A 110,366-nucleotide genomic window follows, 5' to 3' on the forward strand; every position below is an offset into this window, starting at 1 on the left:
TTTGAGTTTGCTTTAGGTTTTGTAGCAGATGTCCAAAGATTGGTGTACTGCTCTTTTTTTTTTCATTGCTGTAATTCGGTTGGTCCATATTGTGTGAGGCCAGTATGTCTCTCTCTGTAGTCTGCGGCGGTCTCTTGCTCTCGCTTTTTCTCTCCCTGTGCCTCAATCTCCCCCCATCAGCCGCCAGACGTCAATCACGGATCGACCTTTATTTGATTAATGTTTAATTTCAGGATTCTCGTCACGTCCCCACTCAGCTCCACACGGTCACTAAAGTTGAACTTTTTTTTTCAAAAGACCTTGGCCATCGCATCTACATTTCAAATCAGCGACTGTAAGGCTGTGCCGCGGTGTGATTGGCCCCCTTCGCAAACGATGTAGAGCTAGTCAGATCAAAAGACCTTTAAAGCCTTGTTTATGAAGAGCTACCTGACACTCTCAATTTACCCACTGTGGCTCTGTCCCACTGGCTGCAGTGGATGACAACTGATCAAACAGCAGCTCTGGGGCCACTGCAATGTGATTTTCTGTCCATATCCCCATGTGAGCTGGTGGGCATGCCGTATACGCCCAATTAGCGTGAAATTCATGTTAAATGTGACACCCTGGTTTGATAACTCAACTGAACGAGCACACTTAGATGAAATCACTCTGAGCAATAGGTAGAATTAGTGCCCAGATTCAGAGTGAATTTGTGATGAAAGCCACGGAACAATGCAGATTTCTCTGTGTGATGATGGAGAAATTATTCAGCAATGACCACGTGAAAAGCATCCTGTAATAGTCTGGGGGCCGCTTAGTGTCTCTGCGATTTCTGAGCAAAATAATGTGGCCCATAACCTCCCAACAGCTTCCTATCCTCCATTAGGCCTTCCAGAAGCCTGAAGCGATAACAAGATTAGCATAAGCACTTTTAGTAAGTCACTGTGAAAGGGATCCTTAAAGAGGCTTAAACTGTCCCCCCTTCGCCCGCAGCTGATACATAGTTGTGAGCTGGCTGGCACGTCTGTTTGGCTGCTGCACTGTTTCTCCTTGTGAACTCTAACACCGGCGAATCAATGAGAGATCCATCATTGGAGACTCTCAGTGCTCCGGCAGAGAGCAAATCACAGATAGGGAGCTTTCATAGGCGATAGCACCTATCAGGCAAATGGGCAGAAAATGGATCCTAATGGTGCCTGGCATATCTGGTGAAAAAAAACTGTAACCAGCCTCTTTGTCGTCCATCACCCTGCAGCATATGTAACTGAAAGAAGGGAGGCGGCAGGAGAAGAGCGGAAGAGGAGGAAGCATCTGTTCGTTCATCGTGGGAACCCCACAGGGGGGCCGCACGGTAATCTGGGTTCACGTCGAACCAAATCAGTCGTCTGTGTTGCGGGATGACGCTGTTCCATTTAGTGAGTCTGCGTGTCAAACAGTAGGAGTTATTCAGTCAGCACACATGGTGTGCGACCTTCACTCAGCCCACTTTCTGAGGGGGTCTCAAAAAAGTGCTCCCTCCTTTTCTCCTCTGTTTGGGCTTTGTTGAAAATCCTGTCCATGATTGAGGAGTATGTTGCCTCAAAAATGAGGTTGTGAAAAAATTAACGTCTCCAAAAACTCTTCAAACCTGCAGAGCCAGGCGCAGGAAAACACTGCTGAGGAGGGTATCGTGAAGTATCAGTGTGACCAGTTCACATGGTAACAGAGCACTTGGCCATCAGCTTTAGTCATGAGTTTGACTAGACAGTAACAGTTGGTGCTGAGTAAACAAGGAAGTCTTTCAGATTTGACCATTTCAATTATCTCGCCCCTGCCCAGACTGCGTGTTTTCCCAGAAACAGTGATCACATTCACTATTAATGAGCCATGATGTTCGTCCTGGACCCATTTACTCCTCTCAATAATGCATACTCTTCGGATTTGCCTGTGCATATTTTACACGGTGCCAGCCCCCACCCCTCCTCGGTGTGTTCCCCCCAGAGAGGGAGATCACTTGTGTTTTGGTTGCATTTTCTATCTGGCCCCGGGCTCTCTCTATACGTGTACTCCCAGGGATAATGCTTGCCAGGGAAACAATGTCTCATGTGCGACTCTGACTAAAGGCAGCCTGCTGTGTGGAGATAATGAAACATTGGAGAGCAAAAGGTGCTAACACACTTGTTGAAGGGCCTCAGTCTTCTTCAATTAAACATTCCCATTACTCCCCTCTAACTGTGATTCTAATTGGCTCTTCAGTTTGTTGGAATAGCCTCAACGATCTCTTAAAATAAGACAATTGACCACAAATTGGACACATCAATGTCCCAATGTGATTCTCCCCACATCATGATTGCCATTAAAAGCAGGCAATTGTGGCATCGAAGGCCACGTTTGGTTTAAGTGCGACAGGAAGGGACTTCTTGTCAGAACTGACTGAAACTCACACAAAGCAATGAAAAGCCCATTAGCAGTGATGGCCAAAAATTAATTTAATCAGCAGAACATTGATGCTACTTGAGGAGGGAGAAGGGGAAAGGCCCTGACCCTGCTGCACTTGAGCAGCATATGGAATCAGCCCAGACTGAAAGGGGCTGGACATGTGTGTTTGTAGGAGGCAGGTAAGACTTTGCAGGATAGGCAGGTCCAGTTCTCAAGTGGGCCAGTGGGTGGGGGGAGGTTGGAGGGTGTGTCCGGAGCATGGTGAGACCATTGCAGTTGATTCAAACAGTGGACCAGAGAGGAGGGTGCAGAAAGTCACACGGAGGTGACAGGAGGAGGAAAACATTGTGAAGTTTTGGAAGGCGGGTCAGGTTTCTGTGGCGCCGTGAAGGGGAGGATGTGGTTGTGATCTGGCCGCAGGGCTCTCTTCACTCTGCTCATTGCCTGGACCTCCAGCAGAGGTCTATCACCCACACTCACCCCCCTCGCCTCCTCTGTGAAGGTGCACTGAATACGGAAGAGCCAGAGGCTGCATGGCTGGCTTACAAAGGATGCTCTTTTCTCTGTCTCCCTGCTCTCCTCGTTCTGTTTCACTCTGCATTCTCTCTCATTCTCGCCTCCCTGTGCCCTCTTCCTCTCGTCTCCCGTTCTCCGTCTCTGAGCTGTCTGGCTTTCTTCTCTGCACCTCCCGCTCCCTCTTTATTTCTCCATCCTCACCCCTGCCTCTCCTCCTCCCGCAACCTCCGTGCCGTATTTGTTTCACACAAAAAAAAATCTTCCATCTACTCCTCTTTGCTTCACCTCCTTGGCTCCCCTCATTTTCTGTATTTTCTCTCTCTCTCTCTCTCTCTCTCTCTCTCTCTCTCTCTCCAGAACTGCATCTATTATTAAAATACATTTCTGGCTCTCGCCAAAGACTGAACCAAGGTTCAGGCCAAGCTCCTAAGCATTTTAATCACCCATAATGAGCAGGAAATAATGAATACAAGTCCTTGAATCTAGCCTGTTTTGGTTGACAGCAATTCATTTATGTCTAGCATACTGTTAGTGCAGCTCATCTTAACAGGTTTTACCCTGCATGACGTTGTATTTCCAACTCATGGGCTGTATTCCCCCCTAGTTTTCATGCTGTGGGAGGCACACCAGTGTGTGTATATAAAAATCTAACTGGCCACATCTGAAATCCCAAAACACACAGTCAATCTGAGCTTGTATTCCGGCAGATAATGAATACCGTGTAAGTCCTGCAGCCAGCCCGACGTCGCTGTAACTGTAGAATTAGTCGCGCATGGGTTACCATTGTGGAGCTTGTGTCTAACCTCTCGCAGCAGGTTTTCTGCAGTGGCTGCCGTCCGAGGGCTGTCAGGCGAGTGCGGAGATTCGCAGGCAAGGAGCGTCCCCGGTGACTAGCATGGGTTCTTTTCATCATCTGCTTCCCTCCTCCCTTTGAACAAACACGGGGAGGGGGGCTCAGGGCAGGGATCTGTCAGAGGTCCACTGCTCACAGAGAAAGGGGAATTATGTTGCTGCAAGACTACTGAAACCCAAAGTTCATTACCACTTTGACTGGCGGAGCTTGCTTTAAACCACAGGCTGCACACGATTTCTTTCTTCCAAAACATTTTTTAGAGCACAGAGAGGGCTGTTAGTACTACTGACATTTAGGACGGTGGGGAAAGTTGGGGGGATTCACGAAGCAAGCTGAAAATAAGATTAAATGGAGTATGTCCCTTTTATCACTGATTTATTTATACTGGTAAACATCAAACAGAAACAACAGCAAAATCAAGAGCTGGCGTCCTTCCATAAATGTGATTATCATTTCTCTTACATTGACAAGTTAATTTACAATGGTTGTCACCGGCGCGACATGATAACGTCAATGATAAGTAAAAAATATGGAAATGAACCACTCCTCTGGATCGCATGGATGTAATATCAGATCAGGTCACCACCTGTCATGCCATTGGTGTTGGTTCCATTGTCGCTCAAATCATTCATGACAGGAATCCTATTAGAGTTGAGTCTTTATGTAATTATGTGATTAAAAACATATTGATTCAACCAGAGGGCAGTATTAGGCTGAGTCGACTTGTGCCACAAATATGCTGCATTGTGCTGTGTCTGGGAGTGTTGGTGAGGAGAAGATGGAGAGCTGTCTGTCTACTACATTCTGTCCCAACACCTCTGGGATGTAAAGCACATTTGTAATCTCTCCAAACCCCCGCCATGGTAATTAAGACATGTCACCATCTGTCTGTAGAGCTGGAGACGAGAATCATGTTCAAAGTCTGCAGAGATTGTATCACTTTAAGTAACAGGCAAAGAGACTGCGAGTATAATAACCCTACCCCCTGCACGTTTCTCTCTTTGTTTTAATACAGTGTCCAGGTTACTGCATTCAACACCACATGAACACTTATGGTTGTGGTGAGTTGTACAGTATCTCACACAACTTAACATTTTTGTACATGAAGTCGTTTTTATACATTGTTGTGCCTTTTCGTCAAAGTCTCATCAAATGTCCTTATAAAGAAGACTTTGATTGGTTATAAGGTAGAAAACAAACGTGAAACGTTTCCCACGACCCTGTTTGCCTGCCTTGCCCTCAAATATATGAGGGAAGCTTACAGGTCCCTCGATAGGGAGCACAGAGCTCAAAACAAGGCATTACAATCCCTGTCTGTTCCGCAACAGGCCACAAATCCAATCCAAGAAAACAAGACGACGCAGGTTATAAACTCCAAATCATAAAGTGCTCTCCAGAAGCCACTCAGACCTGGAGAGCTTGTCCCTGGCCCGGCGACTGTTTGTTGTGCCCTCAAGCTGGGGCAGCTCTACGCTCATCGACAGGCTGCGTTTGGAACGCAGACTGGCCCCGGTTTTGGGGTAGGCTACATAGCAGCACTCCCTGTATGAGTCTGTGTTGAGAGAGTGCCTGCGGTTCACCCTCACTGCCCCTGCAGGCACAGTCATATAATGCCGAGGGGCCTGGTGCGGCCGCGGACCCCTGGGGGCGGCGGTCCATTTGGTGGGCTGGCCAGGAATAGCCAAAGCGATGGCTGGGGCCATTTTGACCTCTGACGAGTTATTGCGGTTCATGTTATCGAGCTCAACATCTGCCTGAGCTTCGGACTGGCGAGCCTCTGAGGGTTTTGGTGGCGCACTGGAGCGTTTGGGCCTCGGAGCACCAGGGGACGCCGGGTGCCAGCTGTGGCTGGCAGCAGAGGTAGAGACAGTGCAGTCAGGGACAGTGGGTTTGGTGCTGGCTACAACTGATGGTCGTTGCTTGGCCGGCTCTGAGGGCGGCAGGGAAACTCTCAGGCACTCCTTGTCATTTTTTTCTGGACGCAGAACTTGCTTGGAGAGGGACTTGGGGATCCCACAGCCCTGTAGCTGTCCATCACTGCTGAGTGACCGAATATCCCCCATCTCCAGAGCCTGACATGACAGGACACAAGCAGGGGAAGAGAGAGGGGGATGAAAGCTATTTTTTTAGACACTTCTGCATCAGTATCAGCGAAGATAATGAATAGGAAAAAGAACAAAACAGAAGGAAATATGCCAAACTGACCTTATCTGCATCTCCTTGGTTACACACCCGGTAGCGCACAATGAGGAAGATAATAAAAGCAAGAACTGAGGCCACAATAATCCCTCCAATGATAACCACAATGGTGCCGCCAAGAAACTGAGACTGCATGAAATGGCACCTCAGGTACTGCGGCTCAGTGGTGAAGTGCACACAGCCTATCACCCTGGTGGCAGTCAGTGAGGTCACCTGGTCATCGTAGATGGCCAGCACACACAGGTCATAGTGCGTACCAGCCGCCAGGTTGTTTACCAGGATGTCCTGACTGGTCGGAGGTATCATTCTAAAAAAAAAAAGAAGCTTTGTGAGTTCTGACATAGATTAGAGAGGGTTAAATGAAATGAGACAGAAGCAAATCAGATCATCCAGCTTATTGTTTTGAAGGGATAAAATAACGTGACAATCCTTTATCTCTCAGGGGGCAATTTAAGATCTGCCTCTGCATTATATTTAGTGACATTTTATTTAGTGTCATTTTAATTAATTCTCACAGCATCACAAAGGTTTGTCTTTTAGTAGCTGTGGATGCAGACGTCTCCCTTTGTTCACATATCCGCACTATACAGACCCAACTCCCTAATGTCCTTTAAATGTGGGAGCCTTTGCGGGATACCATATTTGCTGTTGACTTCAAAGTTCATTTTGGGAAAAAAAGGGGGTCTCTGCGACACTCCTATCATATCACATTGATTAGCACTAAATATGGAGTGAAAGAGGGTAAAGATGAAAGAATTCCGTGTGTGGCAGTTTCTCAGATGGGCGTGTGCGAGGCCTCTGATTGTCTTTGTAAAAATACCGGTTGACTACGCTTTCATCTTCCTATCAGTCCGCAGCTTAGTGCTGACATTCTGTTTTGATTTTGTTGTTTAAGCACTATCAAGGTTTTGCACATAGTAAATGGTACACTGCGGCGAGGGAGGATTATGAGTCGAAGAATGAGAAGTCAGATACAGTGCATTAGTCTGTCATTCTGATAGGATTAATAGATGCCAAAAATAATCATGTTGACAGTCAGGTCCGGTTCTTAATGACTAAATATCCAAAGGGATTTACGCATTTAAAGTAGACTAATAAGGTAAAACAAGGGTCATGGGATTAGAATAATCTGCATGCAATAAGGCTCCGATTTAAACAAAATTAAATTGCATTATTTTAACAATACTTCAAGAAAAAGAGCATTTTCTATAACTTAAGATTCAATGATGTTTATTTATCCAGCATGTCGAGTAATCTCTTCTCACCTGTATACCAGTGAATCGTCGTAAGTCCCATTGTATTGGATCTGGAACATGCGGATTCCAGGAATAGTCCTCTGGAAGTTAAACTTGACCAGGGCCGAGCTGGACGTGGCCTCTGCAATGACTACTTTCTTCTCCTGGCTCGTCTTCGTGTTCCCCAGCGGCACCCCTCCGGCCTCTGCGCCTGTCTTGGTCACTGTGGCGATATCTGATGAACCGGGGTCGGGCTCCTGCTCTGCGATTGTGTTGTTGGTGATGTGTGGGAGTTTGGCAATGACCAGATCCACAGTCTGCTGGGCCTCGCCGGCTGGGTTGGAGGCCACGCAGGTGAAGGAGCCTAGAGCACAAACTAATCCGATTAACAATTTCCCCTGATATTTACTATGATTATGAGCACAAGGATTAAATCTGCATCAAAAATGGTTGGAAAATACTTATTTGCTTTCCTTCCAAATAAACTGTACATGTATTCAAACAGAAAGCATACAGATTTTTTGCCTTGCATCATTCACCTGAATTTGAATGCTGGGTCAGTAGTGTTTATAGCCTTCAGCCACTGGACCAACTGGGTGTAAGATAGCTAGCAGGACACGCACCATCCCTTTCTAAGTGAATGTGTCTGTGCGTATTTTTGTGTTCACCTCTTTGACTGAACTCAGATCTCACCAGATACTCCAGTTCTTTCTGTTATTTCCCCCTAGTCTCTCTACTTCTAATCTATGTATGCTTATGAATTAGATTCATACAGCCCCGGGATGAACGCAAATTTTCTACTCAAGCTTAACAATGTATCAACCTCTTACAGACGTGTCCTCACATCCATTTACAATATCCTGGGAGGATTTGTGTCTAAATGTGACTTTTTATTGACTTCGTATACCTCGCCCACTAAGAAAACAGTCAGTTAGTTTAGCAAACATAAAAACTGGAAAGGTAGGGAAACTATTAGCCTGACCTTGTCCAAAAGTATAAATGTCTGCCTACTGGTACCTTTAAAGACTAATCAACATATAAACTTTTTTTTTTTAATTCACACAAAAAAGCTTTACAAGAAGTAAAGTCATACTTTCTTGGAGCACTGAATCCCTGGATGATTGCCATCACCATAATAAAATCCTAAAAACTCTTGGAGAAAGCAAGAAAGTGCATTTACTAAAAACTTCAAGGTGGGACTTGAAGGTGAAAAAGTCACTTTTCATTCTGCTGTGACTTTAATCAGGCGTCAACACTCTTCCACATTCCGACATTACCACCAGGGGCAGACAAATAACCTTAGGCCTATAGGCTTCTACCTACACAAACAAACAACTAATTTTGCTCTGTCAACAAAACAAGCACAGCCAACGGGGGTGTACACAGACCAGAGTCCTTCACAGTGCTGATGAGGATGTCCAACGTGCCGTCTGTGTGGACCATGGCCCTGGAGGAGTTGGACATAAGGCGGCCATCAGGGGCGATCCAGTGGATAATGGGATCGGGGTCGCCTCTGGCCTTACACCGTAGAGTCACGCTCTGACCCTCCAACGCTCGCAGCTCCTAAGGCAGAGGGAGGCAACGAGGTTAGCTGGAGGACTTCAGCATATGCTAAACACACACGCACGCACACACAAACTGATTAGATAACGCACTACATCCTAACACTGAAAAGCAATTTGGACAAACCATGTCCTTTGTGCTTTATCAAGGCCGTCTGAAAACGGGAAACATTACAATTATTGCTTTTATTATTAATGTTGTGTTTTAAAGTTTAATTCCATGTCGATATACCAACAATTGATCAGTGTCATGATATTGAATTAGCATGATTATCAATATGACAGTAAATTGCATAGAGCATGCGTCTAAGTACAAGATCATTTTCTGTGCAATTATGCAAAAGAGGTCTGCTGAATGTAAATGAGATGACATAGCTGTAGTTATTTGGCAAGGATTTGATCAGACAATTTTGTTTGGATGCATGAATCACGTCTAATCACTGTAAGCTTCTGCTGTGTAATAAGAGCTGCTCCAAGGATCCATAATAAACCTATGAATAGCTTTATTAAAATGATAACTGAAAATCCTGCTAAAGAACTTCTCTAAAAAACTATCCACATGCCACAGTTTGATTACATTTTTTCAATGAGTCCTAGATATTTGACAATATTCATTTCAGTGTATTGCTCAAATGAGGCCCACACCCACATCTTGTAAGACTCATCTGGCATAAATATATAATATTTGGTGTGGCAGTCAGAGAAAGCACGAAGTGCCACCTTGGATTGACTGAGACAGGATCCAGTGTTGGGCTCAGTGTGTAACAGCAGCAAGTGTAATGTCTTAACAGTGCAACGTTCAATTCAGAGGTTCTACCTGAGAATGCCTGGTGATGAGAGGAGGCTCACACAGGAACTCCTCCTCTGAAACAGTCCAGAAATAACGTCCAGCAAGGTGTTGCGGTGAAGCACAGGTCTCAAGATCATCCTCCCTCCTCAATCGCCGCAGCCAGAGCAGCTCACAGTTGCATCTCAGGGGATTCCCTCCGAAGCTCAATGCGAACGACGTGGGTCCCATTATCCCCGAGGTGGCCAGGACCCCTGCACGTTGGAAAACAGGGTCAGGAGGAAGCTTCTGGAGCTTGTTGGAAGTCACATCCAGCCGTTTGAGCTTCTGCAGCCCAGAGAAGGTGCCCTCTGGGATGTAGCTGAGCATGTTGTGGTCCAAATTGAGGGTGTGGAGATTGGACATCCTCTGAATGGCCACCCATGGGGCACTTTCCAAGTTGTTGTAGGATAAATCTATCTCTTCCAGTGCGGTGAGGTCATTGAAGGCCCCGATATGGATGTGTGTCAGCTGGTTGTTATTGAGGATGAGGTGGTGCAGCTTGGACATGCCACTGAAGGTATCGTTTGTGATGCGGGTTAGCCGATTGCTGTCGAGGTGAAGAGCTCGTAGGTTCTCCAGGTCTTTGAAGGCATGAGGTGCAATGGTGCCAATAGTGTTCCGAGAGAGGGTCAGGTCTACCAGCCTAGTCATGTTAGCAAAGTCTTTGCGTTTGACGCTGGTTACAAAGTTATCCCCAAGGCGCATCTCCACCGTGTGCCTATCGATGTTTGGGGGCACGAAGAGTAGCCCCTTTTTGTCGCACAGAGTCGCCAGGTTGGGGTTAAGCATCTGGCAGACACATCGTTTGGGGCAGATTTGAACTTTGTGGGCCTTGACAGCCACACCGAGAACAATCAGATACACCAGGAGAGACTCCATTTGGCTTGTCAGTCAGGTTAACACACCTAAAGAAAAAATGTATGCAAAGAAAGAGAGAAAGAGAAGGGCATGTTATAAAACTGTGATGTGAATCATCTTTATCAAGCTGTAATTTTTGTAGCATGGGTAATCACACATGCACTGAAAAATCCCTCTATAAAAGGGGAACTGGGGGATTCTGCTCTGTAAAGTTAAAGCTTTTCTGCTAGATTTCAAACACGATCGCTGCCAAGATTTAGAGAGTCCAAATTCTGAGCAGGAAGCTAAGCAACTCAGTGCCAGAACAATAAATGCTGTGCAATTAGACATGAAACTAATTAGTCACCTGCAGACTTGAGAGTGAGCCATCCTCAGTAATCCTGCATGATTTCTGTGACAGTTCTTTTTAGCCTCGTCTCACCTGCTTATACTTTTTGATATGATAATACCAATCCTTTTATGTTTGTGTACAGAGGGATCAAAGTCTCGACTGACAATCCCGGGCCTCGTCAGAATTAGACTGATATCTTCCAGGATCATGTCGCAGATAGGAAGGGATGATTGGACCCAGTGCCTCAGTGAGGATGTGCTATGCCTCCCTATTGATTTTCGCTCTGCTCTCTCTGCTGCTTCTCTTACTTATCACACAGCTGAGATGGGGGATAAGGAGGGATCCATTTGATGAATCCTGAGACCTTGTCAGGGATAAAACATGTCATAAAACTAAAAACTGTGGACATCAGATCTTAGGTCTGCAGGTGCACCATCCAGTGTTCCAGCGCGAGGGTGACATTAGTTGCGATTATATTTACAGAACCGAAATTCAGTGTCAGTTTGGTTGAACATGCAACATTAGGCCCTCTGGGTGTCCCATTACAGCACACGGAAAGAAACACCAATCCGATGATACACGGAGAGCAAGGGATCCGATCCCACTGCTGTATTAAAAAATCCCAAAGCTAAACTTTAAATACCAAAGAGAATGGCTCATTTATGAGTAGAACTTTCTGTGGTTTGCCGGTAAGGCCTTCGTTGTTGATGTTGGATCTTGGAGAGTTTGCATAAAAATCTTGCCTCAGCAAAGAGCGTGCCAACTGAGCACCTTCATGCTTCAAAAGCTTTTGTTGCACCGGAGCTGGGACACACAACTCATGGTGTAATAACCCTGACAGCAGGAGTATGAGAAAAATATCATGGAGTAAAAGAAAACAGACAGGACAGGAGTGACATGCTGCCTTATGGGGCCATGTTTTTTAATGTTAAAAGGGGGAGTGAAGGAAGCCTGATGGCATCCGCTGACAACAGTAGCGTTTTGACAGGTGGTTAAAATGTATTACAGCCCTGACAAGGAGGTCGCCTTAAAATGGCCCGTAATAGCAATGGGAGGAAAGATATCATCGGAGGGAGCATGCTGGGTGTGATATTTTCATGAATACTGTTGATCATGCAGCAATGAATCAATGTCTTTTTCAACCCATTTTCTTTTACAAGGGACAACTTTACCAAGTCACACAAGAGCCCCATTTGGTGGAATGTAGCCTGGGTTACAGTGGTGCAGAGATCATCATTAAACGTGGCCTTGACTCTCTTTAAAGATGGCAGATGACTCAGGCAGTGCTGCAAAGCTATGTGTGGTGATTTCCAAGTACCTGTGTGGAAAGTTTAATATCTACTTTTATGTGTGTGTGCATGCGTATTAGAGGATAGTCTACAAAAACTGAGGTGTACACGAGTGGGTTCATGTTGATGTGCCAACCCGCCTTCTGCTCTGACTCTGAATGGCACAGCCTCTGGAAGTGCAATGAGGCGGAGAGGACCTGCTACTTCCAGGCCCGAATGGCGCTGAAGACGTGATATTGATTCACTCTGTGGAGATGGGGCTTTTTTCACTGGTGAAAACTCAGCCAAACGTGAAGAGAATGGTTGCAACGGTAATCCCTACAAAATTTGTTCTGTGAGGACAAAAGGACAGCCCCTCGCTACTGAGACAGGGCAGGAAATATCTGTCGCCGCCTCCCTAATTTGCATTTAATTATGGGTGTTTCATGGAGATTTGCATAACAGGTTGCACTCATCAGGTACACGAACAAATAAGTAGATAATCAATCTATGCATTCATCAATCACGTACTTCATCTTTAAATGTCACACCACCGGAAAATCGTTATCCTTTGGTAAGGGCTGTTCATTATGATGAGACGACTCGGGAGGGCCACACAAAAACAAGAACACAGATAATCTACTAATGCATTAAGCATAATCTCCTTCTTAGTCAATCAAATGTTCGTTTACTACCTCGGAGCAGGTCTTTTTGCCCTCGGAGAACAGAATAGACTGACACCACACACCCACACACACACCAGTGGGTGGATTTGTGCCTAATAGAGTTAGCTCACTACACAACAACCCCCAGCTATGGAGACAGACATTCATGCACAGCAGCACCAGTATACTGTAGGACAGGATATCTATGTTCTCCCTGGGGGAGCATTCGCCAAGAAAAGCCTTATGCAGCACACTGCATGCCAATCGGCCGGTGAGGTCATGGGGAATATGTTTTCAGATGGTCTAACTTATGCCGGGGATCATGTGAGAAAGCCTCTGTGATCCACGTCCGGGCAGCGAATCAGGGAAAGCAGAGACCTGCGAACGGAAGTTAATAAGATGAAGTCTGCTTGGTATGGTATGCCTCCGCCGCAGGTCGACGCGGTGGCACATGGAAGCGTCTCGGCAGCGTCTCACCTGGGTTACTCAGGGAAAAGCAGCTGGACGTGTGCCAAAAATAAGCTCTGTTGTGTCAAAGAGGTAAACTGATGCTGCAACATGATGGTACAATGGTATCGACAGAGCAGTGAAAGCAGGTCCTCGGCCTGCCGGCTTTATGAGCCTAAATGGAGCTGCAGCATCTGCTGAAGTGGATCATATTTTGACCGAGGTGGTAGAGATTCTATTTCACCAGGTAAATGCTCATGTAGCCCGTCTCCAAACATCCTCACCAAATATTGATGCAGTTATGGACCGTCTAACTCACATCTGTGCTTGTGCATGTGGGTATGCATTGTGACACCCTTTTCCTACAGAGTCTGCCCATGTTAGAATGTGATAGCTCTTGGGTGACAGCCTTGATGCCATGGCAACACAAAAAATGACAGTTTTTTGGTGAGATGTAATCAGGGGCTCATTTTAAGATTACCTAATAATATTAGGAACAAGGAAGGGCAATCTAGAGGAAAGGACCTCAACAACTGAGGTTTCTGGTTAAAGGCCAAATGAGACCCATTGTTTTAGTTATGGCACTGTAGTGATGGGAAGAAAAGATTGACACTATTGAGTATTGTCTGAATCATTACCCTCTTTTACAGCGTTGCATGTAATAAAAAACCTAAATCACTCGATGGAGATCTCTGATGTGTGTGTTTGTGTGTGTTTTCCTTCACACAGTATCACAGAAAATTCGGAGATATGCTGAATAATTTATGACTGGAGCCCCCCCCCCCCGGAACAAAAAACTGTCAAGAAGCTGCTGTCTACTGAAGCAGTGGAAATGGGGATGCTGTTGATCACTGACTTTGGTTCTTAATGCTTGCAACGTGTGGTGTTTGTATGAGGGGCTTATGACCCGGTATTGTCTTCAAGAAGAAGAATGAATGCAGAATCCTTGAACGCCCATTCAAATGAATATCCTCCACATTAAGGGCCCCGCAGGTCTGTAGATTTTCCAATCTGCCAAATTCCCAAGTGCAGTTTCAGGTATAGTAAGTGTTAGGAAAAGCAAACTCACTGCCTCTCTCTGTGGCAACACTATGCCTCTATTACAAGGGCTTTTTCCCCCAATGTTCTGTCTGAATGAGGGGAAACAAGGACAGTCGGGACTAAATCCATGACCGGAGTAGCTATTGGCTCTTTTCCCCTCTTTCAAAGACCCTCGTGTTTTTTCTACCGAACACAGCAACAAAATAGCTAAATAATGTATAATCTTCTCTCCATCATTCTGTCGTGTTATCAAAAAGTAGCTCTCTTACTGCAAAGGCACATGTGTGTGTGTGTGTATGTGTATGTGTGTGTGTGTGTGAGAGAGTGTGTGTGTGTGTGTGTGTGTGTGTGTGTGCGTGTGTGTGTGTGCGTGTGTGCGTGTGTGTGTGTGAGACAATTCATCTCAGTAGTTGAGTTCTTAATGAAAACGCTTCTCTGGTGAAACACAGAAGATCATTTTGTGGGTGTGTAAAAAATTGGGTCAGTGAATGTGGAGCTGGTCTGCGGAGCAGCCTATAGGTGCAGGGGACCCACATATCCCCTCTGTGCTATCAGTGGAAGGTAGCAGCATATAAGCCACATCACTGAGTACATTAACATCGCAGTCGGTGCAAAATAGAAGCAGCAAAATGAGGCGTGAGCCTAGTTTCACTGGTGTAGCAGTTACAGTGACGCCTCAGGCACTCATGAATAATAAGATATGTGATAACTAACACTGGAAGACTAGACTGAAGACAAGTCATCCTTCATAAAACATCACCGGGACATCATTTTCACCTGCCTTCATCAGTCATCTGGCAACATGTTCCCCCTGCCCACACACTCATCTCATTATCAACTGTGTCACTTAGGCTAATTTAGACTTTATCACACAGCCTATAATGACTGATGTATCATCTGCATATCGGCCAGGGTTAACCACAGCACAGGCCATCACCATCACATATCACTGGATCAAAAAAAGAAAAGAAAAATCAAACAGACACAGCTCACATCTAAAATCAATCCTATCCTGCACGCAGCCAAGAGAGGGTTGAATAATGGGCACATTAAGCATGATTCTCAGTTTCACCTGTAGGAGGGGGGGAAAACACACAGGACAGGATGCAGCCAAGTGGATACTAAAAATAAAATTGATATCTGACGGTGTTCCTTGGCAAATGAGGAGCTTTTTCTGACCTTGCGGTGCAGGTCCTGGGCTGGTGGATGCAGCCACAACCCCTGGCACAGGGGCAAACCTGAACCCCTTCAGATGGGTCCTGGGAGAACCACTTCAAGTCGATATTGCGCCGCTTGAAAGACAGTTCAACCCAAAAGAGTTCGGGGCGCTACAGTTCAGTCCAGCTGCGAGCAGCCTGTAAAAGATTGAACTTACCTTGCAGATGGAACATCGAGTCAAAGGAGGGTGGGCTCGAGCTCATGTCCTCCCGGGAGGGCTGCGAGCATACTGAGAGTGCGTTGCCTAAAATGGGACCGACGGTGTCTCTGTGGGAGATAATTCAGGTGTCCCGAAGCACGCGTCCTGGCTGCTACGACATGTGACGGCCTGCGAAACCGCCGATGCCCTTCAAGAAATCCATGAGCGGCAGATAGAAGGACGACTCCTCCGCCGATGCGCGCAAATCGGAGAAATGCAGCTCAGATTCTCCTCGTTTGGAGAGAGAGAGAGAGAGAGAGAGGGGGGAGATACTGTAAACCACCAGCTGAGGGGTCCCGGTGCGGCTGCGAGGCTGCAGCTGTGCGGGATCGCCTCCACTGCGCATCCGCCCGTGTGCACCTCCGGAGGAGAAAACGCCTTTGTGGCGACAGGCTGCGTTAATGCCCCCGTGAGTGACGGGCGCCCTGCCGCCGAGCGCGGCCAGATGTTCCGGGCGCTTTCGACGGGCTTTTGGCGGCTGCGCGGGGCTCAGCGCGACTTAATCCAGATTGACTGAAAGGTTGCTGCCATAGTATAGCCGATCCCCCCCTCGCTCTGCCCCCCGGACGACTGTCAACCACCTATACCCGGCTCCATTTCTGACCAGGGGCGCTGTGCTCGGAATGGTAATCGGGGCGCTGCGAGCTGCACAGAGAGCATTTGTGTGCATGGACAGATGCAGTGTCTCTCAGCCTATCTCACAGGCAGGCATCATCATTTATTCATGTAGCTTGAACCCTACTGCACGAAGACGCAATATAGGCCTATAATATTCCCTCAGAGTGAAATCACATTAAAAGTCATTTTCACATGTAGACATGCAGGAGATTTAAAAGAAAAGAAGAAAGAGCCAGGCACTAATATGGGCCCAAACAAGAGTCTTTTATTAAATCCACCCATTCTTTGAGATTTCTTCTGAGACATTTGCTGCATGTTACATCTGGTCTGAGAGTGAAGCCAAACACAGCAGCCTGTATGTGGCTGTATAGTCCTGCATGTATTAGATAGATTATTGGCAAGAAAGTGTTGAGTTGGCTGAAACCATAAACCCTGGCTCCCTGTCTGCTGGGCACTCGACCTACCGCGATCTGATGCAATGATCCTATGGCCTTTTGTGCAAGTTGGCAAAGTTGTCTTTAAGTGGCACAGTAGTTTTCTTGGCATCACAGACTCTGTTTTTAGTTTTTTTAATTCCCAAGAACAATGACTTATACTGCTGTGGTGGCACGTTGAAAATAGGTGTTCGTTGTCATTCAGAGAATTACCCTGAGGATTTCTTAACTCCCGATCAGTAGCTCCATCCAGGTACAGCACATCCACTGGAGATCAATAGGAATATCTCAATGGTTTCAGCATCCATAGTTTGTTTATTATACTGCATGTGTGCACAAAGTCGCAGATAGATGACTGCGTCTTTGTTGTCTCACTTGCTTTGTGAGGGTTCCCCTGGTAGTCAGGAGATTTGTCGAAATTTGTTTCAGAAATGATTTTCAGAGTGAAGACATGCTGGCCAACCTTCACAAATCCCTAGAAGAACACTGATATTACCAGTTAAAATGACAACAGCATACAAGCATTTTGGTGGTGGGAAGTGTTAATGTCAAGGCCTGCATGTGACCCACTGTGAGTGTATCATCTGAGTCATCATGGGACAGTTGGCGAATGGAAATGACACTGACATGTCTTTTTTTTTTTTTACTGTGCCCCTTCATAGTTGTGATTCACGATGAGCTCTCTTTCTCTCTCCCTGACGCATGTCATCCAAGAACTGCTGGTAGGTGAGGCTCTCTGTCTGTTCACCTGTGCGACTCTTTTTCTCCAAGAACAGGCCCATGCTGTCCCGCAGAGGATCGGCGACGCTGCTGCTCCACCTGGTCTCTGTGATCCCCAGCAGCTCACGCACACGAGCAGAGATGACCTGCAGGGCGCACAGCAGAGTCCAGTCCTTTGATATTGTAAATGTTTACGATATTTTACCTTTATTTCATGAGGCAGTCACACAGAGTGACTGTGTCTGCCAAGGAGAGACTGTGGCATCAGGGTTACACTGCCAGAAACAAACAAGGGTAAACCAATATGATTATGTCTGTCTCATAATCATTCATTATCAGTTTACGTTCACCATGAGAGACAATTCATTTTTTGGGTTCTGTTCAGTATGATGTCCGACAATAAAGCAGACTTGAAAACATACAGGCGTTTTAAAATAATTGAGTTCTGACCTCAGGGAGAGATAAGAGCAACAGTGGCCTTAACTGTATACAGAATAAAAGTGACACAGCTGAGTGTTCGCTGGTAATGATGCTCTGTTACGATGCACATCTTTGATTGGATGGAACACAGACTAGACGCCAGTTTTCTGGTGATTGCTATAAGTTTATTGGAGAGATGTTTCAAAATACAGTTCAGGATTGTTTCTGTTATAGATTAGTCTTCTTATTGTTTTTTCCCCACATCATATATTAATTCACAAGGTGAATGGTCAAAATAAGCAAAAGCAGTACCACAAGTTACAACAAATACATATTATTTTTACCTTGTGAATTATGATAATCGTTAATGAAATCTGATAAAATGAAGACAAACTCATGAAAAAAAACTGTAGTTTCAGCTCCAGATGGTGTCATCATTATCTTGGTGCTGCTCAGCCTGTTCAAGATTCCTTCAACATCGTGTGAATCTGCAGCTTTGATATGTAAACAGTCCTCCATAATAACGCATACACTTAAAAAGAAGAAAAAAAATCTTCCAAAGATTGGAATTCAAAACTCGACTTTCTTCTTAATACCTGCATATCTTTAAAATCTGTGACTCCAAGTCTTGGCAAGTAGATGCAATTGACATAGATGAGTTTTCTCCCAGTGATGAGGTTGTCCGTGAAGCATGCCTGCAACAGGAGTGAATGATTCGGTGAGAGGCTGACAGACAGGTTAATGTTATCTCTGTGCACTCAGCTGATTGATGACCTACTTTATATTGTGGAAATCCTAAAGACCCAATCCATCCTGCGACATCATGACTACTCCACTGCTGGAAGTCCATGTTGCCCGTAAGCATGTTGCCATGGAAACTGATACCTGCCACTAGGAGTTAACATACGTTTCCCTCACCAGTCGAGGCGAAGTTTATTCAGTTCATTAAAAACACTGTGACGAAAGGGTTGTTTTTGCTTGCTTTTTTGTTTGTTTTTTTGTTAAGGACACTTAACTCAACATTTTTATACCAAAGTTCCCTGAGAAGATTTTTTTTTAAAGCCCAAGTATCAGAAACGAATCGAGCCGTAGTTTGAAAGGAAACAGCCAATCGGCGTCTCGCAATTGAGGGCGGCTGGGGAATTGCGAGAGGCGATTGGCTTTGGAATCAACTCTGTCCCGCCCACACCGAACGGACGACAGCCAATGGCTCCTCGCGCAGCTTTCACAGATCAACAAACTGCGTGCGCTCGCGCGTGTCACGCTCATCTACAGCGCTGGTGTGTTGGAGATCGCGTGAACGCGCAGCACTCTAATCCCGCCGCGGTGTCCTTCTGCAACACTCCTGCTCGCCGAAGTTCTCTCTGCTCTCCCGTGTCGTGTGGGTCGGTTGAAGGGCTTTCGGAGCAGGAACAAGAGGAACGCGACTCTCCACAATGGCGGCCATTCTCCTCCGGTCCCTTATAAACAAGAAGGTAAAGCAGCAAACGCACGCTTCTCCCTTTCACTGAAAAGTTTATCTTTGTTTGACGTCAATGCAACTCAAATCAGCTATTGCTATTGCTAACAATCCGTCGCCTCACACGTTGCACCCAGTCCACCCCTCCTCCTTGTCTTAGCATTTCATATTTATGTGGCAGTTTGAGTAGAGGAGGTATTCATTTGCATCACGTGAACAAGGAGACATGAGTCAATGCGCCGCTCGCATTTATTTATCAGACGTTGGACAATGACTGAAGTCGTCTGACGTGCTGGTGTTGAATTTCTTGCAGGCCCCCATCCAGCTGGGTCGCGTGTGTTACTCCTCCTCCTCAGTGGTAAGTGATCGAGCTCTGCAGCTTTCATAACTCAGCAATGAATGGATATTGTGTCACAGTCTGTAAGGCAGAACGTTTAACTTTTATTTTGTATTGCACAACTACATTGCACACTACTGTATATAGTGTTTGTTATTGTTATGGCATAGTATTTCTATCTTATGTTATATTTACCTCAGATTCTGTTTCTATTCCACTTTATTTTCTTAACACACTCCCCCCTCTGCTGCTCCACTTTGTGCTGCTGTGTCTCTGAATTCCCCCCTATTGGATCAATAAAGATCATCTTATATAATCTAGAAACGCACCCTGTTTCGTTAGATCAATCTTCAAGATGATAACTCTACTCATGCTGGATCTTTGATGCTTTACCCTTCAGATATCGGTACTGTTATATCAAATACAGTAATGGTATAAGGGGGTGATAACATGAACCTTTATGATAAGGATTAAAAATTTGGTGATTAAATCATGTGTGCAAGCTTGTGTATATCTTGTTATACCTTGGTACAGTGTCTTGTTACGTGTTGCTGATTTTAATACATCTTTGATAAGCTAATTTGCTGATTTCTCAGTTGGTCTACACTTACAATTTCTCAAGATTTTGATTATGACACATGCATCTGCGGCCCGAACCACATGCAATGTTGTCAGTGATCAGATCACACTGTGTCTTTAGTGTGCCTTTACACCTGTTCGTAGAGCTGTCCACTTGTGACCGGATCACCAAAAAAAAGGGTATTCATTGTAAAGGTCATGTTCCCAGTAGCAATGCGACCCGGTGGAACATGGAAGACTTTCTAAACCATAAAGACTCTGCATATAGAAGTGTCTCGTTTCACTCTGTGCACTTTGCACTCATTGGGATGCACACTCATTTACCTGGGGCCCAATTCCATACTAGTCACTAACTGAAGCATTCTGCACAATGCACTGTACTGGTATAATGTTCCGCAGAGACGATTAAGTGTCTTCACTGTACAGTGACTGTCGTACATCAAGTTAAGGAATCCTTTGCCAAAACTCAATAATGTGAGAAAAAAAACGTTTCACATGTAGGAATAAGAATTATTGGTTATTTGGAGCTCTTAAATTTACCTCTGTAGATTACATTGGGGGATATAGTGTGCATCCACAGCACACTAAAATATAACGATTTACTAATTGTCGAAGTTCTAATGAATATAGACCTTTTTTTTGAGTGCGCTTTAATTTCACTTTTCTAGTGCGTATGCTCCATTGATTCAAAACCTGCATGGAAGAGTTGTGCAATGGCGACACGGCTAATGTAACGTGGAAGATTATCTGAATCTTGCCGATTCAGATAATCTTCTGAAATTAGGAATTAAATAAATGGAAAAAGTTGCACAACCCTGTGTGCAGAAAGTGAGGAGATATCAATATGAATGCTGTAGAAAGTCAGTGTAGATGTTTTTGTGGTGGATTTAGATGGTACCTAGTGATGTAACAGAGCACGGAAGCGAGTTAATAGCGAGTTAATCATATGCTTCTGCGATCCCTTTCAGCCCACCACCAAGCTGTTCATTGATGGCAAATTTGTGGAGTCCAATACGTCTGAATGGCTCGACATTCACAACCCTGTAAGTATTCACAGACTGGGCGATACCCAACCTGCACAGAGGCTGCAGGAACAAGATGTCTAATAAAACTCTCTGCAAATATCCGGTGTAGCTCTGTATTAGTGACTTGTGAACATTAGAGAGGAGAAAATCTTGATTTGCCAGTTTTTAATGGCCTAAATCTTATTGTTTTATATCGTTGTTTTAATCCTGTTCTGCTGGTGCCAAGCTTTGTCTAGTAGAATCCTCTAGTAAGTCAGTGATGGGCTGCTCTACTCTAGCCTGCAAAATGTGCTGTTTCCTTTCGTCCCATGGAATTTCAAACCTGTAATGGATTGAAAACAAACATTTGCCCCCCCCCGAGCTCTCAGTCAACTCGTCTGTGTGGACTGTCTCCTGTCCCCCCAGGCCACTAATGAGGTGGTTGGACGTGTTCCCAAAGCCACCCAGGAGGAGATGCAGGCAGCTGCCGACTCCTGCTCAAGAGCCTTTCACTCCTGGTCGGAGACGTCCATCCTCAGCAGGCAGCAGGTCTTCCTGCGCTACCAGCAGCTCATCAAGGACAACATTGTAAGAAAAGAATTGTCACATGCTTGTGCGTGTCTGTCAGAGTAAATTACTACTTGTTGATTGAATCTTTCAAATGTGAGGGAAGGAAATGTTTGCATTTGTTTTTTTGTTGTTTAAAATCTACTTGTTGACGCCTGTGCTTCCTTGTACTTCCAGAAAGAACTGGCAAAAAGTATCACCCTGGAACAGGGCAAAACTCTGGCTGATGCAGAGGGAGACGTATTTAGAGGACTGCGTAAGTAATGCGTGGACTTGACTTCCAGTTGGGTTACTGGGTTTTGATATTGATCAAATCCCTGTGTCTTCTGTTCTGTCTTCTGATGAAAAGTCCTTAGCTTTGACAACCTTTGATATGACAGGTTGGATGAAAGTCAGACACAAGGTGCCAATATTTGTTTTTAAAAAAGACTTCACTTTTAAAATTAATAATAGGACCAAGGTTTGGCCATGTTGGATTATAGAGGCTAAAAACTCTGCATTAGATTTTCTAATCATTAGTTGAAACAAATCAAGGGTTAACATTAATTATTAGATAAGTATTCCTGCAGCATTACATTTCTCAGTCCTGATATTGAAGTGTGGCCAGCTTGTTTATTTTTCAGTGCCATGCAGGCCCTGATTTAATTTCGTGCTATATAAAGATAATTATGCAGTTCCCCCTCATTGTGGTGCACTCGCATCAACAAGAATCATGTTGAGAAATTTAAAGAGCCAAGTGCACTCGCAAATAAAAGGAGATATATTTTGGTTACAAGGGCGGTACTGCCAACGTATTTTTATGTATTTATTTATTAGATTTTATTTTTCCCTTGGTACAGCTCCCAGTTTTGGGATCCCCAAATTGTTCTTGCGTGCTATCTTGTAACTTGTGAGCCAACAGACGGGCTACAGCTGCAGGTGTGTTGCCAAAATTAGATTTCCTACTGTACTGGGACTGATATATAAATATATTGAAGTTTTCACATCTTCTATTACAGGTTGTTTTTTTCACAGGGGAAAGAAATCCATAACAGTTTTCACTAGGTGACAGGCTGAAGAACAAACAGTAGAATGTATTTTAACGTCTGCCTTACACCGTCTTCTCATGTAGATATAGATAACTCTTTTACACTTTTCCAGAGATGCATACATTAGTTTTGTTGTGCATCTCATATCTAGGATCTTTTTATCTTAAGTTGACTTCTTTTTTTTTCATACCCTCAGAGGTGGTTGAGCACGCCTGCAGCATCACGTCCCTCATGCTGGGGGAAACCTTACCCTCCATCACCAAGGACATGGACACCTACACCTACCGCCTGCCCATCGGAGTGTGTGCCGGCATCGCCCCGTTTAACTTCCCCGCCATGATTCCTCTGTGGATGTTCCCCATCGGCATGGTGTGTGGCAACACCTACCTGATGAAGCCCTCTGAGCGGGTCCCAGGGTGCACCATGCTCTTGGCCAAAATGCTTCAGGATTCGGGGGCACCAGATGGTACTCTCAACATCATCCACGGCCAGCACGCAGGTGAGTGTGAGAGAGTGTGAGTGTGTGTATGTGTGCGCGCGCCATCCTGCTCATTCAGAGATGCACAATCTGCGCGCGATACGATGAGGATGATTCAAACCCTTATCGTATGCTCCCTGCCACTATGTAGATGGGTTCCATAATGTAAGCAGCATATATCTTGAAGAGGTGTTTTAGGTGGGAGAATTTGAATCTCTAAGTATCCCAGTTCCTCGTTGCTCCAGAAAGATGATGATGATGATAATGATGAAAAGGGGAGTATTTACCTTTGCTTTTGTTTTTGTGTAGCGGTGAACTTCATCTGTGACAATCCAGCCATCAAGGCCATTAGCTTTGTGGGATCCAACCAGGCTGGAGAGTACATCTACGAACGGGGCTCCAAGAATGGGAAGAGAGTGCAGTCCAACATGGTACAGCAGAACTCATACTTCTCATTTTAACTGATCATAAATTACCCACATTGTGTATTAAACACTGTTACCGTGACAACAGCATGTCTGTCCATGACAGATGTGTGTAACGTATGTGATTAGCACTGCGCTGCCTCTATCTTGTGTCCAACAGTCTACTGAAGAGAAACCCTACAGAACCGTGTCCTACATTTTGCATTTCAGGGCGCAAAGAACCACGGTGTGGTGATGCCTGATGCCAACAAAGAGAACACCATCAACCAGCTGGTTGGCGCTGCCTTCGGAGCGGCTGGCCAGCGCTGTATGGCTCTCTCCACTGCCATTTTTGTCGGGGAGTCTCGCAAATGGCTCCCAGAGCTGGTGGAGCGCTCCAAATCCCTACGTGTAAACGCAGGTAAGAATTATTTCTTGCATTTTTTTTGTATTGGCTCTTGTGTGTTTCCCATAAACAAAATACATTTCCCATGTGTCTTGAAGGGGATCAGCCTGGTGCAGACGTGGGTCCCCTGATCTCCCCCGAAGCCAAGACCCGGGTGGAGTCTTTGATCCAGAGCGGCGTGGAAGAGGGAGCCAAGCTGCTGCTAGATGGGAGAAATGTCAAGGTCAAAGGATATGAAAATGGCAACTTTGTAGGACCGACCATCCTGGGAAATGTTACGGTGAGTTGAGAACTGGAATTTGAGTGGGTGGCCACCTTTTTTTTTTAGTCACTAAAAAGTCTAAAATAATATAATTCACAACTGCAAGTCGCAGTTTGGGTTGTTGTTAAGTCTTGTTTTCAGAGAAAAATAAAAAGTTGACCTTGCATTCTTTTGAAGCACTCTGCGTCTACCAAAAAATGCGGGGGCTCTGAAAGACACTGGATGCCAAGCTTTTCTTTATTTGGATGAGAGATACTAGTGCTAAGAAAAATAAAACACTATATGGAAACACCTCCTTGAAAACCATCTCCTAATAACATGTAGCTTGAGACATTTGTAGCTTGAGACATTTTCTCAAGCCATTAAGGTTTCTTGTTGTGAGACATTGCAGATCTAAAAATGGATAATAGCTGCAAGTCATTCTAAATGCTCCTCGTCTTATCCAGGTATTGATATAACATCTTAAACGTTATACATGCCAGCTAAATGTTCTGTTAATAAAGCATCCTGGAGTGTTTTTTTTTTTTTTTTTTGCTGTGGATGATGTGAAATGCTGGAGGGAAATGTGGTGTGATCCCTCTGCTGTTCTTTCCAGCCGGACATGACGTGTTACAGAGAGGAGATCTTTGGACCAGTGCTCGTCGTCCTGGAGGCCGACAGTCTGGACAAAGCCATTTCTTTGATCAACAATAACCACTACGGCAACGGCACCGCCATCTTCACCACCAATGGGGCCACGGCGCGCAAATACACACATGAGGTGGATGTCGGCCAGGTGAGACATGCTTTTACAAAGGCTGAATAGAAGGACACTAGGGATGGATACAAAATAATTAAGAATAGTTTCTTCCAACAGGAAGCGGGATAAAACTATAAGTGCTACTTTGATAAGTCAGCAGTTTTGTGTGGGATCTGGTATAAATCATGGATCCTGAATCTGTGTAAAGGGGGATATTCGTCTGAGTGTTTGCTTGATGGCTTAAAACATTGATGCTTAAATTATCAATCAATTCATTTAAACTATAACTTACTAATTTTGTATTATTTGGTAGTTGCAAACTTGATGTCTACTATTTGGGGGATCAATTAAATAACTTCTCTTTAGGTCTATAAGAAATAGTCATATACTGTAGTGATTTTTCCCCCTCCCACTATAGTCATGGTCATTTTATCAAATGACTAGATTTCTTTTACCAATAGTCCCAACAGTTTACTACGATAATTATAAAAGGTTACATTTTCTGTTGAGTGACCAAATGTTGCAGCCCAAATTAAAGTCTGGTCCAGATTTTGTGAAATAATAGAGTTTTGGTCCATTCTCTCGCAAGTAGATGTGGAATGACTTTCATCCAAAAGGAATATACTCGCATTTATTTCTTAGAGGGAATTCAGAGCATCATATCATATGTCATATGTGTTAAGATGGTATATTAGCTTTTCAATATACCTTTATATATCTTTTAAATATACCTTTGCCCAATTTTCCAAGCAACTCAGTCATATACTTAGATCCATGTCGTATTTGTACACCTGCAGTAGTTCTCTGTGATCTCCTACAAATGTGTGTCTGCTTTTGTACAGATTGGTGTGAATGTGCCCATCCCTGTCCCCCTGCCCATGTTCTCCTTCACTGGCTCCAGAGGTTCGTTCAGAGGAGACACCAACTTCTATGGCAAGCAGGTAAATAACAAAAGCGGTGAGTCATGTGTTGGATCATCAAAATGAAAAGCTTGTAGTCGCTGACGCCGCTGTTCTCTCTTCGCCACCAGGGCATCCAGTTCTATACTCAGATCAAGACGGTGACGTCACAGTGGAAGGCTGAGGATGCGACGGTGACGAGCCCCGCTGTTACCATGCCAACCATGGGGCGCTAAACAAAATTGACTGCGTCCATGTTAGCTTTCACTGACTTCTCATATGCCTTAAACACCAGGAGGGATTGGAAGGAAAAAAAAAGGTTACATGTCCTTTATACTGTTGAGAAATGTTCACACTGGGGATTGTTGGTTGGTGATTGTTCGAACTTTGGAAGATCCTGGACACTGTTGCACAAAAATGCATTAATAATAGAAATGAAACCGCATCTAGAGACTGGTGAGTTGAATTGGACTGATGCAATGAGTGTTGCTGTGAGTCTCTTTGTGAGGTTTGTTGTATTTTTGTCCCTGTTTTCTCTTGTTCCTACGCTGTAACTGACCCAGTCGACCATGGTCAATCATTTCAATGATCCTGTCTGTGCTCTGATATAGCCTTTTTTTCTACCTAAAGGAGAAATCCTTTAAGGATCAGGGATCCTGCTGCTGAGCAGTGACGTCAACTGTCTTCCTCCTGTATCCTCTGTGATTCTTCACCTTGTTGTGTGTATCAGAGCTTTGGGGTAGATGGACAAGTTGATATAAATGGAACAAATGCTACATCAGAACCAATATACTCTCATTCTGTTACTCCATGTAAACTGAACCGATGGTTGATGCTCATCACTTCTAGATGCATGTCCTACTATTTTCTGTCCAGGGGTGGGATCAGTGTCAGATAGAGGTTCAGAGTTTTTTACTGAACTGTTAGATTAACACTTTATTTTTGGTCGAGAATGGTATAGAAGTTTAATTGATTTACCTGAGCCACTTCAAATGTCGTCCCTTTGACTCCTCTCTTTGGTCTTGTGGCTGTAAATTAAGATAATAATTTGCCTCAATCTATTTGAGTCAGTAGATAATATTGAATAAAGACATTGCATTTGACTCCCAGTAAGTTTTCTTCTGTGTTAAAAATGGGTCGTCTGGATCTATTGCAGTTTTATGTACCGCTCATTCCACATAAACCACAAAACAACATATAGCCAGATCTAAAGAATGTGTTAGTCTGATGAAAGTCTAGAGAGCTGTGTAAGAGAATGACGTTAACTTGCTGACTACCGGTCAGCGCGACCTATTGTGAAATGCTTTGTATATGTCTTGGCAATTACACAGACTCCTGGCCAGACTTTGTGTCGACATCACCAAATCCCAAGATGTTTATCAGGTAAACCCAAAACATGCGTAATACTGAGGCAATGGATGAAAAGTGTATAAACAAATGAGAACAAACTGAATGTATTCGGTTCTGATCTATGGCTCGGCTGAGATTAAATCAGACCTCCGCGACTGTACTTTCTGTTTCCACCTGCCACACAACAGATTCAAAGATGAAAAGTACAGGTGGCAAAGTCTGAACTCGACCTATTCTGGTGCAGCGCCCTGTAATTTACCTGCTTAGAGGCCCCGGTGTTTTTGACTGGAAGTGAAACGTAAACATCATAAATAATGCATCTGCTGGCAGAATAATTAACCACTAGATGTGCGCTGCTCGTCACGTCCGGGCGGGAAACCCCTTCAGCTGCGTCAGTGACGTCACGCGCAGGCGTCCACCAGCCCTGGACATCATGGTGAGCCTCCGCTGTGCTTCAGCGTCCACAAAGCGCTTCGAGTTACCTACAGTTTCTTCCTCTGTTGACTTTCATTTTCTCCCTGTGTGGCGTGGAAGACTTAACTGCGCTGCGAATGGTGTTTCGCCAAAGTTTAGTCGCTGGCCGTGTCGCGGCAGCTAGCGTTAGCTAACTAGCTTGTGGTCAAACTTTTGTCGAGCTAACCAAACGTTATCATGGTTGACTGCGGACTGACGTCATCGAGATGCACCGACCCGATCAGTGAACTCACTAAAAGTAGTTAATGTTCTTTAGCTAGGCAAGAGAGTTGGTGGATATTATTCAACCCAACTAGTCGCAACACCCTCGGTGCTCTTCAGAGCTCGAGTTTTATTGTCTAGAAGATATTGCAATAACCACCTAGAAATGGGAAATTAAGATATTTGAATTCACACAGCCAGAGGAAAGTGGCATGATGCATTGTTCACAACAATCATCGTTGTGAACATCTTTTTTTTCTTCTTTGAAAAAATTAAATCAGGGACTGGTTCTACATTGTGACTTTGAGAAATGTGAATGTCAGTTGTATGAATCTAATGTCATGTTTCCAGGTAATGGAATCCACCAACTCTCAAATCTCAGTTGTTTTTATTGATAGTAGATAAGACAGTTCATGACAGAACCAAATACCCCGAGACGTTGGGCAATATCTGACACAGCTATTCAGTAATTATATGTAGGCGGGTGTATTGGTAATTAGTGATGTGTCATTTAGTGCACTAAGTAGCTTTGAATGAGAAAAACATCCAGCCACAGAGGAGCATTCCCCCTTTACAGTAGGCAAATAAAACCTGGAGGAATTCATCCATAATCGCAACTTTTCATCATAGATGCCATTTACTTTTGCAAAACATATCAGTGATAAATAATGAACGAATAAAGGGACAGAGTTAGGGGCCCAGACGATCCTTTTAACTGTAAAATCATGTTTCCAGTTGCAGGAATTTCTTCATTTTTTTTGTAACTTGCTCCAGATAAGTATAATAGGCCAAAAACTTAAATTGTAATTCACAGGCATTAAAAATGTTCATGTAAAAGTGTCTCCGGTCCCCTGATTTAAAAAAAAAAAAAAAATGTAATTAGTGTGACAAAGTCTGAGCAAGGGTTTCTCACCGAGCGGTGCTTAACTGGGGCTCTTACGACATCCCAGTTTCCCCACGTTCGATGTGGGAGTTTTGTAGGGAGATGTTGAGACACGCTTGAGTTGCTGTGTATTGATCAAACATCAAGATCAAAGAGAATTAGTCCACTGAATTAAATCCAGATTGTGATGTCTTCTTATTTGTCTACAGGAGTTGACTCAGCAGGTAGGGAGGATGATGGTTTTGGGACGTGTCCCTGCGGTTGTTTAGATAAGTCAGCGGGGTGTGGCCAAATGACCCGGTGTAAATAACTTGATTGCTTCTTACTCCTCTTCTGCTCGTCGTGCAGTAGTGTAACATCTCCTAGTTCTAGTCAGCTACAGCTAGAGCTGCGATATTGAGCAGTGTAATTGTAATAACTACGAACTTTAAAAGACTTCCTTCTTAATTCTCCAGAGTGCAGATGAAGCCCGCCGTGCCCCTTCTCCTCCTCACCCTGCTCACCGTCGCAGGGCAGAGCCGAGCCCAGGTCGGGACCTCCCTCCTGGATTTGACCAACAGCATCGGGAGCATCCTGCCCGGCCTCAGCCGCCCGGCGAACCACAGCCGCATCTTTTATGCAGTGATGTTTGATGCAGGGAGCACAGGCACACGCATCCACGTTTACACCTTCATCCAGCGTGACTCAGGTAAATGCTGGGCAGAGCTGGGCACCGGCTCAGATTGCTCTCTTGACCTGCTTCCCTCTGCTCTTTTACTCAATTCATCATATGGCATCCTATTTATTTACAGGTGTGTGTAGATATAATGTAGCAAGGATGTCGTGATAGACTTACATGACCTGTGAAACATGTAAAAAGAGCAGAGTAACATGCCATTTTTCCTTTTCCCAGCTCCCCCCCAGCCTCTCAGTTCTGTTAACCTTTATATTCTCCCTTCAGGAGACATAGGTCACACTTGACTTCTTTTACTCTCTCAGTAATAATCCCATTTGGCCCGATTCAAGTCAACATGAGTCATCTTGAATGAGGGGATATACTCTGCATATGTATGCTAAGCAGATTTAGGCCTGTTAATGCTTTTTAGCAGCTGCTGCATGTTTGACGTGGGCGAATCTTGTGTCTTTCAGAGGAGCTGCCTGTTTTGGACAATGAGATGTTCCATTCCATAAAGCCCGGTTTGTCAGCATACGCTGACTCCCCTGAAATGGTGAGTTCATTGTCAAACGTAATCAATTATATCGAGCCTAAGAGAAAAGGTCTGCTGGCTACGCATTGTATTCAGACATGCTGCCAATAGTCCCCCTCTGCCTTGACTCACACTGGTGATGAATGGAAGTGAAGAAAAAAAAGAAGCTGTCACGCTGTTGTCAAGATCGCTCTGTGCAGTGCTGATTTGTAGTGAGGATTGTCTGGTGTTGTTTTTTAAAGGCGGGACACACAGTGAGGATGCTTTTGAAGGTGGCCAAGAGGACCGTGCCCCGCCTGGAGTGGAAGAGGACCCCGGTGGTCCTCAGGGCCACCGCCGGCCTCCGGCTGCTGGCCACGCAGAAAGCTCGGGGTATTCTGGACCAGGTACAAGAGCTCACGATGCTCAGACACGAGACACGACTGAGACCTCGAGAGTAGAATATAGCTCTTCATCATGGGGAAGTTGTTAGGAGTGACATTGTTTGACACTTTAAAGGGAAATTGTAGCCTCTTATCCGGCGACGGAGCAGGAAGATAAAGAAAAGAACATTTCCACTGCTGCAGCAGGTGGTACCGAGACGAGAGGGGAAGGTATTGTTGCCAGAGTGCTGGGAGCTTAGTGTGGATGGCTCTTGTGGAGGGGATAGAATAGTAATGGATGGCCCTGGGGCACCTTGGAAGATAAATTATATTTTATTAATCCCCCCCGAGGGAATTAATTAATCCCTTCAAGCGGAGGGCACCTCTGGATGAGCTGCCATTACAGTAGATAATATTCAGGGCATTTCTCTGCTGCTTTTCTTTGCTCACTCGTCTTCTCATTCTCCCTCTCTGCCCCTCGTCTCTCTCCACCCCTCTGTCCCTCTCTTTCTCCTTCCTCCTTAGGTTCAACATGTGTTTGATGAATCTCCCTTTTTGGTGCCAGACAACAGCGTCACTATAATGAATGGCACAAATGAAGGTACCCGTCTGCCCACCCTGCGCCCTTACAATGAACACATTTGTCAGTTACTCCATGTTCTTCCTGCCGTACTTTGAAGGTGTCATCACAGATTCCTCTGCCCTACTTATAGTCTGCTCTGCAACTTCTATAAGGAATCTTTGTTTATTGCATACGTTTCACTAAATTGCTGTAGATTATTGTTGTCTTTTTTGTTTTGACAACACTAAAGAAAATTGCTTTTCAGCCACAAAGTTGCTGCGACCTTAAAAAGGCTGTAATTATGTGGTGGGAAACATTGCTGTCTGTTGGGCCAAAGTGTAATTGATTTGTCAGCATTTCAACTTTGTTATTGTTTCTTCTCCAGAATTATAGCTCACACATGTGAACGTGTTTGTGTTTGCTGTAACCATTGTAATTTCTGTGAACATTTGTCATCAGCTTCTCTGAAATGAACCTGTGTGCGTTCCGCCTGAAATAATAACTGTTTTCTGTTTCTCGGTTTGCTCGTTTGCTAATTTTGTAAATGTAGGAATCCTGGCTTGGATCTCTGTGAACTTTCTGACAGGTAAATACAGTCTGTAGCATAACGTTGACATTTTTATTATGTTCTCTGAGCTCAGCTACAACTGTACATGTGTGTGTTATTATGGATCCTTATTCACAAATGAAGGCTAAATCTACATTTTCAATTTCTTTGCTAAACCTGAAGCGGATTGCTATGATCTATATCAGGCCCAGCGTGCTGGGATTTTATCCTGTCAGGGCTGCATGTGTGTGTGTGCCAAAAAAAGAGAAGCTTTTTTGAAGAAAACATCTAAGGTGCAGCTGATTATTCTGTGTCTGGTCTGCTGGATTCAAGTAGGAAATGTTTCCAGGTTACCTGAATGCACAAAGTAAGAAGACGGTGGGAATATTGGATTTGGGTGGAGGATCTACGCAAATCACTTTCCTGCCTAAACTGAGGGTCTGTCGTTTTCTGCATGTTGAGTTTTCTCTTCAAATTACAAAACAAAACAACAACTGTTGATTAGTAATCCACTCTCTCCTTCATATTCCACTGCAGAAAACCATTGAAAGTGTCCCCGTCACCGATTACTTTGCCAGATTTGACTTCTTCAACTCCACATTCGAATTGTACACATACAGGTAACAGACAATAAATGCTTGATTCACAAAACACAAAGTCTTCATAGGAACTACAGGTGATGCATCAAATCAATTCATGATTAACTGACCTTTAATGGTCATCTACACATATCTCTACATTTCGCTTCCAGTATCGACTAGATCTTTCATATACCACTGACGTTGTTGTTGTTGTTGTAACTTCACCTGGATCAGTTTTCCATAAGGAACACTTCTACTATCTGTATAGGCATTACGATGTTGACCTGTTTGTTACATACACACTATTCCTGATTTTAATTTCTAACTGCATTTCAACAATTGTTTGATTTTATCCAGTTATCTGGGAAATGGACTAATGGCAGCGCGACTGGCCACGCTGGGCGCTCTGGGTGCAGAAGGTACTGTACATGGAGAAAAGGTGCTTTGGTGTTTTACTCTCTGGTGTTTTTTTTCCTTCCTCCTTTTTTTGCAAACACTGCGGTTGTACAAGATAAAGACGTTTCTGTGGGATGTACTTCAAGTCTTCCTCTCTGATAAACTATTGCAAGGGAGACCCTGAAATGAGTCATTGAAGAGCTTCTGAGAAAATTGTCTCGTGACATTCAGAGTTCTCGAGTCAGTGTTCAGGCCGTGGTGACCAGGGGTTTTAGGCTGTTGAGCAAGTTGGGACATTAAAACAAGTCCTATGTGGGCTTTTGCAGGGTTGGAGTGGCGGATTTTCAAAAGTTCCTGCCTGCCAAAGAAATTCCGGGATGAATGGAGCTTTGGAGGGATAACCTATCATGTGAGCGGGGACCCAGAGGGTGAGATCTGGTTTAAGTATAATGAGTCATAAGAAGAACAAATCCTTAGCTTCTGTTTGTGGGGAAGAACATTAAGAAACGTCACTCAAATACTCCCTTTGATTCCCTTTAGACTTGGATTAAACCAAACAATTTTGTTTTATGTGACATGTTTGAGCAAAACACATGACAGGAAAATTTGTGACGGCATCGGTAATGTTAGCAAAGCCCATTTAAAATGGACCGGGCTGAATTACATATTGTTTCATGATGTGGCTCCAGCGCGAGATGCATAATTTACACAGCTTTCTCTGTTTTGTATCCAGGTTACACGGGATTCAAGCTCTGTTATCAAGAAGTACTGAAGGTGGTGAAGGGCATTATTCATCAGCCGTATGAGCTCGAAGGCAGCAATGTTTTCTATGCATTCTCCTATTACTTTGACAGAGCTGTGGATGCCGGCCTTATCGGTTAGTGCGCGCGCGCACACACACACACACCCTCTCTGTACACACCGTACATAATTATACAGGCCCAGCAAGATGTTAATACCCATTCCGGTGCCAGACAGAGATGGGAAAATGTGAGTCATCTGCACGGCTCTCCGTGGATTTGAAGAGCTATAGGTGTAGTCATTAGAGAAATCGCTGTCCTCTTCCAGGGCGAAGTGAAAGGCCACTGTATTCATTATTACGGGAGTGTGCATGTAAATCTGTTATTGTGATGAATTGAATAGCATTTTATATGTAAGACGACCCATCCCCCCCCCCCGCTGTTGCAGATGGCGTCCAAGGCGGGATGCTGCAGGTCAGAGACTTCAAGATGAGAGCTAAAGAGGGTGAGGTGGACAAAGCTCCTTGTGCTGCATTTCAGTTGTCTGAACTTGTCTTCCCTGCGATCTTAAACCCTGCGTCATCCTGACGACCAACATGATTCCCCTTCTCTCTGCTCAGTGTGCAATAAGATGACCAAGTACCCACCCATCAGTCCGTTCCTGTGTATGGACATGGCCTACATCACTTGTCTGCTCAAGGATGGATTTGGCTTTAAGGAGAGCACCGTGCTGCAGGTGAGCCGCTGCTATACGACACACACGACACGTCTGCGGCCACGCTCCTCAGGTTGCAAGGCATTGTAAAAAATATATTTATGTTCAAATCTGTGTAGCTCAGACTTAGCTTTATGAATCATAACCTCTGAAGTCACATCACACCAGCATGGTAAAGTTTAAAATAGTTGTAGCATGTTGTGTCAGTTTCAACTGAGCCTAGATGAGGAGACAATGACATTTCTAATGAGCCTGTCGGGAGTAATTGGTTCTATTCACAATCTCACAAAGCAACAATCTGTGATGTCACTGTCAGTCCATCATTGAAAGGGTTCTCTCAATTCAAACGTGGTTACTGCAAGTGCAATTTAAGAAATGCGAGAAACTATGTCCATTCCTTCAAAATGTGCCTTTAAGTGAGGGGAGGGAAAAAGAAAAAGAAATACTACACACCAACTTTGTTACCTTTTTTTTTTATTTCAATAAATACAAAAGGCATTTGAGTGATTTTGGTGTTGGATTCCTGTCCCTCTCCTAGTTGACCAAGAAAGTGAACAATGTGGAGGCGAGCTGGGCTCTGGGTGCCATACTGGACCACTTCCACAACCTGAGGATCCACTGAGAGACACACACACACTGCTGATTTAGGTGACGGCTCAATAGCAGACGCGATAAGTAACGGGGACTACCTCATCTACACCTGCTGTTTGTTTCATATGGGCCGGAGTAGTCTGGTGTTAATGTATATTGATCTGTAAATGGGTGATGAAAGTTAAGTGGAGCACTGGAGGTTGATGTTTGAGTGACAAATGTTAACAATAACACAGTGCAGTGAATGCAGCTTTAAACATTACTGGACACAGTTTGTTTAGATATTGTTTAGAGATATTAGGGTGACTTGGCCAGTTTGTGCCGCGCAAGACCAGTGTTTACATGCAGCAATATGAAATACTGTGCTTTAGTAGTTTCTTAATTATTACTTATACGGATAATGGGATTTACATATGTCTAGTACATTTAAATAAGTGGCACTGACTGTTCATTTGAGACCATCACTGCATTTCAACCTCTGTTTACAATGATTATGCAATATGCACAGAACAATGCATGGTCATTATATTATCATAAACTTTTAAAACCCGTCTCAGTATTTCTTTGGGAGCATTTCTTTTCAAAATATTTGAGGACAAAAAGGTTGTTAGTACAAACTCGGCCCTTTCACACTTTTCAAAATAAAACCATCGTTGGTTGCTAATTACAAGTATCTACAGGGGTTAAAGTCACTAATGAGTCTATTTACACATTAGATGCTGATGTTTAGTCCACTGTGACCGAGTGCAGCAGTGTGCGACATTTGTCACAGCAGTGTCACCACATCTTCTCCATATGCATGGCCTTCGGTCGTCATGGTCACCAGGTGCTCATGTGGCTGAGAAAGAAGCACGACTGAGTCTGCAGAGCCTGAAGGGAGGGATGCACACAAGGGGGAGTTTAAAGAGGAGACACCACCTGGAGGCAACCTAACCCAAACCTTCTTATACCTGAGTACTTCCTTTGGATTGTTATAATGAATTCCCTGCACTTTCTTTTTAACAGCAATCAAACCACAATGCCACGAGAAATTAATTTCGATATGTGGTAGTAACAGTCTACTTATGACCAATATTCTGGAGGTATTGTGTTGGATTACATGGTATAACATACAGGCAGCAACTTCTGTAATAACATTTGCAAAGAAAGCTTAAGGCTACATCAACATTACTAAGTTTTCGTTTGTCACTGCTGCTGTGGTTCGCCATAAAACTGAGAAGTTTGGAAACACTGGTTGCCCCGCTTTTGCTTGACAACGCCAGGGCTGCGTTGTAGTTTGGACAGGGAAAAGCAGAGACGCTTGGAAACAATGATGCAGTCACTCACGTACGCTTGCAGATTGGTTCGTCACGACGCAACGACCAATGGTGAAGGCAAAACGTACTCACTAAAACTTAGTTTAAGTACGAGTTCTACCTAGTCATCCCTCCAACAGAAGAAATCTGCTCTTACTTTTCACCATTGTTGTTTCTCGTTCGTAGTATTTTCTGTAACTAAGTAACCAACAGCAGGGTAGACAGTCTGCTTCCTCTTTACACCAGTACAGGAATGGTCACGTGATGTACATTTTCTGGTGTGTAAATACTGATACAGAGCTGAAACACTTGTTTGGACAGAGATCGTTTCCATTGGAAAACGTAGTAATGTGGAAGTAGCCATGTCACTTCAGATATATTAAAAAATTGGATATTTGTATATTGTTCCTAAGCCCAAAAAGTCAATACAACCAGTGCTGAACAAAGCAACTCTAAACCGAGTGTCACAAATAGTGATTAAAAAACAATTATCAGGACATTAGCAACACCACGAGCTGACGCAGCAACTCTGACAGAACAGAACTGAGCTGAATAAGAGATTACTGCAGGGCTGCTTTGTTATTTCTGTCCACCTTGAGCGTATTGTCTTTTCCCTGTGTCATACACGCGCACACGCCTACCTGGTGATCTCAGCATAGCATGATGAAGATTCATGGGTTCCACGGTTGTTGTCATGGTGACCATAGTGTCTCCATTCTCACCATCTGCCTCCAGCAGGCTGCTTTGTGTCAGCGCCTCTCCTGTCAGAGTCAAACAAACAAAACTTTAGCTTTCCCCACACACCCCATCACAAGAGAAGTCAACATCAGAGTCCAATGTTGGTTTGGAGTCTGCTCATTATTACTAACTTCCTAAGTTACCCTTTGACCTGTATGTGAATTCTTTAGTTTTGAGGGATCTAGTTACCTCAACACAGTCAATTTAAAAATAAAACTGCAACTCAGTTATATATAAATAACTCAGAAAACTACCTCTCTGTTGTGAAGCTGTATCTTCCTCCGCGCTGCTTTTACAAAAGACCAGCCTCTTTGGGGAAGCTGACCCGAATAAATCTGGTGTTTATAATTAGAACTTTGGCAGCGTTTCCTCTTTCAGCAGCGGTGCTTCAGTGGTGCAGAAATGTGACAGCGAGGCAACTGTCTGCTCTCGTTGTTTCACACTATAAGGAAAACTAATTCAAGCTGACTTTGAACAATTAGACATATGTTGGGATGTAAAGAGACGTTTTTTTAAATCAAGAGGAACCAACACTGGGACTTGGAATCGAGACGGGAGGGAACTCAGGTAATATTCACACAGCTGCAGTGGGAGATTTACTGAAGTAACTGGTCTATCTCAGAAATTTCAAAGGTGAAGGTAAACAGACATTTGAAGAAAGCGGGAGAAGCTTGACTACATGAATTTGAGTTACTATGCCGTCTCTGCTTTTCAAAAGATATGAGCAGTCTAAAACAATTCAGCTACTGGCCCTAAAATTTAATTAAGCGCTGAAAATCGTGAATAATTTAAGAAATGTTCCTGAATGTAACTTAGACCAACACCCTCTCTATGCACACTTTAAAATATATGGGCCCCTTAAATCTACATAATCAGAGGATTAGCATATACCTACCACACTAGGTTTGTGTGTGTGTGTATAGTTGTACTTCCATGTTTGTGAGGACCAGTTAGACCATTAAACCTGACAGAGTGAAGACATTTTGACAAAATTGTGACACACCTGCAAAGGACCGTTTCGGGTTAAGAACTGGTTTTAGGGTTCAAGTTAGGGTTAGACATTTAGTTGTGATGTTAATGTTGAGGTAAGGAGCTAGGGAATGCATTATGTCAACAATGTCCTCAGAAAGATATAAGTACAGAGGGTGTGTATTGAGAGAGAGAGAGAGAGACCTGTTTCTCTGCTTTCGCTGCTGAGCACCTCCTCTCCATGTCTCTTCCTCATGTGGACGTTTCTGCTGCCGGACTGAGAGAAAGTCTTCCCACAGATCCCACAGTGATGAGGCTTCTCACCTGGGAAACACACACACAAAGAGATGAACTATAATGATGTGATCTACATGACAATATATTATATCTGTAGCAAAAAAAAAGAAGTGCTCAGCTGTGGACTCTGCTGTTCCACTCACCAGAATGCACGAGCATGTGTTTCCGTAAACTGGAATACTCTGCAAAGGATCGCCCACAGCCATCTGCTTCACAAAGAAAAGGCTTCTCTCCTGGAACGAACAAACGAACACACGCACACACGCACGCACACAGACACACACACACTTTAGCATAAAGACCTTATGTAGTAAACTTATTATGGGCAGAATTGCACTGGAGTATCAGATGTGAGTATGATGAAAGTGATTCATTGGCCAAATGGAAATTTTGCATCATATTCTTTTGTTTATAGAAGTTATGGTGACAGCTGAACTATTTTGATGAGGGAGAATGTAAAATGTAATATAAGAGGATATTACAGGTCATAAAAGTTCTTCCAGATATACTGGCAAAATATAAACACTGTACAGTGTAGCTGGTCTGCAAACTGGTCCCTAGATAGAAGACGACGGCGACTGTGGAACGGGCCATCAAAAATCTATACGTCACCCCTAAATAAAATATGACAGAGTACAGTTACTTTCCAGCAGTGAAATGCAGGCGCCAGTGCTGCTGACTCTTCAAATCTCCAGCCTTGACTGCACCAAGGAAGCATTAAATGAGCAGAGTCAAATGGCCTGAGTTATTGCTTCCACCGCATTTGGGCTTTTATACAAAACTGTCGTCCTGCTCCCCACCTGTGTGTATACGTTTGTGGTTCTTCAAGTTTCCAGCCGTGGTAAACTTCTTGCCACAATTCTTCTCCTTGCAGATGAAGGGCTTCTCGCCGTTGTGAGTCCTCATGTGAACCTGCAGCCTCTGCAGCACGTAGAAGCTCTTCCCGCAGCCCTCTGCGCCGCACCTGAACATTCGGTCATTCCTGGGTGCCGAGAGAACCAAACAAACAAGCTCCTGTGTTGACCGTGTACACGTTTCTCTGCAACAGCCCACCACAAAGTCAGACAGGGCAACCACAAATAGATTTCCCACCCCGACGTCAACAGCACTACTGCAGCACTGTGTTTCTCGTTTGTTCCACTGCATCCACCACTGATAGCCAGTAGGAAATGCTAACTGAGCTGTGATCAAATCCTTTAAGTCAAATATTGAAGTCAAAATAATTTGGTCTGGAAAGTATTGGTCCAGTATTATACAGAAAATGTCTGTGATATTCTGAATATTCTTTGTTAAAAACAAAGGTTATGTGTAAATGTTTACATGCAATAGATCTGGCTCATGTAAATTTGTGGTATCTTGTAAGCCCATGCATAGTAGTTTGGATAAGATGCCTGCAGTCAGCAGCTGAGATAGGATTGCACATGGCTGCAGTGTGTAATAATTTGCATGGAAAGTTGGAAACTATTAGCCTGCGAGCTTAAATTACTATTATGATTAAATTTGGAGAGTGTATCCACATTAGCCTGCACTGGCAGAGGAAATTAATTGAATATTAGTGCTTTGGCAACAGCATCAGTTTGGGACCACTGCCCGACTCCATTATCTTCCACTGCTGTGTGTTTGTAAATGTACTACCTGTGTGTTTTGAGGTGATATTTGAGATGAGCCGGCCAGGTGAACGTCCTGCAGCAACCCTCAAACGAGCAGCGGAGGATCTGCTTGGAGAGAGGGCGGCTGGTCCGAGGCGGGAGCTCTCGCTTGTCCCCGTCTGCTGTCAAACTGTGCGAGTGGTCACCTAGGCAACCGGAAGAGGAGAGTGAGCGGCGCTGTGCAGAAAACAATCCAGGAGAGCCAGGTGGCCAGCCTCTGGAGCCCGGCTGTGTAAAAGCCAATCACCGGGTCCTGACTGAGTCCTGCTGAACAACTGCAGCCAAGAGAAAACAACTCGAAGCTGAATGCAATCACTTACTTTTGCGTGCCTGGACCCACTGCAAATGTCTTTAACAGGTCCAATTGTGCTCGGAGCATGTCGGCAGTAATGCTCCTATAACCGATATCCCACTGCTGAAGGAAACTTCTTTAATCTAATGCAAGTTAGTGGGAGGGGAAGCCATTACGGTGACTCATAGGAGCTTCAGTCTCACTCTGCTGCAGACATTACATTTCACAACGTACAAAGCATTTTAAGCCCTCTCTCAAATGCTCCACCAGCTCAGAATGAGACGACAGAGAAATATGTCAAAGACATCCAGGGTTTAATGGTCGAAAAATGTGTCTTTTTTTTTCTTTGCTAACTCCTCTTGCTTGACTTGACTATAATGGAAATATAATGAGGTCAAGGATGAATGTGGAGAAATCTCATGGTGGTAGAAAAGGAACATGTGTCTTATGGTCCAGCTCAACTTAAAATGGTCAACATGGTTACACAAGGTTAGTCTGAAGCTCCCAGTTTGGAATATTGCTAAACTATATACAGTAATGTGACAAATCAGGTTGTGTCTGACTAAACACTAGGTGTTATGCTTTAAGGTCTGTACACACAACACAACGCTCACTTGTCATGAACATGGTGAAGGTAGACTCATCTGACCAATATCACTTTTTCCACATCTCCACGTAGACCAGCACGACAACTCTACTATAATATCACTCTTTAGAGCTGCTTTCAGACATGCAGGACATTTTCCTGACATTCTCCGGAGGGGCTGAGTGTGAACGCAAATGTCCAAGTGAGCCAATGTGAGAATACAGCAAGAAAATCTCCATAAAATTCACAGTCACAGCGAACAAGTGGACATATTCCGGAGCCCAGCACTGAAAGCAGCTAATGTAAGTGTTGACATGCCGTTCTTGTCGACAGTCTGATCACAACCTGCATTGACTTTCTCAGTCATTCGAGGAAGAGTTGCTCTTCTCATCGATAGCCTCAGTATCTTGATTTAAACGGCAATTTTAACACAGCTAAAACAAAAATGAACATGGCACAAAAAAATACAATAAAGAACAGTTGAAGTAGATGGTCGTAAAACGAGGCAAAAAAAATGGGACCAAAAAAACGGAAAGAAAACTTAACTAGAATATCACTTTTTTAACCCAGACCTGCAGCTGCAGTTGGACTCAGAGGGGGTTCAAAGATCAGAGAGTCATATTGCTTTGAATGACATGAATCCTTTATCTATCAGGCAGCCTGTGGAGGGATGTTAACATGCGTTGTGTGATGTAGTGCTGACTCCTGGTGGGGGTCGGCACCTTTCTACGTCGAAACATCATATTGACAAGAGAGGAAGAGTGCTTTGACAACCTCACCAACCAAGCAGAGTTTAGAAGGGATCATAAAAGTATCTGTGGACTGTGTTTAACAGCCTTCACAGGGCGTCCTAGATACATAGCACAACTCTTCTAAATCATTTATCCCTTACGACTAAAGACAGACACCATATTTTTTCATCCATCAGATTCTGTGACCTGAATGTAAATCTCAACATTTCTGTTGTTTAACATCATACTTTGTTAAAATAGTTTTTATACATAAATTCTGAAGGCTATGATTGATCTGCTGAAATGTGTGTCACATTCTGTGGCCCCAGAGATTTCGATTGTACGACAAAGACCGGAGGGATCTAATATTATTTTAGCTTAGACTTGAGGACATTACTGTTTTTTGCTATATCAAGAATCAGAAATTGTATCTATTAGCCAACCTGAATACATTTTATCAGCTGTTTCCTGACCAAGAAATAGTCTGGCACATAAACTACATGAATAGAAAAATACATAATGAGTGAATTAATGAGGTTCAGATGTGCTGTTAGCTGGAGTCGATACTTTTGGCTAGCTGCTGGCTATAGTTCTATATTTATCGTGCAGAAACTAAAGCATTATGGATGGATTTCTTGGCAACAAAGTGAATTAGCATATTATTATTCAGAACGAATTCTATTATCATTCATAAAACTTTTTCCTGTTTCTCCATTACCTGACCACCCATGTTCTGTCGTTGGTTACTGTTCAGCTGCTGCTCCACTTTCCTCTCGTCTAACCTGGAGTCTGTCTTTTTGACAACTGCAGCTGCAGAGCCTCACGTCCGCATTAGCCATATTACTAAATGCACATTAAATCACCAAAGACACAGTGCACCAATATGGACTAAGGCGCGATCAATGTTTCGCGATAATGTGGCATTTATAACTCCACTGGATATTTGTGAAGAAGACTTGTAAATCTATCTAGACAAATGCTACAAATTCATTTTGATGCAGAGACTTAAGATGTGAATGTTTGAACACAGTTTCAGTCAGTTCTGATTACTCTACATTTTCATCTCATCACTGACCTTATTTCTCTTCTTTGTCTCTGATCGCTGCCGTGACTCGTTTTCTAACCGCAGAAAATTCACTGCTTCCTCGACACAGGCTTCATTTTCAATTTTTCTTCTCTAATTTTCATCTAAAATTTGAAAATTGCTGCATCACAGGCGCAGGTTCTAATGCATGGACCAGTAACTGAGCATGATATTGTCTCATGGAGAACCTATTTTGTCTTTGCTTTCCAGTATAAAAAGACTTTGATAACACAAAGTGACTTTACCGTTACCGACACTTGCAGCTCTGGCGTCCTGGCTGGCCTTTGCGTCTCTCGCGAGCTGTGCCCGCGTGGCAGCAATCAGGCTGTCGTGTGCCAGCTCCTGTACCCGCAGATACCAGGGAGCACTGCCATCAATCCCATAGTCCCCGGATGAGACCCCTTCGTCGTCATCCTCCACGGTGCCATCGGCGGCGAAGATCAGGGACTCTGAGGAGGCTGTGATGCCTTCGGAGGAAGACAAGGCAGAGGGAGAATGACGGTGAAACAAGACGTTCAAGGCCAATGCAATATTCTGCAAGACCGTCAATGGCGCAAGCCCCTGAAGGTCACGTTTCTGAATTCATTACTGTCGTCCACTTATGCTTAGCAGTTTATGATTTAATGTGATGGCTGTTTTCTGACAGGCTGAGAGGACGGTGGACAACAGACACACAAATACCCACAAAAAACAATCCCTTTATTGAAGGTTTAGATTGAATGTAACAATAGAAAATGATTCCGTCCGCAGACAGCTATTTTCTTTTCTTCACATTTCTCAAATCACAGACACAACAATGCACATTGGACAAAAGGGTGAATGTCAAGACAGCAAAATTATTGTTTTTTCTCTCCTGCCAAGGCCTCATAAACCAAGAGAATGTTCCTGCCAAGGATGATTTCTTCCAGCCAAAATATTTCACTTCATGAAAAGGTGTTACTCCATTTCTTTTCAGCAATGTGTGTATAACCAGGAGCCGAGCGAGACTTGAAGCACAGACTTGTAAGCATCCAAATCTTGTCAGAATTATTCATATTGCAGTTTGGTGCTTGGTAGATGAAACTGTCAAACTCTGAGTGCGTATGTATATGTTGGCAGATTGTTATTTCTTTACCTTTTGCGAGGTTCAGTAGGACGTAGGAAGTGCTGTCGGACTGTTGTAAGTCATGGAGGATGGGTGGGGGGCTGGGTGAGGCCTGTGGGTGAGAGTGCGCCTGGACCACTAAGGGACTCCGCTCTGACACACCTCCGAACTCTGACAAGGAAGGAGAACCCTCTGGCATGTGGCTCAGGCCTCCATCTAAAGACGACAGCAGTGTTTTGTTAGTATCTGACCAGAGTCAAACAGTTGCACATTATATGCAAACAATTCCCACATATGCAGGGGGATACCCCGTGGGGTAGTGTAACCAACAATAACGCTATAGAGCAATATTTATGAGATGGTTAATATTTTACTTGTATCAAGTATTCTACTCGCTAAGGATTTGCACAATTGACATGATTTGCATTCTTGCCAATTAGGGATGTGCTGTAAATAATGCAGTCTCCAAAATATTTGGCAAAAATTCCGCCTTGCAAATGTTTGAGGAAGAAAATGCCTTGGACACTTTTGTTAGGGTGAACAAAATGCTGTTAACAAGTATAAAAGAAAAGGTTTGCTTCAAGAAAACTACACTGTGCACCTTCAGTATTAAACAGTACATCTAATTTTTAAAACCCATTACCAGGAAAACAGAGACATATGAAAGAATATGTATCAAAAGGTCACACAGGATCAAATGGAAAAGCTGCAGCATCTTGATCTGAGGAGAGTGAGGTGAAGCTTGTGAGAGCTTATCTTAATAATGTAGGATTTAAAATGTAACACTGATCCGACTGACAAGGGAATGGAGATACACCGAGCTGGAGTGCTGTGGAATACTGCACATAAATGAACAGGTGCGACAATAAATGCATCACCAGATTTATAACTTCTTTTAACATACGGTCTTTTACCCTGTGCCATGTTTTACAGATTCAAATTGTGGATGGTGAGTTTTCTTTACGGATGGATTATTTTAATTATTTTAAACTTCTTGGGCCATTCTGCATCACTTCATTATCTAGAAAAACAGTGAGTTCCCAAAGTACAGGGCCAACACACAGCATTCGTTCACTAACGACATTTTAATCCTGCTGTTTGACAGAACAGCCTAGTTTGTGTTTGTATTTGTTTTATGTGAATAAATTACCGGTCCCTGAAAAAGCTTTCGCCATATTGAGGTCATGTTTTTCCCTTCCGTTACACAGAAAGGTGCAGCAGAGACGACTCGGCCCGTCACCATAACTAGTACTACTAGAAATTATTTTAAGACCATTTTTTTGTTTTTCTGCAGTATAGGCCTGTTGGTCGTCGCGCGTGCAGGTCGCTGCACTCCTCTCCAACACAATTTGTCTCGCTGCTGAGAGAAATGGGATGGAATGCAAGTCTTCAGGCGGATGGTAACACCGCACTAAGTGAGCTGTGCCTCTGACACAGAGCAGATGGGAGGATAGAAGCAGCTGGAATGTTATTGACATTCATGTCAACAAGCACACGTGAACACAATGGCTATTATCAATGTTGGTATATATCGTACGGTAAGTCGAGGACGTTATTATCGTGACAGGCCTAGAGATGGCCGTTGTGAAACAACATTTTGAGCGCTCTCCAAATCCCCACCCTTGTTTGTTAGGCTGCTCTGACACTGGAGGCATCACATCATTATCCAGGATCTACTCCAGCAATGTGGCCAGTAACTGGCTCAAAATGCAATTAAAGTTAAAAATGTGTTATAGCTGCTGCTGGCAGCTGCTGACCTGTGAGCTCCAGCGGGCTGCACAGTGAGCTCTCAGCTGGGGCCAGCAGAGGCAGGCAGTGCTTGGACTCGCAGTCCTCCAGACTCTGCACCAGCGGGATGGACGCGTTCTGCACAAACTGCACCAGCAGCTGGGAGGAGAAACACGGACAGGACGAGAGGGCTCATGTCTAGTTCATTGTCATCGGTCACAACAGGGTCACCTGGAGCAGGAGCATGATGAACACATTACCTCTGGTTTGGAGTCCAGCTCATCAGAAAGCATTGGTAACCCCGTGTGCAACCTGCGACATGAGAGAATGAGCTACGTCAGACGTCAACAGCACGTGCTACGACTGAAGTAGAACGAAAACGAGACTCGCCTCAAATTTGACCTGCTGAGTGGAAGGTTCTCTGTCGGTCAGACTCTCGGGCTGCAGGTCATCTTGGAGTCGAAACCATCACAGGAGCTCTGCGGCCAAACAACAGGACAACACGTCAAGCAAAGCGCCTCGGCTTCACCGGCTGACACAGCTGGTCACCACAAGTTCAACACCACTGACTCGGCCGGTCAAAGTCGGTGAAGCTATATGTAGCTAAAGCTGCGTCAGGCCATATACAGTCAGACAAATGACAGTCTCAACTTAGCTAGCACGGCTAGCAGTTATCAAAACTAGCTACCGGGGCTAACAAGGCAGATGTTAGGTGTCCGCCGACAAAGCCTTGTCGCCGGCGACATACCGTGCACGAATTTGACCCCGGTAAAAGTCCGTTTTCCCTTTTAATGGCAGCGTGACTGGGCTGCGGTGTGGGAGAAGCTAGCTTAATAACTGTCTCAAAACAGAGTTGCAGGTTTTTTGCTCTACGGAGACTCTGATGGGACAGTTTTAAAAACATTTCCGCAAAGGGATCCCAGACGATCCCACAACATCGCCGCCATCCAGTGGTCAAAGTTGGAAACTACACTTTAAGGCAAAGGAATTCACATGACAACCTGGAAGCTATTAACATATGGTTGTGTGAGGTATTTTGGTTAAATTACACATGTATTGCGCAAATGAGTCCACATTGGCTGATCATTTAGTTTTGAGCACATGCTGATCATGAGTCCAGGGTCTGATCTGTTGTTTTGTTTTTTTGTTATATTTTAGTTAATTTCTAAGATCTCTGCTTTAAGAAAATATAACTTGCCCCACATCTTTTGTTTGATGGTTCCTTGAAGTATTTTGTATAACATTTATGGAGAGTGATTTCTGCTGAACCAGGCCGCTTTTAAGAGGAGTTATATTTTCCTTACTCAAGTTCAATTTGAAGAGTTTCCTACAGCAGAACGTTGGATTTATGTTGCTCCCCTTTTTTCATTTTTGGCCTTGCCCTGAGACTGTCTGGTCAAACCAGTGGGTAGGAGTTCTTTACAGACCTTAGTCTAAGGATTTACTCTCAATTATTTAACAAACGTCCTTGATTGATGCCATATTAAGGGCAGATGCACTGCAGAGAAACTGTTAATTTCCTATATATTAACACATGAATACAGTGTAAAACTAATTGTATTTCGAACAGTCAATTAGTCAACAAGATCAAAGTCATTTTCAGTGAAATTACTTCCCATATATTTGATAGTTTGGGGGTATTTAAAACATTCAGAGATTGAGTTCTAACAAAAAATTAAAATTAAAAAACTTCTATATGACATTTTACTGCGGAGTAACATACTGAATACTAGTCTAAAATCTGTTATACTTCGCTGGGGGAAAAAAATCCAAACATCATTGTGTTTGCATTGTCCATTTGTGCTACAAGAGCACAGATGTGTGGATAAATAATTCCTCTTTCACAGTTTGCCACTGCAAAGAGAAAAGTGTGTGGAAACCCCCCAAATAAACATGTCAATTTTCCTGCTTGTCATGTCTTTCCAGGATGAAAAAAAGAAATGAAAAAAGCTTTGTGCTCTACCTCCCCATGTATCCTAAAAATGTTACCAGAACTGACTTGGAACAATCAAAAGGTGCTTGTTCGATTGATTTAGACAAATGAAAAGTTTCTTTGGATTGATATTTATAAAACATGCAATGAGTCTGGAACTTTAAAGGTACAAAAAGTGCCCCTGAGGACATCACAGAAAACCCTCTCTCAGTCTTAGTTTATTCATCTTTGACAGAAGTTATTGCAGAAGTGTCACTATGTATATATATGTATGTATTATAACAAGTCTTGTGTCCTCAGAGGTTTTGAACAGCTCAGACATGAAACAATTGTTTTGGTAAATCCTCCATAGTGAGGCTTTTAACAACGTTCTGCATTTGCACTTTTAAAATAGAGAAAAGTTTTATACCACATTCAGCCTGCAATGTTTAATTCCATAAGAGGAATTTTCTAAACACAATTACATAACAGAACATAACAGTTCTTAGTCTGGCAATTTTTTCCCCCTTTGCTGCTGCTGGTGCACTACTGAACCATTTTGATAAAATAATCACAATTCTTTACACAAACATTTTAAGCATCTCTAACATGAAAGAAGTCAGACTGAAATACACTGAGGAAACACAGCTGCCAATATAATGATGAAAAAAACAACAACAACCCCAAAACCCAGTGTTATAAAATTACAAGTGTCCAACTGTGTAAGCAGAAGCAGTCTTCAATGCTCTGCTATTAACTTATTGTGAACATTGAAACAGAAAATTGCGGCCAAATAACATTATCATGTCACGACTACGGTGATGACAATCCATGACACAGAATGGAGCATATATCACGGCGGCATCAGAGACTTATGATTCCATAAACTTAAATAAATAAATATCCATGATCCAGGTAAAAAAAAGAAAATGTCACAGATTACATTGAACTGATGGAAACCACTGTCGTAATAAATGTGCTGCGGTAAAAGCTGATGGGAGCAGACGAGAAGTTCTTCAAAAGACGAGCATGATCAGCTTTTGTTACACTATTGTCACTATTAAACTTTCACGGACCTTTTTGGTTAATTTAGCACCGTCATTTATTCTACCGGCGGCGAGCCAGTGTCATAACAGCTGGATTTATTTTCAGCACAAGGCGATCACACCCTTTCTAAGATTCTAAGAGTCTAAGAAAGACTCTACAGTGAACCGTTAAGAAAGCACAACATCCCCGCCCGTTCTAAGAAGATGGCATCTGTGCCTCTGAGAGAGGAGGAATTTGGTCAGCAAGAGTTTAAATACGTTCTGTAAGTTTAGGTGTGTTGTTGGTCCAAAAAATAAAGGGAAGAAAAATGTGCACCACTAAGTTTTGCGAATTTCTTTTTGTAAACAAGCTCAAACTAATTTGTTTTTAGTGAAGGCAAAAGACAAAAATAGTGCCAGCAGTCTTGCAGCTCTTATGTCTCAATAAGGCAGACATTAAGGACATGTTTTTTTTTTTAAACAAATTGATGTTCCAATGCAGGGACAAAGCACAGGTAATACAGCCATATGAAGAGTAAGAGTTAAGTTGCTTGTACTTCCAGACAAAACATATTTGCAATAAACTATGTCTTTTTGAATTGGAGCCAATCCCAGCTGACATTGGGCGAGAGGCGGGGTTCACCCTGGACATGTCGCCAACCTATCGCAGGGCAACATACAGAGACGAACAACCATTCACTCTCACATTCACACCTACGGTCAATTTTGAGTCTCCAATTTACCTAACAACTGTGGGAGAACATGTAAGATATATTTCTCAAACTTATTTTTCTGATGTTGAAGAGAAAACATCACAAGAAAAAAGACCCTACCCACACATTTAGGTGCCTTCATAAATGTACTGCAGGTCTCCTGAGGGGTTCATTCAATGTGTTGATGTGTTATTTGTAAATTTGTTGGGTAGAAAAAGGTTCAATGTCACTGTGACATGGCCTCAACATTTTTTTTTATTACCTAATACTGCTGGAAACGTATCTGTGCAAACAGAGCCAGTTCAGTGGCTAGAACCACATTCTTAAACATGTTAAGACACAAAGTGGTAATTTAAGACTTAGTAACTTGGAGCCAAAATTTCTTAAGAACCCAATCAGTATATTTTTTACTCGAGTACAAAATGCTTGGAGAAGTGGACAATGAGGTCAGGAAAAAGCAGGTATTTTGTTACAGTCATTGATCTCAGAATCACCAGAAAACAGGTATGTAACATATAAGAGAGTTGAACCATCAAATTGTTTTACAGCTCCGTGTACTGAGAAACTACTGTGCAAGTAAAAAAACAAAGCTGTAGATTAAATGGTCATAGAAAAGATTTTGTGTAGGGGTTTGTGGTAATTTATCTGGCCATGGTGATGTGAGAGGAGACAACCGAGCCATTCAACCTCGAAAATACAAAAACTGTGCAAAGCATCGGGGGCTGTTTTGCCAACAGTGGAACTGGTGCACTGCAGAAAAATAATAGATGGGTGGAGTATGTAAGATGACCTCAAACCTCTTCACTGCAACCTCAAAATATCAGAGAGGGCTGAACGTTAAACACAGAAAGATTTTCCAGCAGTGACAGTGACCCTGAACACACGGATTCCTTTGGTTGTTTACTGTAAAAAAGAGATAACACTTCATCTTATACTGTGTCCTCTTCAAAGTCTAGTTAATGATTTCATCAGTCATAATGACTGAATGAAACATTAACTGTTACATCATCCAGTTGATAAAAGAAAAGGCTGTAGATCCATGTGGGCTCTAGTCGCTCTACGGTTTATTTTATCGGCCATATTTCAGTTTTTTTGTGTTGTGACAAAGACCCCCTCACAGAAAACACAAAGTTCAAAACTTAAACTGTATTTATGTTCAGATGTACATAGCAGAATAGAAATATTCCCTTGAGTCATTTTAAATCAACATAAGCACAGCACATACATTATCATTAAATATTTTCTTTGTTAAATAACCAAACTATGATAAACCCTTTTAAAAAACACTAGTAATGATAAAAGCTGATAACATACATTTTATGCATGGTTGTACTACAGAAGTATGTATTTACTGGCAGGGTGCTTATGATGACCCACAATGCACCTCAAAAAAGAAGAACCAAACAAAACCTCTTCCTTGAATGATTGAACATAGCTGCCAGTTGATTCTGCACAGAAACGAATTCAGAGTGCCTCTTACATCATTTTAGTGCAAATTTCTGTGACATAAACAGGATTTCGAGATTAAGGCCATAATTTACAAACATACAAAAACGTCATAGTCATAGACACTCAACTATACACGACAACTTGTTTTCATCAAGAAACCGGACTTGATGATTGTCTTAGTAGACACAAATATTTCATACATTTCACATTAAATTACACACACACACACACACACACACACACACACACACACACACACACACACACACACACACACACACACACACACACACACACACACACACACACACACACACACACACACACACACACACACACACACACACACACACACACACACACACACACACACACACACAATAATGAAGGAATTCTTACAGAAGTCAAAATTTATGAGCTTCAGGAAGCACCATTGGCATGATGCCAGGAGCTGTACTTCCATCAACATGATGGGAATGCTGAACTTAAAACCGTCACGGGCTGTGCTAAATCTTTCACTTCCCGTTTTACAACACAGCGGGAACCGAAGGACACTCTAGGCACGTTTGACCGTTTGAAGATGCCGACTGACAAGACGCCCGAACACGTTCACTCCTTAAGCCTGTCATAATGAGAGATTTTACAGAATTGATGACTTCTGCATTGAGCAATTTTGTTTATGAAAACACTTGCTGTTAACTAGGTCTCAGTAAACCAACATGCAAGAGTAAAGAATTACATGGATTACGTTAAACTGTTAAATCAACAGAAATGTCAATCTCATGGATTCTGTTGTCATAGTGTTTGTAGTTTTAGATGAAAACACCTCGTCGTGTGCTGTTTAAGTTGAAACATCCAGTCTTCAGATTCTGAGCCTGTCTTCTGTATTTGGTATAAAAAAAAGGTTAAAAAGGTTTTGCATTCGTTCTTTCCTTCGTGCCTTAGATCCAAACCACTCGCGGGGTGTCAGGTCTCGATTGCCAAAGAGCAACTTAGTTTCTCTGCAGCAGAGAACCAGTTTCATGGGAGGAGTTCTGGTCAGACTCATCGTGACAGAGCAGTGGTTCTGTCCCGTTGAACCTTTGTTCCCTGACACATCAAGTCGACCGTTGGTGACCAGGCAGTGAACACCACCCAGAGTTTTGCACTGTCTCTAACCGATAGCCGTCGGACCAATAGGCCTCGGTGAGTGACAATTCACCTCCATCTTTTCTCTTTCCACAACCTAAACACCAGAGACCAACACCGTCAGGTACAGCAATGCAACATTTACAGGCCACTTTTTAAGGAGACTTTTGTAGCTTTTGTGTGTATTTATTGTTGAATCGAGTTCCAGAGCATCTTTTAACAGAAGACATGAGGCCACAAAAAGTCTTTCTCTGCACCAATTGTCTGATGTTGGCTTGGTGTGTCACAGCCCTAAGGCAGGCAGCATCCAAAATGTAGGCCACTGCACACTGTCTGTGTGAGAGAATCTGGGGTGGGTTTGTATTGTGGAGCACATTACTCTCAGCCCATCTGTCTATGCAGGCTCCAAACCCCTGACCCTGGCCTTCCCTTCCCCATCTCAGGTATACTGTCTCGCACCAGCCTAGGTCTAATATGCCTTTAAGCTGGCCTGAGCAGCTCTCTCTCTGTCTTCCTCCTGAAGACTAGACTGCAGCTTAACACAGATGCTTGTGTCGCCGCTCTTCACAGCCTGGAGGAACAGGTCTGTCTGTTCTTTTAGGTGGTCCAGGTCGTTCTGGGTGTGTCGGTTCTGCCTGAGGAGCTCCTTGGTACGAAGAGTGATGTCTAGCAGGCCAGATTTGCTCAGGATGTTGTAGGTGTTGCAGAAGCGCTTCTTCCGCGCATCGGGATCACTGTCGCTGGTATCACTTTCTCCAAGTGAAATGTTCTCCTTGGTGCCCATCTGGGGAAAGGGGAGTATCTGGTTCTTGGAACCAGTGGTCTCAGTGAAATATAGGGAGGCAGTAAACTCTGACTGGCTGAAAGCCGATGAAGACCTTTCCCTGGCAGGACTACTGCTGGCGCTGCAGCTGGCTTCTGTTGTGGGGACAGAAAGTCGGTTCTGGAGTAGAGGGGACATGGTGCTGGGGGCATCAGGTAGACTAGAAGTGGTGGAGCCAGTCTTACTAACACTACCACACAGGCTTCTTGACAGTTTCTCTCTGTGACAGTGTTCACGGTGATTTGAGGTCAAACTGCTACCCCTCTTTGACCCTGCAGAAGAGGACGAGGAATATGAATAAGAGGAAGAGGAGGAGGAGGAGGAAGTGGACGAAGATGAGGAAGCAGTTCCTCTCCCTGAGGAAGTGGGGCTGTCTCCAGGGTGTGGAGCAATCTTGGGGTAGGATTTCAGGATTGGAAGATATTTCTTAGGGCGTTTGTGTCTGGAGGGGGTCTCTTTGGAGGCAGGGGAAGCTTGACGAGAGACCACGGGCTGGAGGAAGACCACCTGAGGTTGCTGGACCACTGGCTGAACCACCTCCACTGTGGGACAAACCCCCCAGGGCTTAAGCGCAGGAGGGTTGTCTGAAGGCTGCAAAGGCAAAAGAACCATAATTGAGAGAGCTTTGAAAGGGCACACTCATCACACACACATCTCTGACCCATGTTGAGTCCAGATCTGGACAAGAACTGCAGTCCATTTATTCAGAGAAGACTGCAGACACAGGTTTGTCCCCTTCTGCTTCATTTTATCATCACATTTTCCCCTGTGCTGCTACACTTAGTGCTGCTGTGTCAATTCTGAATTTCCCCTAAAGGTTCATCTCATTTATCTTATCTTCTATCTTGTCTGTCAGAATGGAGTAAATCTAGTACCGACATACAATTTTAAAAATCTGTCGACTCAACCCATTTGTAGCTGTTTCTGTTTTCTTTTTTTCTTTTTTTTTTATAAAATCTGAATCTGATTCAGCCGTTTATACTTTTAGATCTGTGCTGTTGGTCAGCTAGTCTTTTTTTAGTGACACATTCCAGGCAGCTGTGACTGGATTGTGAAGACACACATTCAAGTTAAACACAGGCACTGTAACCACAACTTTCCCGCTGTATCCTGATTGTACCACTGCCAGTTTGAGGGTTGAAACTCCGAGTGGAAACGAGAATTAATTCATCCGCACATAACGTCACAATATGGAGTTTAACTTTCAAACAGTTGTCGTTTTGTTCTGTACCTGCTTCAGGAGGACATTGTTCATGATGATCATGGGAGAAAGGTTGGAGTAGGAGCCTCCCACCACAGCCAGCTGAGAGCGCTGAGGCCCCAGGCCAGAACCCTGTGGTCCCTGCTGCACAACAGGGCGGGGTGAATCCTCCAAGTCTGTGGCGTCCCTTGAGCTCATATGCTCTGAGCTTGCATCTAATGACAAAGAAGTAGATTAGCTGTGGCTCATTTGAGTGATGCCTTAAAATCAAAACACGTAACAATGTGACAAGAGAAAGTTCGCACCTGAGAATCCGGAGTCTCTCTCTGAATCAGTCCGGGAGTTTCCAGACTTCGTGGTGTGTGGTCTGTTTGCTGCCCTTGAGTGGCTCTCTGCTTTCCTCTTGGTGCTCATCTTTGCTGCTGTACCGACAAGGTCCTTGGCTCGATGGGGTCTCACAAAAACGACATCAGCACATCAAGGGCTATATTTGGGAATCAAACAATGTGAAGACGTTTTAGTGTCGAAGACTAAATATTGGGCTTGTGTATTGATATCATAACCACAAAGAATGTTAATCAACAAGCTCAGTGAGAGCTTGGCAGCATGTCTCTATCAAGATATGGAATGATAGACACTTAAATGATGAAACACGCCACCTCCTGGTGTGTGTGTTGTTTTTTTAAACTTTACAAGTCAGTTCCGGGTAAGTGTACAGACCAATGAAAGACTAATAATATCAACTAGGAACATATTTTTGTCTATCGTGTCCGTCCCCCCACAAACAGCAGATATTTACCCAGCAAGACTTTAGTACGACTATCCTCGTTTCTTTTTATGACAACACCAAAAGTCATTGCAATCCTATACAAACCCATGCCACATAATGGTATTAGTAAATCAGCTAACAAAGAAAAATACATGATATGATTTCGTTTGTTTGCTTTCTTTGTTCTTTCTTTGTTGTCTTCAGTTATAAAAAAAATAAAAACAATTTGACATAAAACAAAAACACGCAAAAGGTTGTTCTATCGGGCGCTGACGACGAACGCGACTGAACCGACGTGAACCATGTGGACGTGCAGTTGACGTTAGCAGCGGACACAGACACAACCTGACGTGACACGGGCGGTTCGCCTGCAGCACGGGGCGCTCGGGAAACACAGAAGAACGTATGCCTACTTTGTCCTTGGCGGTGTTCCAGCGGCTCGAGGTGTCTCCGCTGTCTCGTCGACTTCTTCTCCTGTTGTGTGGAACCAGCGACGTCGACTGGGAGCGTGTGTTCCACGGTAGCGCGCACGAGACACGGAGCCCCGCCCCTGTCTGCTGGGTCACATGTGGCTACCGGCCGGCAGTCGCGGTTTTAACGTCCCTTTCGAGCGCTGACACGGAGAGTCGACCGCCGACTCACCCGCGGGCTTTCAGTCACTCACCCGCGGTTCATGTGCGGCGACAAATGCAAGCTGCAAGCGCCGGACGCTCGATACAGTCACACCGCCATATTTGGTAGTTCGGGGCGTGGCGGTGTCTGGAGTAGGACACACGTCACACGCTCGGGCTGATACGCCCGCCCCACCGGCCAGATTCGCCGGCCTTTGATTGGTCAGCACGAGCAGCGAGCCGAGAAAACGTGACCGCCGCCGAATGTGAGGACATTGTGTTCGCGGTGCAGTCGGCAGGTCTTGTGTACAGTGCAGTGATCTGCAGTGTACCGTCGAGGAATCCTGTGACGCGAGGTCTCGACGTGCGGGTGCATTACATAAGAGCCCCGGCCAGACCTAAGATAAGCATGTGTGAGGTAGTAAACAGAAGGGCCCCGTCAGGACAAAACGTTCTCACGTGCAGATGTATGCAGAACATGGAGGGTGATGTGGCGAGGACCTTTTGTTGGGAGTGTGCACACATGCCCAGGGAGAACCGTAATAAAAACTGCTAGAAAATGCAGTATGCAGCATGAACTAAATTTTCATGACTTAACAATGTCTGATCAGGAGGCCTGTTTAGTGAAATAGCATACAAATCTCTTATCATCTCACATGTCTGTGAATGGAATACAAATCAATAGATAACAATAACCCCTTGTGCGAGTTTGACAATGTGCTCACTTCAGAGCCTTGCTCGGTAAAGTGAGCTCACCGTGTCTTCACGTTACAGAGCCCGATGGCCCACAAATGCAAATATAGATAACACAGAGGTTCCTTATATGTTATGGAGTGCATTCGATGTGACCATGAACTTCTCATGATCCAAGAAAACGATTCATCCTGCACTTTGTTTTCATGCTTGAATATCATGTACATACCTCAGTATTTTATATACGCCATTTTTGTTTTATTTTATTCTATTTAGTGCCAATTCTTTTGTCTACATCTTTCTGACTTTTTCGCTGTCGTACCATGTACATTTCCCTGTCGTCGCATCAGTAAAACTTATCTTATCTCATCTTAAGATTTGGCAAGAGTGGATTCAATGTTCATCAAGACACATTTCTACAAGATTAAGATTTGCATACACACAAAGTCAATTAGATGGGGTCTTTTTCTCAGTGACTGTAGTGTTGCACCAGATAAAAATAGTTTTCATAACAGTTGTAACAACGAGTCACGGCAAAAGTCACAGTGAACACGAAGTCCTGAGTTCTGACAGACTAATGTGACAGTAGATGGTTACCCAGTTTCTATTTTAAGATCTCATGTTGATTTTGGTTCATTTTAAAACAGCAGTCTGAGACAAATGGGTTTAGGGCTATGTTGTTCTTTTACTTTGATACTGTAATTAACAAAGATTGTAATGTAATGGAAAAGTCAGAGAGTATTGGTCAGGTGTGCTTAATTCCCAGATGTGCGGTTGTTCGTCAGACCAAAGTCAGTCCTCCAAATAAAAGTTTTGACAGGCGGATGAATCAGTTGCTCTGCGGGACCTGGCACCTGGAAAGTTGAAAATAAACAATCACAGATCTTCAAATTTGTATTTCAAAAGAAATGTGGCCATTCAACAAGACACAAGACCATATGCTAACAGTGGAAACCTGATTAAGACAACAAACTGGGGAAAAATGGTTTCTGAATATCAGAATATCATTATTTGCTCTTAGTTTGACATCACTCCAAGGGGTAATCTGAATGGCTAATGGCACTAACAGAACATGTATACACAGATTAAAGATGAAATACATTCCAGTCATTTCCCCCACTATGGATTTAGTAGTTCTCTACAGGCAATAGTACAAATCGTTCCAAAATGCATGTGGCTCTGAAGAGACTAATGTACTAAAAGACAGTCTCAGCACTACCAGGTGATCATTTTTTGACACCTGTGGATATATGAGAGAAAAGGCCGACAGGACACGGGCCCATGGGGTCTACGGTCCTTTGAGGACAGATCATCTGTGTGACGTGGTGTTTCTCATTGCAGTGACAACGCGAAATGTCTCTCTGAAAAAACAAATAGCCTAAACATACATTTAGAGATTGTCAGAAGAGGAGCTCTCCTGTAGGCAACAGGTCATAGTGCAATGCCATAATAACTGCAACATCCACAGATCTATGTTTACTGTCTGCTTCTTTACTATCAACAGGCAAATGTGGGCACAAACACCACAAGAGAGCAATCACAACACCTTCAGAGGAACTGTATATGCAGCAAGTTCAACTCCACTTTAGTTCATGTTGACAAATGGCCTCATACAATTTTGGCAATTTGAATCTGCTGAAAGAAATTTAAACTCTGTAACTGTGTGGTCCTTCGACCATGTGGGGTGGAGGAGTAATGAGATAATGGGCCCTGTAGCTCAAAACTATGGTTTACAAACAGGAGTCAGGGCGAGGCGTAGTGCGGCATTAAGATTGTTTAACAAGACACAACTTTCAGAGCTACATGGCCACACAGGATCCTACACAGTTGATAACACACTTGTGTGAGATATACAACAGATCACAACTTCAAACAACCTTCACCCACAATGACCCCGAGGTCCGCTGTCTGACGTTTAGCAGGGCTGATTTAAGGAACGGATTCTATCCAACTCTGTTAGGGCTGCTAAATAAATAATCTTAATCTCCTTCCTGAAACCCGATAGTCACCACCTACTTCAAATCACCCATTGTTCCTATATTTCCCCAAGAAGGAATAGAACATGTGCTTCAATGACTGAGCTGATAATAGGAATCCTTACTGAATGAATAAGAATAAAATAGGCCAATGTTTTCTCCCAAATCTGTCTCAAAACTATACTTACAGGCACCATATGCACTTTGAAAGTCAACTTAATTATACAGTGGCTCTCGTCATACTGTGGTTACAGAGTCATGGGAGACACATTCAGACACAGCCTGTGCAGAAGTGCACTGTAAATCCAAAGACAGTGTTTGCATACTGGATAGTGGTGAAAGGACAGCAACACAAAGGGGAGATTTCATAGCAAGAATACTAACTTTGTAAGACACCTAATCGATTTTTGGAACCGAGAATGAGAATCCTCATGTTAGCTTAAGTTGAACTTTGAAACGCTTTTCTTTGTTTTTGCACGGAACAAGGAGTTCAAAAGATTGTTCCTCATCATAGATGGGAATTGCATCAGTGTATGTCCACACTGAGCCGATTACATTTCTCTCTCTTTCATCAAAGGGATGACATTAATCATCCACATTAATGTTGTGTTTTTCTCACCCTATAAAATTGAGTTATTGCCAAAGTGTATAAATGTTTAACATGATATCTTGGTGTTTACAGTGTGTATTGGGGGAATGAAGAAAGGTTTCTCCCTGTCCAATGTCTTTCGACAGGAGGAATTATTGCATCGCCTAAAACTTTTTCAACATCCATGTGGGAATTTAAGTATTGATTTAACATGAGACTTGAAAAAAGGATAAGTGAACATCTCCATAAATTTCGGATGGCACTGTCTTAAAATTGCTTAATTTGTAATGTATTCAGCAGACTGCAGTGGATGAGATATTATGACCTAATGCAACTGGATAGCATTGTTCATGGTGTTTACCTCCCCTCACCTCTACGTTGTAACACAAGTTGTCTGTTAGAAACTTGTAGCCTCAAGCATGGTGATAACCCCTTTGTCATCAACAGGGTTATTTACAAAGCCTCCTTTAAAGCCCTAGAAGAAGGCTGAGTAGACCTTCTCACTGACGAGTAAATTGAGCTTTGTGTGTGGCCTTTTCAGGCATCTCATTCTTTTCGATAATGTCTTCACTACAACAATTCACAATTGGTTTCACAACAATTTCGGGGGGGGGGAGAGAGAAACGGAGGAGAGATTATCACAGAGCGATTAACTGTGACACACGTTGCTTCTGACCTTACCAAATACCAAACTCTCTGCACATCAAACAATTGGCTCTGTCTGCAAAACGAAGGTTGGGCTATTGCTCTGGAACTGAAGCGTCAGATTCAATTTAAAGGTCAGAGTTGTGCACTGCTGTTGTTGAACTCACAACTACAGTTGTACCTTCATCTGCTTAACTATATTGTACCTATTCAAAGTTTTGAATAGAACGTGTATACAGTACAGTGCTTGCCATGACAGTACATGACTTGGCTGTCAGCTGACGATAAAAAAATGTGCCATAAACACACATGAAAGAAACAATGATTTATCACCAATCTTTTAATTTCTTCCTCCTATTATTGTCCTTTTTTCTGATTATGCGAATCTGGTCATTTTCAGAATAAAAATTTGCATCGGCAGTCCTTGGTTGGAACTATCAGGAGCCTTGGATTATTGAGCGACAAATGCTATGTGGCCTTAGACAGAAGCGCAAGCTCATCATAAATGCTTGGTTGATTATGGGAATGCCAGAGAGAAGAGCAACACAGCAGACAATATATTGTGATATTGTCTAATCTCATCTGACCTTGGTGGCCTGACATAGAGGACAGTGATAAATGTATCTGTGAGTGTCCAAACATTATGAAACTGTGTGTGTGTGTGTGTGTGTGTGTGCGCCACAGGGGGACAATCCATCTCTTACTTGCCACAGCGGCTCGCTGTCTTCTTGTGTTTCCTCCGCCGAGGTTTGTTCTTGATGGACTCACTGCTGCTGTGGTGGAAGAGCCAAGTGCAATGAAGATAGAAGATACTTGTGTGTTCAAGTCTAATAGATAAAATATTCATCTACTGACCTTTTATTGTTTAGAAGAGTCTGACGGGCTCTAAAAAATGGGAGAAAAAACAGAAACAACTGGTAGTTAGCTGTACCATAAACGTCTCCATTTGCAGCTGATGTTTCTTGGAAATAATTGATAATTTACCTGCAATCACACCTCTGATGCTCCACAAATGTGAGTTCCACATGGTGGCTAGATGTCTTCGGAGCAATTTTTATCATCTGAGAAACCAGAGAAGGGGACAAACTGAATAAAGGACCATGTGTTTAATGTAAACATCTTTAGGCATTTCTGATTTACAGATCATTCTGCACCTGTACGGTGATGTTGCGTTCAAGGGTAGGGTGGCACTCCAGGTTCTCATCCCCACAGCAACCAGAGCATCGCCATAGTGAGACACAAGCAGGCAAGTAGATGTACTCAACTTCTCCGGGGAACTCCTGCTCCACATCCACCAGCTGCTCCATCGGGTGACACATGCTCTTTTCCAACACCTCCTGGAACATCATTCCTAGTGGACAAGTTGAATCTTAAGCCTTGAAATCATTTGCAAGAGGTGGGGAAACCTGTTCAATGGAATATGACCAGGAGCACTGCCCTTACCTCTGGGGGCTCCCTTTGCTGGTGGGGGTGAAATCTGCAAAAAAAAAATATATATATATATATGGAAAAACAAGTAAATATTGAAAAGCTGCAGAGCTTCATCTTGTGGTAGAGGAAAGGTAGTGCACACACAACGCTCCAGTGAACACATGCAGCACATTGTCAGGGGTGTTACCACTGAGCATAAAAATTCAGTAATATGAGCCAGCCAACCACAAAGGCAAACTTGTTTCTCAATACTGGAAGGGTCAGTATCACAATAATGACCAAAAAACCCCAAATCTTCAAAATATGCAAAGACCAACAACAAACAATAGCTGCTGCCTTGTCTCATGGGAGTTTTACACACAATAAACACAGTATGAACAAAGGCAGTGCTGAAGAGGATTGTGACACAGCATGAATAATGTTACGTTTTCACAATGCAGCCTCCAAACCCACAATGGCAATGTTTCCGAGTGGAGCAATAACCGGTCTGATCTCCCCCCTTTCTCTCTTTCATCAGCTATCTCTTCCTGACTCCCCAACACTCTCCTGTTTCCCTCCCACTCTGAGAACAGTGGTGGGAACTCTGCTTTCTAACGCAGTGAAGCTCGGACAACAGGTTTCATTTTCAATATTTTTTATTTCAAGTTCCACTCTACTTCTGCCAAATACAACATAAACCCAGGGTCCTTGTCCATGTGTTGTATCATCCAATAACGTAAGCAGATGCATATAATAGCAGCTGTAATAAGGATTGAAACATGCAGTGAACAATACAGTGTGATGGTGAAGTGCCTCACATGATGAGCTCCATAACATACTGTATCTAAAACTGATTGTTGGTCTGCTCGATAAAAGTGGACAAATATTCAAATACTATTCTACTACTATACCAGAGGTTTTCTGGACTGCACTATGCATTAGAACTCGACTATGAGAACCACCTTTCCAGATTCTCACCGTCTCACCACAACCCTGCACCCACTACAATGCTTATTCACAGAGCAGGCGGCTCCCCGCTGAGTGATGCTGAATGAATGCGTCTGTCCTGTCTGGGGTCAGATCCCGGTACACAGTCAGAGGAAGCACCTGTGCAGAACCAGAAAACCAGATGTAGAGTTCCACTTTCTCGTCACAGCCGAGGGAACAAGACCTGGAGCTACAGAGTCTCCAAACCACGACTGCTGCCTCGTGTGTGTGTGTGTGGAGATCCTCACCACAACAATCATCTGAATTATCATCACTTAATAAAATACAAAAATCACTGAAGTCTAATATAGAGTAGATTCATTGTTATAAAAGTGCAGATAGCAATAACAGGATAAGAAGAAGATAACACACATCTTAACACTATAACTCCACGTTAAAACAAAACCCTCAGCTACTTTGCTGACATTCAGTGGAATTATAGGCTTGTGTCTATAATTTACTAGTTACTGCCAATGATAGCTTGAGAGTTTCGTTCAACGTGATGTTTGAGGTTAGAACATTCATGTATGAACTCAACTACAGGAATCAAGTGTATACACCTCTGTATCCTCACCTGGGTCACTAACATGCAGCTGTTGCATCTGAGGCCATGATGTCTGAGTCAGTTTCCCTTTGTTAACATGCAAAATTCTCAAACCCCCATAAAAAACTGTGTGTGTGTGTGTGTGTGTGTGTGTGTGTGTGTGTGTGTGAAAACGCTGGACATCATGGCAGCCACGATGTTTGCCATTTAAACGTGACTCCTCTTAAAGAGTCACTGCTTCACGTGAAGGAGCTAATAGGAGTCACATTTGAGGTCAAGGAGAAAAGAGGAGAGAGAGAGAGAGAGAGAGAGAGAGAGAGAGAGAGAGAGAGAGAGAAATTGGTCAAACTTATGGAATTTCAAGTTTAAATTCGATACAATCATCAATAGTTCAATTTCAAAACAAAATATGTCAACGTTTTTCATCAAGTAATGGCAAAACCCGTTCCCTCAAGCATTTGAAGTGAGGCATGTCATGGTGTTGAGTTACCTGCGCAGGTACCAGCTGCACCAGCAGAATCAATAACAGATGCGAGATCCCGGTGAAACTTGGCATCATGCTGGCGAGGATCAGTCCACTCCTATCGTGTCCGGTCACAGAGAGAGAAATGAAAAAAGTAATAAAGAGGAGAGAGAGAGAGAGAGAGAGAGAGAGAGAGAGAGAGTGCTGTGCACGAGCCGAGTCGAGGTGGGATGAACAGCGCGCGTGCACATGGCAAAATGAATTCCATAGAAACGATGATACAAGTTCCCATATTAGGTTTGACTTATTAACGCGGGTTATGCCTCGCACATACACTACAGTTAATAGAATGAATCAGTAATCGATCAGCAATAATCAATAATCATTATAATATAACTTAAATAACTGTAACTATGTAACTTCATCATAATACACAAAACCTAGGGGGTATTTGTGATAAATAAAAGCCCAAGGCAAACACTATGCATATAGTTTCAGTAGAGTCAGCAAATTAAATTTTATACAGACTGGACAGGGGTGGATATCAATATGATTTCCTTGAACAGTGGTGGAGGAAAGATCATTCAAATCCATCCAAAAATGAAGTAAAATGTACAGGTGCTGCAGTTAGACAGCTAAAACTTACAAACACATTCATATACAGTCTATTAACTGCTCCTGTTGTATTTAGGGTTAGGGTCCCCTGATGCAGATACAGTATACAGTACATAGTGTGCGACCACAGTGTGATGAACTCCCTGCATCTCTTCACTAACTGCCAGCATTCGGCTGCTCTGGGTCCCTTCCTTGATCTGGATGCTGGTTCAAGCAGTTTGGCTCTTATCCACTGTTTATGCACTCTGGCCCTTGGAGCTCTGCCTGTTTAGCTTTGGCACAAAAGCAGCAGACCCGAGGTTATCAACATCGATGCTGCACGAAATAAGCAGGATGTATCAGGTATGCTGGCATGTTTATGCACAATCAAGTGCTTTCTGCTGATGAAATATCTGTTAGCGTCCCCAGTATAAGTGCTGCAATCTCACGTCTCGATGATTAAATTCAATTTAGCCGTGCTGTTACACTTCCTGTGATGTGCAGATGCTTTCAATTTACCTCAATCTAATGCTCATTCCTGATTATGTTCACTTCCCAAAAGGCCCGATACGTGCAGTGATACCATCCACATTACAAGTGTTGTCTTCTGATTCTACTACAGAGTGTGGACGGCCAGCATCGAGGTGCCCTTACATTTATTAGGAAGGGCTCACTCGTGTTTTCACAGCCAGAGTGATTTACGGGATAATTGGGCTGATGTGTTCTGACCAACAGCCTCTGCGGAGGAGATGACCAAGATGGATGATGCCTTTCCTCTCACATTTGTCTCGCACTCCATTCTGGGCCAGGGCCAGCTTGTAGGAAAAAATCATGCTAATGTCACCGTGCGCATCAGGATTCAGCAATATTCCTGGTGTTACAGTGAGGTCGAAGACAAAACAGAACATAGAGCTGGGGTGTACGTAGTTGTGTGTTTGCAAATCTATCAGTGTTCAGCTATAGTTTGTTCAACTCATGTAACCTCATCATTTAATCTTGTAAATCTGCCAAGAATGGATGATCATTCTGAAATATTTGAATGTTTTTTTCCAGTTGGAAAACACTCCTTACAGACACCTCACCGGGGGAGTCCCCTTCCTGCTCCGAGTCCCGGTCTGATAGCCAGAGGTCAGACTGACAGCTGCAGCTTTTTTGGTCTGGGAACCACAGTGGTGCTCCAGTCCCAGTCCCCATCAGGGGAGGATGGGGTTTCCCTCGACTGGAGCAGAGGCAGCAGGTGGGGGACCTACAGCTGTACACCTGCAGATAAAGGAATGGCCATCGCTGATGCACTACACGATGACTCAGACAAACTTTTGCCCAATATCCAACCGCAGGAAGCCTGCACCCGTCACAGTCACCAGTATCAGCTTTCATACGAGTAAACAAAGATCTTATTTTCCTTTCCACAATCTCTCTGGGGTTGAAAGAGGTGCGATAGATGGGAACAAATGAAATGGAAACAATGAAATGGTTGTGTGTTCTATCACATCAACCTAGAAACATCTACATCACCAAAATGATGTTCACTGAGGACATTTTAACAAGAATATGAATGTTTAAAAATATGGGGACATTTACTTCTATAGACTACAAGGGTTTCTGGACTTATTGTTGTCATGGTAGAAGACAGATAAGCATGCACGCACGCACACACTCACACACATTTTAATATTAATCTATAACTTAGTTGTTGAGGTCTTTGGCTCTCCTCCATTTCAACGTTTGTGCCTATTCTTATGCCTGTGATGTCAATCCACACAGTTTCCATTTTCCCAGACTGTTTTCCCAAGCCCACAGTAGCCAGTCTGAGCGATGGATGTGACCCAAAAGGCCAAACAGATGCAACTCCATTTTGACACACACACACACACACACACACACACACACACACACACACACACACACACACACACACACACACACACACACACACACACACACACACACACACACACACACACACACACACACACACACACACACACACACACACACACACACACACACACACACACACACACACACACGATTGGGCTGAACAAACAGAAAACAAACTGTGCCAAAAACATCTGCACAGTTTTCCTTTAATTTGATTCTGTTCCCAAAAATCTATGGCTGTGAAGAGAAAACAGCTCATTTGACTTAAATTGATAACTCAAACTCATGTAAAACTGGGTTTAGTGACAGACTGTATATGCATTAATGTGTGTCAACGGTATTTAAAGTGAAAATATTGCTGCAACCTCCAAACACGAGAAGCTATTTATTTTTTGGCTATTTCTTTATATGAAATTTGTGTTGCCAAATTTGATTCTACATTTAAAAAAAAAAAAAAAAGATTAAAAAGCATGTCCCATTTAATTCTGAGTATTTATTCGCTGCAATTGTTGAATGTGAGTGTTACAGAGCATTAATTTAGCTTGATCAGACAGAGGATGTGACATTTAGTTGTGAGTGAGTGTGCAGGGCCTTTAATGTGTTAACAATGACTTTACATGGCTAAGTACAAATAAATAAATCTAACCGTTTTTCTTTCTTTTTCGAAAAGTCCTTCAGAGTGAGATCTCCACACTCAGCTTTCTCTCCGTTCAAACAAGTTTACTAAACACTCCTTGGTCGCCATCCGAGACATTTCTGCTGAATAAAATGTATTTTCAACAAAAGAAAAAACAAACTTCGTTGAGAATAAGAGTAAATACATACAGGTTCTCTTCCTCCCTCAATGAGACGTCAACAGAAGACATGGCTGTATGTAGCAAAAAAAATATTTGAAATTTCAAAACTAGTACTTGAAGAATATCACTGTAATCGACTAAAACCCAAATATCTGTTCTGTCTTTTCAGGTCAAAAGTCCACAATCGTTGCTTACAAACACTTGGGTGTGACTACTGGACATTACAAACATTTAGAGCTGTTTGTGTAGTTAACACACTGACAAGACCTGTGTTGAGATGTAACATTTAAGACACTACTGAACTGTTTCATCAGGTAGAGGGAGAGGACATTATTTCAACCATGTGACAGCATATTCTACTTCTCTGTGGAGAAGGCTCTCTTCATGAGTGGGGGAGGGGTTTTTCCTGCTTCGTACAGAGACTCAGGAGGAGGGGAGCTCAAGCAGCACCAGTCCGGGATGCGACCTGTCTGGTTGTAGTAGTCTCGTGACACCGACCTGCTGCCCAGGATGTCCTGAAGGGCCCCGAAGATTGCACCTGTCGAGGAGAGGACAATATGAGTATATTCAGACTCACAAACTCTTTTACTTAACTGACAGCCTTCAGTTCATCAGGTAGTGATGAACAACCAAAACAAATCCTCATAACTGACCTCCGAGCCAGGCGGTGCAGTTGGGCTTGGCGGGCGGGGCGTGTATACGGAAGCTCTTGCTGGCCAGCACATTGCTGTACTTGGGTTTCTCCACCAGGAGGCGTATCTCCGCCAGCAGACGGTGCAGGAAGCCGGGCAGCATGGCTGTTCCTCCGATCACCACCAGGTTTTCAGAGAGCACTTTACGGGTGTCAATGGGGCACTGAAGACAAACACATAACGCACATTAACCAAAATTAAAATCACTTGCAGGAGACACCTTTTAGTTTCAGAGGGGAGCTGAAAATTAAGAATCTGCCGTTAATGTCTAAACCCTTGTGTCCAGGTACGGTTGATGGTGAGATGGATTATTTATTTCATTCCACGCCACCATTACATTTCAGTAAAGGAAACCGTTTAGATGCCGTATCAGTGCAGCGGGAGAACAGATGAGATGGGAGAGCAGCCCTTTGTGGTTATCAGGACAGGTGCAGGCTAAAACTAAATGTGATGGATGAGAGTTGCTGTGCACAGCTTTACCGCAATGCCCTGTGTGTAGACTGATGCATCGGGGGGGAGCTGCTGTGTTTCAGCACAGCCCGACAGAGTTCTGCACTGACAGCGGTTTAAACATATTGCAGTTACTGTCTAACTCTGAAGCTGTGTAACGTCTTTTGCTGCTGCTGTGCTGTTTGACTTTAATCAGGCCGTTCTGGAATGACTTCAGCCCCACACGAAGCAACACAACTGCTCCCATCTACACACAGCAGAGTGTCGCCATAGCAACCACACTAAGTCCAACTGTACACTCAACTCCACGGCTGTGCAATATGAAGAGAAGGGCTGTACACAAGTAAGATTTTTTGTCATTTGAATTAGATCTGGCTGTTCAATGCGAATACATAACCGAAGCATCTCTGATGGATGATTTGAAGCTCCAACTTTCATCCCTCGTCTGGAGAGAAACAGGGTGTAGCGGCCCTGGCTTAGTTGGTTCTTTTGTGTTTGTGTGTACTGTTTTTTTTGGTTTTTTTGAGGGACTGGATGATCTGTCTGCACTAAAGGATCTTCGGCTGCACCTCTGGGTCTTCTCCCTAGGGCTGAATCCATGGCCTTGGCCTGAGTCGACTGCGGATTGGTTCCACACCCATTGCATGAAGTGAACAGACAGCGCATGAACATAACATCCTGCCTTCACATATGCTGAAGACGTACAGAGAGTAGAACTTTTCTTTACCTTGACCAGAGCGTCAAGAATCAGAGAGGCCACACTCTTCTCCTCATTGTCCTGTTCAAACAGCATCTCCATCACAGAGTCCCTGAAAAAAAGGAGAAGATCCTACGAGTCACACTGAGGGAAAGTAGAGCAGAGAATCTGGGAAGAAAACCAGATACACTCATTCATCTGACACGACATGGACCTTATGAGAAGGAAAGCAAATTCAAAAACAGCCTACACTAAAATATATATATATAAAAGATGATGTACACATTTGAGCTGTAAGATTTTCTAGATTTCAAAGAGGTATGTGGAAAATAGAACTACCTGATTGATCCTTTGATGTGCAGGATTTTCTCCCCATCCAGAGGATAATCAACATCTGGAGGAGGGGCTGGACGCTACAAACACATCAACAGAGCGATTTAAAGACAAGTACAGCAACGTGTAAGTCAATGAAAACGTCCCTTTACAGTTTGAGGATAACTGGTTTACAAAGCGCATTTCATTCACCTCTGCTGTACCGTCTAGGTTAAATTTGGCTTCTTGGATCTTGAGGCCTCTCTGCAGGTCACTGACAAAACACGTTCTGACTGCAGGAAACAAACAACAGGTACATTTGTGAGTATAATGATAAGTAGAGCTACAACAATTAACCGATTAATTGATTAGTAAGAGACAACCAAATTATTTGCCAATGGCTTTGATAATCGATTAATAGCTAAGTCATTTATTTAAACAAAAAAATCTCTATTTTCAGCTTCTTAAATGTCTTTGCTTCTATATGAAAGTAACCTGAATATCTTTGGTTTGTGGAAAAACAATCCTCTTGGGGTTTGGGAAACATCCCCATTTTATGGACCAAACATTTTATCGAGAAAATTTGTGACAGATTAATCAATAATGAAGATAACAGGCAGTTGCAGCCCTAATGATGAGCATTTTCAGCAAGTTACCCAATGGCTATAGGCCATGTTTATGACTTACAATTATTTAAGAGGTCATAAGATACAAATTGCACATTAGTCATGAATAAAAGCATGAATGACGTAACAGGCTACTTTGGCAGCACAAACAAATAAAACCTCATGCGTTTGATTCTCAATGAAACAAGTAAATGAATGGAATCACAATAATAAAAGAAGTAAAACAACTCTTAAATGTTTCTCATACCTCCGCTGGATATTATTCAATTAACGGCCAAACAAAACTCAAACATTTAAACCACAGTTCTGTGCAGAGGATGTTCTTGCAGATACAACTAAATAAAACTAAACAAATAGAAAACTAAAATATGATAGTAAAGAGAGAGCAGCCACAGCCGGTCTTTGGCGGCAATAAATAAATCCATGATCCCTCATGGGATTAAAGCGTGAGGTGCAGATCTGATACACAAAAACAACTCTGTCAGACTACCTTTGATGTCCTCCACAGTCTCCTCCGGGATGGTCCCTGGAAATATATATTAAGAAGGAATGTAAAAATCAAAGTGTATTTTTTTTTTACACAAATCAGCCTTTTCACTTCCAAGAGAATCAGTGGTTGGAGAAAGTATAAGCTTACACCACAGCAGAGGTGCGAGTGTATGACTGCTCGGTGTAAAACCAATCCAGGTCACAATAAGTATGAATTTTCGTTCTTCCATCAGTCCAGTCTTGTGAGTCAACTTGCTGTGGGTCTTAATTATTGATGTGTATGTGTGTGTATCCTCTCTCACTCTCATTATGTAGCTCTCACAGCTCAACACTATCCAGTCAAGAAAAAAATGTGGAGAGAAAACTCTAAAAGAGGCTGTATGCACATGTATAATTCACAAAATTGAGGGGTTCACTGAACATGCCAAACAGAAACGGTTTGAATAGTTAATGATGCACAAGGGTCAAAGACATTATATTGTCTTGCTTTATGAGTTGTAAAGAAAATCATTAGTCCACATCAGAGTTACAAGTTTGCAGATGATGTAAGTACCAATGACAGCTGGTACACTCTGCCCGGTGGTGGTGTCGGTGTCCACAGTGCACTGTTCCACAAGAAGGCCGTCTAATTCTCTACAATACAGACATGTGCAATTATGGGAGAAAAGAAGCACAATTTGTTTTCATTCACAACATTTTCACACATCAGGCAAGAGAGTGTGAAAAAGATAGTGTTTGTTTTTATAGCCAAGTACAAATTATTGCTGAACGACGACATGCAAAGTCATACTCTCTTCTTCAATCTCTTAGAGCTACTAACTTGTGGATGGCTTTCCCTCCCAAAGGCAAAGCCTCCCAAGCTGGCAGAATAGGAGTGCACTCATAAACCTGATTTCACAGTTAAGGAAAGATGTGAACCCTGGAGTATGTTGCTACTTTATTTTATTAATTTGTAATTTATTTCTTGTCTAATTTCCCTAATTGCTGTGCGTATGCTCTTTTGCTTGATACCCCTATGTCTTACATCACACAAACATTCAACTGATATCAATCTTATAATGTACCCCCCCCTGGTAAGAAAGTGACAATCACATTTCCCGAACTGTTGGGCTATTTCTTTAAGTCAAACATTACAAGGTAACGGGAAAAAGGATACAGGCAGCACCAGTGTCTCTGTGTGGCCACAGTCCATCACCAGGCCAGAGTTGATGCCCAACGTCATGACGGCCATGAGGTGACTTGGGGCAAACAGCACAGAGGGTACCTGGGAAACACCATCAAACACAGAGTGAAACTCCTGAAGTGAGGCGTATTCAGGGGTTTGCATAATACAGTACAACTTAACTGCAAGATGTCACTAAATCCTAAATACTGAACCTTTAAGTTAAAAGGGTGTTGCGAAAGCATGTGTGACTATCTTTTAAAACGTTCAAACTCTGGTGAGACAAATATAATAAATAAAATAAATATACAAAAGAGTCGGAGATTTATGTGAGGAAATGTATGAGGCATGTTTGAAATTGAATGCTAATATTTAGAAAATATTAAATATAATATAAAAGAGATCATTGCAAGTTAGTTAAAGAAAACTACCCTGGGTGAAAAAAAGTTTGTCTTGTGATACTTGTGGAACATTAACGCCACTTCTAAACAAGATCTGCGGCGTAATGTACATAAAACGCGGATCATGTGCTTGATTGTTACACCTCAAACTGTTTGAAGAAAACTTTGGTGAGAGTCTCCCTGAAGTGAGACGGGCAGAGGATGGATTCGATGATGACCACTCTTCTGTCGCGAGGGTTCACCAGCAGGTGTCTGGTGCAGACAAACAGGACGACAAACATTGATTTAAAGATTCAAAAACTATAACAATTTATTAATTTGTTAGAGTATTAACACAGAATGTGACTACTGAGCATGTTTCATTTGTTCAGTTGATGCACACATATCTAAGTAACTCATTTTTAAAAACACTTAACAATGAACAACTAACGCAGCAGAGTCTCACCTGAAATACAGAATATGGATAAACTCTTTGAGTATGACATAAAGCTCTTCCGTGTTGATGTTGTACTGAACCACCTTGACGGCCTGGAGGTGAGAAACAAACATACCACATTAACATACTGTATATTCTGCAGTTTCCAAACATCCCTCCACATGCTCACACAAGCAGTAAAGCACGGCGCCGCCTCACCTGTTGCTGTCCTGGTTTCCGGATCTCGCTCGGAATTATGAACCTGGGCCCCGTTTCCCCTGCAAAGCCACATCTGCAAAGAAAAAACAGCTGTGAGCTGAGCTGAGGACATGTAGACGAAAAGATTTATATTTGTGAATGTGTCAGTAACATTTACTAGCTAGACTCAAGTAAATCTGTGATCTTTGTTAAAGCCCCTTCACATACTATAATATAAACGGTGCCAAACAGAACAATTCTAAACATGATGCATGTACACATGCAATCCATATTTAGATGAATTGTTTTTAGTGGAGAGATAAAGGCTTCAAGGTGCCATATAAACATTGTACGAGAAGGCAAAATCCCTTAGTACAGTTGCATATAAATAAAATAACAGTTCAGCCCCGTGTCAAATGTTGTAGAACAGCAACTGTAGACAAAAACTTCTTTATTAAAGAGAACTGTCCTTTTGATATTCATGTGACTTGCCGTAGGCAAGTTTTGTTTTTCTTGCTAGACGAGCGCTTTGGCTGAACTTGTATTAAGATGACAGATGTCTGAAACCATAGAAACTGCCAGCGGACATGTCATGAGCATATCTTTAAAGCATCATGGTAAGTGTCCAGTCATGTGCTCACTATAAACACTGCAGATGAGGGGAGATCTGTAACACACGGTGACAAGTGACTTCCAGTATCCGACAACGATGGGATTACCAGGTGCTGCCATTACACTATTTGGGTCACTCCACCAGCAGTCACAGTGAGGGCGACGTTTCATCTCACGAGAAAGTCAGCATCTGAAGTTCAGTCCGTCCAGTTACATGCAATGTGACCCAAAGTTCATTATAAAATGCATCTCAATCCCTGTGTCATGAAAAATGTTCATCTTTATATAGACTCATTGCCTGAAATTTGAGCAAATACTCATATGTAGGATGTTCACAAGTGTTGCGACTTGGCAGTGCAGCTGGTTCTGCTGCTCCTGTCGTTGAAAACCGTTGATTTCTGAACAGGATCTTCTATTAGCTCTAATCTGACATCAGCTAACGCTAGCTAAACACTGACACTGACTGTAGGCACAGACCCTGTGGCTAACTGGCTAACTAGCTAACACCGCTACAGTATTTGCTACCAGTAAGAACACCTGTGCATCACGTGTTAGTGAGCTTTTGCTTTAATTGCCAATGACATACATTAAAATACATACGTTAGCATGTTGTGCTAACCGATAACAAGGCGAGCTAACGACGGACACTCACTTTGTGAATGCTGCTCCTAAATCAATGACGATAGCGGTCTTCTCTCCTCCGCTGCCCAACCCATCAAATAAGGGCATTTTCTTAATATGTAATTGAATGAATAACTTCGTAGCTTTTCAACGCCGACAGCGGCGAATCTGCATCCTAACAAAAATCTGTTGTCTTCCTGTTGGGCTGGGCTGGGTCTTCGGAAATGCAATGACGTCATGTGTGGTTGCCTGATCAAAAAAAAAAAATCTTTCTTAATTCTTTCTTAATAAATACCCGAATTGACTTATTTAGTGATAGTATTATTCTTGCCTACCAATTTTTTAAATAATATTCTAACAGTGACTGCAATTTTATTAAAAAATAGAGACATATTGGTAACCCATTTATCTTATTAAATGTCATTTAATTAAAATTTCCTGGTTCCAGCTTCGTACATGTTTGATACTTCCTATATGACAGTAAACTGCAGGTCAGACAAAAGAAGACGTTTCAAAACAAAATATTATTGACTATTAGTTTATGGTGTTATTATTATTTTTCTTATATTTTATGGACAAACGATTCAGAGAATTATCAACAGGTTAATCATCTGCAGCCCTATAGTCTCCAGTATCTGAGTCTGTGAAAAGTTGACCAGGATAATTTGATAAAAACCAAGACAAACACCCCAACTCCCCCCTCAACCTTTACCATCTATTACTCTTCCACCCTTATTCCGAAAGAGATAGAAAAGAGGCTGAAGAATGCAATGAAATAGAAGCAGGAGCAGGAGAAGAAAGGGAGGAGAAGAGAGAGAGGAAAGAGATAAAGAAGTGAAAGAAAGAAGAAAACAAGGAGAGAGAAAGGAAGGAGAAGAGACAGATCATCCAATTTCCCCATCCCTGACACATCAACTTCCTCCACTCTGTAATTCCCCTTCACCTCTCCCATCATTCATCCCCCTCACCTCTGTCAACTACCCTCCTCTCATCATTCAATAACATTAATTATGGAGACATTTGGTCCACAGATATGAAGGATGCCTTCCGTGCATGTATGAGGCTGGGACAACAAAAATATGAATACATTTAGAATATGATGGGTTCTCATATAGTCCACTTCATGCTCTATGTGCAACCAAGGCACACTGTGTGTGATACAAAAAATTGGTCCAGTGTAGATGGAAAAATGTTCACTATTTATTTTATATAAGCTATAAAATAAATAATAAAAATAATTAAATTTCCAACCACATCAACAAACACAAAAAAAGAGTCAGTGTCAGATAGATGCAGCCAATTTGACACTGGGAGTGAAACTGCTCTGTGTAAACAGTAAGTTTCATGCTCGGTGTATACGCATAACCCCGAAAACAACGTGGGGGCCAGTTTGGCCGTGTCTTTCTCCAAGTGGAGGCTGGTTCGACTGCAGTCTGGAGCAGCAGACGGACGAACGCGGAGACGACTGAGACTTCCACTCAGTGACGCTGAGCGGCACAACAACAAGCCTCGTCCTCCAGCCGTGTCCATCGCAGGTGAAGCTGTGCGTCCTCCGGGCACAGCGATCCGACACGACCTCTCTGGAAGGTAAAGGCAGGTTTTATTTTTAGCCATATGCGACTTCCATTGTTACCATGTGAATTGCGCTGTTCAGTTGCCTGAGCATGCATATGGGTGATGCGATTGAGGGGGTGCGCATTGATGTCTCCATAAGGATATGATTGGCTCAAGCGCATTGCAATGTTATGCAGGCAGATTGGATGAAGACGATTCAACGCCGCAGTGTGAATTTGTGTACAGTGCAAATGCTGCATGATCATACCGGCTGATAGTGTGATAATTGGGTATGGGGGCGGATTATGGGGTTGTGCATGTGTTTTCTATATAGTGACATTGTTTGAATGTGCAGCATCACTGCTGGAACATGACTTCTCTCCGACGTTTGTCTGACTCAGGGTATCAGCCTGTTAACAGCAGACGTGTCCTTTCTCTCCATCCTCTGCAGCAGTGATTGAGTATTTGTGGTTGTTGCAATCAAATCATGTGAAATGAACATATGCGCCACACACGGATTTGTTCTTTTTAAAATCTGCTTTAATAGTCATGTATTTTATGTCCTGTGAGCAAATTGCCCTGTTTTGAGGGTGATGCAGATGCAGATGCAGATGGTTCCAATTGAACAGTATTCTACAGGATATAACACCTGGTGCTATTCAAAGGTGAAGAGTGGAGGGGTGTCAAGGATTGCTGAGTCAGATTCCAACACTCTCCCTCTGTGTGTTTGCGCGTGTGTGCATGCACCCAGAATTTATTTTCTGTTTATGCAAAGTGAAGAGAAGAGCCAGAGATTAAAAGGAATTGCATCCGAATTGTTCAAAACGATGCAATTACAGCATCAAAGCACAAGCAATCCTGTTCTCTGTTGTCATCACAGGCTATATGAAGATCTCAGATGCACTCTGCATTCCAGCCTTTTTAATCTGCAGCTGCACAACTCTGCAATGTGCCACCAATCTTCCTCTCTTGGCACGTCCAGCTCTGCTTTGTCCACGTCTGCCTGGTGACAAAGCGTAGAAGTTGCATGCAGGCACTGTTCACACCTCAGTTAAGCTCATTACCATTGGTCTTTTACGTCCGTCTCTGCAGGCAAAGAGATGCTGATGTCTGGGCTGATCCATTGCCTCCTCCTGGCTGGGACCTGTCTCTGTGTCTGTGGAACCCCTGTCCACCTCTCAAACTTCACTCCCACGCAGGACAGCAACTGTGATGGGGAGTGTGACAGCTCTGTAGAAACTACCAGGTCAACACGCACCACAGATGTAAAGTCTAAACCCTCTGATACAGAATATGTGACTGGCCTGATATTGAATGAAGGTGCGGGAGGAGGGGCTGGCCCACATGGGCGACCTGAGGGAATAGCTCCAGCGACGCAGACAGAAAACGGGGACAGCATTGATGGAAGATCTGGGCCGAGCAAGGCTGGAGGAGAGGCATGGAGCCAAAACAGGGAGGTAAAGAAGGTCAGGAGCACGTCTGAAATGGGAGACGCTGAAAGTCATTCAGTGGATGCTTCAGTTCTGTCTGTGGAATCAGAGAGTACTGAGGATGACATATCTGTCATTGATGAGCATAAATCGCCTTCTACAGGTGGGAGGGAGCAGCTGGACTTAGAAGACATGAGTACTACAAGATTGAATCTAGGTGGATTTCTGGCCTCCTCTATAGCACCACCACAGCTGGAGACTTCATACAGCCAACAGAACAACCAAGGTGGAGTGGACAGAACAAGACTCCCTGATGGTGGTGGTGATGGAAGTGATTCCCTCCAGAGAAAAGACCTAGAAACAAGCTTGCCTTCCTTTACAGAACCTCCAAACCCTTCTTCACGGGTACAGGGACTGACCTCCCACAGTCCCATCCCTCATTCGATCTTCGTCTCCCTGCAATCGTCCACACCTTTGACACTTTGGGGCCATGATGGAGCAACAATATCCTCACTCCCTGACCTCTTCTTACCTGAAATCGGTCCAAACCTGATGCCCAGAGAGGAAGGACCAGAAAGCCTGTGGACTGAGGCCGCGAGACCTGGTGGAGGTAAGTCAGAAAAGTTGGAAAATGCATTATTAATGTTGGTGGAAAATGGACCTGCGTGGCTTTTTTTTAACAGGGGGTAAAAATTGTTCTAATCCCTTATTGGTCATTCATTTGACATCTGCAAAATGAACAGCCACAGAATGCCTTCACAGTGGTGTAAGGCAGTTCTCTGGAGCCATCGTCACCCTGTAAGAATTTCTTACACAACAGGCCTGAAAGTGGTTTGTTGGATTTTGCAGGGTTTCAGGAGGCTTCATTAAAAAGTGCGGCGGACGTGAAAACGACACGTCTAGCGGCAGAGATTGCCTTTGATGACTGGCAAAGAAGGCGGCCGCTTTTCCACGCTCCACTTTGAACCCCAGCTGGGACCTGTGGCAGTCTAATTACTTTCTATTCCTGACTCGAGTCTGAAAAAAATGAAAAGGGACGCACAACTGCCAGCAAACGTTGGTGGCAGTGTTATGCAAGTCCTTGGAGGATTTAAGCTCTCCTCTCTCTCTCCCTCTCCCTATCGTTGTATATATAATACACATCACTGCTCCAAACCTTTTCTCTTTCTTTCCCAACCTTCACTCTCCCAACCCAGACTATTGTAAAGAACCAGGCAGGTTATTATTTAGTGAGGCAAGAGAGGGAAATGGATTAAAGGAGTCTGTCTGAGCCAATATATGTTTCTGCCGTCCGTGTCGGGACTGTGTGTGTTTCATGAATCTTCCTCCCAAATAGAAAAGGAAGCTCAGGAAAAAAACAACTAAATTCCCAAACGGCATTATGTGAAAGGATCACAGTCTTTATAAGCAATATTCGGCTGACTGTAGAAATGCTTTGGGCTGCAGGAAATGCCTAATTTCTCCCGTGACAGCCCCCTGTGTGGTAGTCTCTTATCCAAAAAGAGGCATTTTCCAAATCCTCCTTTCATTGTGTCTTAGCTGCACTGTGAACTCAGCTCTGTGAGAGTGTGCGTGCCTTTAATGAGAAAACAGTATGTTTGAAGAGGTATCTATTTCAAAAAGCTGTCGTGATTACTAATTGAGCTTTATGCCGAATACTGTAGCTTCCTCGCAATAGAAAACATTTTTCATACTGGCAGAGTCAGAATGTTTGGTGTAAAGAAAAACTGCAAGACCCACAATTAGTCACTATCCATATGCCCCAGTTTACTCACTGAATTCCATCTGAGCTGGCTTCAGTATTTCAATGACTTTTACCAGAAGGTCTTAACAATTTTGCCGTTTTGTTCAATTAAATTTTCATGCTGCATATCATGACCTTCATTCTGCCTCTGTGTTTGTGCTAAAACAAATTGCAGTGGACACTGTGGTCCCACTGTCTCAGGACGAAGCCACAGAGGGCACTATGTCATCAGAAGCTCTCCCTCTCATCTTTGAGCCTTTTGAAGATGTTACACCAGAGGGGGCAGCAGCAGTGGTCACACCGGTGCCTGGCAGCACTCAGCCTCCTGCTGCCATGGCGACTGGAGGGATGCCTCTATCAGAGGTGGATCTGGACCAGCTGGTCACAGTGGAGACAGACAGCGATGGTCCCTCGCGTGCCCCACCCCTGCTGATGCCAGACTGGACGTCACCTTGGCAGACATCCGGCGCCGAGCTCCCGGAACCAATCGGCTCCTCCGTTCCGTCTGTGTCACAGCGACAGGATGGAGCTGAGCTGGAGGATCATTCTGAGAGTGGTGAGAGAGGTGAACAGGCTGGACCAGAGTTAATGCATGAATGTCAAACATTACTCCAGGTATACCACAGTATGTCATAGCTTCAAAAAAAAGTATTGTACAATAACAATGTATGAGAATATACATTTCAAATCCAGTTTTGGGGGAGGAATAATGGTGACAAAACATATCACAATGGTGCAGTGCAATTATTCTTGTAAGTAAATCACTGCATGCACCAGATTTTTCAGTCTCACATTGATGAAAGTAGCTTTCCTTCCAGGCAGCTTTGGCACGAAATTGAACTTTAATAATTCTTTTAATTATCAGAGTGAACATTTCGTCTGCTCAAAAATCCTTGGCTAGTGGAGGGAAGACATTTCTGGCTTCTTAGTCAGGGGTTTAATTGTAACCTCATTAATGCTTGATTCGAAATTCTCTTCCACAATTTTTTTTTATTTTGTCCACATTTGCTTATTGCCTGTTGTTGTTTTGATATATCAAACACAATGTGCTGCTTGGCCTTTGACTTTTAAATTTCATAAATTATGTCAGCCCTTGCAGTACAACACATGGTGTAGAGGCATACTTGTCTGAATCACTGAAATACAACAAATGTGTTTCTATTGTTTGAGTCTATTAAGCCACCTTTTACTAGATTCATCCTTTTACACATTATGAAATGTACAAACATCCACTCTTTTTGCTTTCTCCCCCTGTTATGTGATTTGGGACTTGTAGTTGCTGTGAGGACACCAAACCTTGAAGAGTACTTGCCCACCACTGGCCCCTCCCTGTCATCCTTCCAGCATTCTAGGACAACGGTTACCATGGCAGCCCATCAGCCTGTTCACAAATCTAGATCAGGGTTAGAAGAGATGGAGTCTGAGGGTAAGGCAAATTTTATTACCTTGGGCAAAGCTATTTATTTTAAAATGTCCATTTCAAAATGTTGAAATGTCCCCCCCCCCAGGAAATATATGTGACCCTTTGTTAATGGCTGAGTAGATAATTTTGTTCCCCACAGAGGAGCAAGGTGAGGATGAGGAGGACGAGAACTCTGAGGAATCGGTGGAGGAGGAAAGCGATGAAGACCTGACAGACACACCCAAAACATCCTCAACGCCTCCCCCTTACAGCCTCATCCCTCCACCTCCTGTCTGGGTTCAACGCAACCAGGGGCTCAGTAGGGAACCACAATATTTAAACCATCGTATTAATGGACCCTAGAAGCATTTATTCAATGCATATGCAGTTACTTACCAGATTACACAAAAACAGATATATTTAAAACTATCACCTGTGAGACAAAAATAATATTGGCCTATATTGCCCTGCTAAATCTGTGGCTTTTTTCTTCCAGTGCGGAGCTGGGTAGAGCTGATCAGAGAAAAGGTAAGACTGCCCCCTGCTGTCCTTTTTTCATGACTTCACTAAGTGGCATGAAGCTGCCAATTTTCTCTAGTTCAAAGACATCAAAGATTGAATTGCTCTTAATAACTAACTGAATATCTATTTCCTCTGTGGCACAGAGCTTTGTTGTTGTCCAAAACTGATCAAAAACACATCAGTGAGCTACACTGTTAAAATGAGTGACATGTTTCTTCATTATCATAAACATGGGATTTTCTTTTGAGTCAATCCCACATACTCTATCCTACTGCTGCTAATATTCAGTAGGGCACCGAATTTCCCTGTTGTGGGAAGAATAAAAGATTATCTTATTTTAGGATTATTTTATCTTAAATGTGTGTTAATCTGTGGCTGAAAATATTCCATAACAAAATAATCATTTAGTCTTGTTTGATGCCATTTATGCGTGGCATTTGTTGACAATGATGGAAATATAGAATAACGCCAATCTTATCCGTTTAAGGTAACATAAATCTTCTTTCTTCATCCAGCAAATTAATCAGGTTTTATAATTTGAGGTATAAAAGAGACCAAATGGATTTACCTGAATTAGATATGGTTACAACCCTTCTCCGTTTTGACCTGTGTCTCTGACGTCGGCAGGCGGGTTATGCATCTGGGATGTTGGCCCCTGTGGGCATTGGCATCACAGGGGCCCTGCTAATCGTTGGCGCCCTCTACAGCATCAGGATGATTCACCGCAAGAGGAGGAACAGCTTCAAACACCAGAGGAGGAAGGTCAGACAGCCAGAGGTCAATACCCTACTTGTATTTATCACTTATTTTGTGTTTCACCTGTCCCTGACGACCACAGTACATCAAACTGGTCCTGTGTTTACTTAATGTGTGTCTCAAATGTACTAAGTTATGCTTTAAATTTATTTTTCTCTCCCCAGCAACCTCGAGAGCCCGGCACTAGTCGTCAGGACCAGGCCATGCTGCTGGCTGACAGCTCCGAAGATGAATTCTGATGAGTCTGTTTTGGGCTCCTTTGTCTGTGACCCCTGATGCTCCTGTAATGGATGCTCGGCGAACATCACCATTGCCATGACTACCACATCTCCAATCACCCTGGGCTGTGACTCATCTGATCCACACAGTGTGACTAATTATTGGGCACAATTTGCACAGGCTGCACAATGGTCGGCTTTGTACCCCCCACCCTTCCCCAAACTACCAATGTGGGCACTTTTTTGAATGTTGTCAGGCGATGTTGACTTTAATGGCTTGGCAGGGCTGGTGTGATGCACTTTGACTTAAAAAAAATAAACAAAATAATGCTATTCGTTAAAACTAAATGCATTAGCAGGGTATTGGCTGGATGATAGTGTTGCTGGTAAACAGAGGTTTTGTGGAGTGAAGGGGGGACAGTGGAGTGGACGGCGAGGTTTCTGTCAAGTAATAAAAGGGCTGTAGAAGAGTTACATTACACAATCTATGTAAATATATATATATATACTTTATATGTAGCTGACTTGGGGTCAGTCATCTTAGTGTAAATTAAGGATTATTTCTAGCTAAACAAGTTAGCATTTTGGGAAAAGTAATTGCTTTTTGGCAGCGAGTTGGATAAGAGAATGGATACAGCCATTTTATTTGTCCATTAGCTCGAGGTAGCATGTGATTAGTTAAGCAAGATTTCTCACATTTAAGAAATCTTTGCATACAGTTAATATCCATCAACACAGTTTAAATGTGAATTGTGTGGAAATGTAAATGTTGTAAATTGTCATTTGTCCATAAAAGTTACTGTTAGAAGCATACAAAATACCATCACCCTAAAAGTATGTAGCATATAACAGATGTTCATGCAGTGTAACTCTGATATGAACTCACTCTTTTGCAACTTGCATAATCGTTCATTTTTTTATGTGCATGACGTCAATTCATACCAAGACCATTGCTGAGACTTTTTCTTTTCTACTCGAGTGTTTCTCTTTTTCTGGAAAAGCACAAACATTGGAGACATTGTGGTAGAGAGTTAACCTTTGAAGAGGTTAAGTTTTTCTTTTCTTTAACCAGCTCAGTTTGCACAAAAGCATTTTTTTTCTTTGTCCACACAGGGGCAGTTGAAGGAGATATTTTGCCCATTGTGAAATGGACAAGATGGGTCAGATTAAGTTTGAGTCCTTCCTTTTTTGAGGAAAATAAGAGGAATCAATCAATAGTAACTTCTCTGCTGTAGTTCAAAAATAATGCAAGAAATATTTCAACACCTTTTGTAAGACCAATGGCGTTAACACAAGTTCTTGTCTTTTGTTTAAAGAAAACATTTTCTGTAAGTTCATGAGCCATGTAGGATGCTTACTGTATAACTGCCTGTATATATGCAATAATACTGTTTTAGGATAAGTGTGATGTAAAATAGTGACACATTGTTGTCCCTATGTAGATATGAAACAATGTGATTCAATATCAAATAAAACAAATATTTTAAACGTCTGATTCGAACTCTGTCTTATAAAACATCTAATAATCTCAAAGTGTGAAGGATTTGAACTACAACAAAAAAGAGCAGACAAGACAACCCAGCTTACAGCATTAAAAAAATCAAATAATTTATTTCTGTGTTCTTTTTCCACATTAAATAAAAGCTATTGGACATTTCCAGATCAAAATCAGGAGAGGGGACAGGGAAGAGGGACAGGGGGAAAAAGAAATCTGACATGCAAAATAACCTTTTGCTCTCCCCCTTTGCACACTTCATGGATGTCAGTGGGGGCGGTGCTGGCCGCCTCTTAAAACACTGCAGGAAGCCCCTGTGGTTGGTTGGTAGCATTCTGTGGTGCAGAGCCATCCAATACAACTGTCAATTAGCTCACCAACAAACTGGTTTCTGGGGGGAATTTGTAGTTGTAAATGTAGAATTGCAGATCACCTTGGGTGAGGACAGAGGTGGGGTGGACATTGTTTGAAAAAGCAACCTGGATAGAACAGTGGATGTCCAGAATAAGAGGGGAAAAAACTGCTTCTGACATATGTGAACACCCAACTGGCATGTCAAGTCAAAACCAATTTCAAATGCAGAGGTGTCTTTGTCACAGAGAGAGTTGGGTAAAACTATGCAACACTACAAGCCATGGCTACAAACTTGATAGTGATGATGAAGCCCTTTGGCTCACCGCGGCAGGCTGTAATGCCCATATACCTAATGGAACTGCCAGAGTTTCACAGGATTAAAACATCAAGAAGATAACAAGACCATTTTCCTTCAATATCTAAAACACCTCTTCCTGCTGACAGCTGGTTTGAAAGAGCAAGATGGGCTAATTGTTACGGTGTGACCCGTCCAGTCTGTCCCTCCATCAGTAGTCAGTGTAATAGAAGAAAAGGCCCAAACAGCACAAGAACACAGAAGAATGGGGAGACACGTGTCGACAGGGACAATAGATTAAAACCTCCAGAATTGATCAGGAGGAGTTTGAACAGGGAGAGATTTGAAATTGGTACAGGATGAGCAGCAAAGGTGATAACTGTCGTTTAGGGTACAGATAGTTTTGTATGCTCATTGTTCTTGTTAAATCTCTGGATGGGCTAAGTCGCACAGAAATTAAAAATAAAACAAAAATTTGATGAATCAACCAAAATCACCCCCTTTCCCAACAGGTGATTCACTGAGAAAAAAAAACATGCTCTCAAATAAGATGAATAAAACAACACTCTTATACAAATCTGAAAAAAATAAAATAAAATAAACGAAAATAGGTCATCTGATTCATTGTTCCAATTGCACACAGACGCAAACTTAGATACACAGGCTGTTACGTGGGTGGCAACTCTGTAAACATCTACTCTCCCTTCCAGTCCTGGGCTCCTGGGATGAAATCTCTCAGTTGAAAGGGGAAATAAACCCAATTTAATGTAGTAGATCATAGAGACACGCTAATTTGTCTTTAAATAATCTAAACATCTAAAGTTGAAGAGTTTGTTTATGTCCCGACAAAATCTGTGGCAGATTGTAATCTGGTTTTCTTTTTATGGAGCTGGGTAGTGTTACATGGCAGTGTCTGGGAGTGCTTTCTACTCTGAATATTGCAGGCAGGATGAAAGTACGCAGATGACCAATTGCATAATTTGAAATACTTGTTAGCAAAAATTGCATGCACAACCGGTTATATTTTTTGTCAAATTTAAATTAAATAAACAACAAATTGGGTTTATTTTCCCTGACTATGCTGCCTGCCTTCTGTATAACACTGAGTACCAACTCAAATCCTGGAAAGGAAGAAAGCATGCGCTTTTGTTCCTTCCTAATACTAATAAGAGTCCTCATTAGGGTGTAACAAAACACAGCACCATAAAGGCTCGGAATTTCCTGTGCGGGGGCCTCTGAGAGTGGAGAAATAAAAGCCTATCAGAACAGATCCACACCGTTGTCAAAATAACAGGACACATTCACACGTACACGTACACATACACACTGCAGCAATTTTTTTCAAAAGAAGTGGATCTGACCTTTGTTCATTTTACTTTTAAAGGAAAAAACAAACAAACAACAGAAGCGGCTGAAGCAAAGTTTCTTTGCCAAAATTAGTGTGGATTGAAACGCCCGGATGCATCTATGACGTATTCCGGGCGGGAGATCTTAAAATGTTAGCGAGGTTGGTTGTGCATCGATTTAGGTCACCTGGGAAGTGCACTATGGACTCAGCCGCTTACAGCAGCGTGAGGTTATACAGGTGTATTGAAGTATATCTAAATAAACTGAAAGCGAACAAAAGAATATAATATAATCTGCTAAGAATACTTGTCTATTTTCCTTTTTTTCTTTTTAAACCAAGAGATAAACACACACACCCACACAGCACACTCAAACAGGAATCCAGCATGTGTAACACTTTGCCTCCGGTCTGGTGCTGATGGCAGACGAGAAGCAGGCCGACACTGCGGCGTGTCGCCTTTTAGCGGGCGGACCACTGCAGTCAAGGCTGAGAGTTCTGATGGATTGAGTGGCACTTGCAACAAGGAGATCAACAATATAAAGAAGTAAACTGAGACGACTAGGAGAGTTTGACTGCACCATCATTGGCAAGAAATGTCTTTGAGGGACTCCAATGTCTCGTTTTCTGGGGATTTTGCAGTGGCTGGCAGTGCATTTAGGGAAAACAAGTTCGGATCTGCAAAAAATAGGAGATAAAAAATAAACTCCTCACCCACACTCCGTCACGAGAGATTTAATGAAGGACAATGAAGCGAAAAAGGTGGCAGATCCACCGACTGGGCACAGTTTGAGGTGCTAATGGAGTGATTTGTTTTCGATCAACTGCTCTGCACCAACATGCTTACACCAAACAGAGGAAGGGATCAGAGGGTAGGCCTCAGACTGGGTTCAAAACACACACACACACACACACACACACACACACACACACACACACACACACACACACACACACACACACACACACACACACACACACACACACACACACACACACACACACACACACACACACACACACACACACACACACACACACACACACACACACACACACACACAAAATAAATGCATGCATATCTTGACAGGCGTTCAGTCCTGGAGGTGATGGAGACAGGATGGGAAACAAAACGCACAACAGTACGCAGGGTTTCAACCAATCATTCGCTCACACGCAGTCACACCAACATGTTCTCTTGCTCACAGCGAAAAACCAACCACACAACATACACACAAAAACCAGCTAAACACTTGCTCCCCACCCCCCAAAAAACACAACATACAAACACGCAGTCATACAATAGCTTTTTCCATCCCCGGTCCACTTAACAATGTTAAAAAATAAACACAAAAATAAACTCCACAATTATTTTCTTCCCAGTCTGTTTTTACTGCCCTGCTTCCTTGTTTGACGTGGTGTCGTTTCCTCGAAGTCTTGTCCTGTGTCCTGCAGAAGGATTTGGTTTGGCTCTGCGTCCTCATCTGAGCTGCCTCAAAACCCCTGTTCCAATCGATACGGCTTCCAAGCTTGAAGGTCAAAGGGTCATCTAGTCCCCAGTAAAGGTCATCCCAGAGACCGCCCTCACCTGCCCCTTCCTCGTCACAGAAAGTATCAGGGGCCCCTTCATGAACATCAGGTGGGATTTCGGTCCGTTTCTGCCTAAACAACAGTTGTTCAGAAGTCAAGGACAAAAAGAGGGTGTGTCTGCATGTCTATGCATACCAATGTGCATACTCCTCGTGGTTGTGCACAGGTGTGAGTGTGTGTGTGCGTCTGTGTATGAACTGTGTGCATTTGTGTATATAAGAGTGAAATGACCAGGGCCGAGCTGAGGCTTTCGAGCTGAACGTGTAGGAGGTGAACAGCACCCGCTGTCATGTCCTCCCCCCCAATCCCCTCTACTTGTTTTCTTTTAGCGAAGCCACAGTTTGAGCCGCAGCGCGTCCACTCCATTCAGGTAGTATCTAAACAGCCGCTTGTCTCTAACAAAACCCAAGTTCTCGTACAGCTTCAGGGCTGATTTGTTGGTGATCTCGGTTTCCAAAACAACCTGGGGACACACAGATGCACATGTCAGAGCATTGTTTTGCAAGTGGGCTCACTGGTTTAAGATGGATGCGCTTGTTATCAACACTACTTTTACTCTATTAATGGAAAATGTCAATAAATAAGTGAAACTAGAAGTAAACAAAGAGTAAACAAGTGACTCATTAATGATCCTTAGCAATATTGGAATCATGTGCCAGTGATCAAGTGTATCTTCAAGTCAATATTTAGTAGGTCGAACAAACTGAAACTGAGTAAAATCTAATCACATTAACTGTGACAAAATCTAATTATAAAGCAAGAAATCTGTCTGTGGCTCACATCTCGAGTAACTGTTCATCTTATATGCTTCACACGCAACGGAGAATTTGGTGCGATTTGGACACGCGCAACATTCAATATTGATAAACTTTGATTAAACAGACAGATCTGCCGTCTGTGCAGTAGTGGTTGGCAGGCCGGGCCTTAACAGGCAGTCTGCGGACCGAGAGCGCATTTATTCACTGGCCGCCGCTCATTCACAACACTTACATGACAACATTACAAATGTTTAGGGACGAAAACCAAACTCCTTTCCGACGCCAAATGCTTGACTCTATAATCGCCATGGTTGTCAGATTACGCGACCAATATGCTTTTCATCTCTAGCATTGCTCAATAACGCAACCATTTCATGGCACTTGTATTGCACAGGACCTAAGAAAGCACAGTGTCAAGTTGTTTGTATGAAGGTAGAGAATCAGAATTTACAGGCAATCATGTATGACGTGTATTTTAAGCTTGAATCAAAAGTAAATTTAATCTCTCGGTGTATACAATATGTTTTGAAAAAGGATGATATGAGAGTTGATCTGTAGATTACCTCGTCACAGTCACCCTCCACCATGGCATAGATGGCCTTCTTCACGAGATTAGTGCCTGAAACAGAAGAAGTCAAAGTCAAAGTCAGTAGCAACTTGCAAAACAAACCAAAGCACAACACAGACTTAAATAACACTTCTGTTTTTCCAGCCTGTAGTCTGCAGGTCTAAGTAAGGCAAAGGGTAAACAATGTCACTTAAGTTTAAAGTGTAGTAACAGTAGTGTAACACATCACAGCACAATGTATATATTATCCAATTTCACATTTGTATGAAGAGATTTGGTTGTCAAAGAAAGCACGAGATTCTTCCACACAACTTGGAATACGCTCTGCATCAGAGCTGTGCGATATGACCAAACTCTTGTATCCACATAATGATACATATTATAACATAGCACATTTTCTGTAAATTAAATAAATATAGGACAAATAAACACAGATTTTCTCCTCTGCTTTGGCCAAACACTATATGAATGTAGCAACTCAAGTTTTTTGCGGCTTGGCAGTGTGGTGCTTGGGTCGAGTGAGTACACCCACTCATGAAACCCCCATTTCTGGACTGTGTGAATGTCGTTGCAGATGTGAGTGGAAACAGCAGCTGTTATCGGCTTCCATCTTTAAGATTATCTGCTATATGGTGCGCTGCGGGCAAAAGCCTCGTGCAACGTCTGAGTACGCAAGTCTTGGGTTTGTGTTGAGCACTTGACTAAACTTTTGTGTGTCTCATCTGCAGAATCTCTCTGGACTGGTTAGACTTGATACTAATGTAAATAGTAAAGGAGGTTGCTGATGTTTTGAGTCTGTTGTGGGGATCTGTCTGCGGCATATTTTGCAAAGTACGTTTTTTCTGTACCATGTCAGACATATCCCCTGTTTAGGTTCAAGTCCAAGAAGAGGGTCCCTCTCCTGTGTCACGTTCACTCTCTACCATATTTGTTGGTGTTGCAGTCGTGAAATTTTCCTGGACCCCACTGTATATCGTTATATCACACAGCCATGCTATGTATAATGGATGCACAGACTCACCAATGCTTTTCCTTCTGTGTTTTGAATCCACGGCCAGCATGGCGATGTAGCCACGACGGAACATCTTCTTGTGCATGTCAAGCTTACATACGATGGCTCCGACACACTCTTGTTCCACCATGGCCTGCAAGACACACAAACACACACAAGTTAGGTCCGTAGTAGTGTTGCTGTAGCGATAAAAGAAAAGTATCATAAATATCCTGCTGTTAAAAACTGTAGAAAACTCATTCTACTAGTATTGGTACTTAAAGAATGTGTGTGTTTTAATACATTGAAGTGCTTCAATTAGTGACAATTGGGTATGAGTGTGTGAGTGTGTGTGTGTGTGTGTGTGTGTGTGTGTAGCTCTCTGCTTTCCCTCCCTGCAGGCATAGAAGCATGCCAACCATTTTTAGCTTTAATGGTGTCAATAAGAGTCTTATTGACAAAGCAACAAAGCAGACGCAAAAAAGAAAAGAAAAAAAGGAAAATCTTGACACTATTTTCATTACAGAGCCGAATGTCAGGGCAAGTGCATGGACAGCACAGAGCCCATCAGTTAAGGATGTCAGGAACCTACGCAGACCAAGGGAACCAACATGATGGAGAGAGACGGGTCAGGGAATGTGAGATAACATGATGACATCATACTCATGTCCTCAAATATACGAGTCAAAGGAGTGGTTCATTTTATGACGAGGCAGTTGAGAGCAATGATAGCCGTTTAGTTAAGGTTACATTTACACATGTGGACAGCATCACTATGTGCAACATTCACACTGGTAACATCAAATTTACTGTAACACGCAAGCTGCTAAAAAAAAATGCTTTCACAAGTACATAAATTATCAAACTACTCAATCGGTGCTGGTTATGGCATGTTTATATTTGTCAATAATTGTTTCTTAAAAAAATGCCATCAAGGAAATCACTTTAACTCAAGTATAGTGGTCGTCAGATTATGAAATTTATTATTATTACTATTACTGCATTTCTAGTTTTCTATTTGGTCAAAGGAGATTTAAAAATGACAATAAGAACAGAGTCTCGAACTTTTCCATGTCCTGTCATCTATTAATCCATTATTTTCCCTGATCTTTTGGGTCTTTTATCGTGGAACGTGTCAGTATTACCATACATGTACCAGGCATCGTACTGAAGTCACAGTTTTGGCATCACGACAACACTGGACAACACTAACTTTTTGCTGCAGTTCCTGCCCAAACCTGCCCATTCAGCCGTCTCTCCGAGCTGACCTCTGACCTTTATTTCACGGCACTTCCTCTCGTGTCACACGAAGTGTACAAGACTAACTGGAACTGGGTCGTTTGCGACCTCGAGGCTCGGAGGATACACTGAGAGGGGACAGTGTGGATCACTGCAGAAGCCCCTGGGTGGACACTGCAGGCACAAGAGGAAATGCCTTAACATTAACGAAGAACACTGTTATGGCAGCTGACGATCACTTGATAACTATTAACGGGGGGAAGTTCTGCAAAACTGTATAGTATCTGAGACAGAAATGTGGTTGTTGTACCTTGTCAACACATCTAGAGCTATGTACATGTGTGTGTGTTGAGGCTGCAGCTGCTTGTCTTCTAGGCCTGTGTTGGGCTCAGACACACTGACAGGTGACAGGTGACAGGTGAGTGGCAGCTGTGAGCATGCGGTCACACCCAGGTAGCCAGAGTTCACGGAGCAGCTCGCCCCGGCTCTGTGGGCGAGTGAACGAGGCTCGACAGTGAACGCAGACATGTCAGTACTCACCAGAAAGCAGAGCTGCGGCCAGTTGTGGATGAAGTACCTGTACGTATAAATTGAATAAGGCTCAGACAAGTCCTTGGTGATCAACCTCATGATCCACGGCATCTGCAGCTCGGACTCGTAGCGCACGTATCGGATGCCGTGGCCGTCCTCCTCCGCTCGGCCCGGGGAGCTGTTCAGGTCGAGCCGGGCCAGCTCTGCGGCCGGCGGCGGCTGCGGCTGCTGCGGGTCGGCGGGGCCGTGCTCTCCGCCGGGGCCCGAGGCGTCCGGCGGCTCCTCGCTCGACGATCTCGGCGGCTCCGTGTGGTCGAACTCCTCTGTGGCCTCGTCGTCGAGGTGCCTGTGGGCCGCCTCGGTCCTCGTGAAACCCGGCATGCCGTTCACGCTATTGTTGACCAGGGGAGAGTGGCTGCCGTTTTCAGAGAAGGGGCTGTGGCCTTCGTGTTGGCAATGCTCACTATTGTTTCTAGCGGCCGGAGCCCCCTCGCTGCTGCCGCTGCTGCTGCTGTCACAGTCGTCCATGGACGGTGTCGGATTGTCAGGTCGGTTCCCTGCGTGTTGGTGGCTGTGAGCGTCCTCTGAGGGGCTGACCAAGCCGTTCAGCTGCTGCTGCTCTCGGGCTTGCATTTTAAGGTGCAGCGCCGGCGGGCTAGCTCGCGCTAGCATGTTTTTCTGCTTCTCCTTCACGGACCTTTTCACTTCGCTTACCGGCTGCGACTCCTTCCCTGTACCGGCGGGTACACAGTCCTCCCTGCGGCAGGCCGGTCCCCCGTGTTCCCCCGCCGGCTCCGCGCCCCCTGCCCCGGGGAAAGGAGGAATTTCAGCCGGGGATGCAGGCAGTGCGTTACTAGGCCCAGGCGGCACTGTGGCCATCCCACCGCATTAAGGTGGAGATTCACGGTTGGAAAACGTCGGACAAAATCTCACCCACAAGGCGAATGGATATACAAAACACATACAAGCTAGTTCACCGAATATTGCATAAATCCGAGTATTTTTGAGGCGACAACGTCTCCGCTGGCGACGTTAGTCGCTGCTTTCGCCTCGGTTTCCCTGCTGCCGTAAAGTGCTGTCGCAGCAAACGCCATTGCAACAGCAGACAGAGACGTTTTACGACAGTGGTGTAACGCATGGCAGATGCAGGGCTTTTTTTTTCTTTTTTTAAGCACGGGCCCACCTGTCATTTACATTCAATATAATAAAAAAATGTTCCCTCTTCAGTCGTTTTAGTTTCATTCACTACTTATTTTTCCTTCTATTGTATTCACAGGACCTATACATCACAAATGGGAACAAAAATAAATAGAAAGACAAGCCCAACCTATTTTTACATTGATGTATGGCCTTCAATTTCTTATTTGAAACAAATGTGTTGTCTTTTTCTTTTTACAATATTTGACATTTTACCTCGCTAGATAAATAATTTCTTGCTAAAGAGAGACACTATTAATAGTTTCAGTTGTGTCAAAATATTATTTTTAAATACAACCATACATCGCACAATTTTTTATTTGATCCAATTATACCCACATATTGAATTGGATTTTGGACTACACTAAGGGGGAAATGTACTTAACATGGAACACATCAGAGGTGATTGTTTTGGGATGCTGCTGAAATGAAGGCTTAACTACCTGCAAGGCCAAACTGTGTAAAGTTGTCTCTTTTCTTACCAGCAGAGGGCGCCAATTTTAGGATTTATTATATATTTTCCTCTTACAACATTACTGCATCTTCTCCAGTAGATGTCGCCAGTATATTAGTTTCCTGTTGCTTCATCTTGTACAGTAAATAAAAGTTTGGGGGGTTTTATCTTGGGAAACATCCAGACAGTGAGACTCAATTCTCCACTCCACTTCTTTCCTAGAGGAACATTATACTGAACAATTCTCCACTCACTGCATCTAGCAGCTGAACGTTGGTGTTATTTGCAGACTAAGCTATAGTACAGGCACCATTGTCCTGCTTTGCATTCAGTGGGATTAAATGGTTACAGCACTATATAGACAGCAATTGAGAGAACTACCCTTGAATATTAACAAGGTAATGTTTCAAGTTTTTGACAGTGCAAAGTCCAAAGTGCAGTTTTGGTCTTGGCAAATGAACTTAATGAACAACAGAGAGGAGTGATGGATTCTGGGAAGTAGGAAGTCTTGGTATCCGCTGGAGCTGAGGTATGTCACTCCAGGAGGAGAGGCAGGAAGACCCCATGGACTTCAATCTCTCTCAAATAGGAATTGATTTTGATGAAAATTTATGTGCCTTTATAAACTTATCAAATATGTTCTGATGACTTTTAAACATCAATTTAGGGATAAGCTCATTATTATCAATCAAACTGCCCATTAAAATGACAATTAAAAAATAAATCATATATCATCTTCACTGTGTGATAGCTGAAGAGAGTAGGCATACTGGGTTTTTTTCTACAATACGATTTAGTTATATATAACACAGCATCACTGAATGTACCATGGGTCATTAGGTCTTTCAACATCACAGTGATCAGTTTCCAGCCTGTGTCCAAGAGTTATTAGTCCATGAAAAATTAACAACATAAAATAAAGTAAATAAAGAACATCAAACATGTATTTACATTTATATAGGCCTGTCAGTGTATCTTTAGCTGAATCTACATCTCCTGGTAATATTGGTAGCTTTACTCTAAATGGAAAGAAAAAATGTACAACTATTTTTTATAATTTTATTGACTCTGTGACTGTTTCATATTTACAAAAATTAAAAAGAAATTATGTTGCATTAATCATGCAACCCTAGTATGACTAGTACTGAATGTAACCCTCAAGACAGACTTTATTTCAGTCCGAGTTTATCTGCAGCGTGGTCGAGTTCTTCCTAGGTGGCAGTGTTGCTCTATCATGTCCTCCAACAAGTCCATGTCCTCCATGAGGTGAACTTGTTGGTGTGAACTTTCAAGACCAAGGAAGTGCCTTGTTTCCAAGGACACTTCTATGATATAGATAGATAGACAGACAGACAGAGGTCCTGTATGACTGTATGGTGAGTGGGATGCTGATACCTATTTTCTGTCCGACCTTCAACTACCATGAACACATTCTTTCTACAGAAAGAAGGAGCGACATATTTGGTTTGTAAATATAGACTCAAGGGGACGGGGAGAAAGGCATCTCTTTGAAAGCTAAGCCTTGGGGCTGGGAACTCTCTGAAGAACAGGAATCAGACATGCACAATCAGTTTCCCCTCTTCAAATCTCCTTTACAGGCCTATCTACTTGAACAGCCTTCTCTTAATTACTTTCTCTATCACTTAGCCGAGCCGTGCCTGGGACTAGGAGCAGCAGTGTCTTGCCAGAGACACTTGGCTGGTTGGAACCTATATTCACATATCTTCGTTTGCACAATCCTGCCCTGTACCTTTTTCCTCAACCCCCCCCCCTTCTCATCATCGTATTTTTCCCCCTCCTCTTTTCCCTTTCATTCTACACTGCTCTCCATGGCTCTCCCCATCCTGCCTGTACCCTTTTCCAAATATCTCCGGGGCTTCAGTTGCGTCATGTGACCGTGTGCTTGTGATTAAGGCAGCTGGCAGCCATACTCATCTATGAGGAATACACAAAAAATACCTTGAAAAAGACAGTGTGCACAGAAGCATAAGGTCAGTGTTGATCGTAGCACCAGGCGGCAGCTTGCTCAGGACAACTCAGGCTGACAGTGACATCCAAATACCTTCCTCCTTTGAATCTCTCTCTTTTTCAGGGGCTGGAGGCCAAGCTCTTGGATCTCCATTTTGTTTACCCACTTCTCTCTCTCTCCTTCTCCTGCCTGTCACATTGGATTGATCCCCTCACTCTGCTCACTTTTCTGTGTCCTCCTCCTTTTTTTTTTTTTTTTTTTTGTCTGGCGTCTGGTCCACTAGAGCTGCATTTAATTAGTTTCTGTTGGGTTAATTAGGGGCTAAAGTTAGGGGGTCGGACCAGAACAAAAGCGGGTCAGGCTGGACGGATGCAGGTGCTCCGGAGTGGATGCCAGATTCCACCGTTCAGATTAAGATGGCTGCAAATTGTCTGGAGTAAAGGAGAGAGAGAGGTTTCCACCACATGGCAGTTCCTCGTAGGCCCGTGCTGGCATCCTTCTTCTTCTTGTTTGATTCAATTTTTTTTCTTACATTTTCCACAAGAAACCAACTCATATCCACACTCTCCTGTTGTGTCCCGTCTGTGTCATATTACACTGGCACACATCACACAGTGCTGATTCTAATGTATGGTGTGTGCAAGTGAAATCTCTGCCAGTCTGCTTCCCCGCTGCCATACAAGGTGCTGCGTTGTATGTTCTCATTCATATCGCTCCCAGCACCCACTTCCCTTTTTTCATCTACGAGTGCCAGCGATACCCTCTCTGTGTGCTTTGTTGTTTGGCTGTGTAGAATGTGAGCAGGACATCTAATGAGCACTCCAAACAAGTGAAGTAAACATAAAATGGGCAATTCAAGTGTACATCAGTTGTTCAAATGCAGTGATCACGTAAATTAAAGACATGAATACAGTTTTGAAAATTTTTAAATGCACTGTCTTTCATGGATGTACATCAAATATACATCGCGGACAACATGTGTAGAAAAAAAAAGACCCTCTTATTCTACCCTGTAGAGATGGAGAGGAGAGGAGAGGAGAGGAGAGGAGAGGGCATCTCTGGCATGGCTGGAGCTCCCTCAGTGTGTGAGGGGTCCTGGGGCCCTTTAGACAGGCGCCAGCCCAGCAGGGAAGCAGAGACAATCACGCAGCACCAGATTCAATGCACAGAGATGGAGGGATGGAGGGAGATGAGGAGAAACAGAGGGGAGGATTGAGGGGGAGTGGGTGGTGGGACAAAGAGCACTGCTGAGAAAGGTGGAGGACATGACAAGGAGAGGAGTAGGAAGGTCCAGGTAGAGTTGGGAAGACCTGCTGAATAAAAGAGTTGGAACGAGATGGATGAAGGGGGTTGAGAACGACAGTGTAGATCAATAGGAGGTGAGAGGACAAGAAGTAAAAGGAAGAAAGAGCGAGTTTGGGAGAGATAGCGCATATTCCCTCTGTAACAGTCTTTATCACCAGCCCAGATCGTGGCGTATGAACAGTGATCCAAGTCAACCATCTGCTGAGGCTAGATAAGCCTGGGAGAGCTGGGTATTGAGCTGTCACTCAGGGAGGTGTGCAGAAAAAGAAAGAGAGGAGGGGAGAGAGAAACAGGAGAGAAATGAAGACAGAACGGGGAGAGGGAGCGAGACCAAGAGGGAGGGAGGGGTACGTGCAAGGTAGGGAAAATCAAAGAAGATTTGCGCAGACTGTAGAGCATCCGTCTTGTTAGAGAGCGACTTAACGTCAAATAGATGTCCAGCCCTGTCCTGCCTAATCCGTCAGCTAATGAGAACAACAATAAAACAGGGCTATTTATTTGTTTTTATTTTTGGCAAACCGAATCTCTTGACACACACACACACACACTGTTGAGTTGTGCACGGACACACACATCCTCTAACATCATCACGGCTAATCATGCAAATGGTGGTGAGGCTATTTGTTTGTTTTTTTCTGTCACTAACACATACATGTCACCACAGTCAGCGATAGATCTAAAATAGAACAGTTTGTTCTCATTTCCTGCACACTTCACAATATATACGCTATCAATGGCAAAAAAATGTGTGTTATGGGGGTTCGTCTCAGTCGATTAGACACCTCTTCTGTTGGGGAGGATCCCCAGAGTGGAAAATGTATTCCTAGTTGATTAAGCTTCTGTGTAGGTGATTAAGTTAAATCCCACTTAAACATACTCCACTTAAACCACTTACTGCATGACTGTGAATGGCATTTTTTCTCCCGCATGTGTGCGCGAAGAAACTTTGACAATCGTACACTAGGCGATTTGTGTCACCGTCCATTTATCCATTTTTGTGTTTTGAAGGTGCACATTCAGTCCCATCTTTATGTGGATGTGTGCTTATAGTGTGACACTGTGGTAGAACGGGGGGCATGAATTAAGGCCGGGAGGGGGGTCAGGCCCAAGAGTGGGGGTTAGGAGGGGATTAGCCGAGGCCAGTTGGATCATTTTACAGCCGAAGACCCCCACCCCCCCACCCCCTCACCCTCCTCACCCTCTGCAGCCTCTCGGACAATGAGGATTAAACTCCTCTTGTTCCTCAACTCCGAAAAACGGCAGGACGACAAAGACACTATTCCTCCTGGGTCCCTGGCTGTGGCTGGGAGCTGAGTTGCGGGAGGGAAGGAGGGATGGAGGGAGGGAAGGAGTAGGAGGAGGGAGGCAGGAGGAGGCAGGGGGTCTATCATAAAATTAATCCCTTCACAGTTTCCTCTGGGTGCAAAGTGAGATATGAGGCAGACATGTCTAATGAAACGCTACAGTCATCTAAGGGCACAGCGATAAAAGCATATATTAAACTAATGGAGCTCGTCATTAGTGCCTCTATTAAGCGGATCGAGAGGGTTGTGCTCTCCTTTGGTGATCTGCACGGAAGATGTGTGGCAATATTTCAGCTCACTTAACCATAATCGTCATGGACGAAGCTGCCGCTGCTATAGCTGCAGTTTCTATTTTATGTTTTTTCATTAAACGAATACTGAAAGCATTTGGGGGAAAAGATTTCTTCAGCTTCTTGAGTTAGACGAGAAGATCGATACCACTCGCATTTCATGTTAACTTAGATTAGCATAAGGAATGGAAACTGGTTTTCTGGTATTTTGGCTCTGTCTGCAAGTCACAAATAAAGCTCATTAATTAACATGTTACATACGTTACTTACGTTCTGTAGCGTCTGGGTAGAGCAGGCAGGACATGACGATAATTCCGCTGTGGAAAGCAGTGTTTTTTTTTAACATTTGCAGACGTTTGCACTCTCACGTACAACCCCTTTGGAAAGGTTCAGGAAAATGTCCGGACTTCAGTGCATGTCTGAAAGCATCTTGAGTTAAGATAATGGACTACTGGAGCTTAACATTTACTATACAGGAATCAGGGAAGTTTCGATTCTTCTAAACTAACTCTCACCAAGGAATGAGGAGTGAAGTATATTTACCAAATGTCTACCTTGTCTTTAATTGGTAAAACCACTTAAGGCTGATAATTTGTTAGCGTTGCATGCAGCTAAGCTTGCCCTTGTTACAAGTCGTAATGCTGAGCTAACTGTCGATCCCTTTATACTTTCATTGCATGGCACAAATACCAGTTGCAGTGCATCGTGCACTTATTGAATAAGAAGTATCACAAGCTTAGTAAATTGAAAAATGGGTAAAGGTCCAGTGTTGAGCAGTGTGTGATCGTCGCCTGAGGCATGGTGATTAAGTATGTATGGGACAAAGTGTCCACTGAGGACGAAGTACTGGGCTCAGTATGTGGCAGAGTGTCAGGCTTAGTGAACGAGATGGATTTGGTTGCCCGCAGTGTTTGTAATTACAATTACTATATCAACTACTGTTGCTTTTTAGGGATAGAGGACAAAAGTAAACTTTTAATGGTGTAATGCGGAGGAGCAAATTTACTGGTCAATATCTATGTGAGAGGGAGAATAAAAGAGGAAGACAAAGGAAAGAGGAGGCCACTGGTTTTAATCTGAGAATTAAAAAAAATAAAAGCCCAGAGGGAGTCAATATGGACACGTGAAAAGAGGAGTGAAGAACAGAACCGAGGACGAGGGCGAGCAGCACAACAGAACCAGGGGGAGCGAGAGGAGAGAGGAGAGGAGAGGAGAGGAGAGGAGGGGCCTTTCATACAAAAAGGGTTTTCTTTTACTTAGAGAAGAAAAAAAAAAGAGCAAAAGAAAAGCTTTCTTCTCGCCTCCTGGATGCAGTGTCAAACCCAATCAGTGTCTGGACTGCCAGTGCTGCTCGTCTCCCAGGCACCGGCTCACAATGGAGGCGAGCCTCGGCCGCCACACCTCTCACTTCCAATCTGCATCCTCCAGGACAGGCCTGAGAGCAGGGGGCCGCAGGCGGGGCCAACAATGCACCTCAAATGGTCAAACTCTCATGGAAAAATCCTCGCGCTGCGAGAATTGGATTAGCTAGTAAAAGTGAAAAAAATACTCTTCAAGTAGCTTTAGATCAGTTCATTTTGATTTGGATAGCTAGTATCAGTTTTTATTGTTGGAGGGCTGGCATTAGTGTGGCTTATGATGAAGGGCTGAGTGTAGGTTGGATATTGTTCTTAAAGATTGTTCAATACATGTGGAAAGAATGGGACTTAGTGTCAGGGGTGCATACATAAAGCCAAACACAAACATGGATAAACTGCTCGATGATTACAACAACCAACAATCCCCTGAGCTGCGGAGTCCCCGCGCTAATAAACGTGAGCAACAAGGCTTGATCCCTTAAAAAACCTCGCCACTCAAAAAAAAAAAATGTCTGTCTTGAATAGACACCCCCCCCTAAATCGCATTGTTGAGCAAATCCTGTATTAAAAGGAAAGAGTTACTCTGCATTTATACTCTTGAAGTCTTTCGCTAAGCCAGTGCCTCTGCCACTTTGCAGCGCGGGCTTCATCGCAGTAAATCCGTCTCTCAATGGCGATTGGCTGAAGCCGAAGGGGCCATCTTTTTCACACGCTTCCTCACTCGCCACCCCCTCCCTCTCGGCCAGTGTTTACCCGTCACCAAACAATGGCTGGTTACTGGCAATTAAACAGCATTTTCCAAGGAATCCGTGGCACTGGTCTAATGGCATTACTGTTGGATGATTCAATCCTTGAATAGTCAACAGGATTTTGCCTCTCACCAGGAAAATACTGCTTCATCGAATTACCCGTATTACATAGATTTACCCAAAGCTTATGATTCAGGGTTCACAGATTACTGCTCTTCTAAAGATGGTGGGAGAAAAGAGTGATAGGCCAGGAGAGAGATGACTCCAACGCCTCAAAGCCGGGCCGCTGCTTTCACTGGCACGCTCTTCTTTCCGAAAGGCTAAAGCGGACCAGAATCTTTGCAGATTTGGAAAGATTATGCCGCTACCTGCGCGCAAAGACTTGCATCGTAATTTTAGATGTTGCAACATTTACAGTTGCACACACACACACACACACAAACACACACACACACAAGCGTACAGGAGCCAAACCGCACATTGTGCCCTTTGACCTTCCATGGGTCGAGTCGGGCTGGGCAGCTCAGGGAACCAGGAGGACCAGCCAAGTCCATTATCTCACAATGAAGGGCTAATTACTGGGCCTGCAAGCCTCAAATCACACGGCAGCAGACTGCCTGTCTCTGTCGTCCGCTCACCCAACATCTTAATTGCTCTTTTATTCTCTCTCTGTTTTTACTATGCCTCTCTCCCCGACTCACTCCTTCTCCCGCCTCACCCATTTTCGCACATAAAAGCGAGATGCTAATTGCCTGCTATGGAAATATTGGGCCTGTGATTAGCCAGGCAGGAGGCTCGGTTGGCCTGTGTTTCTCCCCTTTTCTGTGTGAATGAGTATATCGAGCCAGAACGGCGGGCGTAAAAATAGAAAACTGCGGTCGGCGGGCGGTAAAAGAAAAAAAACAAAACATTTTTCTGTCTGTCGCATTCGAGGCAGGGTTGAAAGTGTGAGGACTGTTATTGTGCTCCAGTGACAATTTGTCAGATGGCTATGTCGGTGAAATGTTGATAGAAAATTTGCTTGAACAAAATTACAGGGAAAATGTATTCTCTTTCTTTCAGTCTGAGTTGGTGTATTGTTATTATTATCATTCACATTATTGTGTTAATTATCTGGTCAAATGGACTGCTGACTAAATTAGTAAATCATAATAATAAGTATATTACCAGTGGTATTGAGCGCTGCCAAAGGCAGCAAACATGTTTGCAGGCTGGTGCATGTTATGTATTGTGTGTTCATCTGTGATGAGTGATTTCACCCAAACCCTCGTTATGTCCTCCTCCCTGACATATTATCTCAATCTGTAGGAAACCTACTGATAATGGCATCACATTATCATTTAACAAGACAACAAGGCTTTGTCCTAATAGACTCCATCATGAGATAAATATACATATGGAAATGAGGCCCAGTGGAGGAATTCGCAGCATCCACTCTTCAGCTTCTGCTCTTTGTAACCTTCTCTCTTGCTGAAGATCTGCTCCTTTTAACAAAGTTATTCTCTCCAGTTTTTCGGCTTTAACATCTGACCGCAGTCTCTTTTTTAGATCAAAGGAAGTACGTTCTATACTGTATATTTACATTTACTTTTCAAAATGTTTATCCATTACCAATAAATCCATTGCCGGCAACCTTTCACTCATTTACTTTTTTTTTCTATTATGCTTCGTTGATAATTTATATCTATTTTCAATATACTTGAGTCATTTTAATAACTTTGCTTCAGTCAGAGCCACCTGCCATTTGGAACCTCAACTTTGTCCCAGTACCAAAGCAAAGCTTTTTGAGAAGTATGGCCGGATATTGAAATGCTCTTTCGGCGGCTCCTCAAGTGCTTTGTGCAAGATGTTGGGAATAAAATAGAGAGGGGAGAGAGCTGGAGAGCCCACGGTGGGAGCAGTGGAGGGTTCGAGCAGCGCAGTGATTGGTGGTGGTGCTAGTGGGGAAGTTTGAGGGCCAAGCAGGGTGCAGGCCGGCTGTTCAAAGGCTGGCTTTTTGCATTGTTGGTCAGTTGGGGATTAAGGTCCTCTGTGCAGCAGAATAGCCCCTCTAATTAAAAAGGATAAGAAGGCAGCAAAATAGCGAGAGGCACGGGAGGAAGCAAAGAGAGAGGGAGAGGGAGAGCAAATTTGCAGAGAAAAGAAAGAAAAGAAAAACTGTTTTCAGTGTCACTCCTGTAGCCGGGCCCATCAATTCTGTCTGGATTAACTTTACACTCCTCCTCCCCATTTCTCTTTTTCTCAATCTCTCCCCCGGTCTCTTTCTGTCATTCTTTCTATCTCGCAATTTCCGCATCTAATTCTACATTCTCTTCAAAGTATAAAGTTAAACAGTGCTTTCGAAGTGTTCAGATGGATCTCATACAAGGTGACTTCAATCAAAATGCTTTGGTAATCTGTTCACATAACATTGATGTGTTGCTACAATGGACCATGTAGCAACTCGGCCACTTAAAAAATACTTTTCAGCTGAAAAGCATAGAATTCTTTATCCTTCTGTGGGTTTGCAAGGAGTGAATTTGCGTGTAAGGTTACATTTCCCTGAATGAGCCCAGCCACTTGCAGCAGTGTGTGCGCCTGCCTGTGTTTGTGTGTTTGTGTGTGTGTGTGTGTGTGTGTGTGTGCTGCTTACTATTTGCGGTCATCAGAATGTGAATAGAGGAGCGGTGTGCTGTGGCCCAGATGCTGGCTGACAGTAGGTGGGCTGTTTGCCGTGGGGATGCCAGGTTGTGTTTTTGTTTGGCCCTCCTCTGTCCCGCCTGCCTCCCTCCCCTCGCCCGGTGGGGGGTCCAGGGCCCCTGGGGACAGTCCCTGCTGACCAATACCCAGGTATGAGGCTTCTCAGTTTGGCTAACACAAGCCGCAGGCCGTGGGAGGTTAACGAGGTACCAGCAGGGACAAGACATTCAACTCTGCCTTGGGCAAACCACAAGTGGTGGATGTCTCTCAATGAAGGGCATGAATATGATATGATGTAAGACATGCAGTTGTGGGTGGAGAGGGGGTTACTGCAGGTGCATTGGAAAACATATTACAGGGACTTTTTTTTTTAAATTCTCAAATAAATTACTTTATTAACGTAAGTGTCCCCCAGCTGACCAGATGTAAGTCATATCCACCTTTAAAACTGCAAAATCAAGTCATTTTAATGGAAGCAGTGGTTTCATTGTACCGATGTACCCTTCAAATCATTTGGCCTCACGTCATCTTGAGTCATAATGACGAAACTGGGCAATCTCCTTAATTCAAAGTAATCTCTTTGTTTGGTCTTTCTGAAAACATAGCAGTAGCCATTAGAAATATATACGATTGTGTGTCTATAAATTAACCAAGATAAATATATCTATCATTGAGAGCATAGGAAAGACTGTTGTTGAAGTCATGTTAAAGGCTAAAAAACCACAAATATTACATAAATGATACTACATATTTTTGGAAAAATATATATCATCCTTATATGGAGACATATGAAGCGAGGGACAGAACATACTGTTGAGAAAGGCTTTATTCAGAGGCTGGACTTTATTCATTAGCTGAGTTACAAATGTCAGTTGGATTTTGACTGAGCTTTTCTGCTGGAACAAAAACCAGAAGTTGTTTTTTTCAGTTCAGCTCGCTACAGAGAGATGAGAGTCCAAAAAGCAGGAAGCTATCGTAAAGCTTATGAACTGTGCTGTTAAATCCAGTGGAAGTGTCTTTAATAAACTTAAATAAAATGATGACCACAACCTTCACAGTGGAGAAAGAGAAAGAAGCTTGTAAATGACCAGCTCTCGGATGTCAGTTACACCTCACCATTTACAGAAGTTCATCATCAGAGGGGCTGGTCACTGTATCACCAGACATTTGAATAACCATTATAACTTTGTGTCTGTTGTTTCACTTTTGAAAACACCTGCTGCACTGAGAGACTCACAGACTCCTCGGATAATTGCCCAGTAGACGCTCACACTCTTACAGCATCATCAATACAGGCATTGCCTCTTGCTTCGTGCCTATCAATAAATCTATCAATGTGATGTTTACAGTGCAGATGGCAAAAAGGCAATCATATGTCCAATACAGTTCTCTGTGTGTGTGTGTGTGTGTGTGTGTGTGTGTGTGTGTGTGTGTGTGTGTGTGTGTGTGTGTGTGTGTGTGTGTGTGACAGATGGGGTTGGTTGAGTGGGCCAAGTCATTGATTTGACCTTGAGAATGGACAGATGAAGTGAAAAACAAAAATGAGGATATTTTTGGACATTGTCTCCAAGACAACCAGTAAAGTTCTCAGTGGCTGATAGCACATACATACACATTTATTTTAATATATTAAATATTTGTTAATAGTGTTTCACTTATTGCTCTTACAGTTATACGTTTTTTATTTGTTTTATCGTGCAGCAAAACACCAAAGCAAATTCCTCATATGTGATTGACAATAAAGAGATTTAGATTCTGATTGTTGTGTGGACAAAAAGCGACAGGATGCATCACATACTCTCCTCCTTCCAGCCATGTATGATCCAGTACTGCTCTGTGAGGGAGAGTAGTATCTCAGTCCCATGATCCTCAGCCTCCAGCTCGTCTCCCTGCAGCAGCAGCAGCAGCAGGGGAAACCGTGACTCCGACAATTGGCCCGGAGACAGGAGGAGGGCATATTGCCACAGACATTAACCAGAGATTTCACCTTTTCTTTTCCCCCCTACAACCGCGGCCCCGTTTAGCTGAAACGCTCCCCAGGGCTATTAGATATTTTCTGATGAATTATATATCAGAGTCGGAGATGAAAGCGCTCTGCGTGAGCCAGCCACATTGCTGTGGGACGACAAGGGGACCAGGCACTTAAGCCCTGTTGGGCTCTTTGTGTTTGTATGATCGCTGAGGGGTAAAGTCCAGTTTTATATATATATATATATATATACACACAAACACACACACACACACACATATATATATATATATATATATATATATATATATATACAGACACACACACACACATATATATACACACATTTATACACACACACATATATAAATATATATACACACACACACACACATATATATATATATACACACACACACACACACACACATACATATGAGAATTAGATATAATATAATTTTTATATATATATATATATATATATATATATATATATATATATATATATATATATTAGTTCTCTAACCTGCTGCTCGTTTTGGGAGCATTAGTCCAAATCTGCAGTCAGTGACACGGAGGTGCAGAGTTTTTTGTCAAAATGCGATGAAAATAAAAAGGGGGGAAAAGGGAGAGGAAAAAATTAGAGGCGAGCTCTGCAGTTCAGCGAAAAAAGAGCAGAGGAGAATTAGCTCCATTGCTAATCCAGCACAGACGTTTTATTTAATCCCAGAAAAGGGTACGAGTCCCCCCTTGGACACAGACTGAGGTTGTGTGTGTAAGAGCCGGTCAGGGTGTGACAGGGAGCAACGGTCAATTATTTTCCCAGGTGCTTCGTGCTATAGACATTTTTTTCAAAATACATATTATTGTGTTGAGGGTGGAGGTTGTACCCGACCCCCCCCCCCCCCCCCCCCAAAAAAAAAAAATCATAGGGTTACACAGAATCAAACCGTGACCGATCCCGCAAATAGTTATTGCTTCAAAACGCTACTTGAGTTTTGCTTGCTCATCTTATTCTGACACAAAAAAGAATATATGAACATATGAAACCCGCAGCTGCAGTTTAACGCCCCTGACTACAGGCATATTGTTTTACTTTATCATCAAAAACTAAACAGATATATAAATAGTTTGATTGTCACCGGATCGGTTCCACACACTCGACTGTGGTTGGCTGCTGCAACACACACCTGTTCCCACGTGGTTTGTAAAAACACTGTGCCGGTCATAACGCTGCAGAAACAAAACATACTGCTGAAAGTGATCATCTAAATGTTCACCTTAATGTTGAATTTTACAGTATGTGTGTTGTAACTGTCTATAAGCCGAGGGCCCGTGATGCTGTGGAGCTGATGTTGGCTGCTCTCACACCTCTGCCCAGCACATCACATCACATTTACACTGCATGCTAAAAGATCTTCTGTCTCCCTCTCTCCCTCTCCCTCTCTATCCCCCCCTCTCTCTCTCTCTCTCCACATAAATACCGAGCATCTCTTCGTATGTATCCGCATCCAGCGAGCTCACCCAGAGGAAACCAGAGCCGCTTGATTAAACCCCCCTGCTCTGCCGGAGAGAGGCGTTTGGAAAAATAAAGGCCTTTTGAAAAAAACCACAAAAAAACCCCCCAAAAGGTCTGACAACTGAAGTAAGTGACTCATTTCACTTTCGCCCTTGAAGTGCTCGTCCACCCTGTACTTGTATCTGGGCCGTGTGACTGAACGGCCCGCAGCAGGACAGGGCCAGGTCCCGGCCTGCAGGGAGATAATTGGGGAGGCGTGTTTAAACTTCTCTCCCTCTCGCCTCGGGCTGCGAGCTCGGGGCTGCGGGGCAGTCGACCGGCTAATGGCCGAGAGGAGCCGGCCACGAGCTCACATCATGGGCGGCCTTCGCCCGAACTGCTGCCTCCGTGACTTCGGACGCATGTAGAGCATGAGGGGGTGAAGTCAAACTGAAGTCTGAGTCATATATATATATGATATGAAGTCTCACGTTTTTATTATGACGATGACGATGATTATTAGTATTTTAGAGAAGACGTGTTCAATGTTGTTTGTGTTTTTTCCCTCACATTTGTCTATTGAATTTTGGACGATATTTGAAAAAGAAGAAGAAGAAAATAACATAAAACGTTCGCAAATGCAATATACACAGTATGTCACTGGACTCCAATAATAATAATAATAATAATAATAATAATAATAATAATAATAATAATAAAAAAATAATTATTAGTGGGTCGGTTTGGGAAAGTGAGTTGTAGGGTTGGTTGTGATGAGGTTGGGGTTGGGGGGTAATGGGGGGGGGGTGTCTGGCAGTCAGCTGGTCTGATAAATACAATGCCAGTCTTTGTTTTATTTTCGTGACGCAGAAAATTAACGAGGCCTGAATGCGGAGTCGTGGCTGGCGTCCTGTAATCAGGCCAGCGCGTGCCGTACGGATTATCTCGTTAATTTCTTGCAGAATGAAGTAGAAGAAGAGGAGGGGGAAAAAATCTCATGTAGCCAATAATAATTAAAGGCCAGGCAGGCAGGGTATTTATTATTGAACGGATGTGGAGCAAGCGGTGGCCCGGGGTGGAAAAAAAAGTGACAGATTGAGAATAGGGGGTGTCCGTTATTGGCTCCATAAAAAACGGGGGTCCGGCTAAAGAGAGGAGCAGCCCGGGGTCCTGGGAACTTTATTCTACAGGTAAGCGTCATTTAAAAAAAATAAATAAATAAACGTTGGGCGAGGCCTCAGAGCAGCAGACTAAGTAGCTGCTATTAAAAAATAATAATTAAAAAATGACTGGGACCTGTCATTTTTGTATGTTTCGAGTAGTTGTTCTACAGGTTGCCATGGCCACATCCGCTTAAGAAAAATAATACAATGTATGTGAACTTGCATCATTTCAGTAGCCTATTTTATTGCATCATTAAGTCATAAATATATAGCATACTTCTATTGAAAGTAACGAATTTGTCTGAAAAAGTATATTCAATTTTACACAGGCCTGCTGCAGTGACACTGCTAAGCTTTATTTGCTGGAGACATTTCTATAATTGATCTACAATAATTAACAAATATTCACTTCACTATAATCTTATTTATTCACATTGTCTCTGTTTTCTTCTTCTTTGTCACAGCCAAAGTTTGAGACGTTGCTGTTATTCTAACAAGTCGTTGATTCGTTTCTTTTCGAGTCATAGATGTAGAATCATTTATATTTTAGGTCAAAAATAGGAAACTGAAACGCAAGGTTTTTAGTGGTCCATCTCCTTGTTTGTTTAGATTAAGATTAAGTGCTCCTCTCTAATCAACACTTTTCGATAGTCTCACCTTCCAAATCTAATTACCGGGAGCAATTCATTAGTGAAGGAGGGGGAATCGCCCCAAGGAGGGTAATAATATGTCAGTGGCCTCCACTTTTTTGGGGGGGAACTCTCCGTGTTTCTAATTATTTGCTAAAGTTGTCCTTCGCATTTTAATGTCGTTACATTTGAATGTACAAGGGTTTTAGTGGAAACAAACAATGGCGCCCGAGATATAGAAATGAAGATGCTCGGTTGTTTTTGAATGAGCGCTCAGTTTGCAGTATTGCCTTCTTTGTTTGTCCCCCAAAGTCTTTTGTTATCAGCATTACTTATCCGTCAACAGTGGGCTTTGTCTCTGCAAATGGCCCCCCAATCAGCTGTCTATTTAGCTTCTCCTAACCTGTGGGTATATGTTAATTGAGCGCCCGGTTGGGGCCCAAACGAGTGTGCGCATTTTAACGACAATGTTTTGTTTTTGGTGGTACAGCAGCGAGGAGAGGAGGAGAGGGGGTGGGGTGGTGCTGGTGGTGGTGGTTAAGAATGGGCGGGGTTATAGTAGCAGTTAGTGTGTGCTTGGGGGGGTGGGGGGAGGGGGGGTGATGGCGTAAACGCTTGTCAGCCAGACAGAGCATACTGAGTCCAGCAGGGACAGCTGGGGGTCTCCACTCGGCTTTAAGAGCCCTGCGAGCGCGAGGACGCCCACTCCTCTGAACCCACCGCGGTGCGTAAAGGCTGCGCGTAAAAGACACCGGCGGACACAGACCAACCCAAGAATCCACTAAGAGAAAGGGTTTTTTCTTTTTCTTCTCCCTTGCCACTGTTTTGTGGTTGTCGTTGCCCCGCTTCAGGTCGATCTTGGCGCGGTTAAAACAAGACGGAGACGCGCGAGGATTAAGACACTTTTCATTTTTGATATCTTCTCATCGGAGCCCACTCACACGGCCGCCAGCATGATGTCCTATCTGAAGCAGCCGCCGTACACGGTGAACGGACTGAGCTTATCTACCTCAGGGGTGGACCTGCTGCATCCATCCGTGGGATATCAAGGTAACATAATGTTTTTTGGGAAACTTTACGCGTGTCAAAGGAAAAGTCAACATTGCTATTATTTAGAAGTTTACAGCAACATATTAGTGACGATATTTCTATTGTTTATCTATTTAAAAAAAGCCTCATTAAAACTTTTAAAACGTTTATATTCATTTTTAAAGACTGGGGCGTTTTTTAGGGTCAGATATTTGACAAGATCTCTGACAATTGTCTCGCACCATGTTACAGACGTTATTTGAAATTAGCTGACGCTGCTCCTAACGTTAAGCCCTGCGATTGCATTTTATTTACCGTGTTTTCGCCCTTTTCCAGCAACGCCTCGCAAACAGAGGAGAGAGAGGACGACCTTCACCCGGGCGCAGCTCGACCTGCTGGAGAATCTGTTCGGCAAGACCCGGTACCCAGACATCTTCATGCGAGAGGAGGTGGCCTTAAAGATCAATCTGCCCGAGTCCAGAGTCCAGGTGAGTGTCCCCACACACACACTCTCACACACACACACACACACACACACACACACACACACACACACACACACACACACACACACACACTGTAACTGATTACAATTGTAAAAGTTATGAGCTTATACTTTTATATTTTCAGACTAGAAAGTATAGACTGTCGAGTGTAAAGTATGTGTGTAAGTATTGATTAGTGAAACTATGGATACAATCGATATTTTGAAGAAGAAATAATGCTCTTAGTTTGTTAGGTTTGTGGAGTATAATTCCTCAGGGAACAGTGATAATAATATATGGGTTTATTGCTGGATACAATTAATTCAAACGCCATTTCCCCCCTCAGGTGTGGTTCAAAAACCGGCGGGCCAAACACCGCCAGCAGGCGCAGCAGAGCCAGAGTGGAGCGCAGAACAAAAGCGTCAGCAGGCCGGTGAAGAAGAAGAGCTCTCCGCTCAGAGAGGCCAGCTCGGAGAGCGGGGCCAGCGCGCAGTTCACGCCGCCCTCCAGCACCTCGCTGCCGGCCGTGAGCAACAGCGCGGCGCCGGTGTCTATCTGGAGCCCGGCCTCCATCTCCCCGCTCGCCGACCCGCTGTCTACCTCCTCCTCCTCCTGCATGCAGCGCTCCTACCCCGTGGCCTACAGCCAGGCGTCCGGCTACAACCAGGGCTACACGGGCTCCTCGTCCTACTTCGCCGGGATGGACTGCGGCTCCTACCTTTCGCCGATGCACCACCAGCTGTCCGCCGCGGGCACCGCCATGAGCCCCATGGGCAGCGGCGGGGTGTCCAGCCACCTGAGCCCGGCCTCCTCCCTCTCCTCGTCGGCGTACGGCGCGGCGGGGCTCGGCTTCGGCGGCGCTGCGGACTGCCTGGACTATAAGGACCAAACCGCCTCCTCGTGGAAGCTCAATTTCAACACGGACTGTTTGGATTACAAAGACCAGGCGGCGTGGAAGTTCCAAGTGTTGTGAGGGGAGACCAATTAAAAGGGACACTTTTCATAAAAAACTGCAGACTTCACAGGCGAGCGAAAGCCCCGCGGTTGGGAAGCAGCGAAAGGCCCCAACTTCTACCTCGGGCAGGGCCGCCAGCCGGTCGTCTCACTCGTTGGGTTAACTTATTGAACCTTCAGACTGACTTCTCCCCAACTTTGATCAAGGACACGGAACAAATGTGTTGACCAAAAGGAGAAAAAAAAAGGATCAAGAGAGCAAAAGATCCAAGCCTAACTTGGCTGAGTTTGAGGAATAGGTCAGGTTTTCTTCTAAGCTCCTCAAAGACTCCCCTCTCTTGTCTTCTTCTTTTTTTTTTTTTTTTTGATTTCGTTGGCACGCTGAAGGGCCTCTTTGATCAAAGCGATGTGCATGAGTGTGTGTGTGTGTGTGTGTGTGTGAGGGAGAGGGGCAGCTCTGACATAAACCTGGATGCACTATTTAATTTATGAGAAATATGTTTAAGACTAGTTAAAAGAGACAATCAGTCCGTTTGCGAGTGCTCATAAATGTCCCCCTGTGTGTTAATGGATGGTTAATCTCCCCCCTGTGTTAGTTTTATTTTTTAAATAAATTGTGATTCTTTGTACTACACTTGCATATGCAATTTTTCCTTCGCGCGCACACACGCCACGAACCCCCCAGCCGGGAATCGGATCATCTTTATTTCCTGCCTATAAGTGGTCAATCATATTCAGGACACATCAGTCAGGAGGTGCAGGGCAGTGGGGAGGCCACAAACACACTAAACAACAATAAAGACCACTTGACCATGACCCCAACTCTGTGGCTGCATGTCTACATCCATCTACATCTTGTGTTCATTCCACTAAATTACCCATTTTACTATATTACATTTCACCATAAATCGTCTTGGCCCAGATTGAAAGTGTCAATTGTGCCAATTTTGCCCTGTTTTTGCAGAAGGGGGTCTATTATTTGACTTTGTGGTGTTCACCAAAATGTCAATACCCCCCCCCCCCCCCCCACACACACACACACAGACGCACACACACACACACACACAGACGCACACACACAAACACGCACAAACTTTGCTGCTGCACGTCACAAGTCCGTGACTTCTGCCACGACTGGGAATGTGAGTTATGGGAGAGCTATGTTAATCCCGTCTCATATAAGGGGATAATCCCACATTTTTATTGACGGCTGCACCGCTCGGCCAATTCACACGGAGCAACGAGCTCCAGAGGCGAACGCCATGAGTTGAAAGACACGTCGTGCAAAGAGCAGACAGCACCGAGGGGCAGAGGAATACAACTGCTGCTGAGGCACGCGTGTGCAACTGTCACCATCTTGGGAAACAGCCACTGAAAAAAAATAGTATACATTCAAATAAAATAAAATAAAAAACCCATAAGTGGCTGCTGTTAAAGATAACATAAACTGCACATGGGTTGTTGAGTTCAAATGAAAGACATTGTCATTATTATATCATTGATAGTCTATATTTTTACCTCTAGTGTTTAATTTATAGGCTTCTTGTCCTTTGGCCACACGATCCAGGGATCTGTTGTATTTGTTGTCCTCAGTCCTGTGTGGGACATGTGGATATTTCTATAGTGGACATAAAACTATAAGCACTCGTTTTAGGGGTTTGGGGGGAGAGAGTGTGAGCTCAGCTCCAGGGACTCGTGCATGGATTAAAGAAGAAGAAGAAGATGAAGAGGGTTCGTGCTATCGGTCTAATTAGGACGTGACAGGAGATGTCACGAGGCTTCTTAAAACTCCGACGTGACTTTCTGCTGCCGTTCAACGTCTTTGTTGCGCATTTGACCCCCAATTAGCGCCCATTAGGACGCACAATCACAGAGCAGCGCACAGCTGACTGTCTGAAGTGCAGTCTATTCACAACTACATCATATGTATTCAACCAGTTCATATTAACACTACATAATATGTTTTCAACCAGTTCATATTAACACTACATCATGTTTTTTTAACCAGTTCATCCGCAATCACACAATCAAACAACTGGGGTTTTGCGCAAATTGCAAACGAAAAATGTGACCCAAATAGACAAGAATAATAATACAAATATGTAAAAAAAACAAAAAAAAAACAGCTCCAAAATGTATGTGCACTAAAAATGCATGTATATAAATAAAAACTGGTGAAAAAATCATTCAGTTTAATGAGTCAAACACCGTGCGTAAAGATCCATGCGTAAAGATGTGATCTTGTACATTTAATTTACGTTCTCACATATTAGAGAAACACGTGAGCGAAAACAACATGTCGTAATTTTTCTTCTCATTGGTCCTTTAAATATTCTCTCATCCCTGATCCTATAGAGTCACACTCGAATCTTCGAGAGCTTCAGTGATAAACGCCGGCGGAGAGCAGCGCACGCAGGCCTGCCTCGGTCGTCCCGCAGCAGAATATCCATTCGGTTTTAATTAAGCACAAGCGACACTAAAAAGGGGGCCATATGGATCCGGCAGACGCGCGCCATTAATCCCCATCGCATTTGGGGGATGTTAAACAATAAAGAGGAGCCTCGGAAGCCTCCTCTTGGCCGAAGCCACCGCGCACATTTTGTCGACCGTCGCCTTGAGGCACGGGCTTCCCCCGAGCGG

At 43.5% G+C, this 110,366-nt stretch overlaps 11 protein-coding genes and 1 long non-coding RNA gene across 22 annotated transcripts; 4 read left to right on the forward strand and 8 right to left on the reverse strand.

Annotated features, from left to right (window-relative positions):
• Nucleotides 1–4,127: 4,127 nt before the first annotated feature.
• lrfn5b (leucine rich repeat and fibronectin type III domain containing 5b) lies at nucleotides 4,128–16,276 on the reverse strand. Of its 3 annotated transcripts, none has more exons than XM_035618527.2 (6): nucleotides 15,580–16,276; nucleotides 9,583–10,499; nucleotides 8,592–8,766; nucleotides 7,234–7,567; nucleotides 5,975–6,275; nucleotides 4,128–5,841 (listed from the first exon to the last, which is right to left on the reverse strand). In XM_035618527.2, exons 2-6 carry the CDS (start codon nucleotides 10,471–10,473, stop codon nucleotides 5,149–5,151), a joined length of 2,394 nt encoding a protein of 797 aa, XP_035474420.1. In that variant the 5' UTR covers nucleotides 10,474–10,499; nucleotides 15,580–16,276; the 3' UTR covers nucleotides 4,128–5,148. The 3 variants fall into 3 exon arrangements, with proteins under 3 accessions (XP_035474420.1, XP_035474423.1, XP_035474422.1); XM_035618530.2 differs by lacking the exon at nucleotides 15,580–16,276 and adding an exon at nucleotides 15,384–15,553; XM_035618529.2 differs by lacking the exon at nucleotides 15,580–16,276 and adding an exon at nucleotides 10,799–13,984.
• Nucleotides 16,277–17,122: 846 nt separating this feature from the next.
• LOC118290715 (sterile alpha motif domain-containing protein 15-like) lies at nucleotides 17,123–18,969 on the reverse strand. Its single transcript, XM_035618541.1, has 3 exons — nucleotides 18,592–18,969; nucleotides 18,410–18,508; nucleotides 17,123–17,539 (listed from the first exon to the last, which is right to left on the reverse strand). The coding sequence occupies exons 1-3, from the start codon at nucleotides 18,676–18,678 to the stop codon at nucleotides 17,330–17,332; spliced, it is 396 nt and encodes a 131-aa protein (XP_035474434.1). The 5' UTR covers nucleotides 18,679–18,969; the 3' UTR covers nucleotides 17,123–17,329.
• Nucleotides 18,970–19,091: 122 nt separating this feature from the next.
• LOC118290710 (methylmalonate-semialdehyde dehydrogenase [acylating], mitochondrial-like) lies at nucleotides 19,092–27,078 on the forward strand. Its single transcript, XM_035618531.2, has 12 exons — nucleotides 19,092–19,288; nucleotides 19,586–19,630; nucleotides 21,157–21,231; nucleotides 21,619–21,780; nucleotides 21,937–22,015; nucleotides 22,984–23,286; nucleotides 23,575–23,696; nucleotides 23,901–24,090; nucleotides 24,174–24,355; nucleotides 24,933–25,112; nucleotides 25,919–26,017; nucleotides 26,107–27,078. Exons 1-12 carry the CDS (start codon nucleotides 19,250–19,252, stop codon nucleotides 26,209–26,211), a joined length of 1,581 nt encoding a protein of 526 aa, XP_035474424.1. The 5' UTR covers nucleotides 19,092–19,249; the 3' UTR covers nucleotides 26,212–27,078.
• A 577-nt stretch (nucleotides 27,079–27,655) lies between these two features.
• On the forward strand, nucleotides 27,656–35,114 carry LOC118290712 (ectonucleoside triphosphate diphosphohydrolase 5). Its single transcript, XM_035618535.2, has 14 exons — nucleotides 27,656–27,761; nucleotides 29,339–29,571; nucleotides 30,012–30,091; nucleotides 30,313–30,456; nucleotides 30,958–31,033; nucleotides 31,545–31,580; nucleotides 31,891–31,979; nucleotides 32,079–32,161; nucleotides 32,480–32,541; nucleotides 32,845–32,946; nucleotides 33,252–33,395; nucleotides 33,707–33,763; nucleotides 33,879–33,994; nucleotides 34,512–35,114. Exons 2-14 carry the CDS (start codon nucleotides 29,346–29,348, stop codon nucleotides 34,593–34,595), a joined length of 1,299 nt encoding a protein of 432 aa, XP_035474428.2. The 5' UTR covers nucleotides 27,656–27,761; nucleotides 29,339–29,345; the 3' UTR covers nucleotides 34,596–35,114.
• znf410 (zinc finger protein 410) lies at nucleotides 34,431–45,925 on the reverse strand. Of its 3 annotated transcripts, none has more exons than XM_035618533.2 (12): nucleotides 45,766–45,925; nucleotides 45,420–45,496; nucleotides 45,278–45,329; nucleotides 45,047–45,176; nucleotides 43,320–43,505; nucleotides 42,451–42,672; nucleotides 39,499–39,658; nucleotides 38,664–38,845; nucleotides 38,007–38,096; nucleotides 37,771–37,890; nucleotides 36,501–36,620; nucleotides 34,431–35,434 (listed from the first exon to the last, which is right to left on the reverse strand). In XM_035618533.2, the coding sequence occupies exons 3-12, from the start codon at nucleotides 45,308–45,310 to the stop codon at nucleotides 35,331–35,333; spliced, it is 1,347 nt and encodes a 448-aa protein (XP_035474426.1). In that variant the 5' UTR covers nucleotides 45,311–45,329; nucleotides 45,420–45,496; nucleotides 45,766–45,925; the 3' UTR covers nucleotides 34,431–35,330. The 3 variants fall into 3 exon arrangements, with proteins under 3 accessions (XP_035474426.1, XP_035474427.1, XP_035474425.1); XM_035618534.2 differs by having other exon boundaries at nucleotides 42,457–42,672; nucleotides 45,408–45,496; XM_035618532.2 differs by having other exon boundaries at nucleotides 45,408–45,496.
• A 3,784-nt stretch (nucleotides 45,926–49,709) lies between these two features.
• cipcb (CLOCK-interacting pacemaker b) lies at nucleotides 49,710–55,100 on the reverse strand. The gene is made up of 4 exons (XM_035618536.2): nucleotides 54,451–55,100; nucleotides 53,574–53,752; nucleotides 53,299–53,483; nucleotides 49,710–52,658 (listed from the first exon to the last, which is right to left on the reverse strand). Exons 2-4 carry the CDS (start codon nucleotides 53,680–53,682, stop codon nucleotides 51,714–51,716), a joined length of 1,239 nt encoding a protein of 412 aa, XP_035474429.1. The 5' UTR covers nucleotides 53,683–53,752; nucleotides 54,451–55,100; the 3' UTR covers nucleotides 49,710–51,713.
• Nucleotides 55,101–56,006: 906 nt separating this feature from the next.
• On the reverse strand, nucleotides 56,007–62,137 carry LOC118290714 (vascular endothelial growth factor A). 3 transcript variants are annotated; one of them, XM_035618540.2, is made up of 8 exons: nucleotides 61,983–62,081; nucleotides 61,523–61,744; nucleotides 59,995–60,028; nucleotides 59,706–59,902; nucleotides 59,536–59,612; nucleotides 59,407–59,436; nucleotides 59,256–59,324; nucleotides 56,007–56,195 (listed from the first exon to the last, which is right to left on the reverse strand). In XM_035618540.2, the coding sequence occupies exons 2-8, from the start codon at nucleotides 61,535–61,537 to the stop codon at nucleotides 56,171–56,173; spliced, it is 447 nt and encodes a 148-aa protein (XP_035474433.1). In that variant the 5' UTR covers nucleotides 61,538–61,744; nucleotides 61,983–62,081; the 3' UTR covers nucleotides 56,007–56,170. The 3 variants fall into 3 exon arrangements, with proteins under 3 accessions (XP_035474433.1, XP_035474432.1, XP_035474431.1); XM_035618539.2 differs by lacking the exon at nucleotides 61,523–61,744 and having other exon boundaries at nucleotides 59,256–59,321; nucleotides 61,983–62,137; XM_035618538.2 differs by lacking the exon at nucleotides 61,523–61,744 and having other exon boundaries at nucleotides 61,983–62,137.
• Nucleotides 62,138–64,908: 2,771 nt separating this feature from the next.
• actr10 (actin related protein 10) lies at nucleotides 64,909–72,130 on the reverse strand. The gene is made up of 13 exons (XM_035618150.2): nucleotides 71,934–72,130; nucleotides 70,691–70,763; nucleotides 70,502–70,584; nucleotides 70,200–70,308; nucleotides 69,650–69,757; nucleotides 69,314–69,381; nucleotides 69,047–69,126; nucleotides 68,495–68,530; nucleotides 67,592–67,671; nucleotides 67,406–67,479; nucleotides 67,097–67,178; nucleotides 65,881–66,082; nucleotides 64,909–65,765 (listed from the first exon to the last, which is right to left on the reverse strand). Exons 1-13 carry the CDS (start codon nucleotides 72,008–72,010, stop codon nucleotides 65,584–65,586), a joined length of 1,254 nt encoding a protein of 417 aa, XP_035474043.1. The 5' UTR covers nucleotides 72,011–72,130; the 3' UTR covers nucleotides 64,909–65,583.
• A 1,214-nt stretch (nucleotides 72,131–73,344) lies between these two features.
• LOC118290091 lies at nucleotides 73,345–79,221 on the reverse strand. Of its 3 annotated transcripts, none has more exons than XR_004786338.2 (6): nucleotides 79,123–79,221; nucleotides 77,927–78,023; nucleotides 77,082–77,177; nucleotides 75,419–75,487; nucleotides 74,521–74,881; nucleotides 73,345–73,482 (listed from the first exon to the last, which is right to left on the reverse strand). It is a non-coding gene; the product is annotated as an uncharacterized LOC118290091 (long non-coding RNA). The 3 variants fall into 3 exon arrangements; XR_004786339.1 differs by lacking the exon at nucleotides 79,123–79,221 and adding an exon at nucleotides 78,429–78,555; XR_007030066.1 differs by lacking the exons at nucleotides 77,082–77,177; nucleotides 77,927–78,023; nucleotides 79,123–79,221 and having other exon boundaries at nucleotides 75,419–75,754.
• On the forward strand, nucleotides 74,557–81,020 carry LOC118290089. Of its 3 annotated transcripts, none has more exons than XM_035617443.2 (7): nucleotides 74,557–75,496; nucleotides 76,806–77,195; nucleotides 77,907–78,056; nucleotides 78,193–78,351; nucleotides 78,529–78,560; nucleotides 79,182–79,331; nucleotides 79,475–81,020. In XM_035617443.2, exons 1-7 carry the CDS (start codon nucleotides 74,557–74,559, stop codon nucleotides 79,547–79,549), a joined length of 1,896 nt encoding a protein of 631 aa, XP_035473336.2. In that variant the 3' UTR covers nucleotides 79,550–81,020. The 3 variants fall into 3 exon arrangements, with proteins under 3 accessions (XP_035473336.2, XP_035473338.2, XP_035473337.2); XM_035617445.2 differs by having other exon boundaries at nucleotides 79,182–79,316; XM_035617444.2 differs by having other exon boundaries at nucleotides 76,806–77,186.
• Nucleotides 81,021–81,111: 91 nt separating this feature from the next.
• On the reverse strand, nucleotides 81,112–89,802 carry naa30 (N-alpha-acetyltransferase 30, NatC catalytic subunit). Its single transcript, XM_035617446.2, has 4 exons — nucleotides 88,704–89,802; nucleotides 86,955–87,078; nucleotides 85,929–85,984; nucleotides 81,112–85,070 (listed from the first exon to the last, which is right to left on the reverse strand). The coding sequence occupies exons 1-4, from the start codon at nucleotides 89,571–89,573 to the stop codon at nucleotides 84,933–84,935; spliced, it is 1,188 nt and encodes a 395-aa protein (XP_035473339.1). The 5' UTR covers nucleotides 89,574–89,802; the 3' UTR covers nucleotides 81,112–84,932.
• Nucleotides 89,803–103,475: 13,673 nt separating this feature from the next.
• On the forward strand, nucleotides 103,476–108,542 carry LOC118290608 (homeobox protein OTX2-like). Its single transcript, XM_035618392.2, has 4 exons — nucleotides 103,476–103,613; nucleotides 106,110–106,308; nucleotides 106,624–106,775; nucleotides 107,119–108,542. Exons 2-4 carry the CDS (start codon nucleotides 106,212–106,214, stop codon nucleotides 107,743–107,745), a joined length of 876 nt encoding a protein of 291 aa, XP_035474285.2. The 5' UTR covers nucleotides 103,476–103,613; nucleotides 106,110–106,211; the 3' UTR covers nucleotides 107,746–108,542.
• The last annotated feature ends 1,824 nt before the right edge of the window (nucleotides 108,543–110,366 follow it).

Source organism: Scophthalmus maximus, chromosome 18 (assembly GCF_022379125.1).
Source record: "Scophthalmus maximus strain ysfricsl-2021 chromosome 18, ASM2237912v1, whole genome shotgun sequence".
Taxonomy (NCBI): Eukaryota; Metazoa; Chordata; class Actinopteri; order Pleuronectiformes; family Scophthalmidae; genus Scophthalmus; species Scophthalmus maximus.

What these genes read in the sequence shown, in the direction of transcription:
- lrfn5b (XM_035618527.2), bottom strand. Translation starts at nt 10,473, where the DNA reads ATGGAGTCTCTCCTGGTGTATCTGATTGTTCTCGGTGTGGCTGTCAAG. An exon ending in TCATCACCAGGCATTCTCAG is followed by an intron (nt 8,767 to 9,582) that starts GTAGAACCTCTG and finishes CCTCTGCCTTAG; the next exon opens with GAGCTGCGAGCGTTGGAGGG. An exon ending in ACCAAGGAGATGCAGATAAG is followed by an intron (nt 5,842 to 5,974) that starts GTCAGTTTGGCA and finishes CTGTCATGTCAG; the next exon opens with GCTCTGGAGATGGGGGATAT.
- actr10 (XM_035618150.2), bottom strand. Translation starts at nt 72,010, where the DNA reads ATGCCCTTATTTGATGGGTTGGGCAGCGGAGGAGAGAAGACCGCTATC. An exon ending in ATCCATATTCTGTATTTCAG is followed by an intron (nt 70,309 to 70,501) that starts GTGAGACTCTGC and finishes TGTCTGCACCAG; the next exon opens with ACACCTGCTGGTGAACCCTC. An exon ending in GACTGTGGAGGACATCAAAG is followed by an intron (nt 67,672 to 68,494) that starts GTAGTCTGACAG and finishes TGTTTCCTGCAG; the next exon opens with TCAGAACGTGTTTTGTCAGT.
- LOC118290608 (XM_035618392.2), top strand. Translation starts at nt 106,212, where the DNA reads ATGATGTCCTATCTGAAGCAGCCGCCGTACACGGTGAACGGACTGAGC. An exon ending in TCCATCCGTGGGATATCAAG is followed by an intron (nt 106,309 to 106,623) that starts GTAACATAATGT and finishes GCCCTTTTCCAG; the next exon opens with CAACGCCTCGCAAACAGAGG. An exon ending in TGCCCGAGTCCAGAGTCCAG is followed by an intron (nt 106,776 to 107,118) that starts GTGAGTGTCCCC and finishes TTCCCCCCTCAG; the next exon opens with GTGTGGTTCAAAAACCGGCG.
- LOC118290710 (XM_035618531.2), top strand. Translation starts at nt 19,250, where the DNA reads ATGGCGGCCATTCTCCTCCGGTCCCTTATAAACAAGAAG. An exon ending in GTTACTCCTCCTCCTCAGTG is followed by an intron (nt 19,631 to 21,156) that starts GTAAGTGATCGA and finishes GATCCCTTTCAG; the next exon opens with CCCACCACCAAGCTGTTCAT. An exon ending in ATCCCTACGTGTAAACGCAG is followed by an intron (nt 24,091 to 24,173) that starts GTAAGAATTATT and finishes TGTGTCTTGAAG; the next exon opens with GGGATCAGCCTGGTGCAGAC.
- znf410 (XM_035618533.2), bottom strand. Translation starts at nt 45,310, where the DNA reads ATGCTTTCTGATGAGCTGGACTCCAAACCAGAG. An exon ending in CAGCGAAAGCAGAGAAACAG is followed by an intron (nt 36,621 to 37,770) that starts GTCTCTCTCTCT and finishes TGACTCTGACAG; the next exon opens with GAGAGGCGCTGACACAAAGC. An exon ending in TGCTATGCTGAGATCACCAG is followed by an intron (nt 35,435 to 36,500) that starts GTAGGCGTGTGC and finishes CCCTCCCTTCAG; the next exon opens with GCTCTGCAGACTCAGTCGTG.
- LOC118290715 (XM_035618541.1), bottom strand. Translation starts at nt 18,678, where the DNA reads ATGCTTACGGGCAACATGGACTTCCAGCAGTGGAGTAGTCATGATGTC. An exon ending in TAGGATTTCCACAATATAAA is followed by an intron (nt 18,509 to 18,591) that starts GTAGGTCATCAA and finishes CTCCTGTTGCAG; the next exon opens with GCATGCTTCACGGACAACCT. An exon ending in CAGATTTTAAAGATATGCAG is followed by an intron (nt 17,540 to 18,409) that starts GTATTAAGAAGA and finishes TGCGCCCTGCAG; the next exon opens with GTCATCTCTGCTCGTGTGCG.
- LOC118290714 (XM_035618538.2), bottom strand. Translation starts at nt 62,051, where the DNA reads ATGATGCCAAGTTTCACCGGGATCTCGCATCTGTTATTGATTCTGCTG. An exon ending in TGCAGCTGGTACCTGCGCAG is followed by an intron (nt 60,029 to 61,982) that starts GTAACTCAACAC and finishes TTTTTTTTGCAG; the next exon opens with ATTTCACCCCCACCAGCAAA. An exon ending in AACGCAACATCACCGTACAG is followed by an intron (nt 59,613 to 59,705) that starts GTGCAGAATGAT and finishes CTGGTTTCTCAG; the next exon opens with ATGATAAAAATTGCTCCGAA.
- naa30 (XM_035617446.2), bottom strand. Translation starts at nt 89,573, where the DNA reads ATGGCCACAGTGCCGCCTGGGCCTAGTAACGCACTGCCTGCATCCCCG. An exon ending in GGCCGCAGCTCTGCTTTCTG is followed by an intron (nt 87,079 to 88,703) that starts GTGAGTACTGAC and finishes TGTGTCTTGCAG; the next exon opens with GCCATGGTGGAACAAGAGTG. An exon ending in TGGAGGGTGACTGTGACGAG is followed by an intron (nt 85,071 to 85,928) that starts GTAATCTACAGA and finishes GTGTGTCCCCAG; the next exon opens with GTTGTTTTGGAAACCGAGAT.
- LOC118290089 (XM_035617443.2), top strand. Translation starts at nt 74,557, where the DNA reads ATGCTGATGTCTGGGCTGATCCATTGCCTCCTCCTGGCTGGGACCTGT. An exon ending in AGAAGAGATGGAGTCTGAGG is followed by an intron (nt 78,057 to 78,192) that starts GTAAGGCAAATT and finishes TGTTCCCCACAG; the next exon opens with AGGAGCAAGGTGAGGATGAG. An exon ending in TAGAGCTGATCAGAGAAAAG is followed by an intron (nt 78,561 to 79,181) that starts GTAAGACTGCCC and finishes TGACGTCGGCAG; the next exon opens with GCGGGTTATGCATCTGGGAT.
- cipcb (XM_035618536.2), bottom strand. Translation starts at nt 53,682, where the DNA reads ATGAGCACCAAGAGGAAAGCAGAGAGCCACTCAAGGGCAGCAAACAGA. An exon ending in GAGAGACTCCGGATTCTCAG is followed by an intron (nt 53,484 to 53,573) that starts GTGCGAACTTTC and finishes CTTTGTCATTAG; the next exon opens with ATGCAAGCTCAGAGCATATG. An exon ending in ACAATGTCCTCCTGAAGCAG is followed by an intron (nt 52,659 to 53,298) that starts GTACAGAACAAA and finishes TTGCCTTTGCAG; the next exon opens with CCTTCAGACAACCCTCCTGC.
- LOC118290712 (XM_035618535.2), top strand. Translation starts at nt 29,346, where the DNA reads ATGAAGCCCGCCGTGCCCCTTCTCCTCCTCACCCTGCTCACCGTCGCA. An exon ending in CTTCATCCAGCGTGACTCAG is followed by an intron (nt 29,572 to 30,011) that starts GTAAATGCTGGG and finishes TGTGTCTTTCAG; the next exon opens with AGGAGCTGCCTGTTTTGGAC. An exon ending in TGTGGATGCCGGCCTTATCG is followed by an intron (nt 33,396 to 33,706) that starts GTTAGTGCGCGC and finishes CCGCTGTTGCAG; the next exon opens with ATGGCGTCCAAGGCGGGATG.